We start from the raw sequence: 144,179 nt of genomic DNA on the forward strand, positions 1-144,179 counted from the left end.
GTTATCACAGAAAAATGATCAAAAGACATGGTCAGTCATTTTATAAAAGGAAACATTGAATGGTCAATAAATAAAATACTGAATCTTACTAGTAATTCGGGTAATGCAGTTGAAAATAAGTGAGATGCCATTCTTTTCCATCAGATTGGCAACAATTAATATATGCCTAAAAAGTGTTGTCATAGGATAAATTGCTTTTATTTTAGAGAACATTTTGGCAATATCTAGTAAAAGTGAAGATGTGCACAACCTGTGACCCAGCAAGCCCAACTTTAAATTTATATCCTAGGAACTCTGAGAGTATATAAAATACTCTGTTTCTAGTAAAATTTGACTCCTATAGATTTAGAATCAGTTTGATGATTTATGTTACATACAGCATTTATAAAAATGTTATATACTTCATTGTTTCTAGCAGTAAAAAATTGAAAATTATATACGTAGCTATCAATAGGGAAATGAAACTGTGATATGTTCTTATGGTCGAATTCTTTACATCAGTGAAAGCGATTTTTGAGACTCCTGTTGCCTACTCTGCAGAACAGATGAACCACTTTACATTCCTAACAGCAATGTTGTAAAGTACCTGTCTTACTGTACTGTACTGTCTTACCTGTCTTGTGGTCCCTCAAAAATGTTTTCGTAATTATAGACAAAAAAGTGCCTCATTATTATGTTAATTTACATATTTAGATATTCAGCTCTTTTTCCTTAAATTGTCTACAAGAAATGAAATTAATGAAATTAACTGATTTGAATTTGATAGGTCCAGATAGTAAGTATTTTAGACTTTCGAGGCATGCAGTCTCTGTTGCAGCTACTGTGCTGTTGTAGTATAAAAGTAGCCATAGACAGTACATAAACAAATGGATATGGCTGTGTTCCAATAAAACTTTATGGACAATGAAATTTGAATTTCATATAATTTTCACATGTCAGGAAATATTCTTTTTTTTTTTTTGCGGTACGCGGGCCTCTCTCACTGCTGTGGCCTCTACCATTGTGGAGCACAGGCTCCGGACGCGCAGGCTCAGCGGCCATGGCTCACGGGCCCAGCCACTCCGCGGCATGTGGGATCTTCCCGGACCGGGGCACGAACCCGTGTCCCCTGCATCGGCAGGCGGACTCTCAACCACTGCGCCACCAGGGGAGCCCCAGGAAATATATATATATTTTTTTTTCCCAGGAAATATTTTTTTGATTTTATTTTTCACCACTTGCACTTTATTCCAGAAAAGCTACTTTTCACGAACCCATTCTAATTCAAATTATTTCAATTGAAAGAAAAGATCTTAATTTCATGAAATACTGAATTTTTTTGGTTTTTACTTTTTCTTTTATTTATTTTGATTTATTTATTTATGCATGCATGCATGCCACGCCACGAAGCTTGTGGGATCTTAGTTTCCTGACCAGGGATCGAACCCGGGGCACAGGAGCGAAAGCACCGAGTCCTAACCACTGTACCGCCAGGGAATTCCCAACTTTTTCTTTTCTTTATAGCAGAGCTGATAGGATTGAACATGTCAGGAATCAAAAAGTTTAATTTGTAATCTGTATTCTCGCAAAGATTTTCAAAGTAACCTGTATTACTTGTTCGCTGCTCCTTTAACCTGAAAATATGAATAATATAAAACTCTTGTGGGGACATCCCTGGTGGCACAGTGGTTAAGAATCTGCCTGCCAATGCAGGGGACATGGGTTTGAGCCCTGGTCCGGGAAGATCCCACACGCCGCGGATTAACTAAGCCCATGCGCCACAACTACTGCAGCCCATGTGCCTAGAGCCTATGCTCCTCAACAAAGAGAAGCCACTGCAATGAAAAGCCTGCACACCTCAACAAAGAGTGGCTCCTGCTCGCCGCAACTAGAGAAAGCCCGTGCACAGCAACGAAGACCCAACTCAGCCAAAAAATAAATTTATATAAAAAAATAACTTGTGAAGCTATTGAAGATTTTTCAAAGAGAAGAATCATATTATTTGTCCAGATAAAATCTAACATGTGTTTCTCAACCTAATATTACTTGGTTCTCAGCTAAATCATAAGAAATAAGATGGGATAACCCCAAATACAGCCTAGCACAATTTGGTGCTTTTTGTATATGGTTGGCATTTATAAATGATTGTTGTGCTAACTCCAGGTGTGATTATTAACAACATAAGTTGCCCTGGGCTTCAAATTAAATAGGTAGTATAGTTGATAAATGCTATAATAGCTTAAGAAGTAGGGTAAATAGATTTTAAGGTGAGTTTTTAAGTAAGGGTAGGACTTGGACTAGAATGAAAAAGGAGACAGAATTTGTGTGGTTGGAGAGAGGAATAAGAGATAAACAGTGGAAAGATTATCAGTGTCACCTTGAGAAGGGCTTTTAAAAAATGAAGGGTTTTGAGGTTTCCAATTCTGTAACTAGGGTTAACACTAAATAGGTCATATGAAGCATAATTTGAGTGCCACTCATTCTTGCAGATAGAAAAATTTGAAAGTCAGCTTGGACTGGGGATTTCTTTTTACAGTGTGCAGCACTTATAGACTGCCATTGTGTGCTAGTTTGCTACTCCATCTAGTTCCCATTCAAGAAATGGTATTTTTAAGGCCTCTGCAGTAATGAAGAGTATAATCTTATCTCTATATCTGATCTGATGGCTTAGCTTGATAGACCCAAAATATGGAGACAATAAAGGACTGTCTTTATCAGGTTAGTTCTCACCCTGTGGAAAGCTTTATATTTGAGTGACCAACTTTATAAAGTGGCATAACCTAGAGACCTTTTCATGCCTTTTGGTGCTAATAGGGCTGGCTTAGAAAAGAAAAATAAAATTTAAATCAGTAAATATGTAGGAAAAAAATAAGGTCGGTGTATTTTTCATTACTGGAGTGTCATGGAATGAACAGTAATTATATGGTTGTATACTGTACAACATTAAACTCACAGTTGGGGCTTCCCTGGTGGCGCAGTGGTTGAGAATCTGCCTGCCAAATGCAGGGGACACGGGTTCGCGCCCTGGTCTGGGAAGATCCCACATGCCACAGAGCAACTGGGCCCGTGAGCCACAATTACTGAGCCTGCGCGTCTGGAGCGTGTGCTCCGCAACAAGAGAGGCCGCGATAGTGAGAGGCCCGCGCACCGCGATGAAGAGTGACCCCCGCTTGCCACAACTAGAGAAAGCCCTTGCACGGAAACAAAGACCCAACACAGCCATAAATAAATAAATTAATTAATTAAAAAAAAAAAACAAAAAACTCACAGTTATTTGGAATATGAGCAACAAGGAAAAGGAAGTAAACAGGCTTTGGGTTTGTTTTACATAATGCACTTTTATCAGCCATGACACACTGAGGTATAAGGCATTTAAAAAACAGTAATTTCTCGTGTGTCCTATATTTGGTACATATTGAGATCAGGCTAAATATACACTAGCAAGAGTAGTATACCAAAACTTCACAGTGATTAACCTGAGGCCTTTAAGATTCAGAATTTATTTCCCCATATAAAAATATTTTTTAAAGCCTTTCAAAAGATTCTAACATTTAAGTATTTAACTTTTCATTGTTATGTACTGAAGTGTTTGTTGACCGAGTAAATTATATTTCCTTGACTTTGCTATTATTGAGTTAACGAAAACTTTGTTTACCAAATCTCAGTCCTTAATATTCTCTTCTGCATTACAAGGCTGCATAGGTGCACTGCTTCTTGTAGAACTATCTGTCCTTGGAGTGTGACAGAATTTTAAGATTGCTGACAGAACATGTTTGTGGGTTCTACCCTGCTTTGGAGACAGTAATAACTCCAGGAGGTAAAAAGAGACAGTTCTACATATTTAGAAAGGAGGGGGGAAATAGCCCAAAACAATCATTCCCACATCCTGGCCCCCATGGCCCTTTCATTCTGTAGATCCTCTCAAGCTTCTTTTACCTTTTGTTTTTCCATTTGAAAGGGATGTTGTGACTAGCATCTGTTGATCAGTAGTGTTATAACTCTTCTGGTTTTTCTTTGCCCAAAGCTCTGTGTATCACTATATTTGAACCAACTTTTCTGAAATGACTTTTTAAGGTAATGTTATGAGCTATTTCATTCCTCTGCTGGGATCTGATTTAACCTTTAGAAAACATGGGAGGGGCCTATATAATATGCTAGATTCCAGATTGTATTTCCACAGGGCTAGTCTTGACTGTTCACTTGGAACATGCTTGATCCTGACACAGAATAGATTCACTACAGATCTTATTGCTGTCCATGACACATTATAAAACTTGTGTATATAAATTAGGTTTAGCACAAGCCTGAGCAGTGAGTGATAATTGAGTTTAAGTTAAGGTCCATTTCATACTAATATAAGACCGTGAAAATTTTCTTCTTGCTTTGTAAATGTTCTTTTTGGGTGAGCTTTGCCTATAATCAGTGCCTTGTACAGGACCAAAATAAAGTGGTTATTTATGTTGACTGATACCTGAGCCACTTATTGGCCTTTGATAGGGTCTTTATCTAATCCTGCTGGGATTCATATCAGTGGCCCTAGGGGGCTGAGATGTTTCTCAAAGCTGCCGTTTAAATGGCAAAACCACTCATCTTATTTAGGTAATGCTAAAGTATATCCCTCTTGGTTTCATTAAAATCTGAACTTTAAATATTTGGTACAGTGGGTTGGGTTTAAACTTCTGCTTTAAAATTAATCTCTTAATGTTTGAGAAACGCCTTTACTTTGTGGCTTTTGCAATGCAGCTAGTTCACGCTGTTTTTAAAAAAGGTCAAGTTAAAAGGCAGGGGCCTTAAATCCAGGGTTGCTTGAAGATGAAAAACTACAGAGGAATCCTACAATGAAAAGTTTTTCTGATGTGTCATTCCCATTGGAGGATATATATATATATGTACATATATGTAAAACAGGTCCTGGCATAAAATATAAAATTAGGGACACAATAAAGTTTTCTTGTATAGGTTTTGAGAAACTGGCATTCCTCAAAATAGCAGATGAGCAATGCAGTTTTTGCTAATGGCACTTGCTGTGACTCAGAGCAAGGACCTACTATTGAATATTCTGCTAAAAATACCTTCAAATTCAAAGAATTTGACGATTTATTTTATTAACATGGCTACTTTACTAAAACATTTTCTGAAACCAAAAGCCATGATGATAATACATTTATAGCCTTATTAAAAGACTTTGTCATAGTTGGATAACCTAATAAACCAGAAAACTTTTTTTTTTCTACCTTCTCTAACTTAAGGTAGTGCCTGAAAACAAAGGCATTCAGTTACTGTTCAGGTAACCGTTAACACTGATTCAGCCTTCTGGGCTTCTAAACCAAGTATTGACAACCTTTTGTCCTGCTTCTACACCTTTAGCAAAAACAGTGTGCTACCATAAAAAGCTCTCTCATTACCTCAGCCAAAATCATTAATCTTTAAAAGGCATCGGTTTGGGTTTTGGGTTGGTTTTTTTTTTTTTAACGTTTATCATCTAGTACATTTTTTTCTCTTTAAAATTTTTGGATTTATTGATTTGAAGGAAAGTGTTCAAAATGAGCTGGTATACTGTAATCTATTTTTCTTCTCTCTAAATGATTCTGAAAACAACGCATACATTAGATTTCTGTGTGATGACACAGCAGTCACTCTCAGTGCAGTTCTGGTTAGATATTCCACACCAAATATCCAAGCTAAAATCAATTGCTTTGGGGATTCTCAACGTCTTTAAAATTACAGGTCTGTCTGAAAATGCAAGACAGTTATTAAGAAAGAAAATTTTGGTGGCCAGTTCATAATATAGCTCTTGTAACCCAGATTCTGAGATTGGAAATGTAACTTGATTAAGCTACTGCTATAACTGTAATAAAACAGTAACTCCTTTATATTTTTAATTTAGAATTTGTATACTTCCAAAAAAGATTCAAAGTAGCTATACTATTAAAGTGGTATTAGAAAGGTCATTTCGAATGCTGCAGAATACAGAACATCTTTAAGTATTTGGCTTAACAAAACATAATGAAATTTTGCCAAGCATAAATATTCACTCTGATGACATGGTGGCAAGGCTTTTCTTTGCCCAACAGTCTCTCTCTGTCTGCTCTCTTAACTGCCAAAGATTCTCTCACCCTCAGTATGTGAGGTATACTTTGGGAAAAACATTAAAAGCAATTTAAATGATTAAGCAAATTCTCAGCAAAACTGCTTAACACACAAAATTATTGTATACCTAATAGAGTTTTCTGTTTAACTGAAAAGGTTACTAAAAATAATGTGTACTTGAATTCTTCCTCAGGATCTTTCTGGAACAGCAATCACATCTCTTTAAGATGAAAAGCACGGAACGAAATTCTTTTATGCTTTATTGTATTTGTGCTATTATGAAATATTATTACAGCTTATACTTGAGCAATAAAGTACTGGTAAGATTATTAATCGATAATGGATACCATAGATACCTTAATGCTGTTAGAAGACACGATGCCCCCAGCTTTGAAGCGTTTGCATTCCCAAACACTGCTAGTTTACACTGTTGAGGAGGTCCCACTGAAATACAGCGCTAATGGTTAATCCCTTTCTCCAAGAGTGTACCTTAGCCACACCGAGGAAAAACATTAAGGTTTTACAAACCACCTTTAACCTAATTATCTAAATCTTTGAGGCTCATTAATTATTTGATATGGCTGGGAAAAAAATCCTGCTATAATTTTAGTCCAATTCTTTAGCGTATTTGTGACACTCAAATTCTTCATCAAATTTATTACTCAGCTAGACCCATATATATATACATCCGCCAAAATGTCCGCAGAAACGTTAAGAAAGGCTATCACAAGGCCAGTTTCAGATCCCTCATAAATGGCCTTCACTGCCCTGAGTCAATTGTTTAACGTCCCAAGAGACTACTAGTTCTGTTAGAACCTAAGCGTCAGCTTCTCCAACCCTCAGAAGGGCGTGCGTAAGGACAGATAGGATTTTTAAACCCCATTTCAGTGTTTCAGTGCCCCCCTCCCTGGGATATAACAAACCACCCACCACATGAGACTAGGCGGGGGAGGAGCGCTCCAGCCGGCTGCCAAAAGCGCTCTGCAGGGGGGCCGTTTCCCTGAGTCACGGAGAGGGCGGGAGGCTGGGCCCATCTGCCCACGCCACGTCCCCTTCGTAAGGGACTACGTTTAAATACGCAGGGCCCACTGGGAAAAGGAGCAGCACCGCCATTCCTCAAGGCGGCCCAAAAGCCACCTCATTCCCAGGAGACGCCGCACTTCCCTAGAACTCGCTCTGCATTCCGGCAGCAATCAGCAGACCTTTCCTGACCAGCATCACGTGCACCCGGAAGTACGTGGGTGAGACCCAAAGCGCCCACGGAAATGACGTTGGTCGCCCCTAGTCGCATGATGTGGCAAAATGCGAAAAAAAAAAGGGGGGGGAGGGAAAAGCAGGCGGCTGGGGAAAGTGATGAGACAAAAAATAGTCCCTCCGATTCCTCTATTTATCTCCTTGTCGCAGCAGTAAGCAAGGTCCTCAGCGCCCTGCGCCCCACGCTCCGAATTCCTGCGCTCCGATGCATCGCGGCGTTCCGTGGAGGAGTACATAAGGCGGAGGGGGTGAGGTGACCTGGGAGGAGTTCTGTCGCCAGGATCCTTCCGCAGGGCTAAACCGTTTCCGGAGTCTGCGCTGCGCCCGGTTCCGCCATTGCGGCTCTCGCGGACCCTGGAGCCTCCGCCCCCGACCTGAGCTCTTTCGTCTGCCTGCCAGTTTCCTGCGTCCCCGGAGACTCTCCTGCTGAGCCCAGCCTCCCCCCTCCCCCTTCTCCTCCTCTCCCTTGGAGAGCCCGGGCAGCCACTGCCCCACAGCCCCAGTGACAGGAGGAGACCATACACCCCCGACAGCGCCATGGCCCAGATTCTGCCAATTCGTTTTCAGGAGCATCTTCAGGTGCGGTGGGCCCGAGCTAGTGAGGGCTGTGGAGAGAGGGAGGTAGGAAGGAAGAAGCTGGAGTCTGAGCCCAAGCAAAAAGAGGAGAACCGGGGGGGTAGGGGGGATGGTGGTGGTGGTATCGGTTCCTGGGGTAGATGGAGGATGGGGCACTATCTTGGAAAGCTTGAAGGGTTAAATGATGTGGGGTTTGGGTGGAAAGGAAGCGAGTCGGGGTGCATAGGGCAGTGAGGCCATACCTGGGTTTGAAGGCCTCTCTATCTTCGCTTCCTGGATGGCAAGAACTGCGTATAATAACCCTTCCACCCCGGTTTTATTCAGTTCATTCATTTGGGTACGTTGCGGGGCGTGGGGGGGGGCGTTCTCCCGCGTTTCTTCCGGAGCAGGAATTCTCTTCCCCTAGGGCAGCGCAGGCTGTCACCTCCCATTGCCCTCTTCCCTTTCCCCCATCGTGTCTGCACCCGGGAGTTGTGGCGCGGGTGGGTTGGGGAGAGGCAATCTTGTTTCTTCCTCCCTCTGCGGCTCTCAACGGGAAAGGCACCTTCCCCGGGCATGCGGAGAACGGCAGTGGCTCCTCTCTTGCCTTCCCCGAGGCAGTAGGAACTGGGAAGCTCACTGAAGGAAAAAAAAGAGGATAGAATGGGGGAACGTATTTCTCAGGGCGGTGTCAATTTCAGAGTGCGTGGGGTCAAGGTTCCTAAGGGGATTCGCCTTTTTTCACTTTCTTGACGTCTCTGGGAATGGTGCGGCTTTTATCCCCTCTTCGGCTCTAGAAGGGAGAAAAGAGTTGTTCAGAGGTTGTCTTTGGAGCAGCTAGTTGGCTTGGCGTGAGCACTTTCCTCAGGATTGCATGGAATTGAACGACCCCTGGGGATAGAGCACACCTGCCCTGAGATATGCAAGGTTATTTGGTCTGTAATTGGTTTCCTTTAGTAGGTTCTAGAGTTCTTCCCCATGGTGCATTATCCTGTAGGCAACAGACTGTCTTATCTGGCAGCTTGCCCGTAGCGGGCCCAGGCAGGTGATCATTGGAGGACTTGACTGAATTAAGTCTCTTCTAAGCTTCTGATTTTCCTGGTTCACCAATCCTGGTGTTACTTTGGCTGAAATAATTTATTAATAAAGTATGCTTTCTTTCTAATCACCTCCTTAAAGAGGTCTGTCTCAGCTCAGTCATTTGAAGGACTAATTCGTAATGATAAGAGATGCCAGTGGTTTGACATGACACTAATACTAGTGGCCTCTTGGACACTTTACCATTGAAGGCTGTTTACTTTCTGCCATTGTTATAACAATAAATAAATGTTAATTAAAAGGTTTTATATTCTGGCTATCAACATGATTTCATTTTTTTTACAGGTATCACCTTTGCTTGCATCAGCAAGGCTTCTTTGTCTTGAAATGTAATGAATTATAAATCTTTACTCAAAAAATGAGTTAAGTAATGTACTTTATTCAGTCATTTTTGGTTTTCAGATAACTCATCTGATGTAATAGAACACTATTTTACAAAAGGTTAAAAAACATTGTGACAGAATGGACACAGAAGTTTTTGTTTACGCTCCATCCAAATTTGTATTGCTGTGGTTACTTCTCTTGAATGTGGAGTGTTAGGAAAATAATGTTTTTGAGTGTGAGGGGAAAACACAACCTTGTCCTGACACTAAAGTGCTTCTGGAATATAATCTTCCTGCAGACAAAAGTGTGTAAAATCATACACAAGAAAAGCAGTTATAGTTGCTGTTTACTTTACAAAACAGATATAGCCCACTAGTAAATCTTGTTTCTTGACTGGTGGTGGTTTGAGCAATAGTTTTGCATTTCTATTAATGAGGAGACAAGGTTGTTGAATAATCCCAAAGACTGGACTCCAACCATGTCACTGATTGAAGACAGATTTAATATGGGTCTGATTTCTAAGTGGTTCAGAGTTTTTGCAGACACTTGAGTGAAGCCATTTCCTTCTCAAATGCTTGAAGAGTTGCGTATAAAGTTGCTTTGCAAATAAACTTGAAGAATCCAGTCATGCAGTTTTTGGAGTAGTATATATGCCATGACTAAGTTTAAGCTTGCTTTGGTGACTGTGTACTCAAGCTGATAATGATTAATTATTGTGCAGAGCCCCAGTCACCAACCTCTTCCAGGATAATATAATTCCTGACTTTTCATTTTTATCCCTTGCTGTATAAAAATTAATAAGGATTATTTTAATTGGCAACTTAGGTCTTTGACCTCTCAGCCCCTGCCAGTTTGCTCAGTAGCAGAAAACTTTCTGAAACACTTAGGATAAAAATTGGGAACAAGAATTGAGGAACTTGCGTGTAGAGTTAACCTGTGAAATCTTCAAAGCGTGAACTGTAAATAAATTTATTTTTATACCATGGAACTACTTTGGCCAACTGAAGGGTCTGTCATCAAGGACTCAGAACTACGTCAAATGAAGCTTAATATTTTAAGTTATAAAGGAGTTTTTATTTCTTTTTTAGGATGTTGAGGCTGATAGCAGTGAACAGATGAGTGCCTATCTGAGCAAGATTTTGCTAGGATTGCAGGTTCTGAAAAAAATCCTAGGCTACCTATAGTGTTGCCTGCAACTCTGATTTCTTGGCTTATTAAGTATCTTTATGCCAATTGACATATTCTGCTGTATTCCCGGGTTCTTTGGGTCTGAAATTAAAAATCTCCCAACCCTGCTCTTTTCCCTTTGATCCATAAATGTGTTGTGCATTCAATGGTAGGGGTTCTTGCTATGATTATTTTAATTTGCAAAGAGAAAGCAATGCTATTACTGGGATATGTTATATGCTTAACCGTACTTCCTGGAAGAGGCATACTGCTTGGAATTATGTTGCAGTCTACTTTAGGAATAGCTTCCGAGTTTAAGATGTATCAAGGTTTTCAGAATTTTCCTAATGGTCAATTTACTCAAAGGGGTGTGGCTAATTCTAGTGAATGTGCTTTCACTCTGTTTAGGAAATAATTTAATGCATGAAACTGTGTGTGTAGAATCACAATCATTTTCATTTTGGTGTGCAGTGAAATACATGATTTCAGGAACCTTAACTTAATGATATTTGAATTATATTTAACAGGATGTTTTTCTGTCTTTGTTACTGCGTGGCTTTTGCTTTTTGAGAGTTACTATCCAATAGAACTTTCTTCCATGATGAAAATTTATACTAGCTACATAGGCATATTGAGCACTTGAAATGTGGTTATTGTGACTGAGGGACTAAATTTTTACTTTTATTTCTTTTCAATTAATGTAAATGTAAATAGCTACATGAAGCTATTGACTACAACATGGGACTGCGCAATTACAGGCCGAATCTGATGTGCTTTTTAAGAGTGAAGATTTATCTGGCCACCTATATTTATATGTTTAGAACATTTTGTTACCTAAAATTAAAACATTCACTAATAGAAAGTGTTGGTTGAATACTGTCTCTTTTGGGAAGTGATGATGAACAGTGACTAGTGAATGGAAGGAGCAGCAGACTTTCTTGTGAGAGTCTGTTGTGTCCTATGAATGTGGCTGGGTGCTTCCACGTCTTCGCCTAATTCCCCCAGATATCCTTCTTAAACAGTAGGAGAAAGTGAGACTCAAACTAGTGCCCAAGGGAACCTGTCAGAGTGGGATTTGAACCTAGGTCTTCTGACACTAAATATTTTGAAGAAAAACAATGATTGACCTTAAGAGGAGAAGTTATTAGTATCCTAGTGTGCTTTTTTATCTGTTGGACTTTTCCCTGAGAAGGTGACTTCTCTTCTGGTTTAACATGTGGTTAATGATGCCGTATAGTAGACAGATCAGGGGTTTGGAGGTTGTTGAGACCAGTTCCATCCAGTAGAAAAATATGAGCCACATCTGTAATTTTACATTTTCCAGTGGCCATATTAAAAGTAAAAAACAGGTGAAATTAATGTCTCATTTAACTCAGTGTACCCCAAATGTTATAATTTCACCATGCAATCAGTATAAACTTTTCAGATGAGATATTTTACATTCCTTTTTTGGGGGTACTGAATTTTCAAAATCTGCTGTGTATTTTACACTTAGAGCACATCTCAATTCAGACCCTATTTTCATTGGATATATTTGACCTGTATTTAGCTTTCATAAAATTTACAGTTGAAAAAGCAGGTTTGCATATGTAGGTTGTTCCAAACATAAGTTTTCCATAATTGACTCGATTATCAGTTACTATTTAATTTTAATTAACTTAAACTTGAATTACTATTTAATTTTAATTAACTTAAACTTGAAAATTCAGTCAGAGTAGCCACATTTGAAGTTCTCAGAACCACATGTGGCTTGTGAAATGTCGCTACAGTATTGGAGAAGGCAGGTTAAGACTAACCTCTTGCTCCTTTTTCTCTGTAAAATATGTGTACTACCTCACAAAGTTACCGTGAAGGTCTGAGATCATGTATGTGAAAGTACTTGGTGTAGCATTTTAAGGGTATTAATTGTTGGCTATATAATTTTTGTCCAGTATATTCTATTCAGGTATCTATCTCTTAACCAGTGACAACATTTTATTTTGCAGATTTAAGACCTAGATTTTTATGGTTTATAAATATTTGGTACTCACCTGAGATTTGAATATTTACTATATATCAACAATCATGTTACACTCGGGACAAAGTGGTGAACAAAACTGACTGCAGCTTGCATTTGTGCTTGCATTGATTAGTTGGCAGAGACTGTCCACACATAATTGTAACCACGGATGTTATTGAATGTTTGATATTGTGCAGGATTTAATACAAATATTCATATGACACAAAATTGATTCTGCTCTGAAACTGCTCAAAAGGAAGAAAAAATTTTAATTAATCTTTTATAATAGCCCATGAGTGCTCACATGTGCCATTGGTACATCTTTAATTAGTGTTCCTTGGTCAGACTCCTGATAAACCACATCTGATAAATTACCCACCTGGAATGCCAGTCAGGCCTTTGTTAGTATTTATATGTCCTATAAGATGGTAGTGCAGAAGTGTATGTTCTCAGATAGGAAGTGAGTTCATAGCTGATATTTTAGTCCTTCATATTAGAACAAGGCTGTTTTTTAAAATTTATTTACATAGCCATGCTAAAGCTATTTCATAAAATCAAATTCTAAGCCGTAGCAACGTTTCCAGTTCTTGGGTATCTTTTCTTTTTTTCCCCCACCGTTACTTGGCCAAGTGCCTGAGGCTAATGCTCTTAACTCAGGGGGTGGCAGGAGGCTTGGATCTGAATGTATTATGCAAAACCCATCTGTCAGACTCAGATTTTTGTGTCTCTTCTTTTGTGTTAGGAAAGACATAATTTAAGATAGTTTACATAATTTATGATAGTTTATCCTAGTTCAGAGGGAATAACTATTCATCAAATCCTAATTGTCCTGAAATCTACAAGATCAGAATAAATTGACCATTATAGCTATTTGAGCACCTACTGTGTGCCAAGACCTCTGCTAAATCTTTTATGTTCACGATCTCATTTGGCAAGAACATCCCTTCAGGTAGGTAGGGTTAGCCTTATTTTGCAGATGGGGAAACTGAAGTTCATAGCAGTTAACCTGTAGAGTCGCACAGCTAGTGAATGGGTGGTAATATTTGCTCTTCTTTCATTGTGGCACATTGCCTCATTTGGTGAATGATCTGTATAATTTGTATGTATGCTGTGGTGTTCTTTGATGTATACATTCTACTAGTATGTTTTTAGGTCAGTAGTTTTTATGAGAAAATTAGGGGCCAGTGAACCAACACCTGGATTTTCTATGCCTTAAATGGTTATTGAGATGATGTTTTTTAAAGGGCTTTATCCAAGTTCCCACTAAAAAATTGTGCAGAATGATTGGAATCAGGTTAACTTGTAATAACCAAGATTATATCCCTGTCATAAGGCTAAACTTCTCAAATTTCTCTTAGACTTTTCCTTAGTGACAAGAGAGTGAATATGTTCCAGCCTGAAGCCACTTGTGAAAGCAGGAAACTTCTGCTTTCTATTTTACTGTATTATTTATGTTTTTGTGTTTATTCTAATGTAAAACGTGAATAGAACTCAAGGAAGACTGTTATGCTTGGGGAGGGAGGATGGGAAAAGTGGGAGTAGAACATGCTTGCTCAGTTTGAATAGCATAACCGTAGAGGGGAATATGGTTACACATTTGTAGGATTGTGCTTTGGAGACAGAACTGCCAGTAATACTGGTACTTCCTTTTCTGAATCATTGGGTAAGTAAGGACTTTTCTTTAAGTTCTGAAGTACAGCAGATTTTATTATTTATTTATTTGGCCGTGGCATGCAGCATGTGGTATCTTAGTTCCCTAACCAGGATCGAACCTGTGCCCCCTGCACTGGAAGCGCGGAGTCTTAACTGCTGGACCACCAGGGAAGTCCCCTGAAGTACGGCAGATTTTAAAGCTTATTTTTGAAAGAATAGGAACTGGGTCCATTAAAACCATATGGTCACGTTAAAAAATTTAAATTCTGCAATATACCGTTGTGGAAAATGTTTCATGTGTTTTATCCGAGCTCTTATCTTTTTAGCTTTTCTCAACTTCCTCTTTTATTATATTTAAAACAATACTTTCTGGCAGTTGTAAAGTTAGCCTATAGTATGTGGTTGTATTTATATCATGATACTTAGCCCATACAGATATTAATCCTTAGCCCCTATGCTGGAGGGGAGTCTTTCTTTATCCAGTTGAGTTGAACATATATGCTATGCTCAAGGAAAAAATTACCCATTTATCCAGTTATTGAAGACAAGATCTTAGAGTTACACCAGACTCTCTCCTTCTCATTTTCTACATCCAGTCCATTTCTGAAGTAGGGAAGGTGATTGCAGTGTTTAATGACCCCCGTCTGTTGAAACTGGGAATCATGGTAGATGAAAAATGAGAATTGGGTTGAGAGTTGCCTTCATCTATTTCTGACTAGCTGCTCATCTGAGAAAGAGGACTTAAAAACCACTAAAGTGGACAGAGGGAAGCCAAAGACTATCCACATATGTTCAGCTTGGCAAAAAACTAACTTTGGGTAGATCTCATTATTTGAGGATTAATAATTAGGGAATTAAACCTATAGGGAGAACATGGTTTACAAAATCCATCCCTTTCCCAACTCTCTACAGTACTTTACATTCTTTCCTATGGAACTATGCAAATCTAAGGCAGGTGTCTTTTTTTAACCATAAAATATTCCACAGGAAAGAGTTTCCTTATATTAAAAGTCTTATCAAGTGTCTGTATTACTGAGTCCTTTACAGTTGCTTCTGTTTGAATTGAATACTACAACACTGTTCAGGGAAGGCTACCATGGACTTGAAAACAGCTGGATTGGTAAGAGGTAAATTTAACACATCTAATAATTATTCCTCTCTGTATGGCTTCACAATTAACAACTGTTGGATGTTGTAAGCAAACATTTTAAATTTCACTCATAAACCAGTCCATTAGGGAGGTGTTTCTGGAGACTGTAATCCAAAAACAAGTGTAAAAACACCTCTCCTAATACAGAAATAGAAATTTGAGGCATGTTATAAATTTCCCATGATGGTACCATAATGAATTTTTAAAAAGCACTTTGATGGAATGCAGATGACTTTCCACTGCTAATGAAGACACTGATGTAAAAAATGCGCATGAAGAGTTTAAAATGGTTTCTGAAATATGAAGAGTAGAAAAACATTTCCGAGTTATTTTATAATTTTAAATGTCTATATAAACTGTCAAATGACTACATGAATTATATATTAAGCATATCTAAAATTAAAATTAACCATTTTAAAGTGAACAATATAGTGGTATTTAGTAAGTTCACAGTGTTTTGCAACCATCACCTGTATCTAGTTCTAAAACATTTCATTACCCCAAAAGGAAACTCCATATCCATTAAGCAGTCTTCTTCCTCCCTCCTCCTATCCCCCAGCAACCACTAATATGCTTTCTGTCTCTATGAATTTATCTATTCCTATAAATGGAATCATACAATGTGTGACCTTTTGTTGTCTAATTTCCTTCACTAAGCATACTGTTTGAGGTTTATCCATGTAGTATGTATCAGTACTTTATTCATTTATGGCTGAATAATACTCCATTGAATGGATATACCACATTTTATTTGTCCTTTCATTGATCCATGAACATTTGGATTCTTTCCACCTGTTGGGTATCGTGAATAGTGCTGCTGCGAACATTACAGGTTTTTGTTTGAATACCTATTTTTAGTTCTTTTGGATATATACCGAGGAGTGGAATTGTTGGGTCATATGGTAACTCTATATTTTAACTTTTTGAGGGACTGCCCAACTTTTTCACAGCAGCTACACCACTTTACATCCCCATCAGCAGTATATGAGAATTGCAGTATTTCCACATTCTCTCCAGCAGCTATCAAAAGCTTTTTTGGATGACTAGGGAATAGTCTACTTGGGAAAATGAATACCCTATTTGGTGTTTTTTACTTCCATGTGTTCTCTCCCAATCTTTGTAGCTCTGCCCTCCCTTAAATCGTGTGTCTTGCTTTAGATTGCATTTCCATAACCAGTCATAGCTTGGGTAGCATTCAGTTGTTATGTGCCAGCTGAATGGCATTTATACAGGAAAGGGCATAACCTTGGGGAGTCATACCTATCTGCAAGGTTTGGGGTGTAAAAACTTCCCTGTATTTCCCTGTAGCTTGGTCAGAATTGATATGTGATATTTCATCAAATTATTGGATTATTATTTTTAAAGAACGAGTTCCTGTCTCCAACTGTGGTTCCTTCCTGAATGTATTACTTAACAATATGGAGTGACCAGAGTAAAAAAATTCTCCTGGGCTTCCCTGGTGGCGCAGTGGTTGAGAGTCCACCTGCCGATGCAGAGGACACGGGTTCATGCCCCGGTCCGGGAAGATCCCACATGCCGCGGAGCGGCTGGGCCCGTGAGCCATGGCCGCTGAGCCTGCGCATCCGGAGCCTGTGCTCCGCAACGGGAGAGGCCACAACAGTGAGAGGCCCGCGTACCGCAAAAAAAAAAAAAAAAAAAAAAAAAAAAATTCTCCTGAGAATGATTGCCTCAAACAACATGGAGTAGAAACAAATCTATATGTTTAAGTGTGGGGTTCACAAGAGCATTTTTATTTGTTGCTTAAAATGTGTGGAGCGCATAGAAAACAATGGCTGGTATACTGTTGATGAAAGAATTAAAGGAATGCTGTACTTTCAGCATTTTTATTTATTTCCTGTAGAAGACAGAAACTGCAGTTTTTATTTGACATTCTGCTAGTTTCCTGGAAGGGCTCAATGAAGTTACTGTTGTCAGCATTTTCTTCACTGTGATTAATACTAGTGAAGGTAGAGGATGTTTTGGAACTTTTAAAGGAAGTTATGCTGAGTGAAATCCTTGGGATAGGAAGTTAACCACATCTTCAAGCACCTAAAAATATCTGTATTGGGTGACATCCAAGTATCAGCAGGACTCGAAAATTGTTGACCTCTTAACTCTATAGCAGTAACATTTAAGTCTTTGTCAAGATACAAGATTCATTTACAGAAAAGGTAACTGAAATAGGATTATACATAGAGCACAGCACAAAATGTCCTTGTCTGAAATACAGTAGCTGTACATGCTTCCTTTACATTCTAACAATTCAGATGAAACAAGGAGGAAGGAACTGGAAAGTGTAAAGCCAAGCACTAATTGTGAAACATAATCCTTAATAATGCTGTCATAAACACAAATTTTCTTTTTTTTTTTTTTTTTTTTTGCGTTACGCGGGCCTCCCACTGCTGTGGCCTCTCCCGTTGCGGAGCACAGGCTCCGGACGCGCAGGCTCAGCGGCCATGGCTCACGGGTCCAGCCGCTCCACGGCATGTGGGATCTTCCTGGACTGGGGCACGAACCCGTGTCCCCTGCATCGGCAGGCGGACTCTCAACCACTGCGCCACCAGGGAAGTCCTAGTGTGTATTTAATAAGAATAACAAAATGGTCTTCTGTAGCCATACTGCAGTAATCGAGGTGAAGAAATTGACTTTAACAGAATACTGTTATCTCGGGCTTTATTCAGATTTCATCAGTTGTTCCAATAATGTTCTTTATATCAAAAGAAAACTCATGATCATGAATTGCATTGAGTTGTCCAGTTTCTTTAGTTGTCTTTAGTCTGGAACTCTATTTGTATTTCAAGACGTAGTTTTTTTTTTTTTTTTTTTTTGCGGTACGCGGGCCTCTCACTGTTGTGGCCTCTTCTGTTGCGGAGCATAGGCTCCGGACGCGCAGGCTCAGCGGCCATGGCTCACGGGCCCAGCCGCTCCATGGCATGTGGGATCTTCCCGGACCTGGGCACGAACCCGTGTCCCCTGCATCGGCAGGCGGACTCTCAACCACTGCGCCACCAGGGAAGCCCGGGAGATATTTTGATACTTTGTAAATATGTGTTACTCCTCAAATTTTCATCCATTAATTTAATATCCATTGATGATCCTTGCCCAAATCAATTATTGTGTTGACTGCAAAATACTGACTTTTAAAGAATTACATTGGTCTTTTACCATTTTTTAAAAAAATTAGGGTATAGTTGCTTTACAATGTTGTGTTAGTTTCTGCTGTCTTTCACCATTGTTAAGTTAGCTTTCTTCTCCAAGAAACAACTTTTCCTTTTATATTTATTATATTAGTGTTGGACTCCTGGGTTTCATAAATCTCTTTTAATCTATAATTGTCCTGAAAAGTAATTAGCAGTATACATATAGTAAAGAAATGTTGTCCTTCTGTGTAAGAATATTTAGGCCTCCAGAATTTTAGGCATATTGAAAAGAAAGAGATGGGAGAGGCTTTCATTCTTTAAGAAAGTTCTTTTATTTGAGGAGCTTAAGGTTTAGTTGGATAAATGGATCTGAAATTGTGGGGCATGGGCAGATTAGGAAAAGTTGGGAAATTTTGGCTTTGGAAAGGTTTGGTAGAAGGGAGAAAAGAGGCAGTGTATGTCTCTGAACCAGGTAGTTTCAACTCTTCTGCACACTAAGGGGAGAAACGCTGAGCCTGCTTTCCATTTCACCTTCTGTTTCTTAGCCTTGAGCTCTTTACAGTAAAGAATTTTTTATGATACTGACCTTATGCCTTTTGTTTGCATTAGCTTTCCCGGCTTGCTCCCTAAACAAACGTGTAGGAGACATATTTGCCAAGTTTGTTAGAAAGCCTTAGCAATACTGTTCCATAGTGCCCCTAAAAATAAGAATTGAAATAAAATAGGGTTACTTAGCATGAATATGTTACATGATTCCATGTTATGTGATTTTGAAGATTCTGATCTCTACCTAACTTTATTTAAAAAAATTTTTTAAGTCTTTATTGAATTTGTTACAATATTGCTTTTTTAATATAAATTTATTTATTTTATTTTATTTATTTTATTTTTGGCTGCGTTGGGTCTTCGTTGCTGCACACAGGCTTTCTCTAGTTGCGGCGAGCCGGGGCTACTCTTCATTGCGGTGCGCGGGCTTCTCATTTTGGTGGCTTCTCTTGTTGGGAGCACGGGCTCAAGGCACGCGGGCTCCAGTAGTTGTGGCTTGCGGGCTCTAGAGCTCAGGCTTAGTAGTTGTGGTGCACAGGCTTAGTTGCTCTGTGGCATGTGGGATCTTCCTGGACCAGGGCTCGAACCCATGTCTCCTGCATTGGCAGGCGGATTCTTAACCACTGCGCCGCCAGGTTAGCCCCTGCTTCTGTTTTATGCTTTGGTGTTTTTGGCTGTGAGGCATGTGGGATCTTAGCTCCCCGACCAGAAATTGAACCTGCATGCCCTGCATTGGAAGGCGAAGTCTTAACTACTGGACTGCCAGGGAAGTCCCTCTACCTAAATTTAGTTAGGCAAATTAAAGAGCAGAATTGGAAATTTTAAAAAGTAATTTCCTTTTCTTGAAAGAAAAAACAAACAAAAATTCAGTGTCTAATAAGTTAAGCACCCAGAGACCAGTAATCTTTTATCAGTAATCAAAAGAAATTCACACCCAGAATTTCAGTCAACTTCTAGGACAGCTGTATTAAGCAGATAAAATGCAAATACAAAAAAAACTTACCTTGAGCTGGCCTAAGTACTGATGTGTTATATGTACTAATAGTATCTATTGAAGTTTTATTAGGTGTAAGGCACTGCTCTGAAAGCACTTCACATTAAATCCTCACAATTGTGGGATATATACTATCATCTCACATGTTTCAGGTGAGGAAATGGATATACAGAGGTAATTGATTTGCCCATGATCATTTATGTGGCAAAACTAGGGCTAAACCCAGACATTTTGGCTCTTATGAGGAATCCACAGAACTAATTCTGGATAGCACTTGTAGTTTATAATCAGAGTTATACATTTGTACAGTAATTGTCTGCTTGAATGAAGAAACCCTCTGTGTTCTCTAGGTTATGGGGAATCTGAAATACTATTTTTCACTTCAAAACTAAGAATGCAGTGTCTCACTTTTTTCTCTTGGCATGTTAATCCAAATTGGGGTGAGGAGGGGAGCAGAGGGTAAAGGAATCATTTTTTTATCGTTTGTAAAATGTAATTGCAGGGCACTCCAGAGTTTTGGGTGTGCTGATTAACAGTAAATCTATTAATATTTACAGTCAGCCCTCCCCTCCATATCTGTGGTTTCCCATCCATATGAAGGACTTTCCAGCATCTGTGGATTTTTGGTGTCTGCGAGGGGTCCTGAAACCAATCCCCGGTGGATAATGAGGGATGGACAACTGAACTAATTTTTTGGAATCTGAACTAGACTTACGTGTCAAGTCCTACAGTGTTGCCACTTACAGACCAGTGTCCAAAATCTAGCCTGGAAACTAAACAAATTACACAGTTTGGGTGGCTTTCTTTAAAGGGGGAGCAGTTGGTAGTTTGTGTGCTTTTGTGCATGTGCCATTAGTGTTTTTTTTTAAAGGGAGAATGGAAATACATACTTTCATGTGTGCATAGGATATCCAAGATGGAAAAGTATCTCTAATTGCTAGGGGGAGAGGTATTACTGGAAACGTGGAGTGGGTGACTTTTCATAGTGTATATACCCTTTTGTATAGTATGAATTATTTGCCATGTACATGTAATAACTATTCAAAAAAAGTAATCCCTTTTCTTGGGCCTAAGTTTATTGTCTCCATATTCTTATTTTATAACAGCAAAATAAAAGTTCTTTGAAGTTTAAAAAAACCCACTTTATTATAGAAACTTCCAAGTATATCTCAAAATACAATGTCCCCATCTTCAACAGTAGCAACACTTTGCCAATTGAGAGGATAAAAAATGTGGCCAGAATTCTGATATTGTTGTATATTTTCTGTAAATAGCTGCAAGTTTGGAGATGCTTATACGGTCTCTGAATTTATTAGAGGTTTCTTCTACAGTCTGTAATTCAGTTTCTGTGGTAGATAGCTCATACACCATCAGACCTTTATGATTGACTAGAATATCTTATGGCTAGTATGTGCTGTTTTGAAAATGAAATCTGTTTAAAAACATTACGGTATTTTTTGGCTTTTTTTGTCTGCGCTGAGTGGCTTGCAGGATCCTAGTTCCCTGACCAGGGATCAAACCCGGGCCTCCATCAGTGGAAGTACGGAGTCCTAACCTCTGGACCACCAGGGAATTCCCTGTGTTGTATTTTAAAGTTTTAATCTGTATGAATATTGCTAGACACAGTTATCTAGTATGGTAACCCTTTTATATGATCCTATTTTAAGAGTGCACCTAACCCAGAATTGTGATTAATGATGGTGACCTGTCCTATGACTGTTCTGGGATGTTTTCCTTTTGAACATATCCTAGGAAAATATGGGAAGAATTGGTGAGCGTTCTGGGCATTGTCACTGAAAAGTATCACCAGTAAGGAAAAATTCTTACTGACATTTGAAGAGAAGGGAGCAAATGTAACTTCTGTTAACTGATAGGAATAGGTCACTTGAAGTTCTGTCACTTATCCTAACAACTGGGATAGGCTTTTTAGGAAGGAGAAGTTTCCTATTTAGTTGTATAAATGGGCATTACTCATGTAGGCTCCTTAAAATGTTTAAATATGTGGATTGGTGAGAATTTGCCATCTACCTCTTGTTTAATTTTGTTTTTTAAATAAAGGGTGTATGTTTGTTTCACATGGAGTACATTCTTGATAGAGAAGATTAAAAAAATATATATGCATAGCTTTCTTGGTAGAATGTGTTTAATGAGAAAAGAAAATAAGGATTACCTAAATTGTGAGGAGTACAGGAACCCCACCCGCTTTGAACCAGATCTTTGCCTTTTCTGCAAATAAAACAGCTCTGAGGCTGAAGGTCAGTGCTAAATTTTGACAACATGTGCCTTTCTTGCTGCATTTATCTGGAGATCTAGCTGGGAATAAGAAACACATATTTCTTGACTTACCTTTTTTCCTCCTCTTTGCTGCCTTTTCTTTTTTTTTTTTTGGCGGTACGCGGGCCTCTCACTGCTGTGGCCTCTCCCGTTGCGGAGCACAGGCTCCAGACGCGCAGGCTCAGCGGCCATGGCTCACGGGCCCAGCCGCTCCGCGGCATGTGGGATCCTCCCAGACCGGGGCACGAAGCCGTATCCCCTGCATCGGCAGGCAGACGCTCAACCACTGCGCCACCAGGGAAGCCCTGCTGCCTTTTCTAATAGTGTTTTCTTCTCTTACAGTTGTCTTGTACCTGCCTCTTATGTGGAGGGGTGAAAAGGAATCTATTAGAATCATTTATGGGTTCAATTAGTAGTGTTTGTGGTTTGCATCCTTGTTTTACTTTTAATTTTACTGTTTGACTAACACTTTGTTTTTACTTTCTCAGACATTGTAGGATTTAAGCTGTGACAGTTGGGACTCAAAATCGCCTTAGGTGAATGCTTGGTAGTGACTTAGAAGCATAGAATTCTTATTTTACAGAGTAGTCTAGAAGATAACTTGTTGCTTTTACATATATAGTTCTGGGAGCTCTAGGATCTACTGGAATTTTTTTTAATTATTGGAAAGGTAACTATCAATTAAGCTTAAGAGTCTGAGGACTGGTCTACTCAGAAAAACGAATGTACCCACCTCACGTGAAATTAGACGAACAATTTGGTTTGTACAAGGCTTCCTTTAAGCCCACACACAGTGTCTTCATATATTGTTGAGGACCACTTATATTTATCTTCCTCCATTAGTTCTGAAACTAAAAGTCACTAAAAGTTAAAGTTAGGAAGAAATTAAAATTGATAATTCATAAAGTTTTGTTGTAACCAAACTCATGTATAAGTTACATATCTCACAGCTTGTGTATTTGCCTTGCACTGCAGCAGATACTTGAGCTTGTACAACTAGTTAATCTTCTACTTTATTACCATGTTTGTGGTAATAGTTAGACAATTGCTTGTCTCCTTGCCCTGGTATTCAGTGACTAAGTTACTGTAACTATACTTCATAATTGGTTGTGCCTGCAGTCATTGAGGTATAAGAGGGAAGTGAAAGTAAAATGTAGTCTCTTAATCTTATGTTATATCTTTTTGAGATCCTGGTCTGGTTATAGTTAAGCACTATTGGCAGGAGAGTTTGACAAAAAGAATTTAAGTTAAATACATTTAATTTGGCTCAGCCAGTCCACAAGAGAGTAGTGACAGTGATGGTCTCTGGGAAGGGAAATAGGCTATCTGGGGAACAAAGGCAGGAGGAAGACTTGATTTTTTTTTTTTTGCTTCCTGCGCTTTTAAATTTTTGTTTGATTTTGTTCTATGTGAATTTGTTATCTATTGGAGGAAAGGAAAAAAACAAAAAACCCTAGGCTGGTCAAAGCTAAGAAAGCCTTCAGATAGCCTTTGAGTGGTACTTAGTCTATTATACTACATTTAGTCACTCAGAGAAATGACCCACTCTGGTAGAAGTCTTCTTTTAACAAGTGCCTTTTGTTCTTAATACACTTAACTAGTTTTCAAAGACCTGCTGTCTTTAGGTCCTGTGTATTCGCTTAGCAAATACTTTAATAGCTTCTGAGTACACAAAGCAAATCTGATTCCATTATTTTCCTTGTGAAAATCCTTAAGTAGCTTCCTTTACCTATAGAATAAATTCAGGATTCTTACTGGGGTACATTTAGCTTATCAGTCTAGCCCTTGCTTGTGTTTATAACCTTAATTCTCTACTCTGAAAGCCTTTCATAGTCTATGTTCCCAGTGTTACAAAAGTACTTACAGTTCCCTTAGCAGACCACACTTTTGTATCTCTAGGCCTTAGCATTTGTTCTTCCTTCTGTTCAGCGTTCACGTTCATTCCCTTGCCTGTAGGCCTCCTTTGACAGGATCTCTCTTTCCTATCTTGGTTTTGGCACTTTTTGCAAGGTATTGTTTGTCTGCTCTGGCTAATCCAAGTTCCTTTAGACCAAGAACCCTGTGAAATTTTTAAATCTCTCATTTTATGCTGTAATTTAATTTTCAGATTCCTGAGGTCCAATGCATATGAACAAGTAACTACTAATTGCTAAAGGGGATTAGAGAGGACAGATGCAATAGTTCAAAGATCTTAAACCAAGAAGCATTGATTACCTCAGGTCCCTTAACCCATAAAGGCTAGCTCTCAGATGTAGCTCTTTCCTTTATCTTTATATCTGTTTATTCTGCCTCTTAGTTGTAAACAGAGGGTTATACATCTCAAGTTACAACTACAAGGTTATAACAAAACAATTGAATGCCGTATTTGTTGGAAGAGAGAAGGTCCATTATAGTAATTGTCTCACTTGAATCAATGGAGTTGTCACTGTTGACCTTGAAGCAATAATGGTTAAGTGAGGATTTGTAATGATAACAATACATGAATATCAAGTCTTTCTAATTCGCTTTGTAATATGATTTATTAATATTTTTTGTTTTTTTCCCTCAGCTCCAAAACCTGGGTATAAACCCAGCAAACATCGGCTTCAGTACCCTGACTATGGAGTCAGACAAATTCATCTGCATTAGAGAGAAAGTAGGAGAGCAGGCCCAGGTGGTAATTATTGATATGAATGACCCAAGTAATCCAATTCGAAGACCAATTTCAGCAGACAGCGCCATCATGAATCCAGCCAGCAAAGTAATTGCACTAAAAGGTATAAAAAGATCGTGGGGTTTTTTTTCTTAAAACTCTTTTCCATGTATAATTTATTCAAATACAATAATTAGGATCTATTTTTTTAGTATATTGATTAAATTTGGTTAAATAGATCTGCAAAGTTAAAGCTGTTACTGTATTTGATTTTTAACTACTTTCATGACTTGCTAGGCATATTTCTGTGAGATGTCTTACTTTCTACTCATAAGATCTACTTGGAAAATTTTAAGTTTTAGATTAAATGAATTTAAATTTTATACCTACAGCGTGATAAGATTGTACTGAAAACATAACTCCATATACAGAAGACATAAGAAATTAGTGATTCATATTCTGGGATAAAATATACTTTACTAATATTGGCACCTAAACATTGCAGAAGTTTGTTGTGATGATAAACTTGCTCTTCATGCTGTGACTTTTTTATGCTTCAGGCTTGTGTTTCATTTAGATTATCAAGTTCTAAAAATGGCTTGAATTTACACTCATTTTTAAAAGTGTGTGTGTGTATAGGTGGGTATTAAATTTTTGGAATCAACGGTGTTAGAGTTTATTCAGACTAACTTTTTAATTGTCACAACAGGGAACTGTACAGCCTGTCAATCTAAACAGAGTTCAGAGAACCTCATACTCTCTGGGAGTCTATGTTAATTTTTTGCCTTTAAACTATAGACTGAGTGAAATTGACTGTTTAAAACGGGTTTTTAAGAGGGCTAGGTAACAAACTGGCTGAATCTGAAAGGCACATTTAATTGCCTATTTTTTGCTTTGTCGTTTTTCTTCTCGGTTGTAGCAGGAAGAGTTCAGATTCCTAGTAATTTCTTGATAAATTTGTGGGTGACTTGTTAGAGGTGCTGAAGTATTTAAATAGACTTTTAAATACATTTTTTTCCCAGATGATTTATACTTTGTATTTAGTAGTAACTCTGGTTGGAGATTAAATTGGTTGGCTGAGGGTCGGGGGGCAAGCATATTCAAACAGATAAGTCTCCATTACATATCCAAGATAGGAGTTGATCTCATCTCAAGGAAAGATGGTCCAGCTTTTACCTGGGATACTTGTTTTGTGGCAGTGATCTATTATTTGCTTCCATTAAACAATACATATTATACTTTAAGGTATTAAGCTCCCTTCAGCCTCCTTAAAGAATTTAAATTCAACTGCTTAGCAGCTCTCACACCTCTATTAAAAGGCCATCGTTTTAATTTTCTCAAAATTCTTTGCTATTTTTAATGTTATTGTTATTTTATCACATTTCTTAATGCTTTCTTATGTGTGCAGATGGTGAGTTATCTTAAATTAGATTGTATTAGTTATTGTCCTGTTCTATAAAAAGAATAAATTGAAATGATTTGTGCCTGTATGTCTACATTACAGAGTTAAGCTGTCATCCCTGCCCTCTTCCCGAAACCACCCCACCAACCCCTTTCATGTAAAGAATAAAATGTATAATTAACTAGGGGTTGGGGAAGACAGCAGAGGAAAGTACGTCATTCCCAAATACTGCTTCCCTCTGAATCCAGTTTCAAATCCCTTGGTTTCTTTTTATAAACAGGACTATAACTCTCACAATTGTTCAAGTCTGGTTGTGGTTTACATATTGTGTGGGATGGGAATAACATTCTTCGTTTTATGGAAGAAGCTTTTACCTATGTAGTAATTAGGAAGGGTCGTGGTACAAAGCTGTATGTTTTGTGTCCCGTCCCATCCCTCTCTCCACCCCCACTCTCACCCCCATACTATCTTATAATTTTTGTTCTTCAGGAGCCAGATTCTCTATGGCTCAGTAATGGAGTTTTCCTTAGTCTCCAAGGACTAATCTGAATTAGATAGCCTAGTGTCAGCCGTGGGCTTTTGACCTCTAGTCATTTAAACCAAATCACTTTTCGGACTGTGATGGATTTCAAATTATAAGTACAAGCCTTTGCATCTGACTCAGTGAACTGTTAACATTCAAGGCAAATTTCATCCTTCTTTTACTAAATGTTTGCTGTCTTAATTGGATGAAGCTTGAATTTTGTTCTTATCTCTAGTATATTAACATCTGAAACTGTCCTCCTTTGTCTCCCTCTCCTTTTCTCCAGCACCCCTACCTTCCCTTTGTATCTTAAACCAACTAAACAGTAGCATGCACTTCTCTTATATGCTAGTGGTACAAGGTAGAGTTGAAGTATATCCTCTTCCAAAGAGAAGTTTCCACGAGATTTAGTTGAATGGTGGGGGTGGGGCGGGGACAGCTGCCTTTTAAAAAGTAGACATTTTCCCCATGTGCTTGAATCAGATTTGCTTTGTTCTGTGTACCTACCACTAACTCACTTTATGGGTAAGCATTCTTAATTAAGCATGAAGATTACAACTTGTTTTCCATTGTTAAGTGAGCTGTTCTTTAGACTCATTTTTAGTTGAGATTTAGAATTCTCTGGAAGTCATACTGTCTGTTTAAAATGTCTTGATTAGAGGTGATAGAGTTTTTGCGTCACAGTTAGGTGTAGACTACCCAGTTTCAGCTATCTCTTCAATGGTTGCTAGTCTGTCAGTGTGACTTCTGTAGTTGGTTATTAGTCTCATGATAGAACCATTTTGTTTGGAGGTTACAGATTTTGCTGCAGAGAGAGTCTAGTCTAGCTAGATATTAATTTATCCTGAACTTTGCTTTCTTAGTGATTCATAATTCTTAATTTTGTTTTTAGCTGGGAAAACTCTTCAGATATTTAACATTGAAATGAAAAGTAAAATGAAGGCCCATACCATGACCGATGATGTCACCTTCTGGAAATGGATCTCTTTGAATACGGTTGCTCTTGTTACGGATAATGCAGTTTATCATTGGAGTATGGAAGGAGAGTCTCAGCCGGTGAAAATGTTTGATCGCCATTCTAGCCTTGCAGGGTGCCAGATTATCAATTATCGTACTGATGCAAAGCAAAAGTGGTTACTTCTGACTGGCATATCTGCACAGGTAACATTTTTCTAGTTTTTAATAAAGAAAAGGTTTAGAGAATTAATGGGCTCAGAATGCAGTTTATTTTGAAATTAGGTTATCTTTGCAAATCTGATTTATTTTGGAAGACTGTTTTTTTTCCTTCCTTTTTTTTTTGTTTTTAGGAAATAGAGGTTGCTGGCTTAATGCTTTTATACTAACATACAGTTCAGAGTACTCTTACCAAGGTGTTTTTAGGTCTTATTTGCAGGTTGAGTGGATAATGAGTTCCTGTATAAATGATTTGGAATTTATTGTGGATATTTACTGCAAAATGAGTACTCCTATATCTTTCTTTTTTTAAAGATAGTGTAAAGAGATGGTTGTGTATGAGGCACATTTTAAACATGCATATTAACGCTTTAATAAGAGAGTGTTTGCAGCTAAATTTTAAATTAAGAGGTATCAAATCTACATTGAGAGACTAACAAGGAATTGTAAATTCTTGTAAAGCATTCTAGTTATTTCAGTAGTTGTTGAATCTGGGAGTTATTGGGTCCCCAAACTTTATTCTGCTTGATCTTTTGTAGCAAAATCGTGTGGTAGGAGCTATGCAGTTATATTCTGTAGATAGGAAAGTGTCTCAACCCATTGAAGGACATGCGGCTAGCTTCGCACAGTTTAAGATGGAAGGAAATGCAGAAGAATCGACGTTATTTTGTTTTGCAGTACGGGGTCAAGCTGGAGGGAAGGTAAGTTTTGCCTTTGGAAATTGTTTTAGTGAGAACTTATCTTTTTTGTCTTTCTGTTACTAATTAATTTGTTACCTAATTTCAAAATAGTCTTCTCCCTTTCTTGCTAATTTGTTTTTAACATTCAGATTTGTGGTGACTTAATTTGTTTAAATTCTGTTTCTAGTGATACTTGTCCAAAATGAATGTTCTTTAACAACTTATTTGTATCAGCTGTTTATAGTAAGACTTTATTTTCATGGCCTTTACCAAAGGCCTTAATTTGATGTTTTTCAACTTTACTGTGCATAAGAATCACTAGGGTGGCTAAAATGTACATTTGTGTGCCTTCCATCTAGAGAGTCTGATTCAGTAAGTGGAGCTCATAATGTGCATTTTAAATGTTCTAGGTGACTAGATAGAATGTGGACCACAATTTCAGTACCATTGCCTTAAATCAGAGCTTCTCAACGCTGACTATACATTGAAATCACCTGGACAAATTGAAGTACTTTGTAAGGTTCTTAGTTTCAGACAACAGAAACAGGGTGTGGTTGATTAGAGCATAAAAAATTGAATGAAAGGATAATGGATAGTTTTCAATAGCTGGGAAGGTTAAGAACCAAGCTTGGAAAATTAGGAGGAATAAAGGAGAATGGGCAGCAGCCAAAAGTCCTGACACAGAACTCTGCGGACCTGCTGCTGCTATGATTGCACTGCTGGATGCCACAGTTAGCACTGCTGCCCCTGGAAACTCAGTTTGACTGCTTTTCTCATTGCCATAGCAGAATCTCTGAAGTCTTAATATTTTTCCATGCTAAGTAGTTTTTAAAAGTCAAGACAGAGATTGCCTAAAATATGGTAATCAATAGCCTTTAAGCTGGATGGCTAGTCATCCTAGTTAAGGATGAGACCACCCTAATAACTTTCATATGGTTATGTATCTTGGAAATGGAATTATTTATTGTTTTAGTCCATTCCTGACATGACTAAGCAAAATATATAATACTCTTTCATTGACATTATTTGCTTTCTCTTGCCTCGCTCACTGATGTGAAGCATCGGACATTTAAAATCAGAATGTTCTCATCCAAATTTGTGAGGTGTATGTGATTAGAGCGACAACTCAGCCAGCTTAAGTGCATACTTACCTAAAGTGCATACTTTAGAGTAGGTGTGGGCAGAGAAGAATTTAACAACTTAAGTTAGATTTCTATTTGGAAAAACTAAATTATAATCAAAAGCCCTTTTGTGGATATTGTTTCACCATTCTTAATTTAAAGTAGATTGAGGTGTGATTGAGCTATTGAACCGACTTTTAAAAATTTTTATCTTGAAATAATACATATTATTCATAGGAAGCTGCAAAGACAGTACAGAGAAATCCCATGCCCTTTACCTAGTTTACCCCAAAGGTTACATAGCGATGTAGTACAGTAGATAAACCAGAAGTTGACATTGGTTCAATTGTATAATTGTGTCATTTTATCATGAATAGATTCAAGGTACATACTATTCCGTCACCACAAAGATTTCCCTCTTGCTACCCCTTTACAGTCACAACCACTTACCTCTCCCTCACCATCTTTAACTCCTGAAAATCACTAATACTCTCCATTACTAGAATTTTGTCTCTTCAAGAATGCTATGTAGGGCTTCCCTGGTGGCGCAGTGGTTGAGAGCCCACCTGCCAATGCAGGGGACGTGGGTTCGTGCCCTGGTCCGGGAGGATCCCGCGTGCCGCGGAGCGGCTGGGCCCGTGAGCCATGGCCTCTGGGCCTGCGCATCCGGAGCCTGTGCTCCGCGGCGGGAGAGGCCACAGCAGTGAGGGGCCCGCGTACCGCAAAAAAAAAAAAAGAATGCTATGTAAATAGAATCATATAGTATCTGATCTTCTGAGAGTGCCTTTTTTTGTGTGTTCCCACGGGGCATAGTGTCCGTGAACGTTCATTTTATTACTGAGGAGTTCCATGGTATGGTTGTACCATATAGTTTAATGTTCACCTATCATAGGACATTTTGGTTGTTTTTAGTTTGGGGCTACAAATAAAGCTGCTATGGTCCTTTTAGCATTTGATCATAAGTTTTATTTTCTTTTGAACAGTTACATATCATTGAAGTTGGCACACCACCTACAGGGAACCAACCCTTTCCAAAGAAGGCAGTGGATGTTTTCTTTCCTCCAGAAGCACAAAATGACTTTCCTGTTGCAATGCAGGTATTTTAAGCAAAACAAATGAACTTAAAATCTCTCCTCTTAACACAATTCAAAAACTACAACTGATAGTCAATATAATTTAAGTGGTACCTTTACTCAAAAATAGTTTGTTAGTGAAACTTTGTAAAGTAATACTCTTTCTTTAATGTAATATATAAATTGGGTTATCCCAGTTTGTTCAATATGATGTTTTTCTCTTTTATACAATTTATTAATATTCTTGTGTTTTATGTAAGAGCTTGGGATATCCCATATTTGAATTTGCTGTAAAAATGAGGAAGCCATAAATACTAGCTTTTAATTTTTCATGTAAGCCTCTTGTCAAAGTTCTAGAATTTCACCATCTCTAAAATGGAATTGGACTAAATTTTCTGTTTATAGATTCATCATTTTACTGAACTGTTGATTTTCTTTATACAGATCAGTGAAAAGCATGATGTAGTATTCTTGATTACTAAGTATGGTTATATCCACCTGTATGATCTTGAGACTGGTACCTGCATCTACATGAATAGAATCAGTGGAGAAACAATCTTTGTCACTGCACCTCATGAAGCCACAGCTGGAATAATTGGAGTAAACAGAAAGGGACAAGTAAGGAAACCTTGAAAATTAAATTAAGTGATAAAATAAAATAGCACTTATTAGTGTTAGCTTTTTTCAAAAAGTAAATGGTAACTTTGGATGTCAGAAAATAATATATACCTAAAAATGCAGAAGCATATGATAACAGTCTCTCTTTAACACTGTCTCAGAGAGAGAAACTATTTGGCATACAGTATAGCCACCTAGAATTGTGTGTGTGTCTCTATTATCAAGAGAAGTAACTCTTCATGCAAAGAAACTAGTAGGGTCACATTTGACAGACTGTGTACTTTTTTTTTTTTGGCTGCACCTTGTGGCCTGTGGGATCTTAGTTACCTGTCCAGGGATTGAAGCCGGACTCCAGCAGTGAAAGCGCCAAGTCCTAACCACTGGACCATCGGGAATTCCGAGATTGTATACTTTTTGTAGGGGTTTTCTTCCTATGATCTCTTTAAGACAAATTATCAACTACAAGGAAAAGAATTCTTCTTACATCTTTTTCCCTACCTCTTTAATTATTACTAAATGTTTAATGTTGGAAGGTGATATGTTACAGTAGCTATGATATGTTCAGTGAGGGTACTTGAAAAGTTATCCAATTAGGGAGTATATTAGCTGTTCTGAATTTGTCACATTTGACATACCTCCTCATACCACCTAACACAAGTGATCCTTTTTCTGTGTTTTAGTGTTTTAATGTAATTTAAAATATACCAGGAAGTATCTTTTTCCCTAAAAAAAAAATGGTTAAATTTTTAAAAACAGTACTGTTACTGGCCTTGCCTTTTACTAGTTTTCCTCCAAATTAGTATTTTCCCTAGATGGTAAGCAAAAGAAGTAGATAGGTTTTTTCTCCTTTATTCTGTTAATTTCCAGAAAATGGTATGTATATGAAGAGAGAAATACTCTAGAGAAAGAGAGTCTTTCCCTACTTACGCATCCTCTCCCTCAATTCCACAGCTGGTTAGGTGCTTCTGCTCTATGTCCCCAGATCTTAGGTAGCCCTCTTCATGGCACTTACCACAATGAATTACAGTTGTTTCAGTCACTATTCTCCCTTAGGAAAGGGGCTTTTCTTTGTTTAATTGTATTTCTACACCAGTCAGTGTCTGGCACAAAAGCTACTTTAAAAATTTAGTAGCGTTCATCTATTCAGTTGCATGTGTCTCTCTTGGAAAAATCAAGAATGAATGGGTCTTTTGGTGAACTAGGTTAGTGATAATTTAATAATGATAAATTTGTTAAGCCAGAGACTACTGTTTTTTGGGGTTTTTTTTGAGACTATTATTTGAACTAAAGTATCTTGCATAATTTTACCATATATATTTAATATTCATAACTTTAATTCTGGGAACTTATTGTTTTCCTCCCCTTCCCCCCACAACTTTTCTGTGCCAGCTGCTTTGAATAAGAAGGTGAATGTTTACAGTAACCTTTAGGCTTCAGGGCTTTATTCTTTTGATCAGAGCCAACCAACTATAGCTGGACCTATGCCCTGAAGGAATGAGTGTGTGGTTTCTGTTGGTTGAAAAATCAAAAGTGATCAAGATGACATTGTTGCCAATATCTAGCTTACATTCTGAACTTGGTAGAACCGAGTACTTTAGAAGGTACAGGAACCTTCTTAGAAGTACAGGAACCTTCTTTGTCCCCTGTAGATCTTAAGTACTGGTTTCTAGAAATCTGCTAGTACAGTCTAAAAGTAGGATAAAGATGAAACTGGTTTGGTGTTTGGGGAAGACTACAGAAAGTATAGTTAGAAGCGGGTTTGTTCATCTCCCTTATTTTTCCTAGGAGGTAAGTATTAAATTAAAGATGGGTGGAATGCAAATGACTATAAAGAAAGTAATTCTTCCTTTTTTTAAAAGGTGTGTCTTAATACGGAGTAGAGTGACACATTGCAGATATAAGATGGCCTAAGCTTTTGGCGATGGGGGTCAGATCTGTAGAAATGAAAGAATTTCGGAGGTTAAACTTTTTTCACTTTCCTCAAAAGGAATAATAGAACGGGCAAATCGATATTACCTATCTGTTTGGTTATCGAGTTCTCATTTATTTAACAAATATTAAGCATTTACTTTGTGCTAAACACTGCCTGGTGCTAATAATACAATTAAACAAAGATAAGTCCCTTTCCTTATGTGGAATAGTGACTGAGAAACACTTAGATGAGAAGTAATAGTATGAGGACTGCTGTTGGGGGTAATATAAGTAGTTTACTGGGATGTATACCCGCTCTGGTGTTGGGGAGAGGAATGGATGCATAGTGAAGGGCTCCCTTTCTCTTTGGCAATTGACAGGAATTCAGCTTTTAAGCAGTGTTCTGTGACTTATTAGGAGGATTGAGGGTAGATAATTGTTCTTCAAAAAGAAGCAATTAGAAGTTCCTCTTCACTGGTGCCACATTTATTAAGTACCTACTGTATACATTGCGGTATATAAGGTGCCTGAGGATTCAGTGGTCCTCCCTTCATTGAGTATATAATCTAGACTCTGGGAATGTAAATGTAATTAACATTACTGAAAAATACTAGAGTTAGAAGGAATGTACCTTAAACTTCTTCCAGGTGAACTCATACCATGTTAAGAATGAATGAATGGTAGCAAAGCAGTTAGAGTTTGGACAGTATGAAGTGGGGAGTTATTTATATTATAAGATGGCCATATTTTAGGAACCCGCAAATAGCTTAGTACCCTTTAGTCTTTTCTGCCCTCTTTTTTTTCTTTTTTTTTAATGGCAATAAGAAAGCAGCTGTCACAGTTTTATTGCCTTTGTGACTCAGTAGTCATCAGCTCTAAATGGATTTGGTTTCACTGATGCTCACATGAACACATTGCAGCTATTCATTAGATCTTAAATTGCAGGTTCTCTCGGTATGTGTGGAAGAAGAAAACATAATTCCTTATATCACCAATGTCCTACAAAATCCTGATTTGGCCCTGAGAATGGCTGTACGTAACAACTTGGCTGGTGCTGAAGAACTCTTTGCCCGGAAGTTTAATGCTCTTTTTGCCCAGGGAAATTACTCAGAGGCAGCAAAGGTGGCTGCTAATGCACCAAAGGTAAATAGTTATGAAAGTGAAGTTGCCATGATTGGATTAATTTTAATATGCTCTATTTCTAATACTGTTAGTTAGAACTAGAACCAGCTTTCCACAGAGAAACTAATCTTTTTTAGGATGTGTTTTCCAGTAGAATGAGTTACTTGTCAGTACCTCTAGATTTAATTACTTTTCTGTGCTCTAGATTTGGGTAGCTTTTTAAAACTCAGGATGTCAGAATGATATATAGATCTAACAAGCTGTGATTTACATAGATGTAATACTGTTTAGTTACTCAGTTGTTATACTGTTTGATCTTATCTGTGATAGCTACTGATTTTATTTCTAAGAGTTGAAAATTAAACAAATCCTGTTCAATTTATGGTAGGAAGAGCTGTCTCAAGTTGAGCTGAATTTATCCTCATCACCTTTGTATTATGTTGGACTGAATTAACACCTTACTCCCTGACCAGTGTAATGAAATTTCCACTTAACCTAATGTGAACCTGGAATAATAGCTAGTTGTAACTATTATTGTCTTACACATTGACATTATTATAATTAGGTTGGTATGTTCCTGATTCAGGATAATCTCATAACATTGAACCAGAAGTGTGACTGAATCTTTACTATTCAGTATATTGAAGATTTGAGGTTTGGTTTTAGTAGATGGAATCATGCCTTTAAAATTGACTTAAGAGACCCATGGAGTTATTAGTGTGATGTTGGATCATCTTTAAAAGGAGTCTGTAACATTTCTGTTTCTTAAAGGGAATCCTTCGTACCCCAGACACCATCCGTCGGTTCCAGAGTGTCCCAGCTCAGCCAGGTCAAACTTCTCCCCTACTTCAGTACTTTGGAATCCTTTTGGACCAGGGCCAGCTAAACAAATATGAATCCTTAGAACTGTGTAGGCCTGTACTTCAGCAAGGGCGGAAACAGCTTTTGGAGAAATGGTTAAAAGAAGATAAGGTATATTAACTTCTGTTAACATATTTTTGCTTTGATTAAATACTATGTTAGCAAGTTAAAAACATAGGCTGTGCCAGAACATCTCCATCCATTATTTATTGCTTGTAGGAATAGAACAAGAATAAACATTGCATGAGATGCATAAACTTATTTCCTTTTGAAAATGTATTTATTTTGTGGCATGTTGAGGGTAGGATATCTTTTAAAATGGAATCCAGGATTACTTGCTTGGTGGTTAAAACTACTAATCTGGAAGCAAATTGCTATCCTTTTGCTTTAGGAAAAGCTTAGTGTGAGACGCTTTGCGCATTCATATTTGTCAACATATGTAACACTCACGTGGACCTAAGAATGTATTCCTTTCTCCCACATCCCACACTTGATATGCCCAGTAGTTTCAACCATACAACATCATATCTTTTCTTGTAGAACTTCCCAGGTATCAACACTGTGATATTTGCTGCTAGTAACCATGTTTGGGTGTGCAAGGGAAACATGTTATATAAAACGTTGGCTCGGAAATACGTTAACAAGACAGCAGGGCTGTCTAATTAGCGGTGATATAGATTCCCAAAGAGATTTCACAGAATGTTAATTGGCATTACATGAAAAAATATTTAACTTAGTTTCTTGAAATTATTTAACTATAAATCTTTAAAAACTGTTGTTAACCAGCTTTCTTTACTGTAAGATTTCTCTATGCCTTTTAAATTCACTCAGTACTTACTAGTTTCTTTTTACATAGAGTATCTAATGGTATTATGTTTTCTGGAGCACATTATGGAAAATGTGGCTTATTTGTAAGCCAACTAACAAGTTTAAACAATCCTTTAGTGGTATTATTCCTTTCATACCACCATAGAAAGCCTTTCTCCACAAAGTGGCAATATTGAATTGCCATGTCTTATGCCAGTGTCAAGAACTGAGGTGGTACTGTTTATAGCACTCTGAGTAGTGAATAACTTTTAATGTTAGACCTTTTGGCTTTAGTGTTATGTTGGTTATATTTTTACATTACTAATTGTAAGTCCTTGTTTCTTGACCCAGCTTCTGGCAGTCTTACAGGATATTGGAGGATAGTACTTTGGAGTTGGGATGCTTGGACAGGAGTCTGCTGAAGAATAGTTACTAGCCACATAGCGAGTATTTGAGGTCCATCCTAATTGCTTAAGATAAGGGAGGATGGGAACAACCAAGGTAACTGAGTTGACCAATATAAGTGTGAAAGCTTTTTGGGTATCATTACCTTTTTTGGCGAGTGGTCACATAGGATTCATTTGTGGTAAAAAGGACACTGGTCAACTCTTCATTAGTTAGCGTGTTTGGTTGAGAGGTGTAGACTCTGAGAGAACTTCTCATTGAATGTCGGTGATAATCATAGAAAATCAACTCTAGTATATAAAGCAGAACTCTTTTAGAGAAGCTGCTTTCCAGATTGGGCAGCTGACTAAGGCAGGTTGAATAGTACAGAGGAGGGTATCTGCATGTATACCACCTAAAAATTCTAAAATTTTTATCTGTTTGACCTCTTGAAGTTAATGTCCTGCTTTATAACCTTAAATCCAAAAATCAAGAAGATAATGAAGCTTAGATCCTTCAGACATACAGATTATACCCTAATTTTAGTAATGGTCTTTATGGTAAGCCTAATCTGGCTCCTTGAATATCACATTTTCATTTCATAACATTACATTAGGAGCTGCATTATTCTTGAAAAACTAAGACCATGTGGGTCTGATATCTGAATACTCTCAATTGTTAGAGGAGCAAGATTCTGCTTTTTAAGTATTTATATTCCTAACAAGGTAATTGGTAGTATCTGTATGTGTGAAGTCTTGGTGGGTTTTTATCCTTGATTGAGTAGAATGTGTGGAGAATTCTGAGTTATTGCTGTGAATACAAAATGAAGAGTCTTGGGCTTCCCTGGTGGCGCAGTGGTTAAGAGTCCGCCTGCCAATGCAGGGGACATGAGTTCGAGCCCTGGTCCGGGAAGATCCCATGTGCCGTGGAGCAACTAAGCCCGTGTGCCACAACTACTGAGCCTGCACTCTAGAGCCCACGAGCCACAACTACTGAAGCCCGCGAGCCACAACTACTGAAGCCCGTGCGCCTAGAACCCGTGCTCCATAATAGGAGAAGCCACCTCAATGAGAAGCCCGTGCTCCACAACGAAGAGTAGCCCCCGCTCTTCGCAACTAGAGAAAGCCTGCACATGGCAACGAAGACGCAACACAGCCAAAAAATAAATACATTAATTAATTAATTAATTAATTTAAAAATCAAGAGTCTTTATAACCACAACCCCTGCATATTTATAATACATTCTGGGACAACTGAGAAACTAAGTGCCTGTCATGTTAGTTTTTATTTATAGTGGAAGTAGTGTCAATTGCTGATTTATACAGCAGCTCATGGCTTACTAAACAGTCTCTTTTTCCTTTGGACAGCTGGAATGCTCTGAAGAACTGGGAGACCTTGTGAAATCTGTGGACCCTACACTGGCACTTAGTGTGTACCTAAGGGCTAATGTGCCAAATAAAGTCATTCAGTGCTTTGCAGAAACAGGTCAAGTCCAGAAGATTGTTTTATATGCTAAAAAAGTGAGTTCAATGAAACAAATTCTCCACATAAATTCATTAAAACATTAAGAGAGAAATTAGCTTATAGTAACTCTCAGTGACTTTAATAGTGAATTTCCTTAAATATTTATAATTACTTGGAAAAGTATAAAAATGCTGTTATGGCTCGCATATAGAATTACACTTCAAAAATGGAGACAGTTACTCTTGCATGGCTTATAGAATTTAAGCTGCTAGGGCATGTTTAACCTGTTAGAACAGATTTTTTTGGTGGTCAATGAGACTGAATAAGCCAATTATAAAAATGTATAGCTATTTGTTCAAATATGTTATCACCAAGGTGTCTATTTGTCTTGTATAAACCAAGATCAAATTGAGCATCTAAGTTAAAACTGAATTTGTATTTTCACCATTAGCTCTGTCTGTAGTAGCAAGATTCTATTGCAGAAAAAGCCTTTAAATGATATAAAAATGGAACTTTGTAGCAGGGCTTAAGTTTTTGTCTCTTTGTAGGTTGGATATACTCCAGACTGGATCTTTCTGCTGAGAAATGTTATGCGAATCAGTCCAGATCAGGGGCAGCAGTTTGCTCAAATGTTAGTTCAGGATGAAGAACCTCTTGCTGATATCACACAGGTAAAGGAGTTAAAATGTATTTTGTAGAAGTATAGAGAATGGGGGAGATCTGAGTTTAAACAACTTTGGAGAAGAATGGGTTAACTTTTTTATTTGTAGAAATTAGAGCTGTGTTGATCTACATGGATAAACCTTAAGTACGTTACCAAAAAAGCAAGTTGCAGAAGAGTGGACAGTCAGATACCATCTATATACAGTTCTAAAACATGCAGAACAAATACCATCTCATTTAGAGTGGTATATGTGTTAAAAATATGAAAAATATATGGGAATAATAAAACACAAAGGATAGCCGCTGCCACTAGGTGAAGGGAGAGGGAAGAGATGCATATATGAAGTGGGAGTCACAGACTCTTTCATTTTTATGCTTTTGTATATTTTAAATAGTTCATCAGGGAATTCCCTGGCGGTCCAGTGGTTAGGAGTCCGTGCTTCCACCACACGGGGTACGGGTTCGATCCCTGGTCGGGGAACTAAGGTCCTGCATGCCGTGTGGCGTGGCATGCATGCATGCATGCATGCATCAATCAATCAGTCATCAAAATTTTAAATCTATCAATTTATATTCTATTATATAGCATCTTGAAATATTTTGTGGTTGTTTTTACTAGAATTAAAAGTAACTCCAGAAGACAAAAACTTACTCTTAAATTATGACGTTACGCTGTCCAAATAATATTCTTTAAATCTGGGATTTGATCTGGCAGTGTTTTATATGTGAAGAAAGAGATAATGTTTCATTTCCTTTCATTTACATATATTGTCAACAGTATCATAAAGCAGTTTTTAAGTATCTTAAAACAATTTCCTTTAAATCTTTTTTTTGCAGATTGTCGATGTGTTTATGGAATACAATCTAATTCAGCAGTGTACTGCATTCTTGCTTGATGCACTGAAGAATAATCGCCCATCTGAAGGTCCTTTACAGACAAGGTTGCTTGAGATGAACCTTATGCATGCACCTCAAGTACGTGTTTTCATGCTTTCTAGGCATGTTTCCAACACTGCTTTTGTAGTTATTCAGAGCTTCTTAGATTATTTGAAGCTACTGACATGCCTGTTCCTCATTTTAGAAAATTTAGCTAACATTCTTTTGTACTTTCTCTCCTTTACCAATTAATTCAGTGTTGAATCTTAATATGTAATCTGCATATAGAGTTACTGATATAAATGGAGTAGTAAAATAAACTCATCCTTTTTATGGTTTTATAGGTCGCAGATGCTATTCTAGGGAATCAGATGTTCACGCATTATGACCGGGCTCATATCGCTCAGCTGTGTGAGAAGGCGGGCCTCCTGCAGCGTGCTTTAGAACACTTCACTGACTTATATGATATAAAGCGTGCGGTTGTTCATACCCATCTTCTTAACCCTGAGGTATTTTAGGCTCTTACCTAACTATTAGTTATGATTAATTGGTATACCGAAAATGTGTTTGTGTTACTGAATGATAATAATTTCATACCACCATTAGGTTTAACATTGTTTCATTTATTTATTTACTTACTTATTTTGTCCTCTAGTGGTTAGTGAATTACTTTGGGTCCTTATCAGTAGAAGACTCCCTGGAATGCCTCAGAGCCATGCTATCTGCCAATATTCGTCAGAATCTACAGATCTGTGTGCAAGTGGCTTCTAAGTATCACGAACAACTGTCCACTCAGTCTCTGATTGAACTTTTTGAATCTTTCAAGAGTTTTGAAGGTAATTAGGAGTTTGAGTTGTTTTAAATTATTTAAGGAAGCCAAGAGGGTTATTGTTAAACAGACAGTGTCATAGGCTGTTGGAAATTCTTTCTACAAGCTTACTTTGATGGCATATTTTAAGTCGTCTTATTCAGTAACTATTGTCAGGCATGTTCTATACCAGGTTCCAGGGACATGCGGTGAAGAAGACTGTCTGCATGGATATTTTATAGGTGAATTAAAGGCAAAATTTTAAGATACAAATATATGTAGTAGCTTTGTCATAATTGTATAAGATGAAAATACTAATGATCAGGTATGTAATGATTGTGTTTATATTGTCTGACTCTTATAATGGCAAATGATTCTAGCCAAGGAAATTTTGTGACTTGTCCCTGTAGCAGGTTTTCTCAACCTCAGCGATACAGACATATTGGGCTGGATAATTTGTTGTGTTGGCGGGTACATTTTTGTGTGCATGCAGGATATTTAGCAGCATTGCTGGCTTCAGTCCACTGGATGCCAGGAGCATCAGCTCCACCAGTTGTGACCACTAAAATGTCTCCAGACCTTGCTCAATGTCTCCTGGGAAGAAAACCATCTTGCCCTCAGTTGAGAACCACTGTTGTGCTGAGTATTTTTTTTTTTTTTTTATTGCGGTATGCGGGCCTCTCCCGTTGCGGAGCACAGGCTCCGGACGTGCAGGCTCAGCGGCCATGGCTTGCGGGCCCAGCCGCTCTGCGGCTTGTGGGATCTTCTTGGACCGGGGCACGAACCTGTGTCCCCTGCGTCGGCAGGTGGGCTCTCAACCACTGTGCCACCAGGGAAGCCCTATGCTGAGTATTAATGTAATCACTGTTGGTGGCTTTTAGGTTCATTAGCTAAATATCTGGTCTCTACTTACCTTTTCTTCTCTCTTCTTGTAGTACTGCTCTAGACAGAAGGAATAAGCGATTCCTACTAGTTTTCTTAAATTTTTCAGTTTCTGTGTTAACTGTGCACTACATTTATACTGTTCATTCAGTACAGTAGCCACTAGCCACATGTAGCTATGTAAATTTAAAGTAATTAAAATTGAATACAATTAAAAATTTAGTTCTTCAGTCACACTAGCTACATTTCAGGTGCTCAATAGCCACGTGTGGTTAGTGGCTACTGTATTAGATAGTGTAGATATAGAATATTTGCATCATTGCAGAAAATTCTGTTGAACGGCACTGCATTAAATTCTTTTTAAGCTACTTTTGTGTGTTTCCTATTAACTGCGTATAGAGAAACACTGCTATAGTGGACTTCATTTAAAATTTCTCATATGGAATATGGTATGATAATTAGCTTTGATATTAAGTAGCTGTCTCCTATTTCTCAACTACTAGAAGACATTGAATTTTCTGTTCTGTAGGGATTAAAGTACAAATCCATTTATTGAACTGATTAGTGGACTATTTAATATTCTTATTGAGCTTTTTGAGCAACCAGTTTTTATTTGGGACTATTCAGTATAACTGTGGGGGGTTTTGCTTGTTTTTTAAATTGAGGTATAATTGACATAATGTTTTTTAATTGCTTAAGTATTTTTCAGGTCTGTCATTCTCAAAGGTACACCTGTGCTTAATTTCAATTATTTGTTTCTTTAAGGTCTTTTTTATTTTCTGGGATCCATTGTTAACTTTAGTCAGGACCCAGATGTGCACTTTAAATATATTCAGGCAGCTTGCAAGACAGGGCAGATCAAAGAAGTAGAAAGAATCTGCAGAGAAAGCAACTGCTATGATCCTGAGCGAGTCAAGAATTTTCTCAAGGTAAGAGTAATGCATTTTCTGGTTGGGTTGAAGATCGGCAGTTCTGCAAAGGTTTGCTCACAGTTTTAAAATATTTTTTTCCCCTAAAAGTGAAATTCTTAGCATTCTCAAATTGTATGCTGAATTATTTCTTCCAAATTTAATATTTTGTGGTTTCCTTTGAAATAAGGAAGGAAATTGGTAAGTAATACTTAAGAATGACCATCTGTTTAAATGAAGAGGAAAATAACACTATCTCTAAGGAATTTCCTTTCTTTTACTTTAATTTTAGAAGAAAATTTTTGAAAAGTGATTGTAGATGCTCAGTGTTTAGAATATATATCATTTAGACTCTTTTTGAATATTAATTGAATATTAAGATCAGCTTGCCCTCAGTGTTATTTTAAGGGGCCTGTATTATATGCAAAGGGTTCTGTTGTGTAAAGGACATAGGTTAATCTCTGTCGTTGATTAGCCTAACTCTAGAAACTAAATATTAATCATGTGTAATTCATAAATTGAAGGTACAATTGAACAAAAAACCCCTCAGCTTTGTGACACGAATTTGGTTATGGAGAAGTAAGAACTGCCTGTGTTGGAATGAAGAGTAATTGTTTAAAGATTCTTAGACCTTTACAGCATACCTGAGGGCAGTTAATTTTTGTTTAATGATTAACTTAACTTTACCTTTATTCTCATACCTACTAATTACTTTGTGAGGAAGGTAAGACCTTAAAATTGGTAGTCGTTTATAAAAATTAGGAAAACTACAGAACATTCAGATCCCCCCAAAATACATATTTACGTACTTTACATTTATATTAAAAATATATTAAATGATTCCAGAGATTGTATATAAAGTTCTTAAGTATTTTTTTCTTCTGGAAGAATTTTAGATTGAAACTAAAACCAAAATGTTCATTGTGCAATTTAGTAGGAAAGAACAGGCTTTTCTTACTCCTACACTGATCATTTTTAGATAATCTATAGTTGTTTTAGCTGATTCTTCTTCTGAAGAACTTAATACCTAGATTAAATAGCTAAACCCTTAGGTGTTTTAGTGTAATGATGTAGTTAAAGTGCTGAAGTTGCCCTATGTTTTAGATTAAAAGATAAACATTCCCCAGAAGTATAGCTTTATAATGTCTTGGCCATCATGAATATTCTGAGGAGCCTGGCTAGTATATGTTTGAACCCATGACTTCCTGGTGTCAGAAAAAAAACGTCCAAATGAGAAAGATTTGATACTCTATGCTTGACTAGTGTACCCATAACACCAGTCCAGTTCCTCCTTTGAGTAACAGTACTGTTTCCTTTTTTTAAAAATACTACCAGATCCACACTGATTTGTTTTCATTAAGCTCTCAGCTTTTATGCTTCAATTGTAATTTCTTGAGCATTGGGTTGTAATATTTGAGTTGTCATATATATGTAAAGCAGGACTAAGTTAACTATTTTCACCTAATTATGATGACCTTGAGCTTCATAAAAAACCCTCAGGAAACTAGGATGTGGCCGTCTTACACTGCTTATCCCATGAGATCTAATTAGGTGAGGAATCCCCCTCCATACTTGTGAATTGGATACAAGTCTAATAGAGGAGAGTGGATGTGAATTATGGGCTTTTGAAAGTCAGACATGGTTCAAATTCCTTTTCTTTCTATAAAGCTGTTAACCTCAGGCCAGTTAACTAAGGTGCCTCAGCCTTGGTTTCTTCAACCACAAGCTGTGTTTATCAAGTACCTTGTATGCCATAGGTGTTCAAGTGATAACGGTGGTTAATAAGCTGTGTTGGTGGGCCTTGGAAATAAGGTATTGTCAGCCTTTCTAGCAGGCAAGTTTTGTTTCTTTTTGGTTTTAAGTTATTCCTGACTCCTTGAAGGAATTTTAATACCAGCCTGAGTTAGAGGAAAAAACCTAGTCTCTTATCATTAAATAATCTGAGATGGGAGCTCAGTGCTAATATGCTACTATTGGATATTCAGCCTTTCACCCCAGTAATGAGAATGAACATACTAAACCGTTTACTCACTTTCCTTATTGATCTGTAGTTTGTAGCGGGTTGCTCCATTTCATCATCACTGTTATTAAGCTTCATTTTGGAGTTACTAGCTGTATTATAACTGGTGTTGTATGCAAACTGTGATAATAAGAAAAATACTTCTCTGAATCTAATCTTGAACATTAGACAAGTGCCAATTACATGCTAGCCACCAGGAATACAGAGATTGATAGAATATGAATTCTCCTTTAAAGTAGCCTGTAAGCAGGATGAAATAGTGTCAGTAGCATTATTTGGCTCGTGCCCTAACCTTGTGGAACTGTAGCCTTGCATAGAGAATGTAAAACTGTTCTTTAGACCCATGCCTCTTGCTACCTTTGATCTTATTTTCCAGGTTTTGTTTCAACCTCACTGGCCTGCTTGCTATTCCTGGAACTCCCCAAACCCTCTGCTGCCCCAGGGCCTTTGCTTGTGCCCTTTCCCACTTACCTCTCAGACCTTCATGACCTGCTCCCTTACCTTCTTTCAGATTTCCAGTCAAATGTCACGAGAAAGGATGTCTCAGATTACCCTGTCTAAAATAAAATCTATTCCTGTTCCATCCTCACTTCCCCCTTGTCTTGTTCTCTTTTTCTTTATAACACTTAGCATTGTCTGTTCCCACTAGAATGTAAGTCTCTTTGGGGAATGCTTACTTTGTTCCCTGCTATATCTCCAAACTTTATGTTTAAGAAAACCTGAATATGTTTATATAATTGCAGTTTTGATCCTAAAATCTCTAATCATAATACCTAAAGGGTAACCTTTAAATAAAAATTTAAAATATTAATAGCATTATTTTCATATATGAAATCATATGCAAATTTAGGTAATCAAGAAAGTATCCCAGTGTTTGTCTGCTTTTTTCAAATTTAAATTTTCTTTGTGAATACAAATAGTTGTCTTTTGCAGCAGAAATCTTAAACCACCCACGCGTGAGACTAGAATACCTAAGTAATCTTAGATTACTTGCCAAGTATGTTTTCTCCCTAAATGGTAAAATGCAGAAGGTAATATTTTATATGTATATTAAACAAGATAAAGAAGATTAGTATGTTGATGTTTGTTTAGTAGGAAAAACTTGGCCTGCTAAAATCTTTTGCATAGGTAGATCAAACATTCTCTTTAGAAATGATTATAGCAGCTCTTAGGACAGAGTTTCCATGGTGCTAAATAATACTTGCTTTAGACTTTCCTTGATGGGAAAAATCTGCAGCTGGACTTCCACTTCAGATTTACAGCCATTTTTTTGTTTGTTTGTTTAATTCAGGATTTCTTATGACTCCAGATTTAGTTTAGTGTTCTCTGAACACTTCATAGACTAATTATAATTGTTTATAATTGGGTGACTTATAAGTGCTAGACTTAGGATTTATTCTAACCTTGCAAATAACATTTTTTGTGGCTGTCATTGAGGAAAGTCCTATCCTGCTTAGTTCTTCTTCTTCAGTAGACAATCCATAGAGGAATCATTTACTGAGGCATGTTTCACTGTATATAAATGAATTCCTGATGGAAACTGTTGTTTTTTGTGCTGTACCTAATGTCTGTGGAATGTAACAGGACATGTATCAGGTAAATGTCCAGTACAGGTGTTACCTACCTGTCTATAACATCTATGTCAATCTGTAAGTAGGATTATAGCTTGGTATTTGTAACGGTAAAAGCAGTTGGCAATTTAAAGATGCTTTAAATGCTTTTTATCTTTTAAACCTTTTTTTTTTTTATAGCAACATGTGGTATATTTAAATTCATGGCCATCACTATCATGCTGCTCCTTTTAGGCTTCATTATAACAGTGTTAGAAGACGGCCATATAGATTGGAATGGGGAGGGGTAAAAAACAAGTCATCAGTTTGAAACAAAAGCGAGCCAATATGCCTAATTTTGACAGTGTGACTATACCTCTTAAATCAACTACAAATTCAGTTGTTACTATTAATGAAAGTCCCAGTGTGATGATTTTATATCCTGAGCGCCACTGATGGCTCACAAGTCTTGTTACTTTTTTTGTAAAGGATTGTATGTGGAAAGGACCTGGTATTTTGCTGTGACTCTAGGTATTACTTCATAAAAATTTATGGAAACTGGGTTGGGCACTTTTAAGAAGAGCCAAGTTTATGTGAGCCTCTCCCACAAGTGTAGAACAGATTCTCATATTTTACACTGATAAACTCACAGAAGAAGAAAATTAAGGCTTCTTTTTTTTTTCCAGGAAGCAAAGCTAACAGATCAGTTACCACTTATCATTGTGTGTGATCGATTTGACTTTGTCCATGATTTGGTGCTCTATTTATATAGAAATAATCTTCAAAAGTATATAGAGATATATGTACAGAAGGTAAGTAATACTTAGATAACTTTAAAATATAATCTTGTAGATTTTACTGCTCACACTGGAAATCTTCATCCTTTTGAAACTCTGTGTCCAGTAAGAGTGGTCTGCTACAATGGCTTTCAACTTTTTTTTTTTCCAGCAGAATCCTTTCTTTGATTAAAATTTTACATGCATTCCAAGTAGGTAAAACAAAACAGAACTGCTGTAGTTGAAAAAATTGAGTGGCCTACACCCTACTTATTTGATAGCCTTTGTGGTATCCGTATGGAGGCCATAGGCTGCAAAGCGTAGTATTAAAACCGTCTTAAATAAAGATATTAGAAACTTCACCTTCTAACTCCAGAAATAGAAAGGCAGTTTTGCTATGATGGAGGCCTTTTGTTTTCACAGTCATTCTGTGACTTTAGCTTCTTTGGACTTATTTGTCCTTTGGAGCAATGCTGAAGTAATTAATTAACCAAGGCAGACTTCCTGCTAAATTTCTTTGTCTAGTTGTAAATTTAGACTCAGTTTATTACTGAATTTTAAAACTGAGCTTGAAGAGGGAAATGAGTTTTATTTTTTAAAACTCCTTTTGGTTTTGCTTATTAGTAACGTAATGACATTCTTCTTCTTTTTTTTTTTTTTAAACCATAGGTGAATCCAAGTCGACTTCCTGTGGTTATTGGAGGATTACTTGATGTTGATTGCTCTGAAGATGTCATTAAAAACTTGATTCTTGTTGTAAGAGGTCAATTCTCTACTGATGAGCTTGTTGCTGAGGTTGAAAAAAGAAACAGGTGTAGTACTGTTTTAATCTTCATAACTAAAGATAAATTATTAGTCTCTTTTAGCTTGGTAATGAATAGAAGTATGACCTGTCAGTTGCCTAAAAGCTACTCAGTAACTCATGGACCTTAATTCCCTGGAGATACCTAATTTAGAAGTGATAAGCTAGCTGTAGCTTGCTCTATTTCTGAAAAAAAAAAAACTGTTTTCTGAACTATTACAGCTGTCATATAGAATATCTGTTAATCTAGTTGATCACCTTCTTTGCATGCTTATACACAGAGTCAAACCATGTAGCTATATGTTTTTAATGTAAACTATGTAAAAAGCCTCCTTTTGGTTAGGTATGATACCACCATATTTAATAACTAATTCTTCTCTGATAAATTCTTCTCAAGCATGACAAAAGAAAAGAGTTCCCTGTGTAACTCTGGATTAAACTCATATTTAAATTGAACCTTGATATGATAATATGAATTACGAATTTCCAGTAGAGGAGAACATAGTGTGAGTGCTTCTAATACTTATACCGTGAAGTCTTTTTTTAGCCGGGACATTTTGTGTTCAGAAAGTGCTGACGTAGTAAATGAGGTTAGTGGGTTGGTATAATAGTAGGAGGTTGGTATAATAGTAGGAGGTTACTGTAGCTATGAAAAGATTATCAAGAATGGGGTTTAATTTTAACCTGAGGTGGTACAGGTGTTCTGCTAATGGTATTCAGAGTTTATATCTGAATGTTTCAAACATTCAGAAAATGTTTGAGAAATTTTTAAAGTTTGAGACTAAAGTGATTATAGGTTGTAACAATTTTGTTATTTAAACCATGGTAAAAGAGTATTGGTCATCTGGACCACTGAAATATAAGCTATAACTTAGCAAAACCATGGCCCTTGGTGGAGTGATTGTATGACTGCTAGAGGTATTAAAGCTAGAGCTTCTAAAGCTACCAGATTTTGTTCCCAGTATATATTTAGGGTACTATTTCTTTTGGCTTTAGGTAATGTTGTATGTTACTTGTGTGAAAATTAAAAGGAACTTCAGATAATCAGGCCTATTTTTTCATACCACATCTCTATCCTACTCCTAAACAAAACTTATCCAAAGTCCAGCCGTTTTGTCCAGTTTTAAGAACAATCTATGAACCTATAATCTTCTTTTTTCTATATCCTATCTAGATAATGTAGCAGATAGATCTGGGAGAGTATGTAAGACAGCCTTATATATACCTTCTGTGTAATCTTGGGCAAATCATTTAACCATCTCCAAGTCTTAGTTTCGCAATTTGTAGTAGGCGTGTTGAGAATTCAAAATAGTGTATGGGAAAGTACATTATAGACCGTAAGGTACTTACATAGTGTGTCAAGAATGTGCTATTTATAATATAATATGTGTATATGTGGGGTGTTTTTGTGTGTTTCTTTTCCTTTTTTTTTTTTTTTTTTTTTTTTTACTAGATTGAAACTGCTTCTGCCTTGGCTGGAGGCTAGAATTCATGAGGGCTGTGAAGAGCCTGCTACTCACAACGCTTTAGCCAAAATCTACATAGACAGTAATAACAACCCAGAGCGATTTCTTCGGGAAAATCCTTATTATGACAGTCGTGTTGTTGGAAAGTATTGTGAGAAGAGAGATCCACATCTAGCCTGTGTTGCTTATGAACGTGGCCAGTGTGATCTGGAACTTATTAATGTGAGTACTGCTAGCTGAATGTGTACAGAGAAGACTGCATTTTTTTTTTTTTTCTAAAGTAAATTTATTTATTTATTTTTGGCTGTGTTGGGTCTTTGTTGCTGTGCGTGGGGTTTCTCTAATTGTGGCGAGCGGTGCTGCTCTTCGTTGCGGTGCGCGGGCTTCTCATTGTGGTGGCTTCTCTTGTTGCGGAGCACGGCCTCTAGGCGCACAGGCTTCAGTAGTTGTGGCACACGGGCTCAGTAGTTGTGGCTCGTGGGCTCTAGAGCACAGGCTCAGTAGTTGTGGCGCACAGGCTTAGTTGCTCCGCAGCATGTGGGATCTTCCCCGATCGAGCCCACGTCTCCTGCATTGGCAGGTGGACTCTTAACCACTGTGCCATCGGGGAAGTCCCAAGACTGCATTTTTTAAAAACCTTATATATAATGTTGGATTAGTGAATTTTGAGAGTTTCAGAGTGGTTTTAGGTAATATGGAGCATCTTTGGAAGATACATGCTCTTTTAAAAAACTTTGCTGATAATTATGAACTTAAACTGGCCAAAGTAGTTGATTAAGCTTATATTCACCCATTAACATTTAACCCCACTAGTTTTATCACTTATGTTCTCATACACTCATATGTACACACACACATATATGTATATGTTTATATATGTGTGTATGTATGTATAGACACATATAAATTTTTAACCATATGAGAATAAATTGCATACCTCATGGCCTTATACCTCTTCATTGTGTATTTATTAAGGATAAGGATATTCTCTTTCATAACCACATTGTAGATGGCAACCTCAGTCAGTCTGACACAAGTAGAATACTTTTTACAGTCTGTTTTATTCCAGTTTTGTCAATTGACCCAGTAATGTCCTTTAAAAGAAATTTTTTCCCTCCAGTCTAGGATTACATATTGCATGTACTTGTCATATCTATCTTGTCTCTTTTAATCCAAAACAATTCTTCACACTTTCTTTGTCTTTTATTGACAGACATAACTGTAAAAATAGTCTTTTTCTCTATGTGTAACTTTTTATTGAGGTAAAATTCACATTACATTAACCATTTGAAAGGGAACAATTCAGTGGCAATTAGTACATTTACAGTGTTTGTAATCACTACACCTCTCTCTAGTTCCAAGTTTTCATCGCCACAGGAGGAAATCCAGTACTCATTAAGCAGTTGCTCCACATTCCTGCCTCCTTCCAGCCCCTGACAACCTCCAAACTGCCTTCCGTCTCTGTGGATTCACCTATTCTGTATATTTCTTATAAATGAAAAGTCTTTTTTAAAAAAATAGAATGTTCTTCGCTTTGAGTTTCTCTTATTGTTCCTCCTGATTAGATTTAGATTGTACGTTTCCATCCAAAATTTATTACTTAAGTGATGTTTTGTTTTTCTCATGCTATAACATGCAGAAGCACCTAATGTCCTTTTGTCCTTCATTTTGGGGGTCACTTTTTGTCAAGTTGTCAATTTCTCCTATTGTATAAATAGATTTCCCCTTGCAGATGTTAAGTAGTTTGTGAAGAGACATTTAAGACAATGCGAGAATCCTACTGTGTGTGTGTGTATGTATGGCTCCCCTGCCCCCCAGTTTTGAATCTATTGATTCTTATTCAACCAGTCTTAATGTGTTGGTTGCATAATAACGATTTTCCAACTTTATCCCTTTCTCCACATTTATCAGTCAGCATGCATATATTCATGCACTCATGAGTTCTGTGGGTTATAAATCCATTGTTTTGATTTTCAAATTACTCCAGTTTTGACTGATAAAAATCCCATCAACCTGCCTCTCATGGCTTTGTGTCGTGGTCTCATTGCTCTTGGAGCACTTTTTTGTTTCCTGGCCCAACAAGTTATACCATGCTCATTTTATACCCTCCCCAGCCCTGGATCATTCATTTTTCTGGGGAACTTTGATCCCTTTTAGTGGGGAGTACCATTAGAAACCCAGATCTAGGCTCTAGGTATATTTCCTTCTAGGGTCTTTTAGTGGTCAGAGCTAGGATATAATGCATCTATGTACATACACATTAATATATGAATATATGTATGCATATACACATGGGAAAATAAACACACAAGAATAGTTAGTAAAACACTGAAAAGAAACCTATGAAGGTGCACTAGCCCTACCAGTTATTAAAGCACATTACAGAGCCTCTATAATTAAAACTTGGCATCCTGGTGCATGAATAGATAGTCCAGTAGAGTAGAATATGAAGTCCAAATATAGATCCCACATCAGGGTGCTTTTTAAAAGCCTCCAAAAATTAATAAGTATGTTTTTTCTGTTGATTGAATTTTAATAAGAAAAATATGGTTGTGACCTATTAAAGATACATGTAAAAGTAATGGATTTTTTTTTTTGCTATAAAAAAATAAACTAGGTATAATGATAGGAAATAACCTTTTAAAAGTAAAGTCAGTCTATAAAAAGGTTTTATCTCTTACCATGAAATTAATCTTTAATATCATTTAGGTTTGCAATGAGAATTCCCTCTTCAAAAGTCTTTCCCGTTATCTGGTACGGCGAAAGGATCCAGAACTGTGGGGTAGTGTGCTGCTGGAAAGCAATCCTTACAGGAGACCTCTCATTGATCAGGTAAAATTGGCAAATGTGTTTAAGGCTCATCTTTTTAACTATGAATAACACCTTTTGCCTCATCATATACCAAATATACTCAAATGGATCATATTTAACTATGAGAGATGGCAGTAAAAAGTAGTAGAAAATAAAAATTGTACTAAAATATATATATATCATAAATGTTAACAAAAGTGAAATATATCTTCTCGAAGAAAATACATCCCAAAAGAGAGAATTTAATTATATAAGACTTCCTCAATTCATCATAGTTAAAAGGATAACAGTAAATTAAACATTTAATAAAATGAATAAGAATTGCTATTTATTAATACCTAAGAAGTGACTCAGTTGATTAGAAACGTTCAAGACAGTGGTAAATCAGCAAAGGATAAGAATTGGTGAGAAAATACAAATGACCTAGTGGGTAAATGTTAAATAAATCTCAATAGAGTAAGCATAGACCTGCAAAGGAGATGCGGGTTTATATCTATATAAAAATTGAAAACATTTTTTAAAACCTTAAAAATTGAAGGTTGTTAATAATGGTTTTTAAATTGTTGGTAGGAGTATAAATATAGAAGGGAATAAATTAAAGAATATTAATTTTTCATTCTTAGGAAGCATTTCTAAGGAAAATTCCCAAGTTAATACAAAGCTTCCTAGAAAAAATGTTCATTGGTGCATCTGGGAACTATGCAAATAGCCAGAAATAGAGGAATTATTGAGTATATAATGCCACATCTGTATGGTTGAATTGTATGTAATCATTAAAGTGATAATGAGGAGTGGTTATTATGGATAATATTTTAATCAGGGAAAAGATAGAAATTATGTAATTAGGGTGATTTTTTTTCAAGAGAACGAAAGTATACATGTTACAGGTATATGTGGATTTATGTATAAAGACCTTTGGGTGGTAAATTTAAAGGTATTTTATCTCGTTCCTTCTTCTCTGCCTGTTTCATTTTCTACTGAGGCCAGCTTATTCTTATTAGATAATATCATCAAAACCACCTTGACTCTCAGTACTTATTCCCTGTATATCCTCTGCAGGTTGTACAGACAGCCTTGTCTGAGACTCAGGACCCTGAAGAAGTGTCAGTAACTGTCAAGGCTTTTATGACTGCAGACCTTCCTAATGAACTCATTGAACTGCTGGAGAAAATTGTCCTTGATAACTCTGTATTCAGTGAACACAGGTATCCTGTGAAGAGGGGTCTATTGGCTCTTTATAGTTAGTCTTTAATTATAGCCTGTCAGTTTGGAGAAGGAACAGAGACAAAGATTAGAGAATGTTGTCTAAATTCTCACTTTTCTAATACCCTCTTGTCACCCTACCTCCTGAGGCGAAATACTCTTTAGCTGCAGTGTTTTTTCTTTATGACTAATGAGCTTTTCAAACACTGCATTCAAATCTTTCTTTCTTAAAGGAATCTGCAAAACCTCCTCATCCTCACTGCAATCAAGGCTGACCGTACCCGTGTTATGGAATATATTAACCGCCTGGATAATTATGATGCCCCAGATATTGCCAATATCGCCATCAGCAATGAGCTGTTTGAAGAAGCATTTGCCATTTTTCGGAAATTTGACGTCAATACTTCAGCAGTGCAGGTAAATCTACAGATTACCTGAGTTGATTTACTAAGTGTAGTACCTTGTCTTGATTCAATGTATGTATTGTCCTGTGAGAATGGGCATAATTTATTGCTGTGGCAATAGAAGAGCAATAAAATCCTAACCGTTTAAATGTAATTGCTGTGTGGTAAGATTCATTGTACTGTAACTCTGATTAAAAATTGGTTGCCTAGGTCTTGATCGAACATATTGGAAACTTAGATCGGGCATATGAATTTGCTGAACGCTGCAATGAACCTGCAGTCTGGAGTCAGCTCGCAAAAGCCCAGCTACAGAAAGGAATGGTGAAAGAAGCCATTGATTCTTACATCAAAGCAGATGATCCTTCATCCTACATGGAAGTTGTTCAGGCTGCCAATACTAGTGGTATGACTTCTCACTTTTATGTGTTTGCCACCTCAGAAAATGTACCTAAGCTAAGCATTAAGTTATATGTCTCTTCTGTATTAAGTAGGAGTTAGAGACTGCATGGCTGTTTGCCCTCCGTCTTAGTTCAGATAAAGAGAGTCTGTTTTGTGAATTTAAAAGTTCCATGGGGAAGTTTAATTTTCTGTTTTGAAGTCTCAAAATTCTCACCTATCTCTAATCCAATAACTTTAAGGAAAAAGGGGATTCAGCTATTCATTTGGTCAGTAATAATACAGAGGCATAATAGAAGTTTCACTATTTTGATGCCTTTCACTGTTTATATTTGTTATTCTCTATACTGTCTCTTTGAAGGGGAAATTAATAGCAATTCTCATTTGCTTCAGTGAAAAGATAAATGTTGGTATATTAGTGTTTGGAGTTACTTATTTGTTTTTCTATACCTAGGAAACTGGGAAGAACTGGTGAAGTACTTGCAGATGGCCCGTAAGAAGGCTCGTGAATCCTATGTGGAGACAGAATTGATATTTGCACTGGCTAAAACAAACCGCCTTGCAGAGTTAGAAGAGTTCATCAATGGGCCAAATAACGCTCATATCCAGCAAGTGGGTTTCCTGTTCCGATTTTTTTTTTAGGAGTGTAAAAATAGTTGAGCAACTTCATTAGCTTAGTAGGATCAACAAGTGGCAACTGAAAGTTTCTAAGGAAAAATATTGTTTCTTAGTATTAAATTGAGTTGTAACTTTGGAAAGAAGATTAAGTTTAGGCTTACTGAAAATGGTTTTTGTTTTTTTTTTCAGGTTGGTGACCGCTGTTATGATGAAAAAATGTATGATGCTGCTAAGTTGTTGTACAATAATGTTTCCAATTTTGGACGCTTGGCATCTACTCTGGTTCACCTGGGTGAATATCAGGCAGCTGTTGATGGAGCTAGGAAAGCTAACAGTACTCGAACATGGAAAGAGGTAATGTAAACAACAGTTTGGGTGAAGAATTAAGATGCTATTTAGGAATGTTCTTTAAACTGATTAATTGAATTAACCAGCCATGTTTACACTTGAGTTCACATAATTGCAATTCTTTAAATTGTAGGTCTGCTTTGCCTGTGTAGATGGGAAAGAGTTCCGTCTCGCTCAAATGTGTGGGCTTCATATTGTAGTACATGCAGATGAATTGGAGGAACTTATCAACTACTATCAGGTAATTAACTGAGTCTTTTGTATTAACTGAGATCTTTTGCCACAGATATTCTTGTCTTTAATTGCATTTTTCTCTTATTTAGGATCGTGGATATTTTGAAGAGCTGATAACCATGTTGGAAGCAGCACTGGGACTTGAGCGAGCTCATATGGGGATGTTCACCGAATTAGCTATTCTGTATTCTAAGTTTAAGCCACAGAAAATGAGGGAGCACCTGGAGCTGTTCTGGTCCAGAGTGAACATTCCTAAGGTAACCAACCTTTAATTTTAAGGCAACTCTGTAGCTAAAATGAATACTTTAATTTTAATTAAAAGAAAGGGTTTTTTTTTGCTGTTAATTAGAATTAGAGACCCCTATCTATCTAAAGCAATTAAATCTTTCTTATGCAGGTGCTAAGAGCTGCAGAACAAGCTCATCTTTGGGCAGAATTGGTGTTTTTGTATGACAAGTACGAAGAATATGATAATGCCATAATTACCATGATGAATCATCCGACTGATGCGTGGAAAGAAGGGCAGTTCAAAGATATCATTACCAAGGTGTGTACCTTCTTCAGAAGAGAAAGTCTTCTTCAGAAGAGAAAGAGAAAGCTCATTAGGAAGTAACTCTACCTCATGTATGGATTTTTGCTGTTTTAGGTTGCCAATGTGGAACTATACTACAGAGCAATACAATTCTACTTAGAATTCAAGCCACTGTTGTTAAATGATTTGCTGATGGTGCTGTCTCCACGGTTGGATCATACTCGTGCAGTCAATTATTTCAGCAAGGTAATAATTTTTAAAACCTCAAAACTTCTTGGTTTTGAGACATTCTTGGATAACTTTTGTCCATGGAACTTTAGCAATGTACGACATTTGTAACAAACTCTTATTTTAAAGGTTAAACAGCTACCACTGGTGAAACCATATTTGCGTTCAGTCCAGAACCACAACAACAAATCTGTGAATGAATCACTGAACAACCTCTTTATTACTGAAGAAGATTATCAGGTAAAACTTTTTGGTTCTTTCATGTATTCTCAAAACTCAGGTTATCATTGAGTTGTAAAGTTGGTATGTTCTGCAGTAAAAACAAAAAGCCCATCATCCCTTAGGACTGTAAATAGTAGGTACTTGAGTGCCACAGATCTAAATTTAGTGAAGTTTTCAGGATTGGTAAATCTGATGTCTCCTAATTAAATGCCAAGTTTGCAGAATTCTGCTTAGATCTTGTCCAAGTTAATGCTTTAGAAAAATACCTAAACATCTAGACTGTAGACTGAGTTGAAAAAGTTTTGGAGCTCTTAAACTAGTCCATAAAACTTACACAGTATTAACTCTTTTAGTCACTCTTTTTCTTGCCCAAGAGCATATTAGTACCTGTCTTTTAGTAAACTTTCCCTTGTGAAGGATTTTGCAAAAACAGAATTAAAGTTAAGGTTAAGCTAGTTGCCTTTGTCTTTCTCTTACTGTCAACATGGTTTTTTTTCAGTCTCAGATCCCATGCTGATCTCTATGACTGAATATCGTGTTGAGTTGTATCAGGAGTTTACCTAGAGCATAAAACCTTACCCTCCAGATTACAAATCCTTCCAATTTCATAACCATTCGCGTTAGTCCTTGATACTGAAAACTTTGGAGAAAAACATGGTACCTTTAGAAATTTTATAGTGCCTTGAAGGACTTTATTGTTAAACAGTTAGATTGAGGAATGTTGATACTTGTTCATATTACAACTTTGCGGTTTGATTCTTGAATCTAGGCTGTCGTATTACAATAATGGCTCACTGATCAAGTCATATTATACATATATATCATGTAAGGTATTGATCATATTACATACAGTCAGTCATACACAGTAATGGCTCATTGATCAAGAATGGTGGGACATAAAATTTAAACTAAAATGAAGTACTGGTTTGGCATTTGAATGGCTTTGTTTTATTTTTTAAGGCTCTGCGAACATCGATAGATGCTTATGACAACTTTGACAATATCTCGCTTGCTCAGCGTTTGGAAAAACATGAACTCATTGAGTTCAGAAGAATTGCTGCTTATCTCTTCAAAGGCAACAATCGCTGGAAACAGAGTGTGGAGCTGTGCAAGAAAGATAGCCTGTACAAGGTGAATAAAGTTGGTGGGGGTGGGGCTCTTAAGCCAAATACTAGATGATCTGTGTTAACCCTGGAATGGTATATTATAAGTGGTTATGGTCTATAAAAGTATTAGTTTTTGCAAGTATGAGAACTGCCTTTAAGCTCCTGCTTGAGGAGATGATAATTAAGTCGATTTCTTGATTCTGGAGGCTGTCTTATGTTTATGTCAAACGTCTCTTTGTTTTAAAAAAAAAAAAAAAAAAAAAAGCTTTACCCTGTCTTTTCCTTTTCTTTCAGGAAATCCTTAATTTAAATGATATAACTGGGAGGTTTTTTCCCCATTGTATTACTTAGTTTACCAGTTCAGTGTATTTGAATTTAATGTTTGACCTTCATCCTTTCCTTTAAATAGGATGCAATGCAGTATGCCTCTGAATCTAAAGATACTGAGTTGGCTGAAGAACTCCTACAGTGGTTTTTGCAGGAAGAAAAAAGAGAGTGCTTTGGAGCTTGTCTCTTTACTTGTTATGATCTTTTAAGGCCAGATGTTGTCCTGGAAACTGCATGGAGGCACAATATCATGGATTTTGCCATGCCCTATTTCATCCAGGTCATGAAGGAATACCTGACAAAGGTAATGGCACCTCTGAGAACTAATTATCTTGAGGATATGTAAAATTCCATGTACAGACTTTGTTTTCAAATGTTTTTTTCTCTAGTAGAAGTAATTTAGTTGATCATAAAATATTCCTATCCTCCAGTAATTTTTAATATCTCACAAATGACATTGAATGGAAAGGGAACTCAAACATAACTTGTCAGAATGTTTACCCTCAGAATACCTCAGAATGTATTTCTGAGGGGCGAATAGTATTATGTCCATGTTGTATGGGTTTTTTTGTTTTTGTTTTTTTTTTAATGTTTGATAGAAACCTTTTTGTCAAAATAATGTCTTCCTCAAATCAATTCTTGTAACTCAGATGACCATAACTTAGTAGTGTAGATTCCCTTCTGTTTGGTCGGTTCTTGACTTTAATATGTATGTCTGTTTCCCCTAGGGAAGCTACACCTATATTCTTAATAACCTGTTAATCTTCTCAATATTTTGATAGTTTAACCCCTTATTTAAAAATATTGTAGGAGGTTAACAATTAATGACACGTTTCGTAAAAGTGCATTAAACAAGCTGGGGGTATAATCATTTTATAAAATTCACTTATTCATCTTAATGTCCATTTTTGATGTTAAGATGTTTTTTACTTACCCCTGTCCTCAACAGTTACTAGCTTTCATACTATAGAACATATTTAAATGGTCCTAAAGAATCCATTTTGTCAAAGCAAAACATGCTTATTAAAATCAGAGTTTCATATCTGATCTCTTCAAAATGCCTGAGTTAAAGTGGGGGGAAGAGCACTACTAACAACCCCCAGTATAACTGAATATTTCCTTGGGCTGCCATCTAATTAGATATCATGTGTTAGTTATAATTTTTTAAGAATTAACATTTTCTGTGTATAAACTGCTTAAAGTCCAGTGTAAGAGGAAAAACATTCACCTTGTGTCTTAGCCATAGATGAGAATAGCTTCTTTTCTTATGCATAATGCCAACTTGTGAGACCTGGCTCTAAGCTGCTGTTAACCGAAGTGCTGTAAATTTTACTAGTGATTAAGCTGCTTTCTTTCACACTGACTCTAGCATAAACTCTTCTGCGATAAGCTCTGAAGTTAAAAAAAAAAAAAAAAAAATTCTAAGTTTTGCTTCCAGTATGCCCTTTATTTTCACTTTTCTCATACCTTTTTTAGTGGTTAGATGTTTCTCCCCTAAACCTTTGTTGCTGATTCTACCTTTTTATGCTCAATATGGAATTTGATTTTTTTCTAAGCTGCACCTTCTGAATTCCTTTGCAGGTTGATGCAATAAAGGAAAAGGTGAAAGTTGATTCTTTTCCATCTTTAAGTCTGGAGGACTAAGTCTAAGGAATTTGCATGATTTTTTTTCCTTCCTTTTCTACACTGCTGCTGCTGCTTTTTCCCCCGATAAATTTTCACTAAAGCCTCTGCAAGTCCCTTGAAACATAACTATAATAGAGCTCTAGGACATTAGTAGATGTTTGCTACTAATCGGCTAATAGGCTTTAGGAAGGGCAGGAGGCTAATCAGTAGTTGGTTCACAGTCTCTCTTAAATATATTATTAAAAACTGAGCATGTTGAGTTTCCATATTAATTCCAAAGTTTCAGGAAATTTCTCTTCCCTGTCAGGGTATCTGGACCATAATAGGATTTTCTCAATACTCGAAGTAAAATTAAACAGCCTCTGGTTTTATTTTGTAAGCATGCCTGACAGTTGCTGAATTTATATATGTATATACATGCCCTAAAAGGCTTTTTGGGGTTTTTTGGTATTGAAGGACTGTGATCCAGTTTCTGATCTCTTGATTCTTACTAATTTTTTGCTGAAAGTAGATACGAGAGATACTAGCTGCTTCCGAAGAGACTTTCCTCATGTTTCTCCAGGTGTCCAGTTCTTATGGTGCTAGTCCATTTTCAAGAGGAATCAAAACTTTTAAAACCATCAGAGTAGCTTGCTGTAATTGTTGCTAAGCAACATGGATTATTTCTGTATATAATGAAACAATATTAACTTATACTTTCTGTAATAAGGTACATCTCTGAAGCTACAAATTTGCTCTTATCCATCCGTTGGCTTGTCCAAGGTCAAATTTAGGTACCTTTTGGTCACTGCTTCCTTCATTGGCTTGTCTCCATCCCAGTATAAATGAAACAAACTTAACAAACTTACCTCTGGTATCAAATTGTGGTGAGAAAAGGGTGGGAAGGTAAAGGACAGTTGAAACAATTTAAAAGAATTTGGAGGGGGGACAGTGCCTTGGAATTATGTTGAACCAAACTGGAGTCACCATTGGAACTTAGGGCAAACCTGAGTAAAATGCATCGTGTGTGAGGCCCTTCAGCAGCTAGTAAGCAAGGCAGTTAGAAAGCGTGTGTGTGAAAAATAGGTAATTGAACTGCAGTGTTATGCATTGTTTTAAATCAAGCATGTACAACAGTCATTGCAATTACATCATACTACTTTTGAAACTCTTAAAGCATTGCTGTGGGCTGTGTGTGTTTCTTGAGAGCCTGTATAGAAACAGTCATCTTCAGATCTCACTTCTTGCTTCAGTACTTTTGCCTTTTTTTCATGCACACATACACCAAAGTAACTGACTGCATGTTAACTTTTCCTCTGCAGCATATTGCAGTCTTTGTGGAAAAGCCTTTTACATTATAGTGAATTTTCAGTAGTACAGATGGAACTGAACTCAGTGACATGCTTACCTGTAATTTTTCTTTTTTAATCCAAGGATCAGAAACTTTTGTTACAGCTCTTAACAAAAGCTTGTGTTCATAAAAGCCTTCTCTGCTTTTCTTTTTTGAGCAGTCTAAATTGGGTCAGTGGAAACAATAATTGGATGTTGCTGTGCCAGAGGCTGTCCCATGAAATAGAAAAATCAAAAATTTTTTTGCTTAGCTTGATATTACTTCTTCAGAGTTGTTACTTTTTGTTTCGTCCCTATGCCCAACCTGCCCATGTCTGTGCCTGGGCATTGTGACATTGCTAGCTCTTCTAAGTCTTTAATGTACTTCTGTAATAGGACTTCTGTCTTCAACATCTGAGTCAGACATTAACTTTTAAACACGTGTTCACTTTAGATTCCTTTCCTTGAAAGTCTGGAAATGTATTATGCAGTGGTGGTTTTTTGTTGTTGTTTGATTTTTCTTAGAAGTTATTAACATACACTCATCCATATTTTTTTTGTATAACCTCTTTAGCTATACTTACAGTTTTGTGTAACTATTTAGGTTAACGAAACCCCATCTGACTGCCCTTGATGGCACAAACTGCGCTTTAACTTATAAAGCTGCAGTAATTTTTAAGTTTGGGTGCCAAGCAGTGGGTATTTCTCATGGTACTTATACTGCATAGTAGTCTTTAATTTGATATTGGGGTAATTTGTAACACATGAGCACTTAGGTTATAAAATAGAAAAATGGTATACAAAAGCAAACTAACCCATCTTCCTAGGGTAGAAAAACCACATTTTATCTGAAGATGTCTAGAGTCTACCTGAGCTTACTTTTCTCACATTTTGCTCCCTGACAAATTAGGATGGATTAGACCCACATTTATGGTATTTAATAGAAACAGTAAAAATATGTATAAAATACTGTCCTAACCTTAATGGCCTATGTGAGGATTGAAACACTATTTTAAATAATTTCAGATAGAGACTAGGCACTGCTTTAACCTTTTTGGGACCCAGTCTATAGTAGCCTTTTCACTGAAGTCTGCATGTCTTTTTTTGTGAGTGATTTTTCACTATTGCCTTTTTTGAAGAACATGCAGTGAACATTCATTAAAAAGTTCTTTCCTGCACTCTGCCTCCCCATCTCAGCGCACTTAGGACTTTGAAAGCCACTGTAATAGATAACGTTGAGATCTGAAGTTTAGTTTTACTTCAAGTATAATGATAGACCAACTATAAGACTTTTAAATACAGTCTAAGAGACAGATATAGTACAGTTTAAAAGGTAAATGGAAGTGGTATGGTGGAGATTCCCTAATCCCAGTGTCCTAATGTCATTCTCCCCAGTCCTTCACAGAATTCCAGATTCAAATCATGTTAGTCCTAGAAGGAACTCTGTAGATTATCTCATTCAACTGACTCACTACATAGACAAGGAAATTTGAGGGTCAGTACAATGGTTTGCCAGGGTCACACAACTAGTTAGTGGAAGGATCTATGTATTCCAGCTCTTTTCTTCCACTAATATATTTGGACTCCTCTACAGTATTATTTCTGTCTGATACTATCCAGTTTTACTTAGAATGGCTAGCATATAGTAGCCACTTGCTTCTTTGGCTTAATTAAAAGCAAAAAATGTCTTCCTCAAAGAAGTTGGGGGAAAATCAGGCATTCCTAGTTCCTTCTTAGAAAATAGAGCATCAACACATGCAGCCTGTCTTTATATAAAAAGATTGAATATGGAGCCACTTGAATCTTAAACTTCAGTCCGCACGTAATCAACATTGACAGAAGCTGTGCACAGTTGGCAAAAGATAGCTCATTCTGCACAAGTGCTTATCCAGTCACTAGACTCATTTCACTTTTTTGAATACCATTTCCTTTGGGGAGGGAAGTCTTGCCAGGTCATGAGTTCATTATTATTATCTTTGATAGGGTTTAAACTTCATTTGAGAAAGTGGTTCCTTCTCGTTGTCTCCCTCCCTCAGGCTGGCTGCATCCTAGCATGCCCAGTTTTAGCCTGGCGTGAGCTTTTATGGCATTTATAAATCCCTCCTTCCTGAGGGTTTATAATGACAGTGCTAAAAATCACCTTGACTGAAGTATGAACATTGCCATTGAATTTGAGGGGGGCTGAGAATGTTCTTTCTACTCTAGTCTGTTTTATTTTGACAAAATTTAACATACTAAGGCTTTTCCACTTTCTGCCATAAACTAGGTTTATAATACTTTTGAGGTTGCTAATTACCATTACCTGTTTTTCTCCAGGTGGATAAATTAGATGCTTCAGAATCACTGAGAAAAGAAGAAGAACAAGCTACAGAGACTCAACCTATTGTTTATGGTAATCTCTTTCTCTCTTTAACCTCACAGAAATATAGTAGACAAACAGTTCATTCTGTGGGGATTCTATCTCAAAATAGAAATGTAGTAAGCTCTAAAGTGCAAAAAGCTCACTGAGTTAAGGAATAAGTCTATTATTTTTTTTCTGAAAACAGTCTTAAAGCGGGCACTGACATTATTCACTAAGATGATTTTTTTTTTTTCTTTCTGTTGCTTTACTCACTAAGATAATCTTAAATGCAAAGGTAATCTCAAAAAACAGTCAGTTGGGGCTTCCCTGGTGGCGCAGTCGTTGGGAGTCCGCCTGCCAATGCAGGGGACACAGGTTCGTGCCCTGGTCCGGGAAGATCCCACATGCTGCGGAGCGGCTGGGCCTGTGAGCCATGGCCGCTGGGCCTGCGCGTCCGGGGCGTGTGCTCCGCAGGGGGAGAGGCCACAACAGTGAGAGGCCCGCGTACCACCAAAAAAAAAAAAAAAAAAAAAGTCAGTTGAGATCATAACCTAATTTACCTAATGCCTGGTCACTGATTGCTTATTCATGAATTACTGAGAAAGATGTGTTGGTGAGCTCAATTTTCAGAAGTACAAAAGGTGAGAGAACATGCCAAGGTCATCTTAAGTATGCTTTACAGAAATAGTACATCTCTTTAAATTCTGACTAGGACAGAGAACTGGATAGCGTTTCCATTTGAGAACTTTCCAGAGAGATAGGATCTTCAGACTCTCAGTGAATATTTAAGGCAATTTAATTTCTTCTTACATGTGCCTTTCTGAAATACTTCCCCTTTCCATTTCACTCACGGTGAACAGATTGATTTGAGCAACGAATTTGAAGGGTATAGTTTACAGCACTTTAAGCAGGTGGTGTTGGGAGGAGGGTATAAAATTACGGCTGCTGTATCTCAACCTGCTAAAGGAAATGATAGTATACAAATCTCTTATGCCATTATCTCCTTTTTACTATAGATAAGGACTTTGGGAATGTAGAGGACAGGGTAGTTTTGATAAAGTTGGAGAACATAAAGTAGATTCTTAGAGATGGGAGCAAGATGTTTGACATATTTGATATAGGAAACAGTAGAAACAGAAACAGGGTGGATGTAATAATTGGGGGGCATCTACTGAATTTGGCTTATCTTCAGGGTATTTAAATGCATAGTCCTTGTAGGCAGTTGAAAATGGGGTTGAGCCAAGGACAGCTGTGACAGTGCCACCTTCTCACCATTCCACCTGCCCAGCCGGCTAAGGAGAGGCATGATGTTGGCACTACTCTGGCACTTCTTTCAAGCCTCTCCTTCCCTCCCCCTCAACTGTCTTGAAGTCTCTGCTGTTTGTCAGAGATTTGCAGACTCATGGGGTTTTTCTTTGTTGTTTTTGTTTTCTCATCATTCCATTGTGATACTAAGAAACTAAGAAGCTTAATGAAAAAATAAAATGCTTATGTTGTTAAAAAAAAAAAAGAAAATGGGGTTGAAATTTCAAGGTAGATCTCAGTATCAAGGTTAGAAGTGTTTTTTTAATAAACTGCTGGTTCCTGAAGAGTTCACTCACTGAAGACGGTTTTGGTTGTTATTCACAAAAAGGAGAGACATGAGGTCACTTGTGGGAGAAATCTCGCCCTAGGTTTACGTTACAGTGGGAGATTAAGAGTAGTACCTCTTTTGCAGGGGGTGGGGAGAGGTGTTAGGTGTATTCTCCCTCTAAATAAGCCAGGTTCTCAACAGGTCGTTTCCTGTATGTGTCAATAACTATTTAAACGTCATGAGAGTGTTAACTTAGTATTTGAAAGAGGTTGTATCCTCTAATGTATTTCACACCTAATGCATATTTGAATATGCCTTGTCTTTGACTTCTTTTTTTTTTTTAGTACTGGATACTTTGCTAGAAATGCATTTGGTTTTGTTACCATTTAGACGTGTCCAAATCAGGAATTTAAATCTAACTATAAAAGTTCAGTTGTGTTAAAAATATATCTGTTAAAAAATTGTTCCCCTGTGCTAATTATATTGTCACCAAATAAAATGTGCAAACACCATGTGGTGATAGGCTTATTGCTAGATGTCTTGCCTAAGCATGTCGAGCATGCATGTGCTTATTGCTTTAAATGATGTATGAAGTAACATAATCACTGTTACAGTTCTGGCCTTCAGCCCTGCATGGTTTTTGTTGGCTGTTTAGGCAGGACCCTTCTCAGGGTGACTGTCATGGTGAAATTGAGACAGGCAGAAGTGCCCCCACAAAATTCATTCAAAGTAGAATGAATTATGTTGCTAGAGTAGGGAGACTGGGGTGTGATCATCCTACGATGCTAACAGTTTCTCCCACCTCCTTGCCCCCCACCCCTGCTCCTTTTTGTTTTCTTCTGTAGGTCAGCCCCAGTTGATGCTGACAGCAGGACCCAGTGTTGCAGTCCCTCCCCAGGCACCTTTTGGTTATGGTTATACTGCACCACCCTATGGGCAGCCACAGCCTGGCTTTGGGTACAGCATGTGAGACGGAAAGCTGATCCTGTAGTCGCCTATTTTCGTACCGAAACATCGTCTCTACCCGCTTCTCAGTTTATAACGGGGGAAAACAGGCACATGTTCTTGTAACCTTTATTTCATGAAGGACTACTTTTTGTTTCTAACTGTAAACTTGGATCACGTATGTTAAAAGCTTATTTCACATTCCACATCATTTTAGAATTTATTTTCAAAGGGGAATAGTTTCAGTGTTTTATTCACTTGGGCTTTTTTTCTTCCCCCTCATTCTTTGAAGAAGTGCTTAATATTCAATCTGTTGTGAAGAACCTGATTTGCACTCCGTAGTGTTTAAAGAAAAAAAAAAAAAAAACTCTAATATTGAATCTCTTAAATTTAGTGTATGTAAACAGCTTACAGTATGTATTGTCTAAATGCATTTAAATCTCTTTTATTCAAAGAAAAGCTAAAGCAGAGATATTGGTATGTGACCATGCAAGACTGTCAATGCCAACAAAGACAACACTAATCGGCATATCCTACACTGGACTGCAGTGCTCTCCAGATCGTTTGAAAAATGCAGTACAGACAACTTGCCTGACTTAAATGAGCGTAAAAGGCCCTCTAACCTATGCAGGTTTCCTCATTACACATATAGAAAGTGCTAGTGTGGTTTTGCTCACTTCATATGTAACAGGTGCCCTTATGTTGTGCTGTATGTATCCTGTGCTTTTTTTGTGGGACCATTCCATTCAGGAGCAAAGAGCACCATGATTCCAATCTGTGTGTATTTACTAACCCTTCCCTGAGGTTTGTGTATGTTGGATATTGTGGTGTTTTAGATCACTGAGTGTACAGAAGAAAGAATTCAAACAAAATATTGCTGTTCTTCAGTTTTGTTTGTGGAATTTGAAATTACTCAAATTTAAAATAAATTACTGGACTGTGGAAATAACATGTAGAATGGCAGTTTTACTTAAATATCTCTCAAACTTAAACCAAATGAACCATTTCATATTGGATACTGAGGCAGTATAGGAAGGCATGAGAGCAGAAGTGGAATGAAGATCGGGACGTGTGAAAACACTGCATTACACTGCGTGCACTCCAGTAGTTAATAAGGTACATGCAGTTGTCTAAAGAACCAGTCAGTGCTGAAGTGGGCTACACTTCTACTACCTCCATCATTTTAACCGAGGGGGCACTTTAGGTGTTTATCTAAGCATTTCATTTATGAAGAGATCATGGATGTTAAATTATATTGAAGTAAGACTATACAAGCATGTAGTTAACATGCTGTTCTTCAGCATGAATTGTAAAGGCCCCCAAATTGTGGGTATTTTAAGTTGATTTCTTTTAAACCAGTGTTTGAATTCAAGTTTTTTTGCTTATGGCTGAGAATGTTACTCTTAAGTTCATTTCACTGTTAATTCTCAATAGTTAGAGCCCCCTAACCTAGCTTTGTATTGCTCTGTAACTCTAGGTCAAGCCATTGACCATAAACTCCACAGAACGTTTTTTTAAAACTTAGAACTCCTGCTTTTCCCCACCTTCACCTCCCCCCAACCCCCCAATATTCCTATAGGAAATTATAGTATTAGTTGAAAAAATCCCTTTTCCTTCCTTGGCTTGTCGTAGGGAAAACACCTTGCTGCTCAGGTCCTGGGCATCCTGTTGTTTCTCCTGGATCTCAGCCCCCTTCCTTCATCTTTGTCAAAATCAAGAGATTTTTCTCTTTTCCCTTCCCAGTTAATAGAAACAAGCTAAAATACTTTAGTAAAGGTTTTCTTACAGCATACTTGAGGTTTTTTTGTTTGTTTGTTTTTTGAAGCCTTGTTTTAATCTGGTGCTATGTCTGTGATACTGAGTTGCCCCTTAAAACCATCCATAATGGGCTACAGTAGAAAGGGAAACTGATGCAGCATATAACTTAGGTTCAAATTGAGAGCAAGCTGAACTTCTGAGCTTGTTCCTTCACCTGTAAGTTAACACTATGAGTAATTTTCAGGATTATTTGTTAGGAGTATGTTTAAATTACAAAACACCTAGCTCAATACTGGGCAGTAGTAAGTGCTGTACAATAAGAGACAATGAATTGGTAATAAACTGTAATTTAAGGGATCTTCCCTAACTTTCCTCTGAATAGGATGATGGTCGATGGTCTGGGAGAAGGAACTAAAAACCAAACCAAGAGTACTAAGAGTTCTTTACCACTCTCTGAAGGTAACTAAAACAGGAGGGAAGAAGGGGAAAGAGATTCATAGGAAACTTTTCAGGAGGTAAACATGCTTTCAGTTATCTGCCTCCCTAGGAAGAACACTTCTTCCTCTTCCTCCCTAGTATCCAAATATAGACATTATACCAAAAAAAAATCTGATAATTGTTGACAGTCATTTCAGCAGACATTGGTACAATAGCAAGAGACTGATGATCTCCAAGTAGGGCTGCTTTAATTTTCCATAAATTGATTTAGTCACGCAGATATTCTCACTGTCGTGCAGGGGTCCCCAACACCTGGGGACCTGTTAGGAATGGGGCCTCACAGCAGGAGGTGAGCAGTGGGTGAGAGAGTGAAGCTTCACCTGTATTTACAGCCACTCCCCATTGCTCGCATTACCACCTGAACTCCACCTCCTGTCAGATCAGAAGCAGCATTAGATTCTCATAGGAGCATGAACCCTACTGTGAACTGTGCATGCAAGGGATCTAGGTTGCGTGTTCCTTGTGAGAATCTAATGCCTGATGATCTGAGGTGGAGCTGAGACAGTGATGCTAGCGCTGGGGAGCGGCTGCAGGTACAGATTATCATTAGCAGAGAGGTTTGACTGCAGACTCTCATCAAAACCCTATGAGTGGCAAGTGACAACAAGCTCAGGGCTCCCAGTGATTCTGCATTATAGAGAGCTGTATAATTATTTCATTATATATTACAATATAATAATAAAGTGCACAATAAATGTAATGTGTGTGAATCATCCCAAAACCACCCCCTGCCCCCACCCCAGTCCGTTTAAAAATTATCTTCCATGAAACCAGTCCCTCGTGCCAAAAAGGTTGGGGACCGCTGCTGTAGCGGTTCTCAAACTTCTTCTTAGGATCCTTTTTATACTCAAATTACTGAAGATCCCAAAGAGCTCTAGTTTATGTGGGGTTTTATCTATTCATACTTACTGTATTTTAGTAGTTAAAACAATTTTTTAAACTATTAACCATTTAAATATGACTAATAAACTCATTGAACGTTAACGTAAGCAATGATGAATTAACCATATTTCCCCAACCAAAAGTCAAGCAAGAAGAATGGCATTGTACTATTTTTTACAAGTTTCTTTAAAGTTTGTTGTAACAGAAGACTGCTGGACTCTCGTAACTACTTCTGCATTCAATCTGTTATGTTTTGAAGTATATGAAGAAAATCTGGCCTCATACAGATATTTAATAAGGAAAGGAAGGAGTATTTTAATAGCCTTTCCAGATACTTGGTGGTTAGTTGAAGTGTGGACTCTGAAATCATGAAGGTGAACTTTTTGTAGTTATATCTGCCAAGCATCCAGGTCTGGTTAACTAGATTTTGTCAGTTCTTGCAAGTAAAAATGTTTGAAGACAAAAGCAGCCAGTTCAGCTCAGGACTCAGCCACAAGTGTTTTTCCTCAAGATGACGGTCACACTTCAGTGTGCACCAGAAGCATTTGATGTTACATAAAATATAAAAACAAACAGTCAAGGATCAAATTTAATAATTTTTTACTGCTTCTTCAAGGACATGAAGTGAAATTTTTTAAACTAAGTGTAGGGCAGTGAAAACTACAATGACTACTTGTACAGGTAGGTGCCCCTGCCTTGATTTGTGAAAGGTGCCGGCAGTATTACCCACCATTGCTTTTTTATCATCACTGCAAATGTCAAAACAGTGGAAAAGGAAAAGAATGTATTAGGAAAATTGTTTTGACCCCCTGCAAGTGTCTTAGAGACCCCAAGGGCTCTGCAGAGTATACTTTGTGAACCATAAGATTATGAACCCTATAAAATAAATACGAAAGTACAGGTGAGCTAGAAAACAAACATGATGTTTCCATAACTACCTACCAGAATTTGTGTACTCTTCATCCTAGTAGATATGCCATGATTTATTAAAATTCCTTATATCAGCCACGGCAGACCATCCTGTTGGGAATGCACTTTTGAACCTAGAACCATCGGTCTCTGAGGCAAGCCTCAGAAATTACCGAAGCCAGAATCATACATTTAGGATTGGGTTCTCTTCAGCTCAGTTACATGCTGTTGCATCACTTTCCAATCCGGTATAAACATTCTATTTAGAAACAGCTGCTATTGTAGCATCCTTCACAGTTGCAATTTCTTCTGTGCTGTCAGATGCCAGTGTAAACTATAAAACTGACAAAATAGAACCTTTAAGACTGGCTGCAGTAGTCTTTAGTGTTCTGCCCAGACTCCACTGACCTTAGGGCTTGCGGTTGTGCTATATTACTGCCTATGTTGAAGTTAACTGCTAACTAATGCTAACTGCTGAAGTTAACCATGGAGAGCTGCAGTCACTTAACATGTGCCTGTTACCAATATTCTCCCTGACATCATCATAGTTCTTAGGGATATACTGAAATTAGAAATCCTGTCAGGATCCCTTTTTGCAAAAAAGCAATCAGGAAGCTATGTGGCTCTTGGGAGCTGGAACCTTCATATACTGGGCAGCTGGTATAACGTAATTATTGGAATTATGTCATGCTAAGTGTATAACGATCAAAAGGGAAATAAGGTGCCCTTAAATAATTGTCCAGTGCTTAAGTTCTAGGTAAAGAAATAGTGGGATGTTGGGCTAAGCTACATTCACTTTACAATTACCATAAATTCTTAAGTGGGCCCATTATCACCTTCAAGGTCCATACAAGTCACTTCGCAAGTTTCAACGCCTTCATTGTTTGTTAGGAAAGGGGGGGAACTAAAGAGGTGTAGGACCACTGCTGAGAAACTTTAGCCAGTGTGGGTTAGGGAGTGAACATGAAACACAGCACGGGTGGGTTATATCAGTGCTATAAAACCTCAGCTTTAAGACAAATCCACAAAGTTAGATTTTAAACCCATGATCTATTAATAATATAGGCAGTCATACAAAAACTGAAGGCAGGAAAAACAAACTACAGTTTGCACGTAATGGTAGTACCCCTGACCCCTGATCCTCCAAGGTGGGTAATAGAAGAGCTATTAACACACCAAGGGACCAAACCACACATAGGAAATGCTGTTTCCCACCTCGTAGTCAATTTTATTGTGACCTTTGCCTCTCATCTTAAATATTTCTTGTTTCAGCACCCATCTCTTGAACCACCAGGACTATTTATTAACCAAACTTTTTTTTTTTTTTCAGCCCAAGATAACTGTGTAACCAGGCCAAGTACATGACAGAAGAACACAGGAATGGATTTTCATCTCAAGAATACATAAGTTGGGGGAAGAAACTCAGCTTTTATTGTTAGAATTTGACAGTTTCAAACCCTTGTGGTGGTGGGATGACCATCATCATACAATATTCCATCTAGTAAAGTTTTAGGTGGCCAGTGACCTTGTCAATTAGGTCTACTGGTCCTGGCCCAATTCCTAGAACAGTTCGAGAGCCTGGTGCAATCTGAGTACGTCCTGCATCTTCGATTAAACTTACAGTCAGTCCCAGAATTTCTGCATGGGTCAATAATTCAACTAGAGTTTTTTCATCAGGAGCTCTGACCACCACTTTGGGCTGGCCACAGTTTTCCCATTGTTTGAGTAATTCAGGGTTTCTCCTTTGAATTTGCTTGTAGGCAGAAACAGCAGCATGAGAGCACTGGGCAGCCACTTTCCCTTTTCCCATCTTTAAGTCACTTCGAACCACAAGAATCATTTTGTACTCCCCACCCTCTCCTAAGATGCTTGCTTCTGTTCCGGTGTCAGTGTCTGTCTCGCTCACCGAGCTCTTGGGGATCATTCTAAAGCGTTCTCGGAGTCTCCAGCCCAGGCACATGCCACAAGCAATGCCGGCAGCCATGCTGAGTGCACCAGGATTAGTCAAATATTCCATAACCAAGGGTTTGGAGAGCATCTGAAAGGAAAAGAAAGTTGTCACTATCTAGCAGTGGAAAGTTACAGGCTTATCGGATAAAACATCCTGACAGTATATAAGCAGCAATATTTTAATTCATCCAGAAAAAAGGCAAAATATGTTTTGGATCTTAGGCATGTACTATTTTTTCTCCCCTGTGTACTAGAAAAGGTTCAAGAATACAGGTGAAGCAGTTTAGGCCATTTTGAATCTCAATGTGAGGAGTACATCTCTTTCTTGGATACAACAAAGCTCCGTTCCTCAATTTTTGCTAAGTCTTGTGGAGAAAGGAAATGTTTTTACCAAGATGCCTAAAGGATCTAGAGAAACCAAGATTAACTCACTCTTTCTGGAATATAGTGAGTGCTTATTTACTTGTGTCTTCGTACTGCATTAATTCTTAATGGGGATGGTACCAACCCCTCAGAGAAGTTCCTGGTTGTCACAACAACGGGCCTGGAGTGAGGTGCGCTGCTGACATTTACTAGACCTTGGCATGGAATGCTAAAAGCCTTACCACGTGAAGATTTGTCCCACTGGACATTACTGTAGATGAAAAACTATTAATGTCTGAGAGTAGAACCCAATTTCATTTTGCATACGAACACAAAGTATTTTCTGCATAGTTTTAACACACTCAATTTACCAGTAGTATAACTATCATATAAATCAAAGGAAGATAATCCTATATCCTTATTATGTTAGAAATTCCTATTACCCCAGCAAAGCTGTTCATGGTATTTGAATCATCAATAAAGCACTTATATCAGTCTACATTTGAGGCTGTTGGATTCATGACGCTTCAGCGTATAGGCACAAACAGTCATCAGTTTCTTCTAGTGGAATAAATAGTATCTAAGCATTTATACATTGAAATACACGGGGCCATCATGTTTGTAGAACTTACAAGTGGTGCCCTTGGAATTGTACAGTGCATAATCTGTGTGGCATAGATGGCAGTCCTGGAAATACATATTTTACCATGAAGTTCTTTTTTATTCTCTTTTTTGTTAAAATTAGAACATATTAATGTTTTTGAAATTATATGGTAGGCAAAGTATGCAATGTTATCAAATATTTTAAAATGAGAATATAGGGAATCAAACTTTTTTGAGATGTAATTCACATACCATAAAATTCACCTTTTTAGCATACAATTCAGTGTTTTTTAATATATCTACAATGTTGTACAACCATCACCACTATCTAATTCCACAACATTTTCACTGCCCCAAAAAGAAACCCCTACACCCATTAGTAGTCCCTTCCCATTTCTCCCTCACCCAGTCTCTGGTAACCACTAATCTACTTTGTCTTTATGGATTTGCCTATTCTGGACATTCATATAAATCAAACCATACAATATGTGGCCTTTTGTTTCAGGCTTCTATCATCCAGCATGATATTTTCAAGGTTCACCCACACTGTAGCATGTATCAATACTTCATTCCTTTTTTTTTTTTTTAATTTATTTGTTTTTGGCTGTGTTGGGTCTTCGTTTCTGCGCGAGGGCTTCCTCTAGTTGCGGCAAGCGGGGGCCACTCTTCATCGCGGTGCGCGGGCCTCTCACTGTCGCGGCCTCTCATTGCGGAGCACAGGCTCCAGACGCGCAGCCTCAGTAGTTGTGGCTCACGGGCCCAGTTGCTCTGCAGCATGTGGGATCCTCCCAGACCAGGGCTCGAACCCGTGTCTCCTGCATTGGCAGGCAGATTCTCAACCACTGCGCCACCAAGGAAGCCCCTTCATTCCTTTTTTTACTGATGAGTAATATTCCATTGTATGCGTATACCACATATTATTTATCTCTTCATCAGTTGATGGACATCTGGGTTGTTTCTACCTTTTGGCTACTATGAATAATGCTGCTATAAATACAAGTTTTTGTGTGGACATTTGTTTTCATTTGTCTTGGGCTTATACCTAGAAGTCTAACTGCTGGGTCATATAGCAACTCTGTAACTTTGAGGACCTGCCAAACTATTATCTAAAATGGCTATATCATTTTACATTCCTTGCAAGTGACTTTATTTTTTAAAAAACTGTGTGTTGGGCCTGGTAGGGTTGAGAGCGCTTCTCTAGTGCCTTATGACTGAAGTCTCTAATTCAGAAACAAAAAAACCAATGCCTTTGCAAACAGATCTTCATATAAGTCATGCCTGTCTCCAGATCTCAAAGAAGGATTGGGAGGATTATGAGATAAATTGGGCTAACAGACCTTCAGTAATTGTTAGAGAATGATGGAGTACACTTAATATCTGAAGGAAAAGAAAATGACTATAAATTCTTTTGTCTCCAAACTATAAAAATATAATTTAACACATTACACTGCTATACCATGTATCTTGCTTTTCTAAGTCAAACGTACAGTTAATAAAAAAGTGAAACAACCCAATATCCCCACATTTGCAATCTCAAATTCAAACCCTGCTCTCCCCAGAACAAAACTAATTTCCCTGAAATTGCTACTTAATGTTATAAAACCTGTATCTCCACTTCCTTGGAGTCCATTAGAATCCTTTACTATTCAGTTACTTTCTGAACACCTACCAAAAAATCTCTGCATTTTATAGTAGTTCATGCATCTCCTTCTCTAGTTGGATCCTGTCTGGAGCTACCTTTTTTTTTTTTTTTTTAATGGTTCAATTTCTCCATATCCTCACTAACACTTGTTATTTTCTTTCTTTCTTTCTTCTTTAAAATTTATTTTTTTTTGGCTGGGTTGGGTCTTCGTTGCTGCGCACGGGCTTCCTCTAGTTGCGCAAGCAGGGGGCTACTCTTCACTGTGGTGCATAGGCTTCTCCTTGCGGTGGCTTCTCTATGTTGTGGAGCATGGGCTCTAGGTGCGTGGGCGTCAGCAGTTGGAGCACACGGGATCAGTAGTTGTGGCTCGTGGGCTCTAGAGCGCAGGCTCAGTAGCTGTGGTGCACGGGCTTAGGTGCTCCGCGGCGTGTGGGATCTTCCCGGACCAGGGCTTGAACCCGTGTCCCCTGCATTGGCAGGCGGATTCTTAACCACTGCACCACCAGGGAAGTCCCTGGAGCTGCCTTGTTAAATGGCCAACTTTTACAGATACAGAGGCAGGAATACCAGGACAATGTGGTGAGGAACGTATTTCCAGAAGCTGATAGCACTCTGAGACAGTCCATTACTTTTGGGAAAAAACTAATGTGGGGTAGTTGTGGGGCAGAAGCCAGTTTGAGGCGGGGTCAAGAAAGAGAAACAAAGTGAAAGCAAAGCAGAAAGAAAAAGCAACAGATACAAGGGGCTGTGAAGAAAAAGGAAAGGTTTTTTTTCCCCTCTTAGGATGGAAAGATGAGTATACACAAATGTTGAACATATTTAAATGTTAATGGATGGACCCACAGAAAAGGTAGGTAGATGCTCAAGATAGGGAAAGAATAATTAATAATACAAAGCAGTAGGTGGGAGGCACCTAAGTCCCTGTGAAGAGATTTGGTCTTGGAAAGAAGGGACACCTTTCCCAATGTGACAGGTTTAGATGCAGGTAGGGCTGTGGATTTGGAAGCAGGAAATTGTTTCTTGGAGGGAGTTATTTTGTACAAAAGTCAAAGTTGAGAAGAGGAAGACTGAAATAAAAGTTACAGCAAAACACAGCAGGATTGCAGAGGAACATTGAAAACATGGTTAGGATTAGTAATGATTTTATAACGGTACCATACCTACCAGTTATGATCTTCTCCAGCAGTACTTAGCAGCCTGAGTATAGGTAAAAATTCGAGATGACTTCATACTTCACAGAGAAAATAGAAGCCAGAAGACTAAAACCACATAATCTCTGCCTCCAAACATATAAACTAAATGTGCTGCACCTATATTCTTCCTTCATCCTCCCCATCTACGACAGATAGTTGGATTTATCCAAGTTTGAATTCTACGAAGAGTAAGCAACAAGACAAGGGGCATAAGGGAATGTTTGAAATGATAAGCCATGAAATCCACATTCCTATAAAATGATTTAAGGACAGGAAGGTGACAGAGGATATGCACATGCTATTAAGAAAAGGTATGATGGAAGTAAGCTGGAAAGGCAGATGGCTGTGGTTAGAGAGAGATGTCTGGGGTTTTGAGTTTGGAAATGGAACATTATAACGTGATGGAAAGTCCCGAGTGAAGCTACAGAAATAGGTTATCTGAATTATAGTCAGAAGTGTGTCATTAAGCTCATCTGCTTTCTTAATTCTTTTATTTTTATGATACATTGCCTCCTTCCTCCCACAAATATTAACTGGTTCTGCTCTAGGATCTGGGGGAATACAGGAGCACACAAAGGAGAAAAAGTCCCTTCTCTCATGGAGCTTACGCTCTGGTAGTGGTTTAGAGATGACTCAGTCCTAATTTTGAATTTCTTTCATTTTATTTTAAGAAAACTTCATGTTGTCATAGCTCAAAGCTTCAATGGTACTTTGAATGTATTGTGTCATTTGATCCACATAACTGTAAGAAGTTAGCATTAATTCTATATATTGAAAATGAGGAAACTGAGGCAAAGAGAAGTTAAAAAAAACCCAAACGTTTGCTGACTTCCTATGTACCAGACACATACCTTGTGAGACTAGGAATACGGTGAACAATACAGGCCACTGCCAGTTGTTCAGAGTTGAGTGGAGGAGAAGACAAATAATTACATGGCTGGTAAATGTTATGAAAAGGAATTAGGGAGAACTTCCTTGGTGGTCCAGTGGTTAAGAATCTGCCTTCCAGGACTTCCCTGGTGGTGCAGTGGTTAAGAATCTGCCTGCCAATGCAGGGGACATGGGTTCGATCCCTGGTCCGGGAAGATCCTACATGCCAAGGAGCAACTATGCCCGTGTGCCACAACTACTGAGCCTGTGCTCTAGAGCCCTTGAGCCACAGCTCCTGAGCCCACGCACCACAACCACTGAAGCCCATGCACCTAGAGCCCGTGCTCCACAACAAGAGAAGCCACCACAATGAGAAGCCCGCGCACGGCAATGGAGAGGAGCCCCTGCTCACCGCAACTAGAGAAAGCTGGCGTGCAGCAACGAAGACCCAACGCAGCCAAAAAACAAAAAAACTAACAAAAAAAAAGAGTCTGCCTTCTAATGCAGGGGACACAGGTTCGATACTTGGTTGGGGAACTAAGATCCCACATGCTGCGGGGCAACTAAGCCTGCGTGCTGCAACTACTGAGCCCACGTGCCGCAACTACAGAGCTTACGTGCTCTGGAGCCCACATACTATAACTAGAGAGCCTGTGAGCCGCAACTACTGAGCCCTTGTGCCACAACTAGAGAGCCCGTGCATAACAACTACAGAGGAGCCCGTGTGCCGCAACGAAGAACCTGCGCACTGCAATGAAAGATCCCACGTGCCGCAACTAAGACCTGACACAGCCATAAATAAATAAATACATACATAAATACATTTTTTTTTAAAAAAGGTGTTGGGGAGTACATAAAGTGCTTTAGCTCAGTGTAGGAGGTCAGGGAAGGCCTCGTCGAAGAAATATTTAAAATGCAACAAAGGATCAGTGAGAAGATAGAAGGATGGAAGATCATTTCAGGCAGAAAGAACACCAAGTGGGCAGGCCAGAGGAGAGAAATACAATATGTCAAATGACCTGAAAGCAGTCCAGACTGCTGGAAGATGGAGAGAAAGAGCTGCAGAGAACAAAGTGAGAAAGAAGGGCAGATCACAGAAGGCCTTGTAAGCCATGTTAGATGGTTTGGAATTTACCCTAAGGACAATGAGAAGCTGCTGCAGGGAAATGATTTTTGTTTTCTAAGAGATCACCTGGGACTTCAGTATAAAGAATGAATTAGAAGCTGGTAAGAACAGATACAGGGGATTGATCAGGAGGCTGCTATAATGTAATCATAGTAACAGTTAATAATTGCTAAATTAGGTTTTATATTAGGTGTACATTAGGTATTGACACTCTACATGAATTGTCTCCTTCAATGTTCCCAACAGTCCTTTAAGGTAAATACAGGTTATCCCCATTTTTTCAGATGTGAAAATTGGGGTACAGAGAATATAAGTAGCTCACCCAAGTTCACAAAGCTAGTAAATGGTAGCCTGACTCCAGAGCCTGTGTTCTTAACACTACTCTGTTGCCTTTCCCAGTAGTCTAGATGAGATGACAGTCACTCAGAGAAGAGTAGTGACAATGGGAAAGGAAAGAAGTGGCTGAGGCACACCTGTATGATTTGGTTACTCACTGGAAGTCTGATGATAAAAGAAAGGGAAAAGTTTAGAATGACACCTAGATTTGAACAAATGGAGATTGCAGCTCTTTCTCTCCATCTATTTATTGATGAAGGGATTCTGGTGAAAGAGAAGGTTTGAAAGTAAAAGATACTAAAATCAGTTTTAGATATATTAAGTCTGGCTTGACCAAAAGACATCCTGGTTGAGATGTCCAGGAAAAAAAAAAAAGATATATCATTTAAGAGGTCAGAAGATAAGCTTAGGCTAGAAATACATATTTAAAAGAAATTAATATATAACTGAGATTACTGACGTGATGAAAGTGGGTAAGGCCACTGGGGCAAGTATATCGAGGGAAGAAATGGCTAAACAGAACCCTGAGGAAACAAGCATTTAGGGATAAAAGGAGAATGACAAGGAATGACCATCATAAATGGTTAAGTCATCAGCACCTAGTTTCAGTCCTCTTTCACTGGTGTGCCTAAAATGGTGACAGGGCTGTACTGACACGGTACTTTAAGGCTCTAGATGCCTTTGCAGCCACAAAAAAAGAAAATAAAATTTAATTCTTACTAGAACCCACATTATCTCATAATGCATCTATCATTTAGTTACTACATGATGCTTACATATCAGCAGGACTTCTCTCTGATAATCTAACAACCAGACTACAAATAGAACAAATATTCAATTATATATATATATAAAAAAATATATATCTATACACACACACACACACACACACACACTCACAAACTTCTATGTCAAGAATTAGAAGGATTCTCTGCACCAATTTCTAGGTTGCAAAATAACCAAATATCCCACATACCAGACTCAGGTACTATCTGGAGAAAGGAACTACACATGAGTATGTGTTGAACATACTCGTCTAAAAGGTCATGATGGAAAGTTTCTCATTTTCTCAGCTTTATTTAAAAACAGATATACCAGTAAGAGTCATCATAAACAGAAAGCAGAAAAAGTTCCAGAAATAACCAAGCTTGTTTATCACTTCTGTCCCATATCTTATGAGGTCTCTAATTCTAAAATGTTGAAATTAATACTAGCATCTCTATTCTTTACGAAGTTCTAATCTCCTATCAGCCTGATCAGATCAACATCTAACTCCTGTAAAAAGTGTTTCAGCCTGTCCCCTTTTCTGCATATCTATTATAAACATGTATAATAAACCCAGTGCTTGAGACTAAGGTAAAAATAACTATCTTAGTCTCATAGACAATCCCAGGCAATGACGGCACTGCCAAAAGAACATGTCCTATAAAACCCTCCTCTTGGTGCCTTCTAATTTCTCAGCCAGATTAAACCTCTTTCACCAATGCTCATGATTCCATTACCTTCTGAGGCGTGCTACCCCCATTTATCCTGTTCCACTGGCTATTGCTCCTTGGCCTTTTCCAACCTAAAAAATCCTTCCTCTTTGACCCTTAAACCACTGCCTCACTTTTCCTCTTCCCTTCATCTCTAAACTTCTTCAGTTACCTGTCTCCCTTCCCCACTCAACTGAAACTGCTAAGGAATCAGATACTAGTTAATTGCCAAACGCAGCTGCCTCTTTTTAGGCCTCATCTTGAGTTTTCTGCACCACTCACTGACAACTTTTCTTTAAGCTTTCTTCCCTTGAATTCTTTAACCCAACATTCACCCTATTATCATCCTATCTTTCTGACACCTTTCTTCCAGTCTCTTTTTCTGGTTGTATGTCCTCTGTTGTCTCCTGCTGTATGTATTATCCAAGCTTACACATTTGGGCCTCTTTTCAGTCTGTACCTACGTTGTCCTATACAGCAACCATTAGCCAAACATAGTCATTTAAACTTAAAACTAAATGAAAATTCAGTTCTTCAGTTACATTTAACCATATTTCAAGTGCTCAACAGCTCAACAGCTTAAAAGTGGCTAGGTGCCACTCTATGAGTTAGCGAGATATGGAACATTTCTATGACTGCAGAAAGTTCTATTGGACAGTGCTGGTTTATATACTCTCTTTCCATTCAATCAATTAATCAATATTTACTGAGGGCCTATTGTGCACAGTTCTGGACCCTGGAGAAGCGCACTGAACAATCTAGTAGGAGGAGATAGACAGTAAATAGTTTGTGAAATGAAAAATCTCACTCATTCCTGAATTAACAAATGCTGAGGATTCCTAGAGCGTCTCCCCGGGCACCACACTTGAACTTCCAACTTCTGCTAGATTTTACCACTTAGATGTCTATGAAGTGGTCTAAACTGTGTCCTACACTGAACTCAGTATCTTCCCTTCCCTCTCAAACTTCCTGTAATCTTTCCATATTTGGTTCACTTGTGCCCTAGTTCATCCTAGTCCATCTGCCATTATAATTAATTGTACTTCTAAAGCACAAATCTGATCCTGTAATTTCTCTGCTCGAAAATCACTGGATAAAAGCCTAAGGAATAAGGAAACCAAGTCCCCCTAAAACTGAGTCCCTTACCGAGTTTATGATTAATCTCTCTATCCAAAACTTTATCCCGTTTCTTGTCCACGGTGACCTCAACCCTGCACTAACTGAATACTAACCAACCAGAGTTGATGACTAAAATTGTCAATAACACTGTCAATACACTAAAACTGCTGTTGTAGATATCATCTACCACTCAGGTTGTTTCTCCAGGGCAAGATGAGCTAACAGACCTCGAGCCATAGACCACCTGGCCAGAGAATCATAAACCAGAGACATCCTGACTCCTGAAACTACAATTAAGGAAAGTCACAGAAATGTTACAAGATGATTAATTCCAGCCTCTTTGTTCTTCCCCTTTAAAAAAACCCCTAACTCAAACACCAAGTTGGAGTGGATTTGAAGCTTGTCTCCCACTCCCTTGCTTGGGGCCCTGCAATAAAGACTGTGCTTTCTTTCACCACAACCCGGTGTTAGTACCCTTTGGGTACCCGTTTGCTACCCGTTGGGTGAGTGGACCCAAGTTCGGTGGGGTAACAATAAAACATAAATCCCTTTGCAGGAATTCAAAGAACTACGCAATTTGGTTTCAACCTACTTTATCCTCCTCTCCTGCTACACAGTGTACTTATTCAGCCACACCAAATGACTAGGTATTTTCAAGCAGCAATCTCTCCCTGAAATAATTTTCTCCAATTAAACACACAAAAAATCCTCTTCACCCATGAAGGTGTAGTTCAAACCAAACCTGTCTCTTAAGTCTTTACCACCCCCCAGTCAGTCTTAATTATTTACTTTCCAGAGCCGCTGTAACAATAACACATAACCACTATAGAGCATAATTCTCAACGTCTAGTACAGTGCCTGGGATTGTTAACGTATTAAATACTCCTTTAGACATTATGTCTGTGTGACACAGGGAGGCAATTTTTCGATCATATTCTTGGAGGCCTTTTCTTTCCTCGTAGGACTCAACAACTTGCTACGCTGTGGGTACTCAATAAATACTCAGCAGAGTGTGAGGCCTGCTCGGTATTTTCTCACATTCGGAGCGAATCCATCAATGCTGCCTCAATGGAGGCGTTGCCTGGGAACTAGAAATTCTGGGTCCTTCCCCTCCCCAGCAGCTTGGTCCTTTCTTCCAAAAGACGACTGGCCGAACCGGAACAGTGGCTCCGGCAGCCACTGGGCGGAAGACAGTTTACGAAGGAGAAGATGAAAGGGTAAGGGGGTGGTTATAAAATTAGATGGGAAGAAACATTCCAATTGGAGACAAAATGAAGAACATCCCCCTACCTGTGAGAGGCTGACCTACCTAGAAAACCTCTCCTCCAACTCAGCTGCGGCTTCGCGTTCTTCACTTTTGGGTACGGACTCCCTTCTCTCGCGTGAGTTACCCCTTCCGGGGTTCCTTGACAACAAGTTCCGGATCAAGAACCGCGAAGAGAACAGTCATTCTTCCTTTCGCCCCGCCCACAAGTCCCTAACCCACACTCGAACTGAAATCCCGCGACTGTCAGCTGAGGGGGCCGAAAGGAGGGGGGAACGTTTTTCTTCTGGAGGCGGTCTCCCGGAGGGGAAACGGACCGGAAGTGACGTGAACTAGTTCCGGTTGGCCGGAGCCCTGGGGCGGGTGTGAGAGTCAGTCGTGAGCTGCTTCCAGGAGATCCGGAGAAGCCGGAGTCAGAGCGGGTAGGTAAGTGAGAGCGGGGAATTGGGGACGGACGCCTGAGGCTATCCTCAGAGCTTGGCTTCTTCTGCACGTAGACGGTGCAGATCTAGGGCACCGTGATTTTGACTTCAAGCAGTGCTTTAGAGCGCTGCTGACTGTCTCAGTCTGGCAGTAGATTATTTGAGACACCTCCCCGTGGTTGGCCACCCGTACTGGACTCCCAACCATTCCCTCTCATCGCGGCGAACTTGGAAGCCGTTCTGAGCTTCTGTAGAGTACCCATCTCCTCTTCCTCTCTGGGTGTCTAGGACCTTAGAGTAAACGAGGAAGGTCTTCCTTGCTGATGACCAAGCTGTTTCTCAGCATTTGTCAGTTGGTTTCTTGCCCTCCCCCACCCCGCCAACCACTAGCACATGATTCTGTTTTGTAACCATTTCTAAACCAAATTCAGACGTGCAAGTGCCTTCTAAAGTGTTGGTGGCCAAGGGAATGGGGCCTTCCCTCCGTAGATCTCTTGCAGAGGACCTTCACGTTATTTCCCACTACTTTCATGAAGAATAGCGTTCTCTGCCTTTTCCAAATCCCTGACCCCCTGAATTTCTTTACAGTGGAGGTATTTGCACTAAAACATGAAGGTTAGCTTAATCTCTAAACTTTCAGTAAGCCATATGTGACCCTGTGTCACGCTGCTTAAGATTATTTGTGACCTCCAGTAAGTTTTGCACTGTTGCCTTTTGTTTTCCTGCAAATTCATGCAAAACTCTCATATAGGCTCTGGCACTGTTTACCTGTCTTGATAACATAGCTCCTTTTCCTAACTTCAATGTCTTTCAGTTCTCCTTTGGGGCTTGTCAGAAATTCTGTAGACAGATTGCACTGATCCTTTGGAGAAGTTCGTACAAGTATTTCTAATGTTGTAATGATAGAGAATTTAATGTTCTGCTACTACCTATTAATTGTATTATCATTAGCCCTGATTTTAGTTGTGTATTCTTAGCATAAATGATGATAGTAAGAAACTGCTATTTACTAGGCAACATTTTATGCATTATAGATTATTTTTTTTATTGACCTTTGGAAGAGGTGGTGGTACCCAGACAAATGTGGCCAATTTGTGTAGGTGTGAAATGACTCTACAGTAGAAATCTTTTATATTTTACTTATTTGCCTGTGTTATTTTAAAACACTGTAGCATTTTTTTTTCCTTTGAGGAATATATCCTACTTGATTAATATAGTTTAATTCCTTGATTCACAGTCCAGAATAACCAAGTTTCTGAAATACTTCAGTAAATGTTTTAATACCTTTTAGCAATTTAATGCTTTATAGCTAGTTTAATCAATTTGTTGTTTATTTACATATTGTTCTTAATTTTGAGTTAGAAATTTTTTTCACACTTGTCTTTGAAGCGAGGCAAAAAATTTTTGAAATGTGGAATTATATAAATTAGATGTTATTATTTTTAACAGCTGGTAGATTTGCTTTTTTACTTTATAACTGCCACACCTGGTCTTATATTCTTTTTGTTCAGTCCAGTTATCCAGGGACTGATTATCCAAACTTTCTCACTTTCCAACTTCTTCCTGCCTTTGGCTTGAATTACCAGTTTTTAGGATTGCAAATATCATTAAACTTTAAATCAGAAGACCTAGATTGGAATCTTGGCTCCAACACTTATTGAGCATAGGTTGGCAAGTTACCTAACTTTCTGAGCTGATCTGAATTGTGTTGATTAAAGTACTGCTCACTTCATAGGATTTTTGCAGCGATGAAGGGAGATAGTAAATGTGAAATCACTATGTAAATGAAAATATGGTGATATTGTCATTTTACTCTGAAAGCAGGAAATATATCAGTGCAGAATACTGTTACTTTGCATCATTTCAAAATTTGATGTTTTATATTAAGTGTGTTATTTATCTGAAATTTGTCACACACTTTTCTGAGATGATCTTTGCCCTCCTTTTGAACGCAATAAAAGCTAATCAGGAATAGTTTGAAACTGTAATCCACTGTATTAGTCACCTTGGTTTATAAGTAGGTGACTTCAGAATGAGTTTAGTTTTGCATTTGGGAGTTTAAATTTGATCCTTTTTGGCCATCAGGTATTGTTACTTAAGAATTTCCAAGTGCAGAGGAAGTTGAACTTTTGGGTGCTTACATATAGTTAACTAAAGCCTTACTTACTTATATTATTTCACTGAAACCTATTGAAAGCAATATTTAGAATTAGAAGCAACCTCTGTGAACACAGAGTTAGATTCTTCTCATCTAACAGAGGAGAAAATTAGGGCCCAGAAACAATCAGTAATTGGCTTGCCTGAGGTCATATGGCTTAGGTAGCACCAGAGCCTGAACTGGAAATGAGGTCCCAAGTGTTCTTTCTTTCTGCTAAGGTTGTCTCCAGGCATCTTTATTTGGTTTCGCAGTATTTCCTGGTTTGCATGAAAATGGTTTTCTTATGTATTAAAGGGATCTATATGTGTATGTATATTTTTTTCCCTTTTTACCTGATTTTCAGTCTTGTAAATTCTAGGAAAACAAAAACTATGCTTGGCAAAATTTGTGGTGGAATGGAATAAGGATAGAAAAAAGTTAGTTCTGTTCTTCAGAATAGTTATTCTGAGTTCATGCTTCATTACTATCAGGTATCAAGGTGTCTTCTTTCTGGCAAGTGGAAAAGACAGAGGATCTTTGTAACACATGTCTCTACTGAGTGAGTGTCATTGCTAATGAGTAGGAGGAAACTATAATAATTTCTTTGCTCCTGATAAAAAATTTTCCCAAGCTGTTTGTAATTTTAATATAATTATTTCATTCTAGGTAAATAGCCACTGTAGAAGAGTTTATTTTTTGTCTTGGCGAGAATCCTTTTGCTTCCACTGATTTCACAAAACTTGTTTAGTCTCTGACTATAATTTAAAGAGTTTGTCAGTATTCCAGAAATAAAAAAATCTTCTTAGTAGGTCACCGTGGTGTTTTCTCTTGTTCTAGAGGTTCATTAATAAAACCTTGGTCTTTATAGATTTTCCTGGAAGGACTACATAGATAGTGTTAAGAGCCTAGGCTATGAATTTAGATTGCCTTAGTTCAAATTCCAGGTCTACTGCTGTGCAACCCTTGGGCTAGTCTAGTTACTTAACCTCTTATTATCTCAGTTTCCTCCTAGATATTGAAGTTAGTACACACCTTTATTGTTAGGGTTAAGTGAATAGATTTAAGTAAAGCATTTAGAACAGTGCCTGGCATATAGTTAACCATGATTGTTATGTCGTCATTACCATGTGGCCTACTGAGCAGTTACTAAGAACTTTTTCCAGCCCTCTTTCGAAAGCATATCTTTGTGTTCCTGCTTACTCGATTATTGTTTGCTCATTATTAATGAAGTTTCAGTAAATATATATATGTATATATTCACATTTCGTGAATGTTTTACAACATATGCGGGATTCTTAACCAAATGAGTCATTCTTGTAGGCCATTATCTCAACCTTTTTGTGTTATTAACAGTTTACATTATATGTGTAAGCCACAACACAGAATTTGAGAATTGAAATTTGGGGGTTTGATATTTAACAGTGTCTTCTAGCACTTACTTTCTTTGCATGAGCAGATTATTTTGCAGTGATATCTATTGTCATATTTATCTGTTCATTCATCCAATCAGTGAACAAACATCTTGTGTCTTAAGCCTTTTACCAGGTTCTGGGAAAAACAGTGGGAAACAAAAACTAATAGATATTTTAGTTAGGAGCCTGACAAGAGAGAAAAAAAATAATACAAAAATGAAAGAATAAGGGCTTCCCTGGTGGCGCAGTGGTTGGGAGTCCGCCTGCTGATGCAGGGGACACGGGTTCGTGCCCTGGTCTGGGAGGATCCCACATGCCGCGGAGCGGCTGGGCCCATGAGCCATGGCTGTTGAGCCTGCGCGTCCGGAGCCTGTGCTTCACAACGGGAGAGGCCACAACAGTGAGAGGCCTGCGTACCGCAGAAAAAAAAAAAAAAAAAAAAAAGGAAGAATAAGCACAGTGTCATAAATGTTATGAAGGAAACAATCAAGGGTCTGAGAGAGATTTAATGTGGATATGTGCTTGTTTAAGACTCTAGTATCGTACACCTAGAATATAGTGACATGAGATGAGATAAGAAACATTCATGGTCCAAGTTATGTAGAACTTTGCAGGCCATGAAAATGAGTTTGGATTTGATTTTGAGTGTAATTAGGAAGTCATTCTACAGTTACAAGTAGGAGAGTAGTATGATTTATAAGTAGTTTACTCTTGCTCATGTGTGAAGGATGAATTGAAGGGGACAAGAGTAGAAATGGAGAGAGACGTTAGGAGTCCATTGAGTAGTCCAAGCGAGAGATGAAAATGGCCTGGACCAGAGTGGTGGCAAAAAAGTGGAGAGCAGTGGGTGGATACTACATATATCTGGAACAGGATTGGTCCTGGATTAGATGTGAGGTGTAAGGGATTGAGAAGAGTCAAGGATGGCTGTGCCTCTGGATTCAGTAACTTGGTGGATGGTTGTGCCAAGTAGTGGGAGAGGGAAGGTTTTGGGAGGGCCAGGTTTGTTACAGGAAGAGGGCTGGGGAGGGAGAAAAAAGCGAGTGTTGAATTTGAGGTGCCTGGGAATCATCTAAGTGCTGCTATTAGGTGTTCCAATCTAGAGGTCAGGACGAAAAATACAAATTCAAGCTAGTATTTTAAACCGTGCAGCTAGATAAGTCACTTGGGGGAAACAGGGAAGAGGAGAGGTCCCAGGTCAGGTAAAAGAGAGCTGGCAAAGGAGACTAAGGAGTGTTTAAAGAAAGAATGATGGGGTACACAGAACTCATAAAAGCGGTTCCACCTAGAGAGTACTAGACAGATGAGGGACAGAGGGGAGCAAGATTTTTCATTTTTTAAAAATTTTATATTTTAGAGCATGCGGAAGTCTTTGCTTATTCAGAATTCTCTTAAGAAATGGTCAGGTCTGTCAAATGCCACTCTCTGGTCTATATGAGGAGAGAATAAAGTCCAGTAAGGTTGAATTGGTTGATCTGACTAGCTACTTCTAACCTCATCATTGTTGGTTTTTTTTTTTTTGCGGTACGCGGGCCTCTCACTGTTGTGGCCTCTCCCGTTGCGGAGCACAGGCTCCGGATGCACAGGCTCAGTGGCCATGGCTCACGGGCCTAGCCACTCCACGGCATGTGGGATCTTCCCGGACCGGGGCACGAACCTGTGTCCCCTGCATCGGCAGGCGGACTCTCAACCACTGCGCCACCAGGGAAGCCCTAAACTCATCATTTGAGTCTGGTTCCTTCCAGAAACTTTAAGGTCACCACATTTGAAAAGCGTTTAATCAAGCAAATATACAAGATTCTTCTGCTCCTTATAAGTTTTTAAGATCTATTTAGAGGAGATTTTATTTTTTTATACATATTTTTCAATTTTTACTTTAATTATAGGAAGTTGCAGAGATAGTACAGAGTATGGTTGGTAGCTGTATGATAATTGCATGTTTAGTTGTTTTTTTTTTTGAGGGGCGCCCCGCACCACGTGGCATGCGGATGTGGGATCTTAGTTCCCCAACCAGGGATCGAACCTGGGCCCTTGGCAATGAGAACATGGAGTCCTAACTACTGGACTGCCAGGGGATTCCCTAGCGGAGCTTTTAGTACTGCTTCTATGGGGCAGAGGAATTTTCTTTAATTTTTAAAAATAATCAGAGAGTATCTATAGTATTTCTATATCTATGAAACTGTAAGTTTTAGAAACTTAAGTGTTTGAATTTATCAATAACCTTAATAACTATTGGTAAGTGGAACATGCCAGACAGACTCCTGCCTCAAAGTCTTTGCACTTTTTTTTTTTCTTTCCCTACAGTGCTCTTCCCCATATTTTTCCATGGTCCTTTTCTAATGTCAGATTCTCAGATAAAGCTTCTCTATCCACCCTGTTAAATATTGTGCACAAACACATACATATGCACACATACCAAATTTCTTTATTTTTCATTTGTAGTACTTACTACTATCTGATAATATGTTTGAATATTTGTCTGTTTACTGCTGTGTCTCTAGCATCTCACACTGTGCCTGGCACATAGTATGTACTCAGTAAATATTTGTTAAATGAGTAAATGAAAAATTTATTTTCACAGCTGTGTAATATTTCATTGTACCTTAATTTATTTATCTGTTTTCCTGACAGTGGACATTTGAGTAGTTTATAGCTTTTGCTATTAAGACCAATGTTGCTAAAAATATTATTGTACATATTGGCTCTTCACATGTGCAAGAGGTTCTTTTGGCTATGTACCTAGGCATAGAATTCTAACAAGGGTATGCCAGTATTCAGCTTTACAAGTTGTTTCCCAAACTCTGCTATTGTCGTCCTTCCTAATTCTTGCCAAAGAATGCATGTAAAGAGTGATGTAGTGGATTATAGATTCTTCTCATCATCGTATGCATACCCCTCTGCAATATGATTTTACTTCTAGAGTCTCTTATTCCATCCCTTGACTCTGTACTTGGCTTTGTGACTTGCTCTGGCCAAAGGGACATCAGCAAGTGTGACACAAGGAGAGACTTGAAAAGCACTTGTACATTGGGTCCTGTCTTCTCTTACTGCTCTTTTGAACCCAGAGCCCACCATGTGGGAAAAGCCCAGGCTAACGTACTGGGGCATAGAGGACTAGCTGGACCAAAACAAGGCATCTCAGCTCAGACCTGCCTAGCTTAAGAGCCAAGCTAGCCCAGAGCAGAACTGCCCAACCTAATTCACAGAATCATGAAAAATACTAAATGATTTTTTAAGTTGTTAAGTTTTGGAGTTACGTTGTTAAACATAGCAAAAGATAATGGATATACAACACTGTAAATTAACTATACTCCAATAAAAATTTACCAAAAAAAGATAATGGATACAAATGATACCTCATTGTGATCTTGGTTTATATTTTTAGGATGTCAGTGAGGTCAAGTAGATCCTCTGCTGTGAAATACCTCTTCATGTCTTTTGCCTGTTTTAGTTTTGTAGGATTATTTGTCTTTTTCTTAATAATTTAAAATTATTATCTGCCTACTAGTCCTTTTCGGTTATATCTTTCTGTGGTTTGTCTTCTCACTTAAGATATCTTGTGATGAATTTAAATTTTAATTTCAATGTTGTCCAATTTATCAGTCTTTTTCTTTATGGTCAGCTCTTGCGTATGTCTCAAGAAATCCTTTCCTACCCCAAGGCAGAAAGGCATTTATGTTTTCTTCTGAAAGTTTTGCTTCTTGACTTTTAAATTTTCAGCCCATTTGGAATTAAATTTTGTGTGTGGTTCAAAGTAGGGATCCAGATTTTCTTTTCTTTTATGGATAATCAGTTTGAACCCCACTGATCTATCTTGCCACCTAGGTCATATAGAGTTCCAAATGTACAAGAATCTTTTGAGAAGCGACGTTTTCTGTTTCTTGGTCAGTTTGTCTATCGCCATACCTATAAAACACATCTTCATTATTTATTACTCTAACATATGTACAGAGAGATAGATATACTCTGGGTTCGAGAACTTTGTCAGATACGTGTATTGCAAGTATTTTCTCTCATTCTGTGGCTTACCTTTTTTTTTCTTAACAATGTGTTTCAAAGAGCAAAAGTTTTAAAATTTGTTAAAGTCCAGTTTATACATTTTTTTCTCTTATGGTGCATGCTTTTTAAATCCTAAGAAATATTTGTCTACCCCAAGATCACCAAGATTTTTCCTGTGTTGTTTTGGGTTTTTTTTTTTCCTGGAAGCTTTATGGTTTTAGTTCTTGCATTTAGATCTGTGATCCATTTCAAATCAGGTGTTACATATGAGAGAGGGTCAATGTTCACTTTTTTCACAAGAATGTTCAGTTGAAGTAGACATTCCTTTCACCATTAAATTGCCTTGTACTTTTGTAGAAAAGTAATCGACCCTATGTATGTGGGTCTGTTTCTGTATTATCTGTTCTGTTCCATTGATCTGTATCTATCCTTTTGCCAAAACCACACTGTCATGATTATGTAGCTTTAAAGTAAAGCAAGACTTGAAATCAATTAGTGCAAGTCTTACACCTCTATTCTTTATCCAAATTGTTTTAGCTATTCTAAATTCTTTGCATTTCCATATAATTTTGAATCCATTTGTCACTTTCAATTTTTAAAAAAAGCCTGCTTGAGTTTTGGTTGAGATTGCATTAAAGCTATACATTAGTTTGAGGGAAATTGACATAGTAACAATATTGAGACTTCCAAATGATGAACATATGTATTTTCCTATTTATTTAGGCCCTCTGTGATTTCTTTAAAAAAATTTTTTTAGAATAGGTCTTGTATGTATTTTGTCAAATTTACCTCTAAGTCCCTCTCAGTACATGAACTTTTTTTTTTTAGACCCACAGAATATTTTTATTGAATTTTTTTCTTTTTAACTGTATATCCTCCCCTTGGTATAGGTGAAAATCTAAATCTCATAAAAACAGTAGTTGAAAACAGAATTTTATATATATATATATATATATATATATATATATATATATACACACACACACACATATTTATATACCTCAGAGATTGAATTGACAGTAAGCATAATTTTTCCTTAGAACCAAATGGATATATAAATCATATATGAATACCTAAGGATCATCTAAAGATGAGATATTCATGATTATTTCTAGGCCACATGCAGAACAAGTATATACATGTACAAGTATATACAAGTACAGTATGTACATGTACAAGTAGGTACATGTACAAGTATATTGTACAAGTACAATATGTACATGTACAAGTATATACATGTACAAGTATATACAAGTACAATATACAAGTATATTGTGACATCAGTAAATACTTTCTGAATTAATGAAAACAAAAGATCTGGGCTTCCCTGGTGGCGCAGTAGGGCTTCGCTGGTGGCGCAGTGGTTGAGAGCCTGCCTGCCGATGCAGGGGACACAGGTTCGTGCCTCGGTCCTGGAAGATCCCACATGCCGTGGAGTGGCTGGGCCCGTGAGCCATGGCCGCTGAGCCTGCGCGTCCGGAGCCTGTGCTCCGCAGCGGGAGAGGCCACAACAGTGAGAGGCCCGCGTACTGCAAAAAAAAAAAAAAAATCTCAGGAGGTTTGTGAGTCTTACAACATGTGGTCTTCAATATTTCTTTCGTTGTTTGCTAAGTGGACATAGAAATCTATTTAACATTATGTCCTTAGACTTCTGCCAAAAGCCTGTGTTGAAATGACCATGCAAGGAATATTTTGGCATCTTTCATAAAACTGCAATCTGGGGACTACATGAACTTTAAAAAAATTCAACTTTCTGTGTTTTCCAAGTATATAATAGAGTATTGATTTTGACCTTTAACCTGTGACCTTGCTAAAATTCACTTATTAGTTCTAGTAGTTCTGAGCATTTTTCAGTTTTCTCTTATTTTGACCCAAGTTATTTAGAACTGTGTGCATTAACTTCTAATTGTGTACAAATCTTATATTTTTGTTGCTAAAGTTTGACCTAATTTCTGGGTTGAGAATGTGGTCTGTGATGCCCATTGTTTGGAATTTGTTGTGACTTATTTCTTGGCTTAATTATGATAAGTGACTTATGAAAAAATATGTATTCGCTAATTGCCAGATGCTGAATTTTATACATATCCCCCCTATATTTTATTTCTTAATTTTATTGTTAAAATCTTCTATCTTATTGAATGTCTTGTTTTTGTTTGCTTGAAATATCAGTTATGAACAGTTGCTTTGAAATCTCCCAATATAATGTTGGATTTATTCATATATCTGTGTATCTTTATCTATTTTTATGTTGTAATTTTTTTTTTCCCCCCGGTACGCGGGCCTCTCACTGTTGTGGCCTCTACCGTTGCGGAGAACAGGCTCCGGACGTGCAGGCTCAGCGGCCATGGCTCACGGGCCCAGCCGCTCTGCGGCATGTGGGATCTTACCGGACCGGGGCACGAACCCGTGTCCCCTGCATCGGCAGGCGGACTCTCAACCACTGCGCCACCAGGGAAGCCCCTATGTTGTAAATTTTGATGCTATATTCTATTAGGTGAATTCAAATTTAGAATTGTTGTATCTTCCTGGTGAGTTGAACCTTTTATCATTGTTCTCTTTCCCTAATAATGACTTTTGTCTTTTTTTTTTTTTTCAACCTTTTTTAAAAATTTTATATATTTATATATTTATTTATTTTTGGCTGCGGTGGGTCTTTGTTGCATGCGGGCTTTCTCTGGTTACGGTGAGCGGGGGCTACTCTTCGTTGAGGTGCACGGGCTTCTCACTGCGGTGGCTTCTCTTGTTGCAGAGCACGGGCTCTAGGCACTCGGGCTTCAGTAGCTGTGGCTCGCGGGCTCTAGAGCGCAGGCTCAGTAGTTGTGGCGCACGGGCTTAGTTGCTCCGCGGCATGTGGGATCTTCCTGGACCAGGGTTCGAACCCGTGTACCCCTGCATTGGCAGCCGGATTTTTAACCACTGCGCCACTAGGGAAGCCCACTACCTTAATTCTTGACCTTACTCTTACTCGCCCATCTTTTTGGTGAAAATGTTTTGCTAAAATTGCACTGGTTATGAAAAACTGAATGAACATTTAAGAAGTAGATTGAGAGAAAATGAAAAATGGGATTTTTCAAATTGTAATTTTACAAGTTATGCATTTTCCCTGTGAAAATAAAATCATGTTTTTACGCATAGGAACATAAGATATTTTTACATATTGAAAAGTGAGAGATGAAGAAACCTTCCCCAAAACCTATCAGGCTTGCAAAAAGGGAGTCCCTAAAGTGTCTTCCAGGTTGTATCTTTTTAAAATTTGGATTTATTTTTTTTTTATTTTTATTTTTTGTGGTACGCGGGCCTCTCACTGTTGTGGCCTCTCCCGTTGCGGGGCACAGGCTCCAGACGCGCAGGCCCAGCGGCCATGGCTCACAGGCCTAGCCGCTCCACGGCATGTGGGATCTTCCCGGACCTGGGCATGAACCCGTGTCCCCTGCATCGGCAGGTGGACTCTCAACCACTGCACCACCAGGGAAGCCCTAAAATTTGGATTTTTACTTAAAAGTTTATCTAATTAAAAGTTAGATCTGGAGCAGTGGCCTTTTTCAACAGTTAGACTATGATGAGTTGAGTATACTTTATACTTCACTTAATTAAGTTGAGGGACATTTTAGGCCAGAAAAATACACACTTATAACCTGCTAACCCATTATTAGGAGATTTATGGAGATTTTGAATTCTTTTGTTACCTAACTTGGGATTTTAACTTTTTAATTTCCCAAAGCTTTAGAAAGTTCAGAAAGATTCAAGGAATGTTTTTCGTATATTCTCATTCAAATAATGACTTTTCAGAGAACACATTGTTAAACTGTTGCTACCATGTGATAGATACTCTCTGGCTCTCAAAGCCAGATGATCTGATAATCACTCTGATACTGTGCATGGTGTTGGAATTATCTTTGTCTTTATACTCCTGCACAAGCAGAAAACTATATCAAAACCTCACTGGTCAAGATATATTACTCTTCGCTTACAGTATTTATTTATTAAGTTTCCAAGCATAAATTGCAGTTTCTTAATGGTTTTATGGGAAATCTACAGCTATTTTGGAACAGTCTGTGACTCAGTGTACTAAATAATCCAACCAAGGACACACACTCTGAAAGCAAGAAAGGTTACCGAAAGATATAATATTCTCAAGTTGGATATCTTTATATGCCTTGTATGATTGAGAAAGCTGACTTGATATTTTTGCAAGAAAGTAGAATCATATGGATGATTTTCTTTTTTTTTTAACATCTGTATTGGAGTATAATTGCTTTACAATGGTGTGTTAGTTTCTGCTTTATAACAAAGTGAATCAGCTATGCATATACATATGTTCCCATATCTCTTCCCTCTTGCGTTTCCCTCCCTGCCACCCTCCCTATCCCACCCCTCTAGGTGGTCACAAAGCACCAAGCTGATCTCCCTGTGCTATGCAGCTGCATCCCACTAGCTATCTGTTTTACATTTGGTAGTGTATATATGTCCATGCCACTCTCTCACTTCATCCCAGCTTACCCTTCCCCCTCCCCATGTCCTCAAGTCCGTTCTCTACATCTGCGTCCTTATTCCTGTCCTGCCTCTTGGTTCATCGGAACCTTTTTTTTTTTTTTAGATTCCATACATGATTTTCTTAAAAGGAAGTTTGTTCATTTTATTTTGGAATTCAGTGATGAAGAAAATTAGAATCAGTGGCTTCACTATATTTTCTTTTTATTTTCATCTTGGTCAATTCTCCATTAACTCATATTACTCAGTGAATTGCCATTTTCATGTCATCCTTAAATGTTTTTTGTGTCGCTTTGGGGAACTCATAGTAATTTACTTTTACATTGATTTTGCATTACAAGGGTAGCTAATGTTTAAAATGAATGGAGTATTATAGTCTTAGCACACTGGATATACAGCCTACAAAGAACCTTTGTGAGCTGATTTTAGCAGTATTTTCTGAGCACTTCTGCCAGAAACAAACAAAAAAACTCCACATGTTTTAATATCAAACTTAGATTTTAAGTGCTTCAGCTGTATTTAAAATGTGCTAGTTACAGCCTTTTAAAGCATTTCTTGCATCTAGATATATCTTCACAATGAAAATAATTTGATGTTTGAGTTATGCTTCTTTTCTATTTCTGTCTTCTCATCCCATCCACATACCTATAGAGTTTATTTCAACAATTTCATTCTTAGAAACAAAACTAACTTGGATGCATGCTGTTCAAATTGATATTACAACAGTCTCACTACAGGGCTGCATTGAATGTCAAAATATGTCATGTGCTAGATTCCTTTTTGAAAAGATTTCAGTCTTTTAAACAGGCTAGTAATACTTTGGATCCATTCCCATATCTGACTCACACCGTTTAGTAACAAATTTCCAAAATTCATGCTACCTCATTAAACTGTGAAAAGTGGCTCTCCTTAAAAACGATTATTGCCTCTTACCCTACCTACATTGGCTAGAGCTTTTTTACCCTGTAATAATTTTTTTAATATAAATTTATTTATTTATTTTTGGCTGCGTTGGATCGTCCTTGCTGTGCGTGGGCTTTCTCTAGTTGCAGCGAGCGGGGGCTACTCTTCGTTGCAGTGTGCAGGCTTCTCATTGCGGTGGCTTCTCTTGTTGCAGAGCATGGGCTCTAGGCCTGTGGGCTTCAGTAGTTGTGGCACACGGGCTCTAGAGCGCAGGCTCGGTAGTTGTTGCTCCGCGGCATGTGGGATCTTCCCAGACCAGGGATCGCCCCTGGGTCCCCTGCATTGGCAGGCGGATTCTTAACCACTGCGCCACCAGGGAAGTCCCTACCCTGTAATAATTTTTAACAGATTGTCCTTTTGGTACTTTTCAAACTGTTTGCATTGATGAAAAATAACTTATTTTTGTTATCCAACATAAACTAAGATTTTTCTGTGGATGCTTCTGTAGAAATCAGTTGTGCAGTCTCTTCTATAGTATAGAAATACAGAAAACAAGTGTCTGTAAGTGAACACTTGGGTAGTTTTGACTATGATTATTTTGGAAAATTGAGGCATTCATGGAAAGGGTGTGGAGAAGCTAACATTAAGTGCCTGCTATGTGCCAGACTCTGTGCAGGACAATTATGTATAATTGTTTTTTGAAGTAGAGAAAATAAATAACCGAGAGTCCCCCAAAGCAACACAAAAGACATTTAAGGATGGCATGAAAATAGGAATGGGGATATTTTACAAATAAACTCAAGTGCAGAGGCTTAAATTACTTACCCAAGGCTATGCAACTAGTAAGTGATGTTGGTAGGATTCTTTTAGCTCCAAAGAAGTTAAACTACTTTCAGGTGGGAAGGGGAACAGAATTAGAATAGCATGGATGCATTCAGTCTTGGAGTGTGGAGTACATGTGAAATGCTGCTTGCCCTGATTTGGCCCTCAAATAGACATATTGGCAGCTTTGGGACACTGAATTTATGTTCTCAGTTCTAGGTGCTGGAAGTCCAAAATTAAGGTGCTAGCTGTCTTCCTGGCTTGTACATGGCTGCCTTCTTGTTGTGTCCTCACATGGCCTTTCCTTTGTGTGCATGCAGAGAGAGTGTCTCTTTTCTCCTCTTATAAGGACACCAGTTCTATCTGACTAGGGCCCCACCCTTAGAACCTCATTTAACCTTAATTACCTGCTTAAAGGCCCCAACTATAAATACAGTCACATTGGGGATTAGGGCTTCAGCATATGAATGGGGGAGGGGTACAATACAGCCCATAACTAGCATATTCTCTCCTTACAGAGTAGTTGTGTTATAAGAAATCTATATTTGGTCTTTGTCCCAGTTCCTGGCACAAAGCTCCTAAATCCTTTGTAGTTTTCCTGAGTAATGTGCGTGATAAGAACATCTTCTTTTATAATGAGGCAACTTTTGTCCGGCCCCTAGTTGCCTCCAGGATGGGGACTAGTCACCAAAAAAACCAAAGCGTGATTAGAGGGTTGGAACTTTCAGCTTCAACCCCCAACTTCTCTGTAGGGGAGTGGGGCTATAAATTGGCAAAAGTTTTTCAAAAATTGTTTTTTATTTTTATTTGTTTATTTTTAAATTTATTTTATTATTTTTTTGCAACTCTGGATACTTTATTGTATCAAAGAGGAAATTGAAAACAGTTACATATTATCTAGGAAATAACATAATGAGATCAATGTATATTCATGTCTATGGGAGTTGGCCAAAGCCAAATTTATGAGAAAACATCTTGAATAACTGAAAAAGAATAAAAATTAAATACTTAAGAGTATTAAAAGGAAACAATGAGGGCTTCCCTGGTGGCGCAGTGGTTGAGAGTCTGCCTGCCGATGCAGAGGACACGGGTTTGTGCCCCGGTCGCGGAGCAGCTGGGCTGGTGAGCCATGGCCGCTGAGCCTGCGTGTCTAGAGCCTGTGCTCCGCAACGGGAGAGGCCACAACAGTGAGAGACTCAAGTACCGCAAAAAAATAAAAAATAAAAAAAATAAGGAAACAATGAAATAAACCTATGGAAAACAGACTTAATAAAGTTACCACTGATATTAATATATTAAAAGGGAAAATATAGTCAGAAATTATAAGAGCTGGTTCTTTGGAAGGGAAAACCAAAACGGTAGACTAAACTATGCTAGCTGAATAAAGGAAAAAAGGGATGATACAGAAATACAAAATTCGGAATGAGAAAAGTAAATAATCGCAGATATACCTTTGGGTTATCTCCATTTTCAAAATAAATTTGAAAGGCAAAACAAAGTTACCAGAGAGCTACTTCCTTAAAAATTGCTCCAGGCCCACATTATTTCATGGGTAAATTTTTTCCCATTTTCAAGAGGATCTGCTATTAAAGTTGTTGTAGTTCACACAGAAAGTTTTCCAGTTCTCTTTATGAAGCCACAATAACACTGATAAAATCTAGCAAAGATAGCACTAAAAACATTCACTTTTGAATATTGATGTAAATATAAATTAGTATCAAACGGAGTCCCACATTACATTAAAAGTATAAAAAATGACAGTGATTTTGTAGAAATGTAGTCAATATTGGGAAATCTGTTAGTAAACAGTAAAGTAATGAAAAAGACACCTCTAATAAAATTCGACATCCATTCATTTTTTTCTTTTTAACATTTTTTTTTATTCAAACAGAAAGTCACAAAAGTTATAATCATCCTCATCAGTTCACTCAGTCCCATGTAATTAATTTTTTTTATCTTGATCTTTATGAATTCATCAGTTTTCCATTAGAGTTCTGAAAATGCTCACTAATTCAGTTCAGCAGTATAGTCAGTTACCAGAAACCTGTACTTGTCAGAGTCTTTTCCATGAATTCCTTGAAGATGAAACCCTTTTATAGGAACATTTTTGCAAAAGCGTCAGAGTATACCCAGAACTGTCTGTAAATGACAAAAGACTTAAAAATGACCACGGTTAAAGATTCGATGAAAGTTCATAATAATGCAATTGACAAGGAAATTTAGTTATTTCTGAGATATACATTTTAAAGTAATAATTAGAATTATGACTTATAACATTAGACCAGAACATATAAGATCCTTAGGAATTTCATGTAATGTCTGAAACATTTACATTAACATATTTCCATACAAATAACCCAAAGAAAGTTTAGTATTAGTTTTTTTTTTTATATAGCATGTTCTTATTAGTCATCAGTTTTATACACATCAGTGTATACACGTCAATCCCAATCGCCCAATTCAGCACACCACCATCCCCACCCCACCGTGGTTTTCCCCCGTTGGTGTCCATACATTTGTTCTCTACATCTGTGTCTCAACTTCTGCCCTGCAAACCTGTTCATCTGTACCATTTTTCTAGTTCCACATACATGCGTTAATATACGATATTTCTTTTTTCTCTTTCTGACTTACTTCACTCTGTATGACACTCTCTAGATCCATCCACGTCTCAACGAATGACTCAATTTCGTTCCTTTTTATGGCTGAGTAATATTCCATTGTATATATATGTACCACATCTTCTTTATCCATTTGTCTGTCGATGGGCATTTAGGTTGCTTCCATGACCTGGCTATTGTAAATAGTGCTGCAGTGAACAGTGGGGTGCATGTGTCTTTTTGAATTATGGTGTTCTCTGGGTATATGCCCAGTAGTGGGATTGCTGGATCATACAGTAATTCTATTTTTAGTTTTTTAAGGAACCTCCATACTGTTCTCCATAGTGGCTGTATCAATTTACATTCCCACCAACAGTGCAAGAGGGTTCGCTTTTCTCCACACCCTCTCCAGCATTTGTTGTTTGTAGATTTTCTGATGATGCCCATTCTAACTGGTGTGAGGTGATACCTCATTGAAGTTTTGATTTGCATTTCTCTAATAATTAGTGATGTTGAGCAACTTTTCATGTGCTTCTTGGCCATCTGTATGTCTTCTTTGGAGAAATGTCTATTTAGGTCTTCTGCCCATTTTTGTTTTTGGTTTTTTTTTGCAGTACGCGGGCCTCTCACTGTTGTGGCCTCTCCCGTTGCGGAGCACAGGCTCCGGACGCGCAGGCTCAGCGGCCATGGCTCACGGGCCCAGCCACTCCATGGCATGTGGGATCTTCCAGGACCGGGGCACGAACCTGTGTCCCCTGCATCGGCAGGCGGATTCTCAACCACTGTGCCACCAGGGAAGCCCCTTCTGCCCATTTTTGGATTGTGTTGTTTGTTTCTTTAATATGAGCTGCATGAGCTGTTTATATGTTTTGGAGATTAATCCTTTGTCTGTTGATTCGTTTGCAAATATTTTCTCCCATTCTGAGGGTTGTCTTTTCGTCTTGTTTATGGTTTCCTTTGCTGTGCAAAAGCTTTGATGTTTCATTAGGTCCCATTTGTTTATTTTTGCTTCTATTTCCATTACTCTAGGAGGTGGATCAAAAAAGATCTTGCTGTGATTTATGTCATGGAGTGTTCTTCCTATATTCTCCTCTAAGAGTTTTATAGTGGCCGGTCCTACATTTAGGCCTAGAATCCATTTTGACTTTACTTTTGTGTATGGTGTTAGGGAGTGTTCTAATTTCATTCTTTCACATGTAGCTGTCCAGTTTTCCCAGCACCACTTATTGAAGAGACTGTCTTTTCTCCATTGTATATCTTTGCCTTCTTTGTCATAGATTAGTTGACCATAGGTACGTGGGTTTATCTCTGGGCTTTCTATCTTGTCCCATTGATCTATGTTTCTGTTTTTGTGCCAGTACCATATTGTCTTGATTACTGTAGATTGGTAGTATAGTCTGAAGTCAGGGAGTCTGATTCCTCCAGCTCCGTTTTTTTCCCTCAAGACTGCTTTGGCTATTCGGGGTCTTTTGTGTCTCCATACAAATTTTAAGATGATTTGTTCTATTTCTGTAAACAATGCCATTGGTAATTTGATAGGGATTGCATTGAATCTGTAGATTGCTTTGGGTAGTGTAGTCATTTTCACAATGTTGATTCTTCCAATCCAAGAACATGGTATATCTCTCCATCTGTTGGTATCATCTTTAATTTATTTCATCAGTGCCTTATAGTTTTCTGCATACACGTCTTTTGTCTCCCTAGGTAGGTTTATTCCTAGGTATTTTATTCTTTGTGTTGCAGTGGTAAATGGTAGTGTTTCCTTAATTTCTCTTTCAGATTTTTCACCATTAGTGTATAGGAATGCAAGAAATTTCTGTGCATTAATTTTGTATCCTGCAACTTTACCAAATTCATTGATTAGCTCTACTAGTTTTCTAGTAGTTTTCTTAGGATTTTCTATGTATAGTATCATGTCATCTGCAAACAGTGACAGTTTTACTTCTTCTTTTCCAATTTGTATTCCTTTTATTTCTTTTTCTTCTCTGATTGCCGTGGCTAGGACTTCCAAAACTATGTTGATTAAGAGTGGTGAGAGTGGACATCCTTGTCTTGTTCCTGATCTTAGAGGAAATGCTTTCAGGTTTTCTCCTTTGAGAATGATGTTTGCTGTGGGTTTGTCATATACGGCCTTTATTGTGTTGAGGTAGGTTCCCTCTGTGCCCACTTTCTGGAGAGGTTTTATCATAAATTGATGTTGAATTTTTTCAAAAGCTTTTTCTGCATCTATTGAGATGATTATATGGTTTTTATTCTTCAATTTGTTAATATGGTATATCACATTGATTGATTTGTGTATATTGAAGAATCCTTTCATCCCTGGGATAAATTCCACTTGATCATGGTGTATGATCCTTTTAATGTGTTGTTGGATTCTGTTTGCTAGTATTCTGTTGAGGATTTTTGAATCTATATTCATCAGTGATATTGGTCTGTAATTTTCTTTTTTTGTAGTATCTTTGTCTGGTTTTGGTATCGGGGTGACGATGGCCTCATAGAATGAGATTGGGAGTGTTCCTTCCTCTGCAATTTTTTTGGAAGAGTTTGAGAAGGATGGGTGTTAGCTCTTCTCTAAATGTTTGATAGAATTCACCTGTGAAGCCATCTGGTCCTGGACTTTTGTTTGTTGGAAGATTTGTAATCACAGTTTCAATTTCATTACTTGTGATTGGTCTTTTCATATTTTCTGTTTCTTCATGGTTCAGTCTTGGAAGGTTATACCTTTCTAAGAATTTGTCCATTTCTTCCAGGTTGTCCATTTTATTGGCATAGAATTGCTTGTAGTAGTCTCTTAGGATGCTTTGTATTTCTGCGGTGTCTGTTGTAACTTCTCCTTTTTCATTTCTAATTTTATTGATTTGAGTCCTCTCCCTCTTTTTCGTGATGAGTCCGGCTAATTGTTTATCAATTTTGTTTATCTTCTCAAAGAGCCAGCTTTTACTTTATTGATCTTTGCTATTGATTTCTTTGTTTGTATTTCATTTATTTCTGCTCCGATCTTTATGATTTCTTTCCTTCTGCTAACTTTGGGTTTTGTTTGTTCTTCTTTCTCTAGTTCCTTTAAGTGTAAGGTTAGATTGTTTATTTGACATTTTTCTTGTTTCTTGAGGTAGGCTTGTATAGCTATAAACTTCCCTCTTAATACTGCTTTTGCTGCATCCCATAGGTTTTGGATCATCGTGTTTTCATTGTCACTTGTCTCTAGGTATTTTTTGATTTCCTCTTTGATTTCTTCAGTGATCTCTTAGTTATTTAGGAAGGTATTGTTTAGCCTCCATGTATTTGTGTTTTTTACGTTTTTTTCCCTGTAATTGATTTCTAATCTCATAGCGTTGTGGTCAGAAAAGATGCTTGATATGATTTCAGTTTTCTTAAATTTACTGAGGCTTGATTTGTGACCCAAGATGTGATCTTTTCTGGAGAATGTTCCATGCGCACTTGAGAAGAAAGTGTAATCTGCTGTTTTTGGATGGAATGTCCTATAAATATCAATTAACTTTATCTGGTCTATTGTGTCATTTAAAGCTTCTGTTTCCTTATTTATTTTCATTTTGGATGATCTGTCCATTGGTGTAAGTGAGATGTTAAAGTCCCCCACTATTATTGTGTTACTGTCGATTTCCTCTTTTATGGCTCTTAGCAGTTGCCTTATGTATTGAGGTGCTTCTATGTTGGGTGCATATATATTTATAATTGTTATATCTTCTTCTTGGATTGATCCCTTGATCATTATGTAGTGTCCTTCCTTGTCTCTTGTAACATTCTTTATTTTAAAGTCTATTTTATCTGATAGGAGTGTATAGCTACTCCAGCTTTCTTTTGATTTCCATTTGCATGGAATATCTTTTTCCATCCCCTCACTTTCAGTCTGTATGTGTCCCTAGGTCTGAAGTGGGTCTCTTGTAGACAGCATATATATGGGTCTTGTTTTTGTATCCATTCGGCCATTCTGTGTCTTTAGGTTGGAGCATTGAATCCATTCACATTTAAGATAATAATCGATATGTATGTTCGTATTACCATTTTCTTAATTGTTTTGGGTTTGTTTTTGTAGGTCCTTTTCTTCTCTTGTGTTTCCCACTTAGAGAAGTTCCTTTAGCATTTGTTGTAGAGCTGGTTTGGTGGTGCTGAATTCTCTTAGCTTTTGCTTGTCTGTAAAGCTTTTGATTTCTCCATCGAATCTGAATGAGGTCCTTGCCCGCCAGAGTAATCTTGGTTGTAGGTCCTTCCCTTTCATCACTTTAAGTATATCATGCCACTCCCTTCTGGCTTGCAGAGTTTCTGCTGAGAAATCAGCTGTTAACCTTATGGGAGTTCTGTTGTATGTTATTTTTCGTTTTTCCCTTGCTGCTTTCAATAATTTTTCTTTGTCTTTTAATTTTTGCTAATTTGATTACTATGTGTCTCAGCGTGTTTCCTCCTTGGTTTTATCCTGTCTGGGACTCACTGTGCTTCCTGGACTTGGGTGGCTATTTCCTTTCCCATGTTAGGGAAGTTTTCAACTATAATCTCTTCAGATATTTTCTCTGGTCCCTTCTGTCTCTCTTCTCCTTCTAGGACTCGTATAATGCGAATGTTGTTGCGTTTAATGTTGTCCCAGAGGTCTCTTAGGCTGCCTTCATTTCTTTTCATTCTTTTTTTATCCTGTTCCACAGCAGTGAATTCCACCATTCTGTCTTCCAGGTCACTTATGCATTCTTCTGCCTCAGTTATTCTGCTATTGATTCCTTCTAGTGTATTTTTCATTTCAGTTACTGTATTGCTCATCTCTGTTTGTTTGTTCTTTAATTCTTCTAGACCTTTGTTAAACATTTCTTGCATCTTCTCAATCTTTGCCTCCATTCTTTTTCTGAGGTCCTGGATAATCTTCAATATCATTATTCTGAATTCTTTTTCTGGAAGGTTGCCTATCTCCACTTCATTTAGTTGTTTTTCTGGGGTCTTATCTTGTTCCTTCATCTGGTACATAGCCCTCTGCCTTTTCATCTTGTCTGTCTTTCTGTGAATGTGGTTTTTGTTCCACAGGCTACAGGATTGTAGTTCTTCTTGCTTCTGCTGTCTGCCCTCTGGTGGATGAGGCTATCTAAGAGGCTTGTGGAAGTTTCCTGATTGGAGAGACTGGTGGTGGGTAGAGCTGACTGTTGCTCTGGTGGGCAGAGCTCAGTAAAACTTTAATCCACTTGACTGTTGATGGGTGGGGCTGGGTTCCCTCCCTGTTCGTTGTTTGGCCTGAGGCAACCCAACACTGGAGCCTACCTGGGCTCTTTGGTGGGGCTAATGACAGACTCTGGGAGGGCTCTTGCCTAGGAGTACTTCCCAGAACTTCTGCTGCCAGTGTCCTTATCCCCACGGTGAGCCACAGCCACCCCCCCGCCTCTTCATGAGACCCTCCAACACTAGCAGGTAGGTCTGGTTCAGTCTCCCCTGGGGTCACTGCTCCTTCCCCTGGGTCCCGATGCGCACACTGCTTTGTGTGTGCCCTCCAAGAGTGGAGTCTCTGTTTCCCCCAGTCCTGTTGAAGTCCTGCAATCAATTCCCACTAGGCTTCAAAGTCTGATTCTCTAGGAATTCCTCCTCCCATTGCCGGACCCCCAGGTTGGGAAGCCTGACGTGGGGCTCAGAACCTTCACTCCAGTGGGTGGACTTCTGTGGTATACATGTTCTCCAGTCTGTGAGTCACCCACCCAGCAGTTATGGGATTTGATTTTACTGTGATTGTGCCCCTCCTACTGTCTCATCGTGGCTTCTCCTTTGTCTTTGGATGTGGGGTATCTGTTTTGGTGAGTTCCAGTGTCTTCCTGTCAATGACTGTCCAGCAGCTAGTCGTGATTCTGGTGTTCTCACAAGAGGGAGTGAGAGCACGTCCTTCTACTCTGCCATCTTGGTTCCTCCTCTATTTTATTTTTATTTTTGGCTGTGTTGGGTCTTCGTTGCTGCGTGCAGGCTTTCTCTAGTTGCAGTGAGCGGGGGCTACTCTTTGTTGCGGTGCTCGGGCTTCTCATTGTGGTGGCTTCTCTTGTTGCAGAGCACAGGCTCTAGGCGCACAGGCTTCAGTAGCTGTGGCACATAGGCTCAGTAGTTGTCGCCCACGGGCTCTAGATTGCAGACTCAGTAGTTGTGGCACATGGGCTTAGTTGCTCCACAGCATGTGGGATCTTCCCTGACCAGGGATCGAACCCATGTCCCCTGCATTGGCAGGCAGATTCTTAACCATTGCAGGGAAGCCCCCCAAAATTGTTTTTTAAACTGTGAATTTATTTTGTTTGTAAAGAAGTAGACGGATTAAAAGAAAATAACTTAGTCTCCTATGCTATTTCTTACAAAACAAAATTCCAGGCTTTTTTTCTAGAGAATTTTTTGAGTAGGAAATGTCTGTAGACTGTTTTCTTTTTTAGCATATTGTGTAAGAACACATTATTTGCTCAAATAAAAATTCCTGTTGAAATGTCTTTAAAAACATCTTTGAATAATTGCATGATACCATTTTTATTAAGTAAGAACTTAAATGGACCCAAGTTGTTTTGGATAAAACTCTTTCCGTCTCTTAAAGATGATACTATGGGAAGGAGTATAACTGGGGAAATGAGCTCAATTATCAGTGTTTTGCAGGGGAAAGGTTTTAGAGTGTTTTCTTCATAACACATAAGCTCTTTTGTGCCTTCTTATATCTTTTCATCACAGATTAATTAAATGTTATTTATTGTGATGTAGGTGAAGGGCTGTTCATCTCTAAAATGAATTGCCTATAGAATTTGGCTGAATATGAGTTCGCACAGTTTTAAGAACTTAAGTTTTACAGAACTTAAGTATGGCTTCAAGTTGAATGATTGGAAGATGGAAAATCTTTAACTCCTTTATTATATGGTCAATTTCAAATATATTCTATTAATTTTATTAATAAAACCAGAAAGCATGATTTGTGGAATAGATTTACGTTTTGTGAACTTATTGTGATGCTTTGATCTTATAGATTTTCACAATTTATCTTCGTCTTTCTTTTTTTGTAATTGCTTGTCTTTTGAAAACGTCTTCACAGAACTCTGACTTAAATTTGCAGAATCAAATTTCAGCTTCTGGTACTACTCTGAATGTATTGCCCTCTGAGCTCCCATACTTTTTCCTGTGCTTTCTTTCTCCTTATCATCATTATAAACCAGTATATATTGAGTTCATATAGAAAGGTGGGAAAATATACTAGTACTTTATGTACATTACGTTATTTAATCCTCAGAGTAACCCTTTGTGTGTCGTGTTATCTCTATTTTACAAATTAGAGAAAGTGATATTTAGGGAGATTTAGAAACTTGCCAAAGCTCAAAATAGATACTTGTGAAGTTTGGGTTTGAATTCAGTTCTGTTAGATTCTAAAACCTGTTTTATTCCCACTAAGTTATTTGCTGTATATCTGTTTCATTGTTTTATAATTGAAGTCTTGTGCTCATCTGGTTTCCCTACCAGATTATGACCTGCTGGAGGAGAAGGATCTTGTCTTATTCACATTTATATCTTCAGTGCCCATTACTGACCCCAGAACTTTTATAATGAGTATTGAATGAAAGACAGTGACGTCACTGATATGGTAGCAGTGAGGCATGTGCTATGAAGTAGTTTCTCTAGTATAGACAGTTTCTAGGTTTACTGTGTCAGATACCTCCTACCCTTTCCAAGTATTGCCATTTATAGTTATACACACCCTTGCATGCCCAAACACACACTCTTTCATCCTCATTAATCCTGTGAAAGTGAGAATTTTTGTCCTACTTTTGTAGATCCAGAGAATCAAGATCTAGAAAAAATGAGACTTGCTTAAGGTCACACAACTAGTTAGTGGCAAATCTGGTATGCAAATCCAGGTTTTAGACTTACAGTCATCTGCTCCAGGCTGTCCATCTGTGCTAATGGAAACCTATATTTTATTTCGTAATATGTTTATTTGTTTATTGAGAAATGAAGGCAACAAAACACAGGTGTCCACAAATGGATTGTGTCTAAAAGGAGAGACCTTCTGTTGGAGTGATGAATATATGCTCTTTGTTCTGTCTTTATAGTCTTTCACTTATTTTCCTGTATGAGGCCTAAAGTATGGTTAGAATTTTAGTCAAGAGATAAAATAGCTCCAGCTAACAAACCATAGGAAGATTGAACCCATGACCATGTCATATTCTAATCAGCTGAGTATAAGAGTAGCAGGACTCATGGCACATGCAGAGGACTCAGCATTGAGACTTTGAAGTGATATGCTTTTTGAGTAGAAAGATTTGCTTTACCAGCACCTGAAAGAATGATACCTGCACAGGTAATCTGGTGTTTTCATGTAGAATAATTATGTCAGCACAATTTATATGTTGTAATACAGGTATTTAAAGTAAAAATTTACATCTTATACCTATACCTGTAATATGAATCATGCTATAAAGAGTACATTTAACTTATCTTAAACTTAAAAATTTTTCACCTTCTGTGCCCATATCTTTTTTTTTTTTTCAGTAGAATTGTTTCCTAAATAAAATTGATCTTGGATCTGTGTGTCAGCATTTTTGACATGTTTGATAATATAATCATTTTTTAAAAGTAATGCTAAAAGGACTGAAAGATTGGTAAAATTTGTGTAGATAGTATGTATGGTATTCAATTTTGAATTAGAAAGACTTTAGACCTTATAGGTTATCAGTACTTGAAGGTGCTAGTATTTTATATCCTTCTGTGGACAAATTGCCTCCGAATTTTAATCTGGAAAATCACTGGGATAACTGTTTGGAAAAGGATTACAACAACATGGCTTTTATATTTTTAATACTTCTACTACAGTTTCTATACAAATTATTAAATCTTGATTATAAAAGACAAAATTAAGGTGTAAGCACATTGTTGAGATAGCATGTGGGGATTATTCCCATGTTGTTTCTGTATTCAGTTTCATTCAGCCACAGATGCAAAGCAGAAGTATGTAACATATCACTGGATTTTATTTTGTTTTATTAGCTCCTCAAGAGTTATTGATCTATGAAATGGCAGAGAATGGAAAAAATTGTGACCAGAGACGTGTAGCAATGAACAAGGAACAGTATAATGGAAACTTCACAGGTGAAGTATGGTGGTTTGGAGGGAGAAGATCTATGGGTTTAAATGATATCTTTTTCATTGGAATAAATTAGAAATATATCTAATATTTATTATCTTTTGTTAACAAAATAATATCTTATATAATAATATAGGATACATAAAGTTCTTATAAATCTTGTAAAAGATTGATTATCTTTTGCTTCATCTTCATAGTAAATTAAATTATGGGTATATAAGGGCCTATGAGGGGGTTTTTCACAGCGATGGCAGAAGCAGCCTGGCCATAGTCACATCAGCAGTGTTCTAGGTACAAGATTATTATTTTTTAATCTTGTGGTGTGGTAAATATTTATTTGGCTTTGTTTGGCACTTAGTTTTATCATGCTATTTTGTAACTTTAGAAGTAGATTATAAATTTACTTATTACTCTAATCCTAATTTTATAATTATCCAAAAAGTCAGAATGTGATTATTGTGGATTTATTTTTAAATTTTAGTTTGAAACAAATACATTTATATTTTAGCCAAACTAGGAATTTGTGGTGAATTTCAGTATATTTGACTCTTATTCACACATTTACCCTGAAAATTACAGCTATTATATAGATGATTTAAGTAGGAACTTTCCTTTTTGTGTTTAAAAGAAAATGAAAGGTTTTCCTTTTCTGTTAATTGTAATGGTTTTCTTTTTAACTTCTAAATCGTTTGGCATCTCAAACACATTGCAAATAATACTTCAGCATGGTAATATTATATCATAGAAATTTTCTTCTATTAGTAGAGTTGCAAGCTATTTAAAGTAGTAGTTTCCATTTGTTTGTTTTGATCACTGCATTGCCTTGCAGAACATATTTTGCAGCACTTATTGACTTTTGGGTTACTTTGGTTGTCAATAAGTTTTGCATTGTTTCAACAGGAGTTTCAGGATTTGGAAATAGACATTGCATATATCGTAGTCTCATCCCATTAGGAGCTTTTGCATGTTATTTTTTCTTTCCTTTCTTTCAACAAGCACATACATTTATGTATTCTTCCACTACTGCCCACCCCTTTGGAATTTAAAATTAATGTTAGAATGACACACTTTCTATTCTGTACCATGGTGTGTGTTGTTTGGGGTTTTTTACTTAATATTTCCTAGAGGTTGTACATGAAGAACTTATTCTTTGTTATGGCTGCTTAGTATTTCATTGTACAAGTCTATCATATTTTAATAGCTCCTCTGTCCTCTGTTGGTAACATTTGTTTATAATATTTTGCTAGAACCAATAACACTGTATTGAATAAACTTGTACAAAAATCATTTCTCCTTACAGCTAATCATTCTTAGAAATGAAATTATTAGGTGACAGGGTATATGCATTTATAATTTCGAGAGATGATGCTGAGAGAGTTACTATTATTACGAATAATAACTAACCTTAATTGCACATATACATACATGTATTAACTCATTTAATCTTTACAAGACACTAAAAAGTAAGTACTATTTTTATCTTCATTTTAGAGAAGAGAAAACTGAGGCATAGAAAGGTTAATTAACTTACCCAGGATCACATGACTAGTAGATGGCAGTGCCAGGATTTGGAACCAAGTAGTTTGCATTCACGTTTTGAGCTCTAAACCACTTTGTTCTATGATATGGTGCTAAATTGCCCTTCATAGAAAGTGGGCTAATTTAGCATTCCAGTAATGTATAAGAAAAGAAACTTGTGTCCTGACAATAAAATAATTCCAAAAATAATGGTAAGAGTAGAACAGCAGGACATAGCCTAGACTTGTCACAATGTGAACCAGATTGTTTTTTGAGGTTTATATGCAGTCCTTCAGATGTGGGATGGGAAGGTAGGTGAATAATGAAAGTAACTGGAAAAAGTGAGCATCCTGTTTTAACTTCTACACTAATGTTTTTCAGATCCCCCTTCAGTGAATGAAAAGAAGAGGAGGGATCGGGAAGAAAGGCAAAATATTGTCCTGTGGAGACAGCCACTTGTTACCTTGCAGTATTTTTCTCTGGAAATCCTAGTAATCTTGAAGGAATGGACCTCAAGGTAAAGAGTCTTCCGTTTCCTTTTATATAAACCGTATTTACTAATTTTAGAAATCTTCAACAGTCTCCCTGCCACCTGCTTTATCAAAATGGGTTAATTAAATTTAGAATGTTATAGGAACATACTTATTTTCCTTTTTATGTGTAGTTTGAAGAAAAATAGATTAGGGAAACTTGTTGCTATTTGTTCACTGGATTGATACAGTTGACCTTTGTCTCATGTTGAATCTTTTATTCAGAGGAGAGCACTGAAAACAAGAAGTTTTTTCTTCTGGCTTTACCTTCAGGAGAAATCAGGCCTGTGTACATTAAATACACTGATTCTTTAGTAGGTCAAGGTTCAGGATACGTGGCACTACTGATAGTTTGAGCCAATAAAAAAGGACTCTGCCATGGAAATTGTGTTCCATCTTTAAATTTAGTGCTTGTAAGCCCTGTTTCTGATATCGTAAAGAGCAAGTTGAACTTTTACTTGCCTTAATCATTTTCTGGTTTACTTTTCCAAGCTATCTGTAATAATATCTTACCTTTTTATGTGCTCACAGTTTATAAAGCATTTTGTAACACTTTTTTTTTTTTTTGCGGTACGCGGGCCTCTCACTGTTGTGGCCTCTCCCGTTGCGGAGCACAGGCTCCGGACGCGCAGGCTCAGCGGCCATGGCTCACGGGCCCAGCCGCTCCGCGGCATGTGGGATCTTCCCGGACCAGGGCACGAACCCATGTCCCCTGCATCAGCAGGCAGACTCTCAACCACTGCGCCACCAGGGAAGCCCTGTAACACTTTTTAAGTTCATTTGATCCTTATAGCAATTCCATGAAGAAGGTAAAATAAGTATATGATCATCATGATTTTAAAAACAAGAAACAGAATCAGATTGGTTGAGTGTCTTACTCAAAGTACAGTACTTAAGAGACTCTGATCCAAGTCCTCTGACTAAAGGCCAGTGCCCTTTCCATTATATCATAATGCCTGTCCCAATTAGAAGTTGGGGTATGTATAAAAGATTAGTTTTGGGGTATGGGAAAGGCTATGATGGAATTTCTTTTTCTTTTTTTATAAAGTTGTTTATGTTTACTTATTTATTTCTTTATTTATGGCTGCACTGGGTCCTCGTTGCTGCGCAGGCTTTCTTTAGTTGCGGTGAGTGGCAGCCACTCTTCGCTGCCGTGCGCGGGCCTCTCATCGTGGTGGCTTCTCTTGTTGCGGAGCACGGGCTCTAGGCGCGGGGGCTTCAGTAGTTGTGGCACATGGGCTTAGTTGCTCTGTGGCATGTGGGATCCTTCTGAACCAGGGCTCGAACCCATGTTCCCCGCACTGGCAGGCGGATTCTTAACCAATTGTGCCACCAGGGAAGCCCCTACGATGGGGTTTCTAATAAGAAATTCGATTCTATACCCAAGTATCTGGTCTTGACCCCCTTCTGTACCCCCAAGAGACCATAGTGTTTAAGAACAAAAGAGCTCAATCCAGCAAGAACAACTTCTAAAGCTGAGCTAAGTAACCTAATTGCTTCAATAAGAAATGTTTTGAGAGTGATGAATCCTGAAACTGAGACTGTGACATATTTCATTTTTTTTTAATTTGTTTTTAAGATTATGGCATCGTCAAAGCGTTGTGGTGTCTTTTTTACTGCTGCTTGCTGTGCTTATAGCTACGTATTATGTTGAAGGAGCACATCAACAGGTAAGAGGTTCAGCACCTCTGTTTCTATTCTTGTACCTTCCCTAATCCCAGTTTCAAAATGGAGCTTTTGTGGATTTCATTGATTTTTTTTTAAAATGTATCTTATAACTGGTATCTTAATGTCTTACTTTTAAGGCCAAATATTAAAAATATTCTTGTGGTAGTTCATGACTGCTCAGCATTTATACTGGATATATATCGTTCCTTTTTACCTTTAAGGATTTAAATGTAACTTTCCTAACGGTGTTTAGTCAAAGCAGCATGAATCCTTTAATCACTACCAAAGTCTTCATATTTTTTGTAACACACTCCTATGATCCATCCAAGCTGATATAGTCATCCTAGATTGAAGGTTAGGTTTTATATGTATAGAGTGGGGGGAAGTTCACTTGCCTATCATCTGTACAGCATAAATGAAGGGAAAATAGGACATTTTGTTAATAACTTTTGATAAAATTGCAAAACGTTAATGTATTCTATTAGGAAATAGTTCTAAAATGGTATCATTTCATATTTTAGAGCAGTTTACCTCTAAATGCATCAAAATGCTGATGGTGATTATCTTTGGGGGTGTGGAGATTATGGGTAATTGTTTTTTATTTTACGCTTTTATGTTTTTCTAGTTGTCTGTAATAAACATATATTGCCTGTAAAATTAGAACAACAAATGGCATTAAAAATGGGGAGGGAAAAATTAAAAAATAAATAGATAAAAATAAAACTGGGGAGGAGCAGCAGTTTACCTCTAATCAGAGAAGTTTTTATACTTATAAATGCAGTAGTTGTGGCTCACGGGCTTAGTTGCTCCGCAGCAAGTGGGATCCTCCTGGACCAGGGCTCGAACCCGTGTCCCCTGCATTGGCAGGCAGATTCTTAACCACTGCGCCACCAGGGAAGTCCCTATCATGCTTTCTTAAACAAAATTTTTATAACTTTTAAGTATCTTTAAATTTTTTATTCTCATAGTTATCAATAATTTGCATTTTTTGTATAAATGTCATTGTAATAATAGGACTTTTAAAATGTAGAAATGAGCTTTAGTCCAGTTACATGATTTTTTTTGCCATCTCTGCTACCACATATTAGAGGAATTTGGACTCTTCAAGGAGCTTTTAATCTTAATACTTTCTTCCTATTGGAAACTTAGTTGGTTTGTTTTATTTTTATTATAGTTGATAAATACCATATTTCTGCTTAAGAATTCTGATTTTGTTTTCACCTCATTGCTTTTGTTTTTCAGTATGTGCAACGTATAGAGAAACAGTTTCTTTTGTATGCCTACTGGATAGGCTTAGGAATTTTGTCTTCTGTTGGGCTTGGAACAGGGCTGCACACCTTTCTGCTTTATCTGGTAAGAATAATTTTAATAAGCAAGATTGAAAGAGATTATGTTTTAATTGGTGCTTTTACTATAGAAGTTAAAACTCTAGGATTTTTACTTAATTCCCTTTGTGTTTTATATGTATTCTAATCCTCAAGGCAGTGATTTGGAATTCTGTTTTGTTTTTCCTTTTGGGTTGAGAATTTAAAAAGAAAAGGGAGGAAGAACCCTTAGGCAAATGAGATTGTTTACTTATATTAATTCAGCCAGGAAATGTTTTTTCCTTCCAGATTTTGGAATAATGGTTCTCTTGCTTATGCAATTGTCTTTGTAATAGTTGAAGTTATTTAATTGTACAAAATTCCATGTAAGACTTAGAATTAATTTGGTCAGTTATTTTCTCTGTTAATCTGCAAATGAGAAATGGTATCTTCCCTCACGTCCTCAAACACCATGTACATACTGGATAGTTATTTTGGTAATCTTATTGAGTGCAGTTAAAGAAGTATTACATGTGTATAGCTAATGCTTTCTTAAACTTTTAAATCAAAGTATAAAATGTACCCCTCCTAAAAAATTTTTTTTTTTACTTAGTTGAAATGAGAGAGATAAAAGATAGGTTTTCTTTGGGATATTTGCAAATATACTGAAATAATGGCAGGGCTAGGACTAGGAGGTGACAAGCAAGACATCTAGGGCACAGAATTTACATTGGCACTTTTAGGGTCATGTAACTGTGGGGTTGATGAGTGAATGCCTCATTAAATTTTGTGCCCTGGATGCCTCTCTTGTTTCACTCTATTCCTGTCTCTGAATAATATATTGAAAACAATTTCACATTTGAAAACAGCTTGATCTTGATGGAGAAAACAGGTGAAAAGTTGTCACAGCAGTACTGATTCTGAATATAGTTCAACAGTGCAAACACTTCCAATCTCTGTGCTTCCGTGAATTCATTTCTGAAGCAGGTATGATAAATATTAAGAAATGATTATTCAGAAGGCTGCTGAATTAATGGTCTGAAGAATAATTTAAGAATTAATCTATAAGGGGGCTTCCCTGGTGGCACAGTGGTTGGGAGTCCGCCTGCCGATGCGGGGGACGCGGGTTCGTGCCCCGGTCCGGGAGGATCCCACATGCCGCGGAGCGACGGGGCCCCTGAGCCATGGCCGCTGGGCCTGCGTGTGTGGAGCCTGTGCTCCACAGCGGGAGGGGCCGCGGCAGTGGGAGGCCCGCGTACCAAAAAAAAAAAAAAAAAAAAAAAGAATTAATCTATAATACATAGCTTCTGTAAGTTTATGGGAGTTTAAAACATGGAATTTTAGAATTCCATTCATGATTGCTTGCTGATTTTATCCCAGATAGAAACATAAATCCTAGATAAGTAACCCATATCAGTGTTTCTTTAATAACTACATTCTAGAAGTATAATGCTATACTAGAGGTTGAGGCAGAGGGAAAAAAAGGAATTACAGGTTACAGGTTACCTTTCTGTTCTTTTCTAGACCTGTCCTCTTAGATTCCTTAGGAAAACCAGACTAAAGAACTCATTTGTAGCATTTGATTTATTTGGAAGTATTTGAAAAGCAACCCAGAGAACAGATTCTGCTGAATCTTAAAAGGAATTCTAATGAACCTTATAATTCCCATAATAAGTAAGAATAAAGAAATTTGAAACATGGAAGTTTCATGTTTCCTGTTTCTTTTTATATCCTTGAGAAACCCTTATAAAATGTGTTGATGTGAAAACATTATTATTTTAATTCCATTGATCTATGTATCCAGTAGAGGATTTAAAACATATAAATAAGAATTTATTATAAAATTCATTTGCGGGAAAAGTCAAGTCTTTGTTTCCATAAACTAAGTAGTTATTTCTGCCCTTGATCAGAGTGCAGGTTTAAGGGAATGTAGTTAGATTTTTCACAAGTTTAGAAAGAATTCTTCAAGAGCTATTTGAAGGAAAGTATCACTCTCTCATTATACTGAGGGCCATATGTATTATACTAGTTAAGCAAGTGTGGAGATAAAATCAAGGAACATCTGAAGCTGTGTTGCATTGTACATAAAAGCCATATAAAAACATTGTGGGATTATCATTGCTAATAATAAACTGGGGTCCAGAGTGGATCAGGCCATGTGTTTCAGAATTAGGTTAATTTGATTTCTGTTTGTGAGTAGCATTTAGAATTATTTTAAATGCCCTAAAATTAAATAGAAGCAAAATAACCAGATTTGTGTTTTATGAATATATAATTCTGGCTATAGTGTGGGTGATAGATTGAAGGTAGAAGAGAAGATGGTCAGTTAATGGTAATCCTTCTGAGGACACAGGCTTCCATGGAGGTAGCAAGAAGTATGGAGAGGAAGAGGTATTTACTAAAAAAAGAATATGCAGAGAAACTAAGCAGAATGAAGGCAAAAGGTGGCATAAACCTTTAATATTTCAAGAGAGTGGTTGGAGTGGCAGTGGCACTGGATAAAACAGGGCAAATCTTAGGGAAATTTTATTTGTTTAGTGTGGAGGAAGAAGGAGCCAAAGATTAGTGTTGGTTTTTGACTTAAATGAGAAGATGTTGTTACCATTAACTGAATAGAAACCTGTCATGTGGTCACTTGTTCATTCAGTACATAGTGTAAGTTCTGAAAAGAGAAATTTAAACGGATTTGTAATTATGTTGCAAGGTAGATGAGATCTTCACCTGATCCCAGTGGGTTGCTGGTGCCAGTGGTTGGATGGAAAGGAAAGGGAAATTTGTAAAGGACTAAGAACACTTTCTTTTCCTTTCTCTTTTTAATTAATAGGCTTTATTTTTCAGGCCAGCTTTAGGTTTATACAAAAATTGAGCAGAAAGGATAGAATTCCCATATACCTTTACACATACACAGACACGCACACGGAGCATTTCCCTATTTTTTTTTTTAACATGAGGTATAATTGACATATAACATTGTATTTCAGCTGTACAACATAATGATAGTTTCCCCTATTATTAGTATTATTAATATATTTTTCACAAGTCTAATGATTAATTAGTGTTATTTCCCCTATTATCTCGCTTTACTGTGGTACATTTGTTACAACTGAGGAACCAATACTGATACATTACTAACTAAAGCCCATTGTTTACATTAGAGTTCACTCTGTGTTCTATAGTTCTGTGGGTTTTGACAAGGGCTTAATGTTATGCATTCTCCATTACAGTGTCACAGAATAGTTTCACTTCCCTAAAAATACCCTGTGCTACACCTGTTTATTCCTACTCTTCTCCTTCCCCCTATCCACAAACCCTTAGAAACCACTGATCTTTTACTATCTGTGTAAGTTTTGGCTTTGTTCAGAATGTCATATAGTTGGGATTATGCAGTATGTGTCTTTTTCTGCCTGGCTTTTTTCGCTTAGCAATATGGTTTTAAAGTTCCTCTGTGGTCATACAGAGTGAAGTGAGTCAGAAAGAGAAAGACAAATACCGTATGCTAACACATATATATGGAATCTAAGAAGAAAAAAAAATGTCATGAAGAACCTAGGGGTAAGACGGGAATAAAGACACAGACCTACTAGAGAATGGACTTGAGGATATGGGGAGGGGGAAGGGTAAGCTGTGACAAAGTGAGAGAGTGGCATGGACATATATACACTACCAAACGTAAAATAGATAGCTAGTGGGAAGCAGCCGCATAGCACAGGGAGATCAGCTCAGTGGTTTGTGATCACCTAGAGGGGTGGGATAAGGAAGGTGGGAGGGAGGGAGACATAAGAGGGAAGAGATATGGGAACATACGTATATGTATAACTGATTCACTTTGTTATAAAGCAGAAACTAACACACCATTGTAAAGCAATTATACTCCAATAAAGATGTTAAAAAAAATAAAGTTCCTCTGTGTCTTCATGGCTTGATACCTCATTTCTTTTTATTGCTGAATAATATTCCATTTTCTGGATGTACCACCACAGTTTGTTTATCCATTCACTTATTGAAGGATATCGTTGTTTCCAAGTTATGGCAATTAGGAATAAAGATGCTGTAAACATTCATGTGCAAGTTTTGGGGGGTATATAAGAATTCTACTCATTTGGGTAAATACCTAGGGGCATGATTTGTGGATTGTGTATGTTAATTGGTGATATATAGGAAAGCAATTGACTTTTGTGTATTTACCTTGTATTCCGTAACCTTGCTGTAATCACTTAATAGTTTCAGGACTTTGTTGTCAATTCTTTAGGATTTTCTATATAGATAATCATGTTGTCTGCAAATACAGTTTTACTTCTTCTCAGTCTGTATACCCTTTCTTTTTTTTTTCCCCCCCCTGTCTTATTGCATTAGCTAGGTCTTCCAGTCTGATGTTGAAGTGGTGAGAGGGACATTCTCCCTTGTTCCCAACCTTAATGGGGAAGCCTTTACTTTCTCACCATTAAGTATCATGTTAGCTGTAGGTTTTTGTAGATTTTCTTATCAAGTTGATAAAGCTCACTTCTATTCCTAGTTTGCTGCGAGTTGTGTTTGTTTTGGGGATTTTTTTTTGAGAGTTTTTATCATGAATGAGTGTTGATTTTGCCAAAAGAACACTTTTTTAGACAATAGTGAACAAAAATGGATAAAAGGCCAATATAGCAAACAAATTCAGTATGTAAAGGCTTGAAGAGCAATATGTTAATGTTAAAAAGAAATATAAAGAGATACCCAGCATATGCCATTTCCATTTGAGCAGATTATCTTTAGTTCTTATATCTGTTAGTTCTTGGACACAGGATTCCTTCCAGGATTCCCTAGGTATAACAGGGAAAATGAAGGAAAACAAGCATTTGCAAAAAATAATTTTCAGGGAAGTCAAACAAAAGGAAGATAAAAGACGTCACTGGTTTTTGTTTATTTTCAATTACCTGGTTGGGATGGAAGTCAGATTACAAGAAGTTAACCATAGCTACTACTACTACTAATACTGAAAATGGCAAACATTTTCATCATCATTGTCATCAGAGTAATTCTAGTTGAAATCAGTTCTATTTTTTTTTTTTAAATAAATTTATTTATTTATTTATTTTTGGCTGCGTTGGGTCTTCGTTGCTGTGCATGGGCTTTCTCTAGTTGTGGCAAGTGAGGGCTACTCTTCATTGCGGCGAGCAGGCTTCATTGTGGTGGCTTCTGTTGTTGTGGAGCATGGGCTCTAGGCGCGCGGGCTTTAGTAGCTGTGGCATGCGGGCTCAGTAGTTGTGGCTCATGGGCCCTAGAGTGCAGGTTCAGTAGTTGTGGCACACGGGCTTAGTTGTTCCGCGGCATGTGGGATCTTCCTGGACCAGGGATCGAACCTGTGTCCCCCGCATTGGCAGGCAGATTCTTAACCACTGCGCCACCAGGGAAGTCCCAATTTATTATTTTTTATCCATATTTGGTATTCATTTTTGTGGGGAGATGTTGCATCCCCATCCTGTTGAACTCCAGCCATATGATTTGCTTTGAAATGTGAGCATAAGTGATAGGTGTTGCTTCCTGGCAGATGCTTCAAGGTTTGTCATACTGTCTTTCACCTGGAGCCTGAGTCTCTGACTGTGATGAACAGATTCCCTTTGCTAGCCTCTGATGGATATGTAGAGTAAGGGAGAAATAAATTTAGTTGTCTTAAGCTACTGAGATTTTGGGGCTGTTTGTTGTTAAAACCTATCCTGACTGATAGACTAGCTAACACTTATTGAATGTTTTCCCATGCTAGGCTTTTTGCTCAGCACTTTACATGAATTATGTCATGTGGTCCTCCCAAGAGCCAGGGTAGTCAATAACCAATAGTGTAGCAAATGTATAGTAAAAAAATTTCATGAGTAAGTATAGACTGTGCATTTGTGAACTTTGGCAATTATGGAGAAAAATAGCCAGGAAACCAAAGGCAAAGCAGAATCGAATAAAGGTTTAAGAATTTGATCTCTGTTATTATTTAAGAAGCTATTCAAAACTCTGGTTAGATTTTTAAAACGTAACATTTTCTTGGTGATAGATGGTTGACACAGTTTTATCCTTATAGATCACCATTCCTTTTGTTTTATATTTGTCAAATGTGATTGTATCTGGAAAGTCCTAATTACACCTCCTTTCATTTATGAGCCCTTACATAATCACTTAGGGAGATGTGATGTTAACATTCTCATGTCATACATTTTTGTGCTGATGAAATAGGCACTCTTTCCATATACCCATATAACTCCTCAGTCAAGAAAGCAATTAACTATATTAGGAGAGAAGTCTGGTCAGAAAAATGATCCTTCTTTTGACAATAATTTACAGCAAAACAGGTGAAAAAGAAACTGAGTTTAACAAAGGGAAAAGATTTAATTCATTCTCGATCATGGTTCTCTTTACTGGAAATTATGGCTTTAAAGTGAAATAGGAACATTTTTCCTGCATAGACAGACTTTCTCAATTACATTCTTCCCAGCATGGAAGTTAACCACTTTTGGAAGTAATCATTTAGTTAATTTTAACTCATTGTGCAACTAAATGGTGATTACAAATGTTACTGTATTTCCTAAAATATTATATACCTATATATCTGTCTTTAAAATGGAAAAGTTATCTTGATTTTTAAGTTTATCAATCAACAATTTCATTTATATTTTTAGATATAATTGAAAAGTTTTAACTTAATTCAGATGTCCTGAAAATTGTCATCACTTCTTTAAACATTAGATGTAAAAATAGTTGTTTGATTAAATTTTAAAATTAAATTTAGTGAAAATCAACAAGGAAGAATGACTACTATCAAATTTTGTAAATTGATTTGGGAAATCTAGTAGTTTGCCGAGAACAGATATGTAGCCACAAAGGAAGAGTTAGATACTGTTTATGCAGGAATAGTGATTGCTAACCAGAGAGGAAGAGATGAAGGGGAAAGTGAATGGATTCCTTCTCAAGGCTCAAGGGGTGTTGGTTGGGCCTCTGGGTTAGTTGGTTTGTTCCATTAATTCTAACAGTCAACACATGGGCTTCAGGAGGGCTGTTAATTCCCTGAACACTATACTTGTTATGTGTCTTCGCAAATATGCATCTTTCTGGCAGAAAGGGCCTATAGTATTAGATTCTCCAGATTCTGTAACCCATAAAATGTTAAGAACCACTCTTATAGGACTTTTTTTTCTAACTATGGCTATATTAGTTTGCCACTAGGTGGCATTGCTAATACAACTATACTATATTTGCAGGTTCTATTCTGGATAAATATGAAGCCCTCAAATAAATTAGAGGCATATTCTATTATTTATCTGTATTTATGACTATATAATGCCAGTTAATGCATGTGAATGAAAATAAGTTTTCTTAATAGTTTTGCACATTCATTAATTAGTTTCACAGTTATTAGACTTTCCATTGTGATACATATTTTTACATGCAGGACATACTCCCATGGCATGCATAGTTTCAGATGTAATACCATAATTCTATCTTTTTCTTTAATATTTAAGAATATGCAGTTGATGGAGGGTGATTTTGTTATGGGACTAAAATCTTTTATTCCTATCATGGGAGATACTTAATAGGGCATATTCAGAGCTGGATTTGAATGCATAGTCAGATATTACTAACTCTGTGATATTTGGCAAATATCTTAACTTTTTAAGCCTCAGTTTATTCAACTGTAAATGGAAAAGATAATAATAGTACCTATCTCATAAGGCTGTTTGGAGGATTAAATGAAATAAAACATGTACACTTTTCATTCAGTGGCTAGTATATATAAGGTGCTCAGTAAACGTTAAGCGACTATTATAATAATTATTGTCATTTTTCTTGCTCTGATTTTATTTTTAAAACAATCATTTTCAATTTTCATGCTTTAGCTATTATTCTTAAGAAACTATAAGCAAAATTTCCCACAATTGATTTTAATGTAGCAGAATGTAATACCATAGTTGAAAACCACAGATTACTGTTCCATTTTCAGTGACAATAGATTAGGCCGTTTGGATCAACTCGCTTGTGAAAGTATCTTAAAAAGTTGATAAAAATTTAAAACATCTGTTTAAAGCCACCATAGAGATAAAAAGATAGCAAAGAATTACAAGGCCAACATCTAGATTAAAGGGGAAGCCCAGAGAGGTGAAACCAGTTAAGTATATGGCCTTAATAAACCTGCAGGCTTTGGATTGGAACCTGATGGGCCACACTTTAAACATAAGGATGAACTAGATACAAATCAGCCCATACAGGGACTGAAGCTCAGGCTAAATCTTAAGTCTGGAGGAAAATAAAATAATCCTAGGCATCACATTATATTTTAAAAAAAAAAGTCTAGCATTCAATCAAAAGGAATCAGATATCTGAAGCTACATGATAATTTGGTCGAAACAAGAAATAAAAGAAATAGATCCATAGGGGATCTATTTAATGAAGTTATTAGATGTATACTTTAATCCAAAATCAATGTGTTTCAAGGAAGTAAAAAACAAGTTTGAGTATTTTTGCAGAGATTGAAAACTACAGAGGAGAGCAAGTGAAAACTTTGAATTAAGAAAACATTATCTGAAATGAAGAACTCAATTAATGGACTTCAGTAGACAGCAGCTAAGACAAGACTAATAAACTGCAAAATCGGCCAGAGAAAAATATCCAGAACAAAAAAGGAGAGATGGAGAAAAAGACATACTATCTTCAGAGGAATTTCAGTAAGACTGATTTGCTGTCATTGATTTTTTTTTTGTTTCAGAGATGAAGGACAATTTATTTTTCACAGCAGTAGCAGTAGCAAGTGCATCAGCTTTTTTTTTTAATTGGGGTATAGTTGCTTTACAATGTTGTGTTAGTTTCTGCTGTACAGCGAAGTGAATCAGCTATATGTATACATATATCCCCTCTTTTTTGGATTTCCTTGCCATTTAGGTCACCACAGAACATTGAGTAGAGTAAAAGTCAGCTGACAGTGGAATATCTTTAAAGGTCTAAAAGAAAATAACTACCAACAGAATATACTCAAAGTGTGCCCTGAACAGTATAAAATAAAGATACTTTCAGAAAAACAGAGCAGTTTGCCACCAGCAAACATGCTTTAAAGGAAATACTAAAAAGTGTTCTTTGAATGGAAGGAAAGTGATTCTAGATTGAAGCTCAGATTCAGGAACGAATAAAGATTAAGAAAAGGGTATATATATGGGTAAATTTAAATTAAGATTGACATTATGGTTTTTTTTCTTTTTTTGTTTTGTCTTTCTATTTTTTTGACATTATGTTTTTTAAATTTATTTATTTTATTTATTTATTTTTGGCTGCGTTGGGTCTTCGTTGCTGCGTGCGGGCTTTCTCTAGTTGTGAGCAGGGGCTTCTCATTGTGGTGGCTTGTCTTGTTGTGGAGCACGGGCTCTAGGCGCACAGGCTTCAGTAGTTGTGGCTCGCGGGCTCTAGAACGCAGGCTCAGTGGTTGCAGCGCATGGGCTTAGTTGCTCCGCGGCATGTGGGATCTTCCCTGACCAGGGCTCGAACCCCTGTCCCCTGCATTGGCAGGTGGATTCTTAACCACTGCGCCACCAGGGAAGCCCAACATTATGTTTTTAATGATAATGTTTTGAGAGATTTAAAGTATTTAGAGGGGGTTAAAATACATCATCTGCAAATCACATGTGGAGTAACTGAAATTAAATTATTCTAAAGTCTTTGCATTGCCCTAGAAAAGGTAAGATATTAATTTATATGACATTAATTAATAAAGATCTATATTATAATCTTTAGGGTAAGTAGTACAAGAATATATAACTATCAAGCTAATAGGCGCAAGTAAAAACCAAGTAATTTTTAAAAAGCCAAGCCAAAAGAGGGAAAGAAAGCAGACAAAAGGAACATAGAACAGGCAGGATAAGTAGTAAGCATTCAGTGGTATATTTAAATCCAAATATATCAATAAATGGAATAAATGTTTCTTCCAGTTATCCAAATAAATATTTTAAAATATTCAGCTATTTGCTAAATCCAGCCTTCATACCTAAAATATACACAGAAAGATTAACGGTAAAGGATGGAAAAAGATGAGCCATTTGATGCCAACCAAGAAGAAGCTCATGTAGTTATATTGAAATCAAAGTAAAGTATGAGGCAAGAAGAGTTAATAGATAGAATGTGTTTGTTGGTAATAATAAAAGACTCCATTCACCAGGAAGATATAACAGGTCTAAATTTGTATTTAATAATATATACTCAACTTATGGAAAGCAGAACTTGGCAGAAATTTAGAGAAGGAGATAACTTCCACAAACTTGGAGAATAGGGAAGTGTAACACAGTTACTGGCTATACGGTCAATGTGTATGTAACAATTGTGTTTCTGTATACTACAATAAACATTTAGAGAGTGAAAATTTTGGAAAGCATCATTTATAATAACATTTTTTTGAAAAGCAAATACCTAGGAATAAATCTAACAAAAGATATGCTTGGCCTCTATATAAAATTATAAAATATTGTTGGAAGCAAAAAGATCCAGGTAACAGAAGGTATATATTATTTTCATGGATTAGAAGACACGATATTGTAGCTGTTCTTCCCAATTTTGTTTACATAATCAATGCAATATCAGTCAAAACTTGAGTAGGTATTTTTGTAGAAATTGACAAAGTAATTGAAAAAAGATTTTCATCCTTGCAGCTTTGTAGTAAATCTTGACAACCAATAGGATGTGTCCCTCTTGTGTGTTTCTAATATTTCTTGATCTGGATAGAGGATACCTGTGTCTGAAATAATTCATTAAGATGATTGCATTATGCACTTTTCTATATGTACTATGCTTAAATAAATACTCTGTTTTAGTACATCTGCTCTTTTGTTTTAGAATTTTGAAGTCATTTTGCATAAATACACCTGTAATAGATGTCTAATTCGTGAGCTAATTTTGTCTGGCAAGTAGTGCAAGTTTACTGATTTCATTCATTTACTTTACTCATGTTTTTTGTAAGTAGATCAGATGCAAAAAAAGGTTCTGTGGCTGGTAAATTTTTCTAAGATCATACCTTCTAAGCCCTCTTCTCTTGGATACTAATTTCCAGAAATCCATTAACGAATTTATTTTAGTCTTAGCATGTATGTAGCAGGTTTCCATTCCAGGCCATCCAGGAATGCTTATTTACTAGTGGAAATAATGCCCAGAGTGAAAACAAGTTAATGAAGAGAACATGGCTGCTGTTAACCTCTTTGTTGTATCTCTGTGTTTGAATGTGTCAAAATTTTCACCTTAATAATGATTTGACCCAAGGGGAGGCAGCCCAGGGGCAGCACTTTTGCTGAAAAGGGACCGTAAAGGGATAGTAAATATTTTAGGCTTTGCGGGCTATGCAATCTCTTTTGTAACTCCTCAGATCTGTCATGGTAATAAGAAAGCATCCAGGGACAGTGTGTAGGAATGAATGTGACTGTTTTCCAGTCAACCTTTATTCACAAAGAGAGGTAGCCGACTGGATTTGATCTGCCGGCTGTAGTTTGCTAACCGTTGCTCTAACTCATGGGATGACAGTAGTACACCAGAAGAAGCATATTGAGCTTGGGAGCCTTAGTGAGCTAGCCACCCCCTAAGGATTTTTACGTGACGCGTTATGCATTTGATTCCTCCATTTGCCAAAAAAGTATTAGCACTTCTCCCAGGTCATAATATTAGACTTAACGTGATGTTTTAGAAGAGAATATAGTTGTGTGAGTGCTTGAGTGGTCTGTAAGACCATCAAGGGGAAAAAAACACAAGTTTTCATGAAGAGAAAAGTAAAATAATTTCTTCCAAATGAGCTGCCTGATGACAGCAAAATTTAGTTCTAATCTCATGTTTTAAACCATTGATGTGTACAATTATTAAATACCGGTCTTCACAACACAGCACTTATTTAGAGAAATAAATAATTTGTGGATTACATTTAGATTGATACAAACAATTAGGAGAAGTGATAGGGTAATTTCAGTAGCCACCTTAAAATTATTTCCCATTACTAGAATATATGATTCATAATATATTCATAATAATAACCTGGTAAAAAACCAGTTTAACAGGAACTTTGGTACTTCATAATGAGAAATATATCTCAGACATGCTCCTTATATGCATTCACATTATTATTCCTCAAGTTATAAGACAAGCAGATGATTTAAGAGCCATTTGTAAACTGTATGCCATTAATGATTATAAAGTCTGTTCTATTTAACAGTAACAAAGGAAATGAGTCCTTCGGCAGGAATTTACAAATAATGTGATACATGAACAGTTTTTGACACTAGGTGGAGCAGTTTCCCGGAGAAGGGCTTCCCAAGCCCTATATTCCTTTCAAAATAAGCCCAGCACTTAGACAAAGAACTCAGAACAAAAACTATCAACAATCATTAAAAACTGTTAAAGGCACTCAAATATTGAGCTATAAATAGAAGGCTGAATATATTTTGCAGATAATTTTTCTCTTTGTCATATATTTTAACCACTGAATTCTCTCACCTTTGGGGATCAAAATGGTAGGGATTTTCTTTTTCTTTTTTTTTTAATTTTTATTTATTTATTTTTGGCTCTTCGTTTCTGTGCGAGGGCTTTCTCTAGTTGCGGCAAGCGGGGGCCACTCTTCATCGTGGTGCGCGGGCCTCTCATTATCGCGGCCTCTCTTGTTGCGGAGCACAGGCTCCATACGCGCAGGCTCAGTAGTTGTGGCTCATGGGCCCAGTTGCTCTGCGGCATGTGCGATCCTCCCAGACCAGGGCTCGAACCCGTGTCCCCTGCGTTAGCAGACAGATTCTCAGCCACTGCGCCACCAGGGAAGCCCTGGTAGGGATTTTCACATTAGAACTGCCCTATCTAGATGGCAGTTGGTATGTAGAAAAGTTTGGGAACTATTCAGTTACATTGTAGAGTAGATCAAGGTTTATAAGAAGATATAACATCAAGACATTATTATCTGAATGGTATTTATGAGTCATTTGTTTAATTTGACGATTTTAAATTAAGAATATAGTTTTATAGATAAAAATTGGTAGTTTAAATTCACTGGAATTAAGTTAGTAGATGTCAAGAGTGTTTTAAGTACCATGAGAAACCATGGCCATAAAACTGTAAGTTCAGAATGCAGTTATCAGGTGTAAAAATAAGATATAAATGAATAAAGAATTCTACTTAAAAATAAAAACAAAATACGACCTTTTTAAAATTTTTTATTAATTTATTTTTGTCTGTGTTGGGTCTTTGTTGCTGCACACAGGCTTTCTCTAGTGGTGGAGAGAGGGGGCTACTCTTCGTTGCGGTGCGCGAGCTTTTCACGGCAGTGGCTTCTCTTGTTGCGGAGCACAGGCTCTAGGCATGCAGGCTTCAGTAGTTGTGGCACACGGGCTCAGTAGTTGTGGCTCATGGGCTCAGTAGTTGTGGTGTACAGGCTTAGTTGCTCCACAGCATGTGGGATCTTCCTGGATCAGGGATCGAACCCATGTCCCCTGCATTGGCAGGAGGATTCTTAACCATTGCACCACCAGGGAAGTCCCCCAAAATGACCATTTTAATAGAAAAAAATTTTTGGTTCTTTGTTATAAAATAAGTACAGGGAAAGTTAATTGTGAGATATTTGCCCCTGTGTAAGATTCAGAGGTCTGTTTCTGCCTTAACGTTTAGGATCATTTCATCACTAAAATGGGGTAAAAATTTTACATTAAAAAAAATCCAACATGTTGATCACTATCAAATGTTTAAAGAACATCTCTGTCTATAGCACCCTGTTTCCTTTAGTGAACAAGTACTTTATAGTATGTATATAATATTTTATAGTACTGTTTTATATATATACATATATATATGTATATATATAGCTGTTTCTTACACGTTTTGACTCTTGGCTATTTATTGCCTAAAGTAAGTGTTATTTGGAGAACTGCATGGACATAGGTTGAAGTGAAATAGCGAAGCAGTTTCAGTAAGAGAACTATTGTAGTAATTGTTTAATGCCATGAGGTGGAATAATTCTTTTAAAAATTGTTAGCCAACCTGTTCACTATTTTTCCTGCTTGACTTCTGATTGTTGCTCCATAGCTTACGTGTGTATCCCTCGATAAAACAGAAAAAGAGAAGAAATTGCCAAAAGTAAGGTTCTAGTGTGACTTAATATTGCTCTTTATAGGTATAATGACTCTGGCTATAAGCATGCAGTGACTCAGGGCTCTTGCGGGAAGACCAACAGGCCCTTCTTAGAAAGGGTCTGTTTGCCTTTTTTTGATGAGGGCATGATCAGCTATTCTCCCTGTCTTTCCCCAAGGAATGACTCATGTATTAACTCTTAAGAGCATCACCATATCAAAAGTAGAAACCAGGGTCTCCAGGACATAGGGCTGAGTTTTCACCAAACAGAAGGGTATGCACAGACTGACTGACTTCCTGCCCTTAAGTCACTATTTATTAATGTGTGTTTAAATGAAAGCTAAGAAGATTCAGTTTTGCTGAAATCTGTTCTGTTGGGTATAATTTTAAACAATTTATAACCTTTTTAAAAGCTCTTTTTATAAATATGTGGTCCATTCCTCCTAAACACTTAAACCAACTTTATGATCAAAATTGCTTAGGTTGGGCTTCCCTGGTGGCGCAGTGGTTGAGAGTCTGCATGCCAGTGCAGGGGACGCGGGTTCGTGCCCCAGTCCTGGAAGATCCCACATGCCGCGGAGCAGCTGGGGCCGTGAGCCATGGCCACTGAGCCTGCGCGTCCGGAGCCTGTGCTCTGCAACGGGAGAGGCCACAACAGTGAGACGCCCACGTACCGCAAAAAAAAATTGCTTAGGTTTAGAGAAGAAAAGTGAAATATGTCTTTATTTATGGATTGATTGAATATAATAAAAATGACTTTAAAAATAGGTCCTTATAACCTGAAGCATGAACTATAGAGTTTACACATTTTTTGTTTTGGTTATTTTATGCTTATCGTAACACTTTTACTACATAATCTCATACATTGCTGTGTTACCTAGGTTGTGCAGGCATTATTATCATTATTTTCAGGCTTTTCATCAAATGAGGAATGTGAGATAGAAGTCTGATTACATCTAGTAAGTTACTAACAGGAACTAAAATCCACATTAACTAATGGCGAAATTACTGCTTTTTTACATATTATACTGCATTTTATAGGGAGGGACCAGGGGCTTAAATTTGTAAACTTGGGACCTTCTTCACAAAAAGAATATAAACACTAGTTAAACTTCTCAGTGCCCTTTTGGAATCAACAGTTTTATGCTCTAGCCTTCTAGAATTTTTTCTTGTATACCATAACCTTAGGTAAGTTGTTTTCTGACTGCGATGAGAAAAGCAATGATTAAAAGAATTTGAAGAGTACAATTCCTGTTTGTAAAAGCATTTCTAAACTCCCCTAAAAGTTGGACTTAAAGAAAACAAAGGTTTTGCAAGTCATACACACAACCATCTGTCATCTCCTTTCATTTATTTATCACCCAGATATTCCTAATGAATCACATTCCAGACTAGCCACTGACTCCTTTTGTTCCTCAGTGAAGGAGTGTGGCAAACAAATGTTTTCCCAGTGAATCAGCAGAGGATTCTTGATTTTATTACCTTTGCCCTAAACTTTCCAGACAAAACTAATTGGGAATTTTGCCTTTGGGATCTCAGTTGACTTCTGTGTGTGGATGATGAATTAGGCTATGAACTGACATTACAGATGTGCAAACAACTCCAGTCTTTAGGAATGTTTTATCAGTTCTGAGGGAGCTGCCTACAGTGGAAGAATGTCTGTCTGTCTGTCTGCTCATCTTCCTTAAAAACCTCATACAGGGACTTCCCTGGCGGTCCAGTGGTTAAGACTCTGCACTTCCAATGCAGGGGACACAGGTTCGATCCCTGGTCAGGGAACTAAGATCCCACATGCTGCTGGGCACTGCCAAAAAAAACCCCAAAAAACCCTCATACATACACATACTGCGCTCTTAATGTGACATCGTATTCTGCATCTTGGTTGGTAAAAAGGCTTGGCTAAATTAGGCTCATAATTAACTAATATGATCATTTTAGGTTTTCACTTTTTAAAAAATGTCTCTGGAAGAAAGGGCCCCCAAATGAACTGAACAATAAAGTTAAAAATCCAGAAAACACTTTTCCTTAAATGAAGCAGCAATACATAGACTAGTTTGTCATTTACTAATATGATTTTTTTTCAGGTTTTAAGGTGTGACTGTCCCACACCTTTCTTACAAAGATCCTAATTTGTATTTGTGGCACCAGGACTGCTTTCTCAGGGCTTACATAGGTACTACATTATTATCAGGGCACTACTTAGAATTTCTCTTCTCTACTGGATTAGGATATTTTTGTGTGTTATAATTTCAGGAATGATAATTTTACCTCTAGGATAATTTTTTTTAATTCTAAATTTCTCTTAATTTGACAGAGCTAGTAGGATATTTACTATTCCTGAATGAATGTAAATTGTAGACGTGTAACTTTTAAAATTTATCTTAAAAGAATGTCTTAAGTTAAAATACTTTTTCCACAAATACCTATATCTGCTCTTATTAGAAATCCTACCCCCTGATCTAACTGTGGTTTTGCTCTCACCCAGACATCTTCTTGCCTGGCCAAGCACTACATCTTTTATCCTGGACAAAGCAAAATTATTCCATTATCAAAACTTTGGAAAATATAGTGTAATGCAGCTCATGAGACTAAGACATATGAGGTTTTGAACTGAAGCAAAACCAGATGTTTGATATGTCACAAATAGCTGAACTATCTTGTTGAGTTGACTTCACTTAGCATGAGTATACTGAAGCACCCACCCACCCCAAAAAAGAACCCTAAAAACCTGTCACTGATGAGAGTGTAACTTTTCATCACAGTCATAAAATTTGACCTTCATATCATTAAAGGGAACTTCCATTGGCAGTAATTAGGAACTCTCAGGGGCAGTTAGTGAATGTTACTTATGACCTGGTTGGTAACTAGGAAATTTATAGAGCTTCCTGTGCTGGGGAATAACAACCTGGGCTGTACATAGCTGTTTAACTTCCTTTGATTACCACTATATAGATTAAAGGACACTGTCCTTAAATAGAAAAATTAACCTTTGAGGACTATCATTTGCTACTTTTCCTTAAGAAGTACTCCTTGTATTGATCTTTACTTACCTTGCCACATGGCACATTCTTTTCAGTGTGCTGAGATTCATTTTATACCACAGTATATGGTCTGTCTTGGTGACTGGATTTCATGTATACTTGAAAAGAATATGTATTTGGCTATTTTTGGGTATAGTGTTCCATATTGTTCAAGTGTTCTATATCCATACTGGTTTTCAGTCTATTTATTCTATCAACTAAAAAGAGAAGTGTGTTGAAATTTCAACTCTAATTGTGGATTTGTTTATTTCTCTTTTTAGTTCTATTAGTTTTTGCTTTATGTATTTTGATATTCTGTTATTAGGTGCCTGCACATTTAGGATTATTCTGTCTTCCTGAGAATTAGCCCTTTTATCATTATGAAATGTCCTTTTTCATCTCTAGTAATATACCCTCTCCTGAAATCTACTTAATCTGGTATTAATGTAGAATACTCTGTCTTTTGTATTATTATGTTTACACGGTTTATCTTTTTTCATCCCTTTACCTTTACTTTTGGATCTGGATATTTAAAATGGGCTTTTTATGGACAGCATGTACTGAGGTCTTGCTCTTTAATTCAGTGTGACACTCTCTGCCTTTTCATTTGTATGTTTGGCCCATTTGCAATTAATGTAGTTGTCAATATGGTTGGGTTTAAGTCTATCATCAAACTGTTGGTCCCACCTATTTTTTATTCTTTTCCTGCCTTCTTTTGAATTGAACATTTTTTTTGGGTATATGTAATGTAACCACATTACAGTATTATACTCCATTTTCTCCCTCCCATACTTTATGCTGTTGTTGTCATGTATTTTACTTCTACATATGTCATAGCTTTTGCTTTAAGCAACTAGTTCTTTTTTTAAGAGATTTTAAAATGAGGAAAAAAGGCGTTCTCTGTTTCCAGTACTCTTCACTCTTTTATGTACATTAAAGTTTCCATCTGGTATCACTTTTCTTCTATCTGAGAACTTCCTTTAACATTTATCTCCTGGAACAAATTCTTTTGGCTTTTGTATGTCTGAAAATGTTATTATTTCATCTTTATTTTTGAAATATATTTTCCCTGAATTCTAGATTCACAGATTTTGTTTTTTCCTTTCAGCACTTTAGAGAAGTAATTCTATTGTCTTTTGGTCTGTTTATGATGATAAGTCCTATCTGTATTTCCCTGTAGATGACTCAGTCATAACTTGGAAATATTGTGGGTTTGGTTCTAGACCACTGCAATAAAACGAATATGGTGATATATAGCAAGTCACACGAATTTTTTGGTTTCCCAGTGCATCTAAAAGTTATGTTTACAATATAATGTACTCTATTAAGTGTCTAAAAAAAAATATATGTACCTTAATTTAAAAATAATGCTGTTGGAAAAATGGTGCCAATAGACTTGCTTGACGCAAGATTGCCAAAACCTTTAATTTGTAAAAATCACAATGTCTGCAAAGTGCATTAAAGTGAGGTATGCCTGTAATGTGTTTTTATCGCCTCGGATTGCTTTTAAGACTTTCTTGATATTGCTGAATTATAGAATTTGATTATGATGTGATTATGGTGATTCTCAGCAATTTGATTATGTGTTTTATTTTCTTTATGTTGATCTTGACTTAGGTTTGTTGAATTTCTTAAATCTGTGAGTTGATGGATTGATATTTTTCATCAAATCTTGAAAATACTTGGCCATCCCTTCCCCAGTGTGTGTGTGCGCGCACACACACACTTCACCCTCTCTTTCTGGGGTTCCAGTTACATGTATATTAGACTGTTTGGTATTATTCCACAGGTTACTGAGGTTCATTTCTTCCATAGCCTTTACTCTCTGTGTCCTTTAGTTCAAATACTTTCTATTGCCTTGTCTTCAAGTTCTCTAATATTTTCTTCTGTGGCATCTAATCTGTTGATTATCCAATGAATTTTCCTATTCGTATATTATAGTTTCAGCTCTATAAGTTCCATTTTGGTTTTTTTTATACTTTATATATATATATATTTTTTTAAACTAGGTTTATTCAGTGGACTGAATCCAATACACGCTCTACATCTGCTGTTCTTTTTTTTTTATTTTAAATTTATTTATTTTACTTTTGGCTGCTTTGGGTCTTTGTTGCTGCGCATGGGCTTTCTCTAGTTGTGGCAAGCAGGGGCCACTCTTTCTTGTGGTGCACAGGTTTCTCATTGCGGTGGCCTCTCCTGTCGCAGAGCATGGGCTCTAGGCACGTGGGCTTCAGTAGTTGTGGCTCACGGGCTCTAGAGTGCACACTCAGCAGTTGTGGCACATGGGCCTAGTTGCTCCGCGGCATGTGGGATCTTCCCGGACCAGGGCTCGAACCTGTGTCCCTTGCATTGGCAGGTGGATTCTTAACCACTGCACCACCAGGGAAGCCCATTTTGTTTTTTTCTTATACTTTATATTTCTTCCCTCATTGTGTTTATCTTTTCCTTTAAATCAGGGATCAGCAAACTATTTCTGTAAAGGGCCATATAATAAGTGTTTTAAACTTCATAGGCCATAGAGTCTCTGTCAGAGCTACTCAGTTTTGCCATTACAGCACAGAATTAGACAGAGATGATATGTAAATAAATATACATGGCTGCATTCTTTGAAACTTTATTTGTAAAACTGGTGGTGGGCTGAATTTGGCCCCTGGGCTGAAGTTTGGCAATTGTTGCTTTAAATCTTTGAACATGTTTATATTCACTGTTTTTAAGTCCTTGTCTGCTAATTCCATAATCTCTGACATTTCTGGGTCTGTTTCTATTGATTAATGTTTCTCCAGGTTATGTGTCATATTTTCCAAACTGCTTCACATCATATCTAGTTATTCCTTATTGGACACTGGAATGTGGTATTAAGTTGTTGATTGTATGGATTTTGTTACCTTCTTTTACAGAGTGTCAATTTTTTGTTTTGGGGGCAGTACCAGTGGATCAACTTGATCTATTTAAGGCTTTTTTAAAAACCCTATTATGGTCTGTCTAGAGTAGCTTTTACTGTAGGCTCTTTCCAAGGTCTTCCCTGAATGTTGAGTCTCTCCACTCTAGCTAGATGAAGTTCAAGTGTTTCCCAGCCCTGTGTGAAGTCTAGGAATTTTCAGCTTACAACCCTCTATTGTTCTTTTCTCACTAATTGTACTTTGCCTGGCCTTATGAAATCTCATCATAGCATGCAGTGGAGCTTTGTGTGCCAGAGTCTCAAGGGGACCCCCATGCACACATGTAGAGTCCTTTCTCTGCATAGCTTTCTCTTCACTAGTATTCTGCGCCACAGATTTCAACCACTCAGCCCCCCTGAACTCAGATTTTCTTCTCAGTGCAGCAAGACCACCATGCTTTGCTTAGGGTCTTTGTCTTTGGACTATGGATTTTACTGCAGACACAGAATGTGTCTACAAGTGGAAAGCCAGAGTCATCACAAGGTTTCCTCATTTGTATCCCTTCTCTCAGCAGTCAGAAGTATTATACTGCCTGTGGTACAGTGTCTGAAAAAAATTGTTCCACGTATTCTGTTTAGTTTTCCAGTTGTTTAGTGTAGGAGTGTACGTCTCTACCAGTCACTTCATGATATGAGGCAGAAAACCCTCAGCCACAGGCCAGAATCTCTAGCCCGTATATATCAATACTTGCATACTCCCATGAGAGCTGGAATGTCCTGCTCAGTACGTTGTGTTATTTTTATGTTTTATAGTGGATCTTTCCAGGTAGACTTTGCTGCTTATACTGTAGCTGTTTGTCTTTATCCCTCATCTCTTCATTTAGTATGGTTTAAATGTGATTCTTTCATATTTGATACATTGTAGTAGGAATTGTAGGTTTTAGAAAACAGACTTAAAAGGTAGTTTGAATATGTGTAACTTTTAAAATTCTCTTAATCAAAATGATTGTTTTTTAGTTTTTGTGTTTGGATTTTTCATGTAAACTAATATTTATCTCAGTTAAGCCTGTTATATTTAGGAACCATTAACCTATAATGTTGAAAAGAACTTGTGAGGTTTCCTATCAGTTAACACAGTCTAAACTAAAATGTCAAGGTACGGTTAAATGGGCTCTTGAGAATGAACAAAGGACAAGAAGCTGAGTTATTCATGTTCATTTTGTCTGGGAACCACCACATCTGCCTCTAAGGCTGAGTAATCATGACCTATTAGTGTGGTTATGGAAAGTATATATCAGTTTAACTGTGTGAACCATCCTTTCTTTAGGGAAAATATTCTCATCAGATTGCTGAAAATTTCCCTTTTTAGAACATTTAAAATTAAAACTATGAATCAGTCTTTTATCTTGTTGGATAACCTGTTTAATCTGTTGGGGTGCATATTTTATTCTTGTTTCTGGAATAGAAATGTAGGTTTTTCCTTCCTATATAATCCCAGAAATCTTATAATTTTAGTGTCTAGGACGGTTCAATTTTTTTTCACCTAGAGTTCATTTCTAGAGGACAGTTGTAGGGATATCATGGACAGACTCTTGAATTTCTTTTGTTTTGCCTAGTAGTATCACATTTCTCTTTTGTGTTTTCAAACAGTAAATGTGGAAGTTACAGGGGTTTTTAAAAAATATTTATTTTCTTTATTTTTTTTGGCTGTGGTGGGTCTTAGTTGTGGCACGCAGGATCTTCATTGAGGCACGCGGGATCTTTCGTTGCAGCATGTGGACTTCTCTCTAGTTGTGGCACACAGGCTCCAGGGCACGTAGGCTCTGTAGTTGTGGCGCGCAGGCTTCAGAGCACATGGGCGCTGTAATTTTGCGGCAGGTGGGCTCTCTCATTGAGGCACACAAGCTCAGTAGTTGTGGTGTGTGGGCTTAGTTGCCCCGCAGCATGTGGGATCTTAGTTCCCTGACCAGGGATCGAACCCGTATCCCCTGCATTTGAAGGCAGATTCTTTACCACTGGGCTGCCAGGGAAGTCCCCCCCCCTTTTTAAATTGCATCTGATGTTAGCTATAAGTAAGTGTACAGTGAGAAATTTTTCACTAATTGTTTAGTTACTCTGAATTCTACAAACTTTAAACTTGGGTTTGTGTGTGTGTGTAGGATCACAAAATAATTCTTTTTTCTTTAACTGAAATCTCTTTTGTGCACATAATATTCAAAGAAACAGTTGTAGATTTCATGGTTAATCACAGCTTTTCAATAAAAGTTCCTTTTTTAGAGATTCTATAATCATTTTTTAAACTTATTATCACTACTTATTGATTTCTGTGAATTAAAATTCAAGAAGAAGATGAACAGACTAAAAATTCACATAAGTTTTTTTTTTTTTGGTCCAGAAGAAAACCTTATAGTTAATTGAGTCAGTGCTAAGTGTAGGATTTCATTTTTTAGATTTTTATTTGAACACAAAATGCAACTGTATTTAAGGAGAAATGTAGCTTAGATTTATGAATGTCTTTCTTTTTCGTATTAACATGCAACAGAAAAATTTGTTTAATGTCACCTTTTATCTGGATAGCAGTAGGAGTTCTTTAATGTTTTATTTCCATCACTACATCTTATGCACTTTGTCTTTGAGCCACAAATTCTTTCACCATGTGGTTTAAAAAGACTTTCTTATGGGCTTCCCTGGTGGCGCAGTGGTTGAGAGTCCTCCTGCCGATGCAGGGGACACGGGTTCGTGCCCCAGTGTGGGAAGATCCCACATGCTGCGGAGTGGCTAGACCCGTGAGCCATGGCCGCTGAGCCTACGCATCCGGAGCCTGTGCTCCGCAACGGGAGAGGCCACAACAGTGAGAGGCCCACGTACCGCAAAAAATAAATAAATAAATAAAAAGGCTTTCTTATATCCAAAGATCACTTACTGTATGTGTATCTATATATACATACATATGTATGTGTGTGTATCTATATATACATACATATGTATGTGTGTGTATATAATTTTATTCTACAAATACAGTACTTTTGTTCATAACAGCTAATGGCTAATACTTTTTGAGGGCTTATTATATGCCCAGCACTGTTCTAAGCCTAGTACTTTATATGTGTGTTACAGTAACATGTTAAGAATATCCAACTTCTAGAGCTTACACTTCATGAGAACTTTGGAAATTAGCAATAGATTTTATTGACATCTTGATTATGTTAGGGGTTTTTGAATTTTGGAGCTAGATAAAAACATAAGATGAATCTAATTCTTTTGCCTTGCAGAAGAGTAGCTTGAGGTCCAGAAAGGTTAAGTGACTTGTCTGAGTTCGCTTATTTTCTGACACCTAATAGCCTATTAGAACCTAACCTATTTGAAACTCTAAAGGAGCTTGTTTAAAACATACAGGTTGGGGGGCTTCCCTGGTGGCACAGTGGTTAAGAATCTGTCTGCCAATGCAGGGGACACAGGTTCGAGCCCTGGTCCGGGAAGATCCCACGTGCTGCAGAGCAACTAAGCCCATGTGCCACAACTGCTGAGCCTGTGCTCTAGAGCCCGCAAGCCCACGTGCCGCAACTGCTGAAGCCGGCGCGCCTAGAACCCATGCTCCGCAACAAGACAAGCCACCTCAATGAGAAGCCTGCACTCTGCAACCAAGAGTAGCCCCTGCTCGCTGCTACTAGAGAAAGCCTGCACTCAGCAACAAAGACCCAACGCAACCAAAAATAAAAATAAATAAATTTTTTAAAAAATCAATTAGTTAAAATAAATAAATACATAAAACATACAGGTTGGGAATTCCCTGATGGTCCAGTGGTAAAGAATCCGCCTTAAAATGCAGAGATGCAGGTTTGATTCCTGGTCGGGGAACTGGGATTCCACATGCCTCAGGGCAACTAAGTCTGCACACCACAACTACTAAAGGTTACATGCCTCAACTAGAGAGCCTGCGTGCCCGCAAACTACAGAGCCCACATGCTCTGGAGCCCGCGTGCCACAACTACAGAGCCCAGGCACCCTGAAGGCCTGTGCGCCACAACTAGAGAGAAGCCTGCGTGCCACAACGAAAGATCCTGAAAGATCCCACATGCCTCAACGAAGATCCTGCATGCCGCAACTAAGACTCGATGCAGCCTAAAATAAAACAAATAATAAATAAATCTTAAAAAAAAAACCTGAATCTTAAAAAATAATAAAAATAAAATAAAACATACAGGTTCCTATGTCCACCTATTGAATCAACTTATGCTTAGGGGACCCTGAAATTTATATTTTTAACAAAGTCCATAGTTGATTCTTATGCAGACACCTCGTCATGGCATACCTGTTAATTTGGAAACCACTGTGTTTAAACCTTTATCACACATCTAAATGTTAATTCATTTTAATCTATATGATTATTATTAATTTGTAATATTTCTAAATAAAGGTACAAAGCAGCCCAAAAGCTTCCATAGAAAAAATTAATTTAAAAGAAAAACTAACTGATACTGATTCCACAGTTTTATTTTTGTTTTGGGATGTCAGTGGGAAAGATAAGTGATGTAATTACTTCATCAACTTTTTTCTTTTGAAGTATAGTTAATTTACAATGTTGTGTTAGTTTCAAGTGTATAGCAAAGTGATTCAGTTATATATGTGTGTGTGTGTATATATATATATATATATATATATATATATATATATATACTTTTTCAGATTCTCTTCCATTTTAGGTCATTGCAAGATACTTAGTAGAGTTTCCTGTGCAATACAGTAGGTCCTTGGTTACCGATTTTATATGTAGTAGTGTGTATCTGCTAATCCCAAACTCCTAATTTCCCACCCCCACCCCCACTGTCCCCTTTGGTAACCGTAAGTTTGTTTTCTATGTCTGCATCAACTGTTTTTTAAGTAAGGACAAAATATAGTATTCTCAAATTATGCCTAAAGGAATAGGGGCACAGGAGGTTTTTATCACAGGGGATGGCATTCTTACAAATGAGATATGTGGATAAATAAAATAAGAATCAAGACAGAAATCATATGGTTTCCAGGGTCTAGTGTTGGGGGAAGGAGATTGACTACAAAAGGACACAAGAGAACTTTTTGCAGTGACGGGACTGTTCTGTACCTTTATCTTGATAGGTTATGGTTATACGACTGAATATAATTGTCAAAGCTTATTGAACTACTGACCTAAAAAAATGGCTCTTACTATATGTAAATTATACCTGAGTAAATTTGAAATTGGTTTTTAAGAAAGCAAACCATAAGAGATTCTGGAAAGGATTATTTTTTCAAATTATCAGTTGCATCTTGAAATATTAGGTAGATTCTTGTTCTTTAAAAGCTAACATTTTTCTATTAATATAGAGTGATTAAGGTACCATTAAAATAACATGTCTATTAATAATTGCTTTCTCTTTAATATTTCTCATCAGAGATTTCTCATATTTTTTTGTAGGGTCCACATATAGCTTCAGTTACATTAGCTGCTTATGAATGCAATTCAGTTAATTTCCCTGAACCACCCTATCCTGATCAGATTATTTGTCCAGATGAAGAGGGCACTGAAGGAACCATTTCTTTATGGAGCATCATCTCAAAAGTTAGGATTGAGGCCTGCATGTGGGTAAGATGTCCATTTTCATATTTGTTCAAAATTAACCTCACTGTCTTGATTCTTTGTACCTCATTGAAATTGAAGCCAGACATATACCAAGTCAGTAGATAATTAATTAATAAAGTTACCAGCTACCTAGCTTCCATGTAAAAGAAACCTTTAGAGCTTCTCCTGTTCATGAATAACATTCAGAAGGAAGGCAGGAAACCTTAGGTACCAGGAAGCATTGATACCAAGTAGACAATAGCAGGGAAAAGGAGTATAGATGGTGCAACTATACTACTTTGTAAAGTTTTACTAACGTTTATAAAACTTGATAAACACATAGCAAATGGTTATATATCAGTCCAAATTAGGTAAGTATTATATGTCTCTCTCCTAGATTTAAATACTCTGTGTTTATTCTTAGAAGACTCATTTCATTTTCTGAGTTGTTGTAATACTAAAGTAAGGTCAGACATTTCTTAATAAACTAAGCTTTACTGTATTGGAGGTATCAGACTATATGGTGACCTTACTTTCAGAAGTTCCAATTATTCTTTTTATGGCTTGCTTAATATATTTTGGGAAATTTTGGACTACATGATCAATGGTAGATGTATTTTAATCTGCATATCCATACAAAGCATTTTTTATATGCTTAAATTCATTCACATGTATATCATTGAGGAATAGTTCATTTGCTAAAGACTTCCTATTACCATTTGAATTATTTTTTAATTCATCATTTGGAATCACTAAGTTTTATGTTCCCTGTAACTTTTTTTCCCCTAACAGTTTCTTATAAAATGAAAAATGTGGAACACATCACTTAAAACTCTTAATTAAAATGAACGTGAATAGAATGCCCACAGAAGAGGCAGAGTTTTCAAACACATTCAAGCGTTTATGTCGTGTTTTAAAATAATTAAAAGGGAAATGCCATGTATTGAATTTGTTGAATATGAAAGACAGGAAAAATTGTCATATTTCCTGTTACTCTTTTATAAATACTGGAAACAAATTCATTATACTAGTTGCATATGTATTATAAATTTTACCACATTAGTCTTTTTTTTTTTAAACATCTTTATTGGAGTATAATTGCTTTACAATGGTGTGTTAGTTTCTGCTTTACACATTTGTCTTTTGATGAAAAGCTATTAATAAGATAACTAGATATTCAGAACATGCTAGAAAAGGAGTATGTATATAGCCTTCAATTTTCTGTTGTTCTTTTGTTCTTTCAAAAATGATTTATGTGGCTAGATTAACACTAATGCCAACAAAGAAAATTTTTCATCCCAGCTGGCAGTGATAACTGCTTCTTCCAAAGTGCGTATTGTCTGAAGCACTCATTTGGCCTGGCTCCATGCATGCCTCAAATTAGTTAAATTGGCTGGTGTACTGGCTTACTTCCCCAAATAAATTTTAAGCTCCTCAAAAAATTCAGACTGTACCTTAAATTTATTACTCACAGCAATCAGCATTAGGCTTTGCTCATAGTTCAAGAATACCAATAGGGCTTCCCTGGTGACGCAGTGGTTGAGAGTCCGCCCGCCGATGCAGGGGACACAGGTTCGTGCCCCGGTCCAGGAAGATCCCACATGCCGCAGAGCGGCTAGGCCCGTGAGCCATGGCGGCTGAGCCTGCGCATCCGGAGCCTGTGCTCCGCAACGGGAGAGGCCACAACAGTGAGAGGCCCGCATACCGGAAAAAAAAAGAATACCAATAAATACTGATTGTCTGAATGTTTGTTTGTTCTTCATATTCCCTTCTTTGAAACAGTCTTTTGTTATGTAAAAAAGGTAGCACATATCAAGTTCTGCTTAAATTCGTTCCTTTTGTTTTCACCATTTACAGAGAGTCCTTTCATCAAAGGATGCTGGGAAAACTGAATATCCACCTGCAAAAGAGAGGGGTTGGATCCTTATCTTACACCATATGTAAAAATTAACTCAAAATTCATCAAAGACCTAAACTTAAGAGTTAAAACTATAAGACACTTAGAAGAAAATATAGAAACAAATCTGCCTGGTGATTTGGCAGTGGTTCTTAAATAAGACATCAAAAGCAGAGGCAACAAAAGAAAAAAATAGATAAATTGAACTTAGCTAAAATTAAAACTTCTTGTACATCAAAGGACACACTATCAAGAGAGTTAAAAGACAACCCACAAAAAGGGAGAAAATGTTTAAAAGTCATATATCAGATAAAGGTTTAATATTCAGTATGTTTAAAGAACTACACAACTCAACAACAAAAAGACAAACAACCCAATTAAAAAATGGGCAAAGGATTTGAATAAACATTTCTCCAAGGAAGACATACAAATGGCCAATAAGTGCACAGAAAGATTCTCAATATCATTAGTCATTGGGGAAATGCAAATCCAAACCAGAAGGAAATACCTCTTCACACAGATTAGGATGGCTATTATTTTTTTAGAAAACGAAAAATAACAAGTGTTGGTGAAGATGTGGAGAAATTGGAACCCTCATAGATTGCTGGTGGAAATGTAAAGTGATTTAGTTGCTGTGGAAAAGAGTTTGGTGGTTTCTCAAAAATGTAAACATACATTTACTATATGACCCTCCTCTAATTCCATTCCTACATAAACACCCAAAAGAACTGAAAACTGGGACTCTAATATGTACAGAAACTTGTAGTTCATTGTTCAGTAACATTATTCACATTATCAGAAAGGTGGAAACAATCCAAGTGCCTCTTAACAGATAAATGGATAAACAAAGAGTATTATATACACATAATAGAATACTATTTAGCCATAAAAAGGAATGAAGTTCTTATACATGCTGCAATATAGATGAACCTAGAAAAACATTATGGTAAATGAAATAAGCCAGACATAGAAAGACAGATATTGTATGATTCCACTTATGTGAGCTATCTAGACAATTCAGATTCATAGAGACAAAAAGTAGGTTTGAGGTTACCAGGGTTGTGGGGAATGAGAAGTTAATGTTTAATGGGTATAGAGTTTCCATTTGGGTGAAGAAAAATATTGAAAATATAATGATGATGGTTGCACAACATTGTGAATACAACTAATGCCACTAAATTTTATATTTAAAAATGGTTAACTGGGATACACTCATAAAAAGTCAATACTGGGACTTCCCTGGTGGTCCAGCAGTTAAGACTCCACTGTGTTCCCAATGCAGGGGGCCCGGGTTCGATCCCTGGTCTGGAAACTAGATCCTGCACACCACAACTAAAGACCTGGTGCAGCCAAATAAATAAATAAATGTTAAAAAAAAAAAAAGTCAATACTACCGAAGTTGAGAAATGTTGATTTAGAGTGTATTGGCCTTGATTCTTATATCTTACCCTTTCATAAAATTGATCCCATTTGTGTTCACATCCATATTTTTTTTTCAGGGGAATATCTTGCTTGATTAAAAACTGTTATGTTATTTAAAATCTTTACCTAATTTGTACTTTACGAAGTAAAATATCTTTACAGACTTCACTATCATTATAAATATAGTAAATCAGTAAAATCATTAAAATACATAGTACCTCCAATTATAAGATGAAGACCAGGGTCAACCTCAGTTTCAACTTGTTCACATAAGTCTTTGGAGCCCATTAAGATGAATTGTTTGGTGTTGCTGATAAGTAGGTTACCTTTTTTCAGTTGTTATCTTTTTCACCTTTTACAATTTGACTATATCACTAGTGTAAGGCTTCACAAATTTTCTTTTCAGTTATAAATTCCAATAATAGTTATTAAACCTCCAAGCACTGGAGATTCAGAGTGAGCAAAACTTAACAGTCTCTACCCTCATGGAGCTTTACATTCTAGTGAGGGAAATAATTATGGAAAAATGTATATATAAGTATTGTCGAAAAATTATATATATAAATATTTAAACAAATTGAGATAACTGCTATGAAGGAGAAATTTATTGCATAACACAAAAATGTTTTCCTAGTCTGTGATTCAGGGAAGATTTCCTTGAAATAGCAGTGTTTCAATGGGTATCTAAGGATAATAAGGAGTACAGTGAGGAGGCAGGATGGTGGCAGGGCAGAGGAGAGGAAGCATGTGTGATGACTTTCAGATAGAGAACATCACCTTTTTTTTTTTTTAACATCTTTATTGGAGTATAATTGCTTTACAATGGTGTGTTAGTTTCTGCTTTATAACAAAGTGAATCAGTTATACATATACATATGTCCCCATATCTCCTCACTCTTGCATCTCCCTCCCTCCCACCCTCCCTATCCCACCCCTCTACGTGGTCAAAAGGCACTGAGCTGATCTCCCTGTGCTATGCAACTGCTTCCCACTAGCTATCTATTTTACGTTTGGTAGTGTTTATATGTCCATGCCACTCTCTCACTTTGTCCCAGCTTCCCCTTCCCCGTCCCCGTATCCTCAAGTCCATTCTCTAGTAGATCTGCATCTTTATTCCCATCTTGCCCCTAGGTTCTTCTGACCATTTTTTTTTTTTTTTTTAGATTCCATATATACGTGTTAGCATACAGTATTTGTTTTTCTCTTTCTGACTTAGTTCACTCTGTATGACAGTCTGTAGGTCCATCCACCTCACTACAAATAACTCAGTTTCGTTCCCTTTTATGGCTGAGTGATATTCCATTGTATATATGTGCCACATCTTCTTTATCCGTTCATCTGTCGATGGGCACTTAGGTTGCTTCCATGTCCTAGCTATTGTAAATAGAGCTGCAATGAACATTGTGGTACATGACTCTTTTTGTTGTTGTCCATTTTATTGGCATATAGTTGCTTGTAGTAATCTCTCAGGGTATATGCCCAGTAGTGGGATTGCTGGGTCGTATGGTAGTTCTATTTTTACTTTTTTAAGGAACCTCCATACTGTTCTCCATAGTGGCTGTATCAATTTACATTCCCACCAACAGTGCAAGAGGGTTCCCTTTTCTCCACACCATCTCCAGCAATTATTGTTTGTACATTTTTTGATGATGGCCATTCTGACCAATGTGAGATGATACCTCATCGTAGGTTTTTTTTGTTTGTTTGTTTGTTTTTGCAGTATGCAGGCCTCTCACTGTTGTGGCCTCTCCTGTTGCGGAGCACAGGCTCCAGACACACAGGCTCAGCGGCCATGGCTCACGGGCCTAGCCACTCCGCGGCATGTGGGATCTTCCCGGACCGGGGCATGAACCCGTGTCCCGTGCATCGGCAGGCGGACTCTCAACCACTGTGCCACCAGGGAAGCCCCCTCATTTTAGTTTTGATTTGCATTTCTCTAATGATTAATGATGTTGAGCATTCTTTCATGTGTTTGTTAGCAATCTGTATATCTTCTCTGGAGAAATGTCTGTTTAGGTCTTCTGCCCATTTTGGGACTGGGTTGTTTGTTTTTTTTGATATTGAGTTGCATGAGCTGCTTGTAAATTTTGGAGATTAATCCTCTGTCAGTTGCTTCATTTGCAAACATTTTCTCCCATTCTGAGGGTTGACTTTTCGTCTTGCTTATGCTTTCCTTTGCTGTGCAAAAGCTTTTAAGTTTCATTAGGTCCCATTTGTTTATATTTGGTTTTATTTCCATTTCTCTAGGAGGTGGGTCAAAAAGGATCTTGCTGTGATTTATGTCATAGAGTGTTCTGCCTTTGTTTTCCTCTAAGAGTTTGATAGTGTCCAGTCTTACATTTAGGTCTTTAATCCATTTTGAGTTTATTTTTGTGTATGGTGTTAGGGAGTGTTCTAATTTCATTCTTTTACATGTAGCTGTCCAGTTTTCCCAGCACCACTTATTGAAGAGGCTGTCTTTCCTCCGCTGTATATTCTTGCCTCCTTTATCAAAGATTAGGTGACTATATGTGCGTGGGTTTATCTCTGGGCTTTCTATCCTGTTCCATTGATCTACATTTCTGTTTCTGTGCCAGTACCATACTATCTTGATTACGGTAGCTTTGTAGTATAGCCTGAAGTCAGGGAGACTGATTCCTCCAGCTCCGTTTTTCTTTGTCAAGGTGCTTTGGCTATTCGGGGTCTTTTGTGTTTCCATACAAATTGTGAAATTTTTTGTTCTAGTTCTGTGAAAAATGCCATTGGTAGCTTGATAGGGATTGCATTGAATCTGTAGATTGCTTTGGGTAGTAGAGTCATTTTCACAATGTTGATTCTCCAATCCAAGAACATGGTATATCTCCATCTATTTATATCATCTTTAATTTCTTTCATCAGCGTCTTATAATTTTCTGCATACAGGTCTTTTGTCTCCTTAGGTAGGTTTATTCCTAGATATTTTACTCTTTTTGTAGCAATGGTAAATGGGAGTGTTTTCTTAATTTCACTTTCAGATTTTTCATCATTAGTGTATAGGAATGCAAGAGATTTCTGTGCATTCATTTTGTATCCTGCTGCTTTACCAAATTCGTTGATTAGCTCTAGTAGTTTTCTGGTAGCATCTTTAGGATTCTCTACGTAGAGTATCATGTCATCTGCAAACAGTGACAGCTTTACTTCTTCTTTTCCGACTTGGATTCCTTTCATTTTTTTTTCTTCTCTGAATGCTGTGGCTAAAACTTCCCAAACTATGTTGAATAATAGTGGTGAGAGTGGGCAACCTTGTCTTGTTCCTGATCTTAGTGGAAATGCTTTCAGTTTTTTACCATTGAGGATGATGCTGGCTGTGGGTTTGTCATATATGGCCTTTATTATGTTGAGGATTGTTCCCTCTATGCCTACTTTTTGGAGGGTTTTTATCATAAATGGGTGTTGAATTTTGTTGAAAGCTTTCCCTGCATCTATTGAGATGATCATATGATTTTT

The 144,179-nt window shown here is 37.5% G+C and overlaps 3 protein-coding genes across 7 annotated transcripts in view; 2 read left to right on the plus strand and 1 right to left on the minus strand.

Annotated features, from left to right (window-relative positions):
- Positions 1-7,473: 7,473 nt before the first annotated feature.
- CLTC (clathrin heavy chain) lies at positions 7,474-66,248 on the plus strand. Of its 3 annotated transcripts, none has more exons than XM_029211076.1 (33): positions 7,584-7,902; positions 24,772-24,979; positions 27,673-27,941; positions 28,493-28,654; positions 30,738-30,851; positions 31,272-31,445; positions 34,302-34,499; positions 35,250-35,450; positions 37,898-38,050; positions 38,543-38,665; positions 39,495-39,632; positions 39,878-40,042; positions 40,189-40,369; positions 41,989-42,152; positions 46,388-46,513; positions 47,147-47,289; positions 48,733-48,967; positions 51,455-51,577; positions 52,616-52,761; positions 52,993-53,176; positions 53,374-53,566; positions 54,014-54,171; positions 54,367-54,531; positions 54,659-54,766; positions 54,849-55,016; positions 55,157-55,306; positions 55,406-55,537; positions 55,649-55,759; positions 56,702-56,872; positions 57,257-57,478; positions 58,756-58,776; positions 62,425-62,500; positions 64,868-65,916. In XM_029211076.1, the coding sequence occupies exons 1-33, from the start codon at positions 7,861-7,863 to the stop codon at positions 64,990-64,992; spliced, it is 5,049 nt and encodes a 1,682-aa protein (XP_029066909.1). In that variant the 5' UTR covers positions 7,584-7,860; the 3' UTR covers positions 64,993-65,916. The 3 variants fall into 3 exon arrangements, with proteins under 3 accessions (XP_029066910.1, XP_029066909.1, XP_029066911.1); XM_029211078.1 differs by lacking the exon at positions 7,584-7,902 and adding an exon at positions 9,323-9,338; XM_029211077.1 differs by lacking the exon at positions 58,756-58,776 and having other exon boundaries at positions 7,474-7,902; positions 64,868-66,248.
- A 4,170-nt stretch (positions 66,249-70,418) lies between these two features.
- PTRH2 (peptidyl-tRNA hydrolase 2) lies at positions 70,419-81,231 on the minus strand. Of its 2 annotated transcripts, none has more exons than XM_029210651.1 (2): positions 81,001-81,231; positions 70,419-71,052 (listed from the first exon to the last, which is right to left on the minus strand). In XM_029210651.1, the coding sequence occupies exon 2, from the start codon at positions 71,050-71,052 to the stop codon at positions 70,513-70,515; it is 540 nt and encodes a 179-aa protein (XP_029066484.1). In that variant the 5' UTR covers positions 81,001-81,231; the 3' UTR covers positions 70,419-70,512. The 2 variants fall into 2 exon arrangements, with proteins under 2 accessions (XP_029066484.1, XP_029066485.1); XM_029210652.1 differs by having other exon boundaries at positions 80,982-81,051.
- Positions 81,232-81,276: 45 nt separating this feature from the next.
- VMP1 (vacuole membrane protein 1) overlaps positions 81,277-144,179 on the plus strand; it is a 130,566-nt gene continuing 67,663 nt past the window's right edge. Inside the window, exons 1-6 of one of the 2 annotated variants that reach the window (XM_029211741.1) lie at positions 81,277-81,377; positions 106,724-106,825; positions 108,720-108,855; positions 110,448-110,538; positions 111,779-111,889; positions 137,252-137,419. In XM_029211741.1, coding sequence (XP_029067574.1) covers positions 106,750-106,825; positions 108,720-108,855; positions 110,448-110,538; positions 111,779-111,889; positions 137,252-137,419 — 582 coding nt within the window. In that variant the 5' untranslated portion in view covers positions 81,277-81,377; positions 106,724-106,749. Of the gene's footprint in view, positions 81,382-106,723; positions 106,826-108,719; positions 108,856-110,447; positions 110,539-111,778; positions 111,890-137,251; positions 137,420-144,179 lie in introns of both variants that reach the window. The other variant, XM_029211742.1, reaches the window with a different exon arrangement.

This window comes from Monodon monoceros, unplaced genomic scaffold, assembly GCF_005190385.1.
Source record: "Monodon monoceros isolate NGI ecotype Baffin Bay Population unplaced genomic scaffold, NGI_Narwhal_1 Super_Scaffold_9, whole genome shotgun sequence".
NCBI lineage: Eukaryota > Metazoa > Chordata > Mammalia > Artiodactyla > Monodontidae > Monodon > Monodon monoceros.

What these genes read in the sequence shown, in the direction of transcription:
- CLTC (XM_029211076.1), top strand. Translation starts at nt 7,861, where the DNA reads ATGGCCCAGATTCTGCCAATTCGTTTTCAGGAGCATCTTCAG. An exon ending in TAGAGATATATGTACAGAAG is followed by an intron (nt 46,514 to 47,146) that starts GTAAGTAATACT and finishes TTTAAACCATAG; the next exon opens with GTGAATCCAAGTCGACTTCC. An exon ending in TCAAAGATATCATTACCAAG is followed by an intron (nt 55,307 to 55,405) that starts GTGTGTACCTTC and finishes TTGCTGTTTTAG; the next exon opens with GTTGCCAATGTGGAACTATA.
- PTRH2 (XM_029210651.1), bottom strand. Translation starts at nt 71,052, where the DNA reads ATGCTCTCCAAACCCTTGGTTATGGAATATTTGACTAATCCTGGTGCA.